This window comes from Schistocerca serialis, chromosome 3 (genome assembly GCF_023864345.2).
Source record: "Schistocerca serialis cubense isolate TAMUIC-IGC-003099 chromosome 3, iqSchSeri2.2, whole genome shotgun sequence".
Lineage (NCBI taxonomy): Eukaryota > Metazoa > Arthropoda > Insecta > Orthoptera > Acrididae > Schistocerca > Schistocerca serialis.
The window spans coordinates 67,734,325-67,878,503 of record NC_064640.1 but is presented as its reverse complement, the minus strand read 5'-3'; the positions used below and the strand labels follow the sequence as shown (position 1 = coordinate 67,878,503).

The 144,179-nt window shown below is 40.1% G+C and overlaps 1 protein-coding gene and 1 non-coding gene across 2 annotated transcripts; both read right to left on the bottom strand.

The window, feature by feature from the left end:
* Positions 1-29,118: 29,118 nt before the first annotated feature.
* Positions 29,119-125,230, bottom strand: LOC126469719 (uncharacterized). Its single transcript, XM_050096908.1, has 8 exons — positions 125,072-125,230; positions 104,411-104,578; positions 99,700-99,931; positions 77,931-78,170; positions 63,456-63,730; positions 60,023-60,060; positions 44,795-45,069; positions 29,119-29,530 (listed from the first exon to the last, which is right to left on the bottom strand). The coding sequence occupies exons 1-6, from the start codon at positions 125,130-125,132 to the stop codon at positions 60,038-60,040; spliced, it is 999 nt and encodes a 332-aa protein (XP_049952865.1). The 5' UTR covers positions 125,133-125,230; the 3' UTR covers positions 29,119-29,530; positions 44,795-45,069; positions 60,023-60,037.
* LOC126472259 (U6 spliceosomal RNA) lies at positions 51,956-52,062 on the bottom strand. The gene has a single exon (XR_007586386.1). It is a non-coding gene; the product is annotated as a U6 spliceosomal RNA (small nuclear RNA).
* Positions 125,231-144,179: the final 18,949 nt, after the last annotated feature.

Sequence of the window (144,179 nt, the reverse complement as noted above, 5' to 3'; positions counted from 1 at the left end):
ACCTTTCCACCAAAAGCCTCATCTCCACAGATGTTTCAGTCACAACCAAAGACCTCACCTTTAGCTTTACACCTAACTTTAACTATGGTGGACTTTTCAGAGACCTAGTCTCCTTCTCACGATCCCTGCAATGGAAGCACTTGTTTGCCACCAAACCCTCCAACCAAAACCAACATAACTCTGACATTGAACCCTGCCTCTCAGTTCACAGCACCATCCAATCATAATACTCGCCTCCTGCCATCTCCCCTCCTGCCACCTAACCACCCACTAGTCACTTTCCAGGAATTCCTTACCTCTAACTTAGCCTCATCATCCTTCCACATGCCTCTTCCTCAGAACACCAGCCTTTCAGCAGGAGAAAGAGCAGTCACACACAACCTCAATACAAATCCTGACCTAATCATCCTACCTGAGACAAAGGTTGCACCACCGTTGTTATGAATCACAGTGACTACCTGGCAGAAGGCCTCTGCCAGTTATCTCGCTCGTTCACCTATAAACTCTCCCACATCGATCCCATCCCAGAACTCCATCACAACTCTGAACTGGTGCTTCAGCCATTAAGTCCTTTCCAAAAACTCTCCCCTGAATCCATTTCTCTCCTCACCCAAATGACACTCCACCATTCCCACCTTCAATCTGCTCCCCAAAATCCACAAACCCAATGATCCTTGACCCCACATTGTTCAAATGGTTCAAATGGCTCTGAGCACTATGGGAATTAACTTCTGAGGTCATCAGTCCCCTAGAACTTAGAACTACTTAAACCTAACTAACCTAAAGACATCACACACATCCATGCCCAAGGCAGGATTCGAACCTGCAACCGTTGCGGTCGCGCGGTTCCGGACTGTAGCGCCTAGAACCGCTCGGCCACTCTGGCCGGCGACCCCACATTCTGGCTGGTTATTGTGCTCTCACAGAAAGAATTTTCACCCTCATTGACCAACACCTTCAACCAATTGTCAGTAATCTAGCCTCCTGCATCAGAGATACCAACCACTTGCTTCTCAATTCCACACCATCCCCACCCCTTTACCCATGCATCTCTACTCATCGCTGTTGACATCTTCTCCATATACACCAAGACCCCTCATGCCCATCATCTTACCACTATTGAACACTACTTTTCCCAATGCCCTTCAGATTCCAAACCCATTACCTCATTCCTCATACTAACTTTGTCCTGACCCACAACTACTTCCCCTTTTAAGGGAAGGTATACAAACAAATCTGTGGTACATTCATGGGCATCCACAATGCACCTTCCTATGCCAACATGTTTGTGGGCCATCTAGAGGAGACCTTCCTGACTGCCCAAAACACCAAACCCTAGTCTGGTTCAGAGTCATTGATGATATATTCATGATCTGGACTCCTATCTCCATTCCTTTACAGCCTCAACACCTTCTCTCCCATCCACTTCACCTGGTCCTCATCAATCCTTCATCTAAATATAGACCTGCTCCTCTCTGATGGCTCCATCCACACCTCTGTCCATATTAAACCGACCAATTACCAAGATTACCTGCATTTTGGTAGCTGTCATCCCTTTCACACCAGAAAATCCCTTTTGTACAGCCTGGAAACCCAAGGATGGCCTATCTACAGTGACAGGAAATCCCTTGCCCAATATGCTGAGAGTCTCACCAAGGCAGGCACTATCCCCCAGATCTAGTCTGCAAACAGATCTCCCATGCCATTTCTCCTCTCATCCCCCAGTCCTCCCACCATCCTCAAGACCCAGCCATGAAGGTGTGTCCTCTTCACTACTTAGTTCCACCCTGGTCTGAAACAACTGAACCACATCCTTTGCCAGACTCTGATTACCTACGATCATGCACTGAATCGCGGGCATCCTACGTGAGATCCTTCTGATCCTTCCTAAAGTGATGTTCCACTGCCCACCCAACATCCACAGCATCCGAGTCCATCCCTATGCCACCCCCAAACCCAACCTCTTGCCACAAGAAACATATCCCTGTGGAAGAACCAGGTGCAATTGCAGCCCATTCCACCCACCCTGCACTTCCTATTCCAATCCTATCACAGGTTTATCCTACCCCATCAGTGAAAGCAACCATGTCATTTTCTAGCTCTGCTACAATTATTACACAGCTTTTTGTATTGGTATGACTATCAACTAACTGTCCACCAGGATTAATGGCCACCACCAAACTGTGGCCTAGAGCAAAGAAGACCACCTTGTGACACAACATACAGCTGAACATAACATGCTCAATTTCAATGGCTGCTTCACTACCTGAGCCATCTGGATCCTCCCCTCCATCACCAGCTTTTCTGAACTATGTGGATGGGAGTTATCCTTGGAGCATGTTGTCCATTTTCGTAATTATCCTGGCCCCAGTCTATGGTAACATACTGTCCCCTCACCTTCCACCCCACAGTTTCCATCCCCACTGTCCAATCATCTCCTCCCCATTCTTGTCTCTCACCCTCTTTGTTTGCCTCCCTCTGCCAATGCACCCACCCATCTTTCCCTACTCCTCTCCTTCTTCATCCTTTTTTCCCCGACTCTCCACCTCACAACCTCCTGACATAGCAACTGTTGGCATTCTAATCAATGCAAACTCCACCAGTCAGCATTTCTCTCTCCTCTCGTGTACACTATTATCCCTTCCCCATCCCTGCCCGCCTCCAGATTGCTGCTTCTATCCCATGTGATAGCTACATTGTGTCCTGTGTGCTGTAGCCTATGGTTATGCATGCATAATGTGTGCTTGCTTGTGTGCGTGAATAGTGTGTGTTTCTCTTTTGCTGGTGGAGGCTGTGGCCAAAAGCTTTGTGTAAGTCTCTTTTAATTGTGCCTGGCTGCAATTTAATGTGTCATCTTTATGGTATGTAGCAAACTATCTTTTCCTGCATTGCTGATAATCCACTAATATGTTTACAATTAGCCTGCAACAGGCACTATGGGAAGAAGTCTACCATGAAGGTGATAATCCACTAATATGTTTACAATTAGCCTGCAACAGGCACTATGGGAAGAAGTCTACCATGAAGACACTATGGATAAGAAATTTAATTCATTTTAAGCCTTTTTCTCAAACAATTTGAACCCAGCTTCTCCCAAAGACAAATCAAAACTAAATCAAATGCAAGTAGCCACAAAGAATGTAAAACATCTAGGATTAGAATAGTATGTCTCAGAATAATAATAATAATAATAATAATAATAATGTTTATTTGTCCATGTTAACTTTACAGTCTTGGACATCGCCATTTTTGTACAATTATATCAATATCATGTCATTCCAAGAATGAATATATACATCAAGTAGCACATTGTATATCATTCCACGTAATAATGTTATAAACACATTAGCACATTATATATCACTCCATACATATAATGATTATATACATCAATCAGCCAATTATAACAATACCACCACTAATATACTGCAGTATGTAAAAGAATAAACTAACAGTACTGCAGCTCAGAATTCTCTTAATGGGTATAAACATCTTTCTATTAACAAATTCTTCAACTTGCCCTTGAAAAGATTGCCTTGGAGTTGCTTTATATTTTTTGGGACTTATTATATAATTGTCTCTCAGTTACATATGGACTGTGGCCTGTAGCTTTCTTGTTAGTTCGTATCCTATGATAGTCACTTTTGCCTCGAATATTGTAATTATGCGTGTCACTGTTCCTTACACTATTTTCTTCATTCCCTTTTACAAACATTATGGTCTTAAATTCATGCAATGAGTACACAGTCAGTAATTTATAATTTTTGAGATAGTCCCTACAGGACTGGTGTTTGCTTATATTAACAATTACTAACTGCTCTCTTTTGAAGCCTGAAAATGCGATCCATATAGACAGTGGGTGCCCCACCGCAGCCCTCAATCCCATATTGCAGTTATGAGTGTATTAACCCATAATACACTTGTTTAAGGACAAAGGGAGCTATTATATTTGCAAGACGTTTTAGTAAGTAAATATTACTATAAACTTTTTTACAGGTGGAGCCAATATGCTCTTTCCAAGTGAGATATCCATCAATCAATATGCCTAAAAACTTATGTTTGTCAGATGTCTCAACTGTAGAAAGTGACTGAGTATGATTATTATTAAAATGTAGCAATAACTTTACTACTATAGTCTTGTATTTATTCAGTGTAAGCTTATTCTCTGTTAGATATTCTGTAATCATTTCAAAGTTCTCTTTGTTGCTTTGGAATGCTGCCTGCTCTGTACAGCCCCAGCTAATAAAAGATGTATCATCAGCATAGTTCACTAGTTTGGAGTTTTGTGGCTGTATTATATCATTAATATATACTATAAACAAGAATGGTCCAAGTATACTTCCTTGGGGAACTCCACAATTGAGAGTTCTGTATGCTGACTTTACTGTTTGGATCTTACTTTCATTCTTATAATTTAGTTTTGTGCACTGTCTTCTGTCACAGAGATAAGAACTTAGTAATTTTAGAGCTACTCCTCTTATCCCGTAATTTTCTAACTTGGATAACAGTACTGCATGATTCACAGAATCGAGTGCTTTAGACAGATCTAGGTAAGTCCCTATAACTTTGTTTCCTTCATCCAGCCTGTTCAGTAGTTCATGGAAAAAAGTTGCTAATGCTGTTATTGTAGATCATCCTTTTCGAAACCCATGTTGAGTTTTGTTTAATAGTTTGTATTTACAGAGAAGGATTCAATTTAATCTAGAATTATTCTTTCAAGCAGCTTGCCAAGTGTTGAAGTCAAAGAGATTGGCCGGTAGTTATTTATGTCTGTGATAGCCCCCTTTTTATACACTGGTTGTATCTCAATGATTTTTAAAAGATTTGGAAAGGTCCCCTGGCCAATTGAACTGTTAATTAGATGTGTTATTGGTTTTATTAACTCATTTTTACATTCTTTAAGTAGAGTGGATGATATGTCATCCCAGCCAATAGATGATTTTACTTTGAGTTTTGAGATTATATTCATGACCTCAAACTCTGTTACACTCCTTAGGAAAAATGAATTACTCATTTTAACTGTGTTTATTTTCAGGCCTGATTCATCTTTTTCTTCTCTGCATGCCTTACTAAAATGTTTAATGAAGGCCTCACATACAGACTTTGATTCATTCAACAGTATTCCATTTTCTTCTAATGCAATGTTGCTGCAGCCTGGTTTTTCTCTTTGTTCACATTCTTTGTTTACAATATGCCAGGCTGTTTTGCTAATGTTACTGGTTTTTCTTATCTGTTAAGCATAATGAAGTGCTTTTAGTCTCTTCAGGGATTCCCTGTATGTCTTTCTGGTGCATTTGTACTTTGTTAGGAAGTACTGCAATTTTGTTTCTCAGAACAGCGCATAATGGTCCTTCATATTTTTCTTTAGTTTATGTATTTCTGGAGGAATTTTAAGTTTCTTTGTGGGATCTGATTTCTTTAGTTCTGGTTTTACTATTCTATATGCCTGATTAAAGCTATGGTTAAATATTTTATAGATAAGGCCCCACTTTTCATTAATACCTAGTGATCTATATACCTTATCCCACTCTCTCTCAGCAAGCTCCTTCCTAAATAACTTATGATAAATCTTCCTTTTATAAGTGTGTAGGTCACTATGCTGAACTATTTTGTGGTCTGTATTAATTTCTATGGATAGAGCTGTATGGTCTAAGTGATATGTTTCAACAGCTCTTACCACTATGTGTTTCCTGTCTAGATTCGAAAGAAAATGATCAATACAAGATTGGGAGTTAGGTGTTATTCTGGTTGGTTCATCATTTATTTTGTTATACACTCCTGGAAATGGAAAAAAGAACACATTGACACCGGTGTGTTAGACCCACCATACTTGCTCTGGACACTGCGAGAGGGCTGTACAAGCAATGATCACACGCACGGCACAGCGGACACACCAGGAACCGCGGTGTTGGCCGTCGAATGGTGCTAGCTGCGCAGCATTTGTGCACCGCCGCCGTCAGTGTCAGCCAGTTTGCCATGGCATACGGAGCTCCATCGCAGTCTTTAACACTGGTAGCATGCCGCGACAGCGTGGACGTGAACCGTATGTGCAGTTGACGGACTTTGAGCGAGGGCGTATAGTGGGCATGCGGGAGGCCGGGTGGACGTACCGCCGAATTGCTCAACACGTGGGGCGTGAGGTGTCCACAGTACATCGATGTTGTTGCCAGTGGTTGGCGGAAGGTGCACGTGCCCGTCGACCTGGGACCGGACCGCAGCGACGCACGGATGCACGCCAAGACCGTAGGATCCTACGCAGTGCCGTAGGGGACCGCACCGCCACTTCCCAGCAAATTAGGGACACTGTTGCTCCTGGGGTATCGGCGAGGACCATTCGCAACCGTCTCCATGAAGCTGGGCTACGGTCCCGCACACCGTTAGGCCGTCTTCCACTCACGCCCCAACATCGTGCAGCCCGCCCCCAGTGGTGTCGCGACAGGCGTGAATGGAGGGACGAATGGAGACGTGTCGTCTTCAGCGATGAGAGTCGCTTCTGCCTTGGTGCCAATGATGGTCGTATGCGTGTGTGGCGCCGTGCAGGTGAGCGCCACAATCAGGACTGCATACGACCGAGGCACACAGGGCCAACACCCGGCATCATGGTGTGGGGAGCGATCTCCTACACTGGCCGTACACCACTGGTGATCGTCGAGGGGACACTGAATAGTGCACGGTACATCCAAACCGTCATCGAACCCATCGTTCTACCATTCCTAGACCGGCAAGGGAACTTGCTGTTCCAACAGGACAATGCACGTCCGCATGTATCCCGTGCCACCCAACGTGCTCTAGAAGGTGTAAGTCAACTACCCTGGCCAGCAAGAACTCCGGATCTGTCCCCCATTGAGCATGTTTGGGACTGGATGAAGCGTCGTCTCACGCGGTCTGCACGTCCAGCACGAACGCTGGTCCAACTGAGGCGCCAGGTGGAAATGGCATGGCAAGCCATTCCACAGGACTACATCCAGCATCTCTACGATCGTCTCCATGGGAGAATAGCAGCCTGCATTGCTGCGAAAGGTGGATATACACTGTGCTAGTGCCGACATTGTGCATGCTCTGTTGCCTGTGTCTATGTGCCTGTGGTTCTGTCAGTGTGATCATGTGATGTATCTGACCCCAGGAATGTGTCAATAAAGTTTCCCCTTCCTGGGACAATGAATTCACGGTGTTCTTATTTCAATTTCCAGGAGTGTAGTTATAGCAATGCAATAAGTCAGAATATATAAGATAATTTACACTACCAGTCTAGTTTAAGGAGCCTATGTTTACATCTCCTGTTATTATTACCTGTTTTTTGTTTGTGGATAGTTTATTCAGAAGTTGTTCTAGCTGGCAAAAGATCTCTTCTACATCACTATTTGGGAACTTTATCTAGTACAGAGGAATAGTGCACAGAAAGCAGTGAAAATACATTATAAGGGATATTGTAAAATCTTAAACCCAGCAGGCCTAAACTATCCATTATTCATGGCAAATTAAGATATACAATAAAACAAGAACAACATGGAAAATCATAATATCAGAAAAAAAAGAGACTAAGTATTGTAAGAATCAGAGATAACACAGATCACAGAAAATGGGGCAGACCACAATAAATTGAAAAGGGCAGCTTCAGTATTCAATAAATTTTCTCCCCTTTAGCCAAAAATGTAGGAACACAAAACACTCAGCCTCCCTCAGAAGCCATAAAGCTACTTAATCTTACCTAACATACACCAATGATGACACTGCATTTCAAATCTGCAACACCCTTTGAAATGATGAAAATCACCAGATTCCTAAACAGCACCAGCTCTTCTGGGCACAATCAAATGTCAGATAGGGCACTAAAATTATCTGGTAACTTAATCACCAACATATTGTGCTATTTATGCAGCCAGTCTATGAAAAAGAAGGTATTTCCTAATAGATTAAAACATTGTACAGTGATGTCAGCACACAAAAGTGATGAGGGACATACAATATCTAACTGTTAACTTATCTGTCTGCTGCCAGTTCTTTCAAAAATATTTAAGAAGGGAACATACAACAGGCTGTATGAGCACCTAACATTCACTGGCATCCTGCCAGTTTGGCTTTCTCAAAGGGCTGTCAACAGAGGTGGCAACAATCAGTCTCACAAAAGAGATTATAGATAAACTAGCTATAGAAGGCACCCCATAGGTATTTTCTGTGATCTAGCCAAAGCTTTTGATTGTGTGAAACATAACATATCAGCACAAAAACTCACACACTGTGGTATGAAAAACCAACCATTAGCTTTGCTAGAAGCCTATTATATCACAGGAAAGAAAGAGTTGCCCTAACAGGTACAGGTGGAACAATAAAATCTAACAATGGAAATATAGGAATGTTTGAAGATGATACTAGCATCTTGATCAAGGATGTGAAATCCTCAGTACATATTACAACTGAAACAATAATATACAACAAGAACAGAAATCGTTTGCAGAAAATAGTCTATCATTAAACCTCTCACAAGCAAATTTAATGCAATTTCCAGCAGCAAATAACAAGCTTCAGACCCTTGAAATAATCAGTGGTCAGAAAATAAATGCAATTTCACACATATAAGATTTCTAGGAATGCAAATCGATAATTAATTAAGATGGAATGAACATATTGATTATCCGCTTAATAAACTAAGCTCGGGATGTTTTGCACTAAAAGCTATTTGTCCCTATATTGACAAGTGAACAATAATTCTGTCATATTTCACATATTTCCATTCTCTTATCTTGTATAGTATAAAATTATGGGGAAATGCTGTGAAAGTGGAAAAAGTTTTTAAAACACAGAAACAAGCTGTGAGGATGATCTGCAGTATTTCAAACCGGACATCCTGTTGCCACATATTCAAGACTCTTGGGATATTGATGCTCACAAGTACGTACATCTACATACTAATGATATTTGTAATCAATAACAAAAAACTTTTCAAAACAAACTGTGATACTCACAGTCATGACACAAGGCATAACCAGAGCCATCACAAGGACTCAGCTACTCTCAGTATAGTTACAAACAGGAGTTATCCAGGCTGGAATAAAAATTTACAATAAGTTCTGACTGAGTACAAAAAAGGACAATGACAACCATAATGTATTCAAGAGGAAACTGAAACAGTTCCTCATAAACCATACTGTACATAATTTCAATAAATTTTTAGAGCTGTAACATTTTTAAAGGGTGTGTTATATTATCAATGATGTAATCTGAATATCAGTGTATGTAATATTATATATCTTGTACATATATTGTCTACAGTACTGATGTTTTTCTTGAAATCTTGAGTGTAATGTTGTATATTATGTGCATATCTGTTATGGTATTGTTTGCTTTTCTGCTCTTTTTGACCATATAATATTGTATTCATTTACTTGTCCTGAATTATAGTACAATCTTTGTACAAAATATAATTTTTCAGGACCAAATAAAAATTGATCAATCAATTGAAATGGATAAATACAGGCCCTGTGTGGATATGAAAGAAATCTTCATCCTCACACTCACAGTCCTGGACGATTTGAGCTGTGTGAAAATGGGCCATGTCATCTTAGAATGCAGAATCAACACTAGGGAACAAACATTGTACCATGGGAAGTTCCTGATCATCCAAAATGGTCACATGATCCTTGATAGTAATGCGACCTTGCAGAGTAACCATGCAGTTCATGGAATACTGTACCATGATATGGGTGCCCAAATTATTATCAAATCCTCCCCATGTTTCACTCTTGGGACATAAATTCATCCAGTAGCTAGAAACAGGCATAACATTTCTTCCGTTGATCCTTAGTTCAGGTTTTATAGCTTCAGCATCATTTTTTATGTTATGGGCATTTGCCTTAGTGATGAGTGGTTTTGGAATTCTATATCCATGTGCAATTCCCTGCTTATATAGCTCCCTTCTTCTTGTTTTGATGCTGACAGGTTTTGTGAGTCCAGCATTCAGTTCTGCAGTGACTTTTGCAGGTTTCATCATCTTATTTTTCATCACAAAACTCTTCAGTGACTACTTATCACCTTCACCCAGCCCATACTTATCCATATTGTGACTCAGTGGATGATGTTTTTTTGATATGGTGCCTCTTGAAACACCAATCACTTTGACTGTCTGAGTTGTGGCAGAACCCACTATCAGAGTACCAACAATTTGCCCATATTGGAATTCATTTAACCTTGAAACAGTGCAGCACAACTACACAGAACGCTGTTATGACAATTACTGACACTTTCAACACACTGAAGATATTGTACAGCTGCCATTCATGGTCAAATACAACTGTACAACCTGTAGACTTGGCTAGCATATGTGTTTGTGTTTAAGCATGCATTTCTCATGGTGTTTCCATATTTTTATCCAGTCCCTGTAGATGACTTAGTATTGGTCAAGACTAGACACAAATCATCTAAAATTAATACAGAAATGAAGAAATTTTATGAACTACATGAAACATGATATAAAATGATCAGAATTCTGCATCGCAGTGCAAGGGTAATCATGATTATCAGATTTAATCAAACAAAGTAGTCTATAAGATAGTGGATGTGAAGAAATATCATGGTAATCAATCTTATAAGAGCAGGGATCTTGAATTTTGCAAGGTCATGTGACTAATGATCACCAAATGCCCTTGTTACCGAGAAGTGAAAATGATTTATTTTTCCAAATCTCCATCTTTAAGCAGTCTGAGCTTCATCTGTCTTCCTTAATATGATCTTAGCTTAAAACCTCTAGGGATTTTGAATTCAACTTCTAAAATCTTTCTGTGACCTAAATTGAAAAAATAAATACAGGATGGTTATAATTAAACTTTTGCTACTTGACAGGGCTCCCATAAAAAGTGAGTGATCATATGTCAATGAAACTCTGTAGAAACATTTGTAAGGATGTGCAGAAGAGAAATAACAATTAAGCCATTGAGGGAAACACATTTTAATTTTCACAGGAGAGCATAACATTCACTGTGTACAATGTTTACATTGCAGACTGCAAATGTTGCTCCACCTGACAACCATCTACATCAATAAAAGTCAGACACTGCACTAGAGACACCATTTCACAATTGTTCACAGCACTTTTTGATTGCAGACCATGGAACGTTCAGCTGTCATGACACAGCTCAGGCACTGCTTGAAAATCACACATTGTGTCCAGCAGTCTCACCCATGGTAACTATAACTTCTTCAACAATTTGTGGCACAATTGGCTACAAACCTCTCCCAAGAGCAGTTCCTTAATCAGTAGTTAATTAGAACTTCTTGATCATTTTCTTCAATCCCAGTGCAGAAAGAGAACCTCTTCGCATTCCTTTAATGTGTCAGTACTCACAAAGTGCAGCAGCCCTATTGCTGTTGTTTTGATAAAACAGCTTAATGATTGAAGTCCAGCTCATCATATCCATACCCATGGTGACTGTCTGCAACTGCAGTTCACATTACTGCTTGTGCTTCAACTCTATGTCACCGTACCAATACCGGCACCTAATGGCAAGTCATGACAATAACACTACTAACAATGCAATCCTGCAGCACACAGTCTGAACAACTTTCCTATAAGTTATGTACCCATATAGTAGATAGTTTCCCATCTACATTGGCTGAAGTAGTGAAGGTTTAATTATAGCAACCCTGTGCTTATTGTGGCACATAACAAGCTTTAATGGGCATGCCAAGTGCAACATAGTGTGAAGGAATGTTGATTGTCATGATGATCCAAGTGGGGTCCACAGTGATAAGAGCATTGTAGAATAATGTACTTCAAGAGATGTGATATTGGTGTAGAGAATTTTACAATATTTTAATTTATTTAAGGCATGTAAAGATTATGCATCAATTTATGTAAATTAAAGGGGTAGAGGGGAGAAATGAAAGGGAAGGGAAGCAATTAATGATATCAGCTGTATCAGGACTTGGTGGAGAGTTAGCAGCAATGAGTGAAAATGTGTGCCAGGTCAGGACTCGAACCTGGGATCTTCTGATTGCTAGGCAGTTGCATTAACCACTGCACCACCTGGACACAGTGTTTATTGTAAATGTACAGACTGCCTCAGCACACTTCCCAGCTGATCCACATTCCCATCTAGTGCCACCTATCTGCAGTTTCTGTCCAATTTTCATGCCATGTGTGTTTTGCATTTATTGATTGTCAGGCATCTTCAGAGGTCTGGAATATGTACATATTTTTATTTATACTATTTAGTTTACATTTTGAGACAATGTATATATAGGTTATAAATACTTCTGGTGGTTGGCTTTTCTATGAAATAGTAATAATTAAAAATTCTACTGACAGGTTCTGTGAATGTAGTTCTACATTATCAACATGGCATAATATTACACACAACTGAGGATGATAGGTTTACGAAAGTTGAATATGTGATTTGCTGAGGATTTTGTTATTGCTCAGTTGGGATATTGTTCAAAAATATATCACCTTCTCAAATATTTTGGAAAATGACATCAGTAGTGAAAGAGGTTGGTAGTTACTGAGATCTCTCGTATCACCTTTCTTAAAGAGAGGTTTGACAGTTGCACATTTCAGTCTCTATGAATCCCTTGAGTTAGTGATGCATAACATATTTAAGATAAGACAGGGCTTATTGTATGGGAACAAACCTTTAATACTCTATTGCAAACACCATCAAAACCAGACGAGCTTGTATTTTTGAGAGAATACATATTTTTCTTAATTTCAGAAGAAGTCGGTAATACAATCATGTGATTGAATTTCATGGTAGTTGCTTTTCCAACATACTACTATGATTCTTCTCTTGAACTATTTGTTCATCTACTTGCTGCTATACTTAATAAATGGCTATTAAATATATTTCCTACTTGTGCCTCATCATTTACAGCCCTTTCATTTAGTTCAGTAGTGATGTTATCCTCTTCTCCAGTTGGTTGTCCTTTCACTTGTTTCATTATGTTCTGTATAGCCTTAAGTCAGCTTTTAGAATGACATATTTCTGATGTTATGTGTATCTTCCTTGATTTTTTAATAACTTTTCTTAGTATTTTTGAATAGCTTTTGTCAGTCCCTCTAGTGGTCCATGGTTTTTTACATAGCTGTTTAGTGTTCATTCTAATTAGCTTTTACAAAAAGTTATTTTCAAATAATGGTATGAATGTATCATGGAATATATTAAATTTTATGTTAAGATTTGGTTTATAATAAATTTCATCCCACATCATCTCTTGTAAGCTATTCTTAAAAATATTTGTCCTGGAGTGATTTATTATTCTATCTGCTTTCCACTGAGTAGTATCTGTACTGGAAGACACTGCTTCCCACTGAGTAGTATCCATAATGTAAGACACTATCTTCCTTATCCTAAATATCTGTGCATCATGATCAGGGAGAGCATTTGTTACTGGGACAAGAGCTATATATACACTTTTAGCTTCACTAAAGAAAAATCCATTAGTTAGGATCCTACAGTCTTTATCCACCCATGCTGAAAAGTTAATTACTGAAATCAAATTGTAAGATTTCCAGCTCATTTTTCCTATCAGAATCCTTTAGAAAATCGACAATTAAGTCACCACAGACTGTTAACTGCTTGCTGCTGTCTGACAGGTAGCATAGTAGTCCTAAGGAATCCAAATCCCTCATAAACAGTTCAAAATTTCCCAGTGGCGATCTACATATAATTACAATTAAAAGTGAACTATTTGTCAGTGTTAATTCACAAGCACACACTTCTATGTGCTGATCACTGCAAAATCTATGTGTCTCAATATTTTGAACTTGTATTTTGTCATAATGTATGCAACAACTCCTTCCCCATATTAGTTCTGCATGGATAAGAAGCTAGACTGTAATATTTCATGTGTAAGTTACCTAACCCTGTGTTATGTGATGCTCATATATGTGAGGGAGAAGTTTGGGTTGGTTACACCAAACAACACCCATTTTAGCAGTAGTTCATTTATCCACCTAAACACATGTAAGGCTCACAAAGAACTGAACATGGCGGAACAGCCCAAAGACAATGCTCAGAGGCCAAAGACGAACGCATATCGATGCTGGTGTCGAACTCATGGGCACCACATATGTACAGGAGGCCCCCGATAAGGAAGATTGCAGTTTGTGATCTGTGATTAACTATTTTTGGGAGACTGATCAGCCTTTTGGTGATGATGGATGAGAAAAGATGTACATAGTAAAAGAGTGTGTTTTATTTTATTTATTTATTTTTTTCATTTGTGTTACTCTGTTTGTGATGAAATGTGGTACACATAGCAGAATGGGAATTAATAAAAAATGTTATGGCAGCCCTGAAAATTATGCAGCCATTACTTGTCAATAACGTTCTTCTGGACGTTAAGGTGAGTGTCATCACTGGAGCAATATCTTCTGTGAAAGAGACACAGCTATAGAAGGTGCTAGGTGAATGGACACAACATTTGCGACATGTACCTGAAGAGTTCATGACCAATTGCAACACCCACATGAAGTGTCTAGCTGTGACAAACAGTCCATATCATTACATTTTCAGCTGTGATGTCAGGTTTATATGTAGCAAGAAGCACATATTTGTCACAATATAATTGAATAAAAAAAAACCTCATGCACAACAATTAACAAATTCATATTAGTGAGAAAAGGTGAAGATATAAAATACAACTAAAAGAAACTCTGCAGATTACTGAAACAAAAATATAAATAAAATAATTCACAAACTACTACTTAACTCAGGAAAGACACTAATGAGTGAATACTTAGCTCAAATAACAAACATTGTCAGGTATTGGTGCATGTTCTTTGGTCAGATATCATATGTCTCTAAATGGGAGAGACGTTTACAGATACCTGTTTAGAGAAGTAATGCAACAGTGGACATAGCCTACTCCATCATGCACGAATGAATTCATAGACTGAGAGATTGTAATTGGTGTAAAGGCAGTATTTTGATGCTCTGACTTTTGAAGTGACTTGCCCAGCCATTTATAAAGGAACCTACAATTTAAAGTGGATTTTGCACCACAGATCAACTCGAAATTTTGACATTAGTGACACTGCAAGAGGTGAAATCTCAAACTATTGGATCCATTGTCTGACTCTTTACCACTGAGCTACTAAGCCACAAAGTTTGCACACTTTTTATCAAAAGCGATCTGAAAATGGTAGTCCATTGAACACACAAAATATTTTGTCATGGTGAAAGTGGATCAGTAATATTTTGTATGACAATGAAATTAACAATAAAACAATCTGTTACATTTTCAACTAAATAGGTTCTTTAAAAATATTTGCTAAAAACTTAAAATGAAACTATGGTAGAATTTGCATAGCAAGAGTGAGCAGAATTTGCAAAAGTTACATCCAATTGAACAAGATGACTTTACAGCAGCTATGTAACAGTCTTCATGATTATTTTTCAAAAGATCTTCAGTGTTGTAGGCCATAAATTTTGTTTATGTAACAGTATGTATTTAGGAAATATTACTCATTGTGTACATTATAAATATGTTGCAAAATATTTTGAAAATATCGTAAAAGTTATGAAACCCATCTTGTTCATGTAATTCATTTATTTTTCCATTGTTTTACATACTTTTAATATTACACACTGGTTACATCTGTTTCATTAATTCTCTGTACATACAGTATTGGTTTACCAATGAGTAAATAAAAAAAAAAAAGAAAAACAATATTGTATGTGAAGTAACACTCACACACTTGAAAGCCACCTGAAATAGCAGTGTTTTGTCATCCATGTGAGTGTGCCGCGAAGGAGCAATACTGTGAACTTCCAATAGAGCCCACCGTGGGTGAGGGCCTGTTTAAATCGTGCCACACCATGCTGGTGTTCAGTTATCATGTTGTTACTGATTGCATACATTTGCCTTATCTTATTGTGTTAAGGTTTTGTTATGGTGATTGGCATACATGCCACAGTCTAATAGAGTTGTAACAATATTCTTGAGTGCGTTGTGTGTCCAAGTTACAATGGATTGTTCTTAGCATGGTTTCCAGTCTCTGGTTGGTCCTCTGTTGCGTCTGCAATGTCTGATGATGCTACTGATGAGCCTTTATGCTGGCTGGTCGATCAACAATGGGTTCTTATTTCAGCATTGCAGCATCTCAGTCAACAGCAGGAGGCGTTCACCACAGCATAACTTTTGAGAGGGGGGGTGGGACGACTAAGGCGTCGGCAGGGGTGGTCCGCCAGAGCCGGACCACGGTCGGCTCGACAGCATCGTCGGGGAGCTGTGTGGGTAGATGTCATGAAGGAAGGTTCAGCCACCGATCCTGGAAGTCGTTGAAGCGAGCTGGGCATCGTACCGGGAGTGCTGGTCTTGCGGCGACAGGTAGGCTGGCGGTTTGCGGGTGGAACAGAGTGATGACGACAATGTCTCCGGTGGGCATGGCAAACACACGAAGCATGTCCAGGTCGACATCGGGCGGGAGGGGAACACATTTTACAGGGTGGCAGGGAATGGTGGAGGTTGTGTCATGAGCACTGGATGAAGAGAAACACACGACGAACAGTGTATAATCGCACAGTATTATTGAGATTTGGATTATGTCTGAGGGGACAGGCGCAAACACCTCGAGCGAGGGCATGTACAAGATGGGGGGGCATGAGAAACCTCGACAGGGCGAGGCAGGCGACGGTGAAGAGGTTGAAGGGACCGGCAAAGGTAAGCTCGACGTGGGGAGCATGTGGTCACTCGACGGAGTGCGTGAGACCGGAGTAGAGGGCGAGGTCGGAGGAGAGCTCGACGATTGGAGCTGGAAGTCACTGAATCCAGTGTGTGTGTCTGACGTGGAGGGAGTGGTTGGAGGGTCGTGAGCCATGACAGTGAGTGGCGTGGTCGTGGCCTGAAGGAGGGTAGAAGAAGGTGCAACATGAGCAGGCTTAAGTCTGTTGAGAGAGACTGTAACAGCTGAATCTTTCATCTGGATGTCGTAGGTGTTGGCTGAGCGCTGGAGAACTCAGTACGGGCCGGTTTATGGAGGTTGGAGGGGAGCACGGACAGTGTCATCTCGGAGTATGACGTACTCAAAATTGTCCAGAGATTTCGGGACGTGAATCTTAGGGCGGTAATGGCTGGTGGGCAGAGGGATATGGAGGTTGATGAAGTGGCGCCTGGCGTAGTCCACGAAGGAAGGTAACTTAGACTGAGGGAGAGAAGCAGAAGGGCTCACAAGTTCGCCACGGAGGACAATGTTCTGGCCGTATATGAACTCGGCTATTGTGCCTTTGAGGTCTTCCTTATAGATCACATGAATGCTGAGTAGGACTAGGGAAAGGGCCTCCGTCCATAGAGAGTCATGGCATCGAAGAGCCGCCTTGAAAGTGCGGTGCCAGTGCTCGACTAGCCCATTACTTTGAGGGTGATATGCTGTGGTATGGATGCGCCGGATGCCGCAAATGTTACAAATCTCGTTGAACTGGGCCAACTCAAATTGTCTGCCCTGGTCAGTCATGATGATAGCTGGACATCCGAAACGTGATACCCATGACTCAACGAAAGCTCGAGCAACAGTTTCTGCTGTAATATTGGGGAGGGGGACAGCCTTGACCCAGCAAGTTGTTCGGTCGTAAGACGAGAGAACATCACGAAAGCCGTTAGAGGGGGAGGGAGGGCCGACAATGTCAATATGAATATGATGGAAACGCCCAGGATGGATCGAAAAGGAGCTGAAGGAGGTGAAGTGTGCTTGTGTACTTTGCAGCGCTGGCACGCGATGCAGGAGCGTGCGTGCCCATTGCTGGCAGTTCTTGTTGACATTTCTCCACACAAAGCGCTCCTATACGAGGCAGGCGGACGCACGAACACCAGGGTGGGCTAAATTATGCAATGAGTTGAAGACAGCTCGACGGAGCGCGGTTTGGATGAGGGGGCATAACGTGCCCGTACTGTCGTCACACCAGATCTCACCAGAAATGCCAGGGAAGGTGTTGCAGACAAAGTTTAGTGAAGAAGTAGAGTCTGAAATCGGGTTTTGTGTTTCCTCGTCGGCGGGTTGGAGGTTAGGCAGTTCAGAGAGGTCTAACAGCGAATGGATGGCATCGACTCGTGAAAGGAAATCAGAAACTACACTCCTGGAAATTGAAATAAGAACACCGTGAATTCATTGTCCCAGGAAGGGGAAACTTTATTGACACATTCCTGGGGTCAGATACATCGCATGATCACACTGACAGAACCACAGGCACACAGACACAGGCAACAGAGCATGCACAATGTCGGCACTAGTACAGTGTATATCCACCTTTCGCAGCAATGCAGGCTGCTATTCTCCCATGGAGACGATCGTAGAGATGCTGGATGTAGTCCTGTGGAATGGCTTGCCATGCCATTTCCACCTGGCGCCTCAGTTGGACCAGCGTTCGTGCTGGACGTGCAGACCGCGTGAGACGACGCTTCATCCAGTCCCAAACATGCTCAATGGGGGACAGATCCGGAGATCTTGCTGGCCAGGGTAGTTGACTTACACCTTCTAGAGCACGTTGGGTGGCACGGGATACATGCGGACGTGCATTGTCCTGTTGGAACAGCAAGTTCCCTTGCCGGTCTAGGAATGGTAGAACGATGGGTTCGATGACGGTTTGGATGTACCATGCACTATTCAGTGTCCCCTCGACGATCACCAGTGGTGTACGGCCAGTGTAGGAGATCGCTCCCCACACCATGATGCCGGGTGTTGGCCCTGTGTGCCTCAGTCGTATGCAGTCCTGATTGTGGCGCTCACCTGCACGGCGCCAAACACGCATACGACCATCATTGGCACCAAGGCAGAAGCGACTCTCATCGCTGAAGACGACACGTCTTCATTCGTCCCTCCATTCACGCCTGTCGCGACACCACTGGAGGCGGGCTGCACGATGTTGGGGCGTGAGCGGAAGACGGCCTAACGGTGTGCGGGACCGTAGCCCAGCTTCATGGAGACGGTTGCGAATGGTCCTCGCCGATACCCCAGGAGCAACAGTGTCCCTAATTTGCTGGGAAGTGGCGGTGCGGTCCCCTACGGCACTGCGTAGGATCCTACGGTCTTGGCGTGCATCCGTGCGTCGCTGCGGTCCGGTCCCAGGTCGACGGGCACGTGCACCTTCCGCCGACCACTGGCGACAACATCGATGTACTGTGGAGACCTTACGCCCCACGTGTTGAGCAATTCGGCGGTACGTCCACCCGGCCTCCCGCATGCCCACTATACGCCCTCGCTCAAAGTCCGTCAACTGCACATACGGTTCACGTCCACGCTGTCGCGGCATGCTACCAGTGTTAAAGACTGCGATGGAGCTCCGTATGCCACGGCAAACTGGCTGACACTGACGGTGGCGGTGCAAAAATGCTGCGCAGCTAGCACCATTCGACGGCCAACACCGCGGTTCCTGGTGTGTCCGCTGTGCCGTGCGTGTGATCATTGCTTGTACAGCCCTCTCGCAGTGTCCGGAGCAAGTATGGTGGGTCTGACACACCGGTGTCAATGTGTTCTTTTTTCCATTTCCAGGAGTGTATATTGCCAGCACCCTTTATGTGTCTGACATCAATGGTGAACTGAGATATGAAGTCCATGTATCTGAAGCGGCGAGGAGGCGGGTCAGCCGGCGGGTTTGTAATGGCTGCAGGTAGGGGTTTGTGGTCCGTTAAAACATAGAAAGGACGTCCCTCAACGTCAGTCTTAAAATGCTTGATCGCTTTGTAGACCGCGAGCAACTCCCTGTCAAACGTGGAATATTTCCGTTGTGCATTGGTGAGGTTGCGCGAGAGACACGAAAACCAAGAAAAGTGACAGCGGGTTGATGTAACTGCAATTTGTCCTGGTTGGTCTTGATGCCTGCTGCCGTGAGAGTGCTCATAACAGTTTGCACATGTTGGATGTTGTCCTCGATGGAGGAGCTGAACACTAGAATGTCATCAAGATATGCAAAGCAGAATTTTAGGTCGAGTAGCACTTTGTTGACGAAGCGTTTCCAGGTCTGGGTTGCGTTTTTCAGACTGAAGGGCATGAATCGAAACTGAAATAAACCAATTGGGGTGGTGATTGCTGCCTTCTAGATGTCTTCAGGTGCCATGGGGATCTGGTGGTAGGCCCGTTTGCAGTCAATGACAGAGATCATGGTCGCACCTGCGAGGGAACTGGTAAAGTCGGCAATATTGGGTATGGGGTAGGTGTCCATAATTGTTCGTGCGTTTAGTCGATGGTAGTCTCCGCACATGCGCCAGGACCCGTCTTTTTTGGGTGTCATATGTATGGGCGTAGACCAGCTACTGGCAGAGGGTTCAATGACGCTAGAGCTTAGTAGTTCATAAACCTGATTTTTAAGGTCGGAGAGGCGCTCGGGACAAGTTGACGTGGTTTACTGAAGATTGGGGGACCTGGCGTGAGGCGAAACTTGTGAACCGTGCCGTTGGTGACGACGGAAATGTTGCCGGCGGCGCGGGAGGCGGTTTGTTTACAATGTGTGGCGGGCGGGGCAGGCGAGGGGTGGTCGTGGTGTCTGGAGCCACTCGGCGGGTCAGCTGGAAGCCGAGGCGGCAAAGTGTCACAGGAGTCAACGCGACAATATGGCCGCCGGCCTGAAGCAGTGGCACCGTGGTTGGGTGATCTTGGGTGAGTTCGTGAGCCGTTAGTGAGTCCATTGTCCGAGGGCGCGGCCTGTGGCAGCACGATCGCGGGCGAAACGTTTGGCTCGAGTGCACTGTTTGTGTTGTTAGTGGCGGTCACACGGCGGCGCGCAGGAGCCGAAGTTGCATAGTTTGAGGTGCTGTCCGCGAGGGGCAAGACAGACAATATATAAAACAATTGAAGACGTCGAAAAGACAACATCTGCCGCTGACAAGAAGAAAAATACCATAAAATCTGTCGCCGCACACTCTCTACTGGACGGACCTGTAGTGTTTTGTGGTTGCAGACTGAACTTCAGCATTGACATCAATGATTCGTTTACCCACGGTAACGGATGGTTAACAGTCGCTGTTGTACGTGGTGGTACAGGCGTACCCAATGTATCCGGACTGGAAAGCTTCGTTGATCGTGACATCATAGCCTATCGAACATATCATGTCACCGAAAATGCGTACTTGTGTCCGGCCGAGTGTCAAACACTGCCGTGTTAGGAAGGTGTGGCACTGCAGAACTGTAATTACACGTTATGGCAGTCTTGATAGCACAGTTGCGAGGGGCAGCGGGAAGTAAACACACGGAGACTCGATTGCTCGGATTGCAAGCAGATTCGGCGCACTTACTGACCCTGCTGTAGTGTCTGTAATTCCTTTGCTGCATCGGAGAGCTGGAGCTGTGTTTTGTGGAGCCAGAGGGAGAGCTTGAAGTTGTCCTTGCGTAGGCAAGTGGCGTGTTCAAGCTCAACAAGGCACTTGTGCGTGGTTTCTTGTAACGTCGTCGACAGAGACGAGCATGTACGGATGAGATGAGACCTGACCGATGTGTCATGGACGGGAGGGAGGTTGCTCTACAGAGCACAGGGAAGTGAGTCTTGGACGGATGATGAAACATGGTGTTTTGCACTAGGTCCAGTGAAAGTTTGTGGTGTCGCAAGAAGTCAATGCCTAGTATATGTTTGTCAATTTCGCACACTAAAAACGTCCACTCGAGTTTGCAGTTTGCAGAGAGTGAGACGATGTGGGAAGTTGAACTCGAGCATTGTAGTTTAGTTGCATTCACGGCTTGCAGTGAAGTATGATGATGGCGGATCTTCGACGACGCTAAGGACGTGGGCAGCAGTGAAACATCGGCGCCTGTGTCCACTAGGAAAAGGTATCCCTACGAAATGTCTTTAATGTAAAGTCGTCCACAATTATCCAGTCATTCCTGGACAGAATGGAGCACTGGGGGGTGCCTGTCATGTTGTGCGCAGGAGGCGACACACGAACCTACCTGCGATTGGCCTTTGGGAAGTAGCTGGGTGGTCTGCAGTTCTGTGCTGCTTCACAAACCGTGTGTGGAAGTAACAGTACGGGTACTGCGGTTGCATTTCCTGCGGAAAGTTCATTGCCAGTGGTGGTGGCTGAGGTGCGGTGGCTGCAGCAGGTTCGGTTGCAGGAGGGGGCGCGTCCGTGGGCGGAGCCAGTGATGTCCCAGTTGCTTGTTTACTGCTTCCCGGAGCGAGCGGAGTGGTCGGCACAGTACCGCAGGGCGATGTGCCTGAACCTGAGACTTGTCAAGTAGGCAGTGGCAGGCGAAATAGAGCAGTGATGCATCGTGTAGCTTGTCAGCAATTGTCATTCTTTGCTCGACAGGTTCAGGAGACCTTTGAGCCAGAGCAAAGCGGATGTGAGGAGATAGTTTATCTGACCAGATGGTGAGGAGAGCTGTGTCAGAGAATAGATCGGCGCTGACCAGGGCACGTAGCCGTCTCCAGAGCTGGGAAGCTTTGTCGTTGCCTAGTTGCTCGACGTGGAGCACTTGCCGCATTGCTGCCTCAGTTGAGCATGCCAGCCGATGTAGAACTGTCTTTTTCGCTAGAGTGTACCGGGTAGATGAGTCTGGGGCATCGAACAGGTCAGCAATCAAGTCCTCCTGGTCGTGCAGGAGGGTGATGAGGCACAGAAACCTGGTTTACTCGTCGAGTTTGTAATGGTCGAACACTTTGTCCACAATTTGGAACCAGGTTGTAGTTGTTGCTCTGTCGGGATTAAAGAGCGGCAGCGTTGGTAAGCATTGTAGAATGTTCAGAAAACAGGTTGAGTTGAGTTCGTCGGGGCACTGCCTGAATCGAGCTGTTGTTGCTGTAGTATTCCAGGAGAGTGTGCCTCCAGGGGATGTGGCAACAACGGCTGTTTGGGTGCCAGCGTGAAGGTGACATGTTGTGGTTGAGCACGATCAGTTGTGATGCGGAAGGCCGACGTGGGTGAGACACTGCAATGTGTCGATTTCAGTTGCGGAAGCTCAACACGTTGCGGGTATCTTCCGATTGACGCGTTGCTGAAGACTGACACGGATGAGGCACCGAGATGTGCCGAGAATCGTAGCAGAAGCTCGACTGGAGCCGGTGTGGGGGCGACAGGTGAGAAAAGGTTCAGAGTGTGAGAATGCGTGTTAGTCTGCAGAAAGTTCAACGTATCATCAGAGCCGGGGCCACCTGTGTTGCAGGGAGCCTGCAGAGGTGCGGGCTGTCCAGAAGCACAGTGTGGGAAATGATGTCGAACGTGGGACGGAATGTGTGAAAGTTCACTGTTCATAGTCACTCTACTCAAAATGGTGTGCAGATAAGGTGAATGTCATGGCACAAAACACGAAAGCGTAGCAGTGGGACGGAGGTGGAGGTCAGGCACAGATAACAAGTTATTGTTCCTGTTGCAGGCCGAGGTATCGAAGTAGGAAGGCAAGTGCTGATGCTGAACCGAGGTAGGTGCGGGTGTGGTCGGATGCTGAGGAGGTAGATGTGTGAACAAAGCAGTTCCGGCCATGTGGCAGGTATCTGCGTAGTACTGCACTGATTGTGGGGTGGCAAATCATTGTTGTGGCGGTAGTAGGTTGTCCGACGAAGCATTTTCAGAAATCGGCATTGGTCCCGCACTGCACGGAGATCCGTAAGAGGTAACTGTGAAGTCAATGAGGGAGGGCACATGTGGCGGGAACAAATGCATTTGATAGCCAGAGTCATGCGCACTCCTAACCTCACTTATTGTTGCAGGCTCAAAAACATTCGGCGAATTCGGCGGAATCATCGAGTGAGACTCATCATGTTGCAGTCCTGGCGGGTGTAAATCGCCCACAACACGATGCATGTCGATCACAAAAAAACTTGAAAGCCACCTGCAATAGCAGTGTTTTGTCATCCATGTGTGTGCCGCGAAAGAGCAATACTGTGAATTTCCGATAGAGCCCACCATGAGTGAGGGCCTGTTTAAATCGTGCCACACCATGCTGGTGTTCAGTTATCATGTTGTTACTGATTGCATACATTTGCCTTATCTTTTTGTGTCAAGGTTTTGTTATGGTGATTGGCATACATGCCACAGTCTAATAGAGTTGTACCAATATTCTTGAGTGCATTGTGTGTCCAAGTTACAATGGATTGTTCCCAGCATGGTTTCCGGTTCTGGTTGGTCCTCTGTTGCGTCTGCAATGTCTGATGGTGCTACTGATGAGCCTTTATACTGGCTGGTCGATCAACAATGGGTGCTTACTGCAGCATCTCAGTCAACAGCAGGAGGCGTTCACCACAGCACAACACAATAAAACCCAGGTATTCCAAATGATTGCCCCTGTTTTGGCAGTTTGGGTCCGAATCAATTTATGTTTCCTACCACATACCCCTTTGCATCTCCTGTTTTGCCTGTTGTTACCCCGGTCATTTATCCCCCACCATTTGCGAATCTGTTGGAGGAAGGGAAGCCTATGAAAAATAGTTGCAGCAGCATTTTCATGCATTTGGATTGACTGATGTTACCTTATTCTGTGCTTTCTTTTTGTCTTGGTTATTGTCTCGCATGTATCAATTCCTTTGTCACCCCCCCTCCCTCCCCCCCCCCTCCACCCACCATACCCTGCAGGATCTGCCTTCACTCTCTTTTGATAACATGTGCAACCTTCTTTCAAAATACTACTGTAAACAGATGCACCTCAATGCTGCTCGAGTGAGTTCTATCAGGCTCGCAAGAAACCGGAACATGCCTATAAGACTTGGACAGCTGAGCTTCACAGTATAGGCTGTCATTGTCACTTTGTCACCGATGTTCATATGGAGTCGTATGTTGACCAAATGGTTCATGATGCTACATTCAGTTGACCCCTAATTGTGAGATTCATGAGTGAGTCCTTCAGTAAGAAAACCCCTCCCTCTCTGATATTCTGACTATTACACAATCATTTGAGGTTTCAAAGACTGCAGATACTCAAATTGTGGTGTGAGGATGCAGAAGTTCAACTCACTTCTCCACAAGTAATCAGACGGTTCACAGGGGAATGATATGGTGGCAGCAGTCCATGCTACAGCAAAACGTCATTGTGGCCAGACCAACTCACTGTGGCAGCCATGGCCACAGCAGCAGCACAGCAAGCCCAGTAATGAACAACAAGAAGTGCTACACGCTTCTGTCTTGTCCTCCATGTTTTGTCACTCATGTGTCAGCCAGGCTGTGCTAAGTGGTAGGCTGTTTGCCACCAGTAGAACAAAGTGGGTCACATTGCTTCTGTTTGTAATGCAAAATTCCAACAGTCTATTCCAGACACTGATATGGATGTCAATTGTGTATCAGCGATCTCCTTTGCACCAAATAAGCTTTTTACTGATGTCAAGGTTTATCAGAAGGTTATGCTCATGCAAGTCGACACTGGAGCTGTCATGTCATTACTCAACTTGCAAACTTGCTCCCTCTTTAGCACCTGTGTCATGTTCATTAGTCACCTACAATAAACAAAGCAACTGTGCCCATTCACTGACTTTGCTGGTGGTGAACAATGCATGCACCAAAAAATTGTTTAGTTTGGACACATTTAATCATTTTGAGTTTACTATTTCCGGTGAAGTTAATCTCTTCTTTGATCACATGCCTTATACACAACTTGACTCTTTATGCTCTGATTTTTCTGCCCCGTTTTCTGTATACTTAGGTCATGCCAATAATTTCAAAGCCAACCTCACCATGAAACCTTTAACCAGACTCCACTTCTTTCTGGCTCACCCAGTGCTGATGGTGCTTCATGACCAAGTCAAGGTGTGGCTCAACCGCCTAATGGCCTCCAGGGTTTCCCAACCAATTGTATCCAGCAAAGGGACTACCCCCTTAGTCATTGTCAAGAGGCCATTGAGATGGTTATGCCTTTCCAGTAATTTCAAGGTTTCTGTCAATGCTCAGTCTATCATTGACACACGTGCCATGCTGCACCCTGACAAACATTTTGCTAAGCTCGTTGGTGGTCAGTATTTTTCCAACATCCAACTCTCTGAGGCATATTTGCAGCTTTATATTGATGCTGCATCTCAACAGCTCTTGGTCATTATCACGCCTTTTGGCTTGTATCATTACTTGTAGTAACTACTTGGCATGGAAAGCTACCTGAAGATTTTTCATCATTTTCTCGAACAACTCACGAGGTTTTTGCCTGGATGTGTCAAATGTCTTGGTGATATTGTGCTCTCCAGCTCCTCCACTGCTGAACATCTAAACAAGTCACATACACTCTTTTCATTGTTACAGACTGCTGGGTTAAAATGAAATTTGGAAAAATGTTACTTCTTTCAGCCTTCTATTGTTTATCTTGGGTCCGAGGTCTCTAGTGCTGGTATCAAACCCCTTTGTCAGAATGTCTCTGCTATTGTGGCTCTTCTGAGTCCTATGTCAGGCAAGGAACTCCAGGTGTTTTAGGTAATACTGCATATTACCATCAATTTTCGCTGGGGGCAGTACAGTTGCTCAACCGTTACATGCCTTGCTGCATAAGGGGATGTCTTTCCACTGGTTGCAGGCATGTGTAATGGCATTTTCCAAACTGAAGTCTATGTTATAATCTGCACCTTAACTCTTAACCTACCAATCAGGTCAACATTTAGTGTTAGCAACAGATGCAGTCCAGCATCAGCTGGGGTTGGTGTTAGCGCATAAATATTCTGATGGCTCCAAGCAGCCTATTGCTGCTTAATTTGGCTCAGACTAGATATTCACAAATAGAGAAACAAGCCCTCCTCATTGTTAATGCCTTAAAGAAGTTTCATGTTTTCCTGTATGGTGTAAAATTCCATCTGATCACAGATCACAAGCCATTAGTTTTGCTGTTTGACCCCTCAGCATCATTGCCAGAGAAAGCACTGCATTGCCTTCAACATTGCGCTCTGTTCCTCTCTCAGTACAACTAAGAGATTCATTTCCACTCCCCAGCTAGACACGCAAATGCTGATGTGCTCTCCCATCTTCTGACCATTCTAGAAAAATTAATCTGTTTCCACATTGATGAATGGCACTCCATCATGGGCATCTGACTCTCTCTGTATCTACTATGTGTTTTGGCATCATTTTTCTGTCATTGATGGTGTTCTACTCCTTGATACAGACTGTTCAGCTCCTCTACGTTTGAGATCCTACAATTGCTGCATGCTGATCAGCGGGGGATGTCATACACCAAGATGTTAGCCCACCATCATGTAATTTGGTCTGCTTTGGATGGCAACATCACTCATTTGGTTAGGGCATGTTCTCAATGTGCATCACAGCAAGCTGCCTTGTGGGCAATGTTGTCTCCTTGGCGAAAGTTTTGCAGGCCTGGGACCATCTCCAAATTGATTTTTCCAGCCCTCTCCTTAATGCATACTGACTAATAGTAATTGATGCATTGGCTCCGTTCCCATATGTTGTTTGTTGCCCATCAACTTCATCCTCTGCCACTGTGGCAGCCCTGTCAAAATTTTTTTCCATTGAAGGATTTCTGACAATGTTGGTCTCTGATAATGGCTCTCAGTTTGTATAACAGTAGTTTGCTTCGTTCTGCAATGCCTATGGGATTCACTACATTTTCGACTTGCCCTTCCACCTGCAGTCCAATGGTGAGGCTAAAAGGTTAGTTAGAACATTCAAAGCACAAATGGAGAAGTACATGACTTGGTCCCTGCCCAACATTGCCTTGGATCAATTTCTGTCTTCGTATCAGTTTGCGCCATTTGGCGACAACAGCCCTGCCCAACTGCTCCACAGTTGTCAACCCTGGATACTCCTCCATCTCCTGTGGCCCATCCAGGGATGCCAACCTGTGCAGCCCTCATCCAGTTTCTGGCCTGGGTTGGTTGTCTGGGCATGTGGGTTTGGTCCTCATCCAAAATGGATACCCACCATTATTCCTCGATGCTGTGACTGCCATCTCTACAATGTCTGTCTGGAGAGGGCCTCTGAGCACTACATTACAACCAGTTGTGCCTGCATGTGGACAACTGGACAACCCCAGCCAGTACACCAGTGTTGCCATACCAATCTGCATTGCTTGACAGATCACCCGATGTGGCTGGGTCCCTGCCATGACATACAATGGATCCTCCATCACCAGTGGACAAATCTGGAACAGCTTCTCCAATACCGCTACCAGTATTTCTACAGCTGCTGTCTACTCTGGAGCCATCTCCTCCACCTCAGCTGCCAGGTGTGGGGTCACCACCACCACCAGGCCCTGGACCTGATGTGGGTATGGAGCTTATGCCAACATCACCCATCCACCAAATCAGTTGACATGAGAAGGTGGACTGCGATGCTGCCCACGTTTAAAGTGCTTCTGACAATATGCACTAGTATCAGCACATCATCTCAGTCAGAGCCTCATGGAGGAAGATGCCATGGACATCTCATGAATCTAAGCTGCTCCTCAAGGGTAGAGGAATGAAGAAATGCTTGCACACTTGAAAGCTGCCCAAATTAGCAGTCTGTCATCATCCATGAGAGTGCACAGTGAAAGAGTTATACTGTGAACTTCTGATAGGGCCCACCACTGGTGACTTCCTATTTAGCCATGCCCAGTTATGTTATTATTACTTACATACATCTGCCTTTTCTTATTGTGTTCAGTGAAGGTTACGGTATTGGCCTATATGCAACAGTTTAATAAAGGTGTACTAACATACTTGGTTGTGTTGTGTGTCCAGGTAACAACAATATGTAAACACTGTGTTTATATATTACATTAGATATTTGATGTCTTCATGTTTACATGATGTCCATTTCTTTCATTCTGTCTTGCTACTGAACTACTGTAGCTCAAAAATTACAACTGAAAAGATGAATAAATGAATATTAATGATTACAGTCTTTATGTGCTGCAAGTAGATAGTCATATTTACTCCATATTTTTGTAAGCGATTAAGACTGTGGCTTTGAAGGAACTCTTTGAGGCTATAGAAGCAATGCATTAATATATATTCTTTTAATACTGCTTTAAATTTTTTGTCAGATCATTTATTACTTTAATTTTTTTGCAAATGTTATTGTAAATAATTTTATGATGTGTTATGTTCCTTTTTGGCTCAAACAGGTCTTTATTTTGAGCATGTGAAATTCAGTTTTCTATTTTGTGTTTTGGTGGTGCAGATCTTCATTTTTGAGGAAGATGATAGAATTTGTTATTGCATTTTACTTAATAAAAATTGCACTTTCAAAGATGTAAATACATGGAAGAGGAAGAATTAAATAGTGATCTGCAGGGCTTGTTGCTTTTTATTCCAGCCATTTATTCATTTATTTATTGTGACTTACATTGATCCCAATAGCAAGGAGTATTATCACAATATGTGCAATAAAGTAGAGCACAATATGATATCTTCATGATAATAATCATAGCAACTAATGTTACATTGTAATACATCAACAGAAATCATAATTTTTATGCATACACTGTCAGCTATTTATATTATGAATAGTCTACATTTATGCTTGGATTAAAAGGCTCACTCATCTATACAATAGAAGCTGTTTAAATATTTGCACATTTGCACTACAAATTAGCAATTAAACAGAATGAATTTTGTATTAGGCACTCCTTCAGTTTGCTCTTGAATTTTGGTGTTTCAAATGGAATGAGCCATGATTCTCTGAAGAGTTCTGGGCAGATTGGTGAGTTACCCTAGAAAGTGATCCCATACTTTAGAATGCAATGTATATTAGCATAATAAACAGTCATTAGACAGTCTTTATGACAACAGTTTTCAAGCACTCTCATTAAAAATAGCACATGGTACTTAGTCTGTTAAAAATGCTATCAATGTGAGTATCCCATCTAAGGTTATCTTGAAACCAGATCCCCAGAAATATTGTATTAGTTACACTTGCAATATCTGTGTCTGGTATCTGAATTTTTGTATCCTCTTCACAGTTTGTCTTGTCATTATGAAAATTTAACACTACTGTTTTACTTTTCTTTAATTATTAGTTAATTTTGGCTGAACCAGTTTACGACACTAGTTAATGTCTCAGATAGTGTTACCTGTAACATTTCTGCTGTCTTGCCACTGACAAAAATTCCTGTCATCTGCAAACTGGATAGTGCTATGACATTGTTTCGTTAATGCTGGGTCAGTTACATATATCAAAAATAGGATGTGACCCAGTACTGAGCCCTATGGTACATCATACTTTACTTCTCTGTAATCAGAATAGTGTCTGATTGATTTATTATCTTCTTGAAATAGTGTTTCCACTACTTGTTTGCAACCAGTAAGATACAATCTAAGCCAGTTGTTAGGTGTACCTCAAATACCAATGCTATAAAGTTTCTGCAACAATAGGGTAAATGTATGATGTCTAAGGCCTCAGATAGATCAAGGCATATTCCAATTACGTTTTCTACACTATCAGGTTTTTGCAGCCCTTCACTCAGAATTTCTAATATTGCTATTTCTGTTGATTGGCCTTTTGGGAAAACATGTTGGGCTGTGGATAATATGTTGCACTTTTCTAGAAAATCTTACAACCTCTTATGAAAACTTTTTCTAGTATTTTCCAAAATACAGATAGCAAAGCAACACATCTTCTTTCTTACCCATTTTGTACAGTGGCGTGCGTTTCATTATCTTTAAGTGGGAAGGAAAGATTCCAGTTGTGGATGAACTGTTCAAAAGTTGGACTGATGGTACTTCAATGAGGTGACCTGCATTTTTAATGTGTAATCTGGAATCTCATCTATACATGCTGAAAATTCAGTTCTTAACTTATTAATTGCTAGTGTAATTCCTTCAGTATTGGTTGGGAGAAGAAATCGGGAGTTGGTATATATGTCGTATCGAAGAACTCTCTTATAATTGTTGAAATACACCAGATATTCTTCAGAAACATTTTGTGTTTTTGAAATATCATAGTCTCCTCCTTTCATCACAAGATATTTCAATGCCTGTTGTGAGGTATTATATGTTTTGCTTGATAAAAATTCTGCCTTCTCTTGTTATTTCTGGTTCAGTGATTCTACTGGTGTCAATTGAAAATTCAATAAATTGTTCATAATGATCACTGGAACTTGTATACATAGTTCCTGTTTTGTATCTGTATTTATTAGTACCTGACTTTTCTACTGCTCGATGATTTCGTGTCTCTGGTAGAGGATTCAATGGTTGTGTGTATGTTGCAAGTGTTTAATAATGACTCAGGATTTAATCCACCTACTGAGTTCTTGTTGAAGTCACCACACATGATAATTGTTTTACTAAATGCTTCTATACTGTTAGGTGCCTTCTCGAGATTTTCAATGAAAGTAGTTATGTTTCCATCCGAGCTTCAATACTCAATGTTAACAAATTTCTCTTCTTCAGAAACGCTTTCTGTCCAATAACATGATGAAAGGGTAAAGCCCTCTATCCGTGTAAGTGATAACATATTTTCTCTTAACCATTGTTGATTGACCATTGTTGTTGACACTTCTTTTAATTCATCTGATAACAATATTTCCATCCCACCAACTTTATTTGATAGGCACTGCACATTTTGGCAAAGGAGCATAAATTTTGATGATGGCTTCCTTACTGTTGCAGTTTTCTTTCCAGAGCAAGAGTTTACAAGATGAACTTACAATTTCTCTAGAATCACTAGCCGTAAAAAAGTTGTGGTTCTTCCCTGTTGTGTGCAGGGGAAGCTGATGTGTAGTGACATGGTGTTTCAGCTGTGATTTTTGAAGTTGTAACTTGAGGCATTGCTACTAAACTTGATAGAAATCCTCTTCTTGCTGCCTTAGCTTTGTCTGTAATTACTAGACTATTTGGTTCTTCAATTGAAACTGATGATTCCATTGGTTTTAACAGGAAAAGGAATGTGCCCGCACAGTTGTATATATCATTCCACGTTTCTTTTCCCAGTAAGGGCCTGAGGTATCTTAAGTTTTGCTTGATAAAATTTCTACCTTTTCTTGTTATTTCTGGTTCAGTATTGCCAGTGGTCTCTATTGGGAAATAAATAAATTGTGCATAATGATCACTGAAACCTGTATTCATATTTTCTGTTTTGTATAAATATTTACCTGTGTTTGTTAGTGCCTGATCTTTTGTACTGCTGGATGATTTGGGATCAGCATTTGATCTCTCTTCTTTGTTCCTGTTGAAGGCCCCACACATGATAGTTGTTTTACTAAATACTTTTGTACTGTTAAGTGCCTTCTCAAGATTTGCAACGAAATTAGTTATGTTCCCATCTGAGCTTCTATATATACAAATAACAATTATATTTAAATTAGTCACTTGTGTAGCAGAAATTTCCCTGTGATGCTGTTTCCTTTGCTGATCAATGAATTTTAAGCAACAGTGATGCCATTTCCAACATATATGCATGTTCCTCGATGAGTAAGGGTTTCTCTCCAAAAACATGATGAAAGGGTCTATATATAACAAATAAAAATTACATTTAAATTAATCAGTTGTGTAGCAGAAATTTCGCTGTCATGCTCTTTCCTTTGCTGATCAATGAATTTTAAGCAACAGTGATGTCGTTTCCAACATATATGCATGTTCCTCGATGAGTAAGGGTTTCTCTCCAAAAACATGATGAAAAGGTCTATATATACAAATAACAATTATATTTAAATTAGTCAGTTGTGTAGCAGAAATTTCGCTGTCATGTTCTTTCCTTTGCTGATCAATGAATTTTAAGCAACAGTGATGTCATTTCCAACATATATGCATGTTCCTCGATGAGTAAGGGTTGTTGTTGTTGTGGTCTTCAGTCCTGAGACTGGTTTGATGCAGCTCTCCATGCTACTCTATCATGTGCAAGCTTCTTCATCTCCCAGTACCTACTGCAGCCTACATCCTTCTGAATCTGCTTAGTGTATTCATCTCTTGGTCTCCCTCTACGATTTTTACCCTCCACACTGCCCTCCAGTACTAAATTGGTGATCCCTTGATGCCTCAGAACATGTCCTACCAACCGATCCCTTCTTCTTGTCAAGTGGTGCCACAAACTCCTCTTCTCCCCAATCCTATTCAATACCTCCACATTAGTTATGTGATCTACCCATCTAATCTTCAGCATTCTTCTGTAGCACCACATTTCAAAAGCTTCTATTCTCTTCTTGTCTAAACTATTTATCGTCCATGTTCCACTTCCATACATGGCTACGCTCCATACAAATACTTTCAGAAACGACTTCCTGACACTTAAAATCAATACTCAATGTTAACAAATTTCTCTTCTTCAGAAACGCTTTCTCTCCAATAACATGATGAAAGGGTAAAGCCCTCTATCCGTGTAAGTGATAACATATTTTCTCTTAACCATTGTTGATTGACCATTGGTGTTGACACTTCTTTTAATTCATCTGATAACAATATTTTGATCTCATTAACTTTATTTGATAGGCACTGCACACATTTTGACAATGGAGCATAAATTTTGATGATGGCTTCCTAACATGCTTCACTGTTGCAGTTTTCTTTCCAGAACAACAGTTTACAAGATGATCTTACAATTTCTCTGGGATAACTTGCCGTTAAAAAAAAAAAAAAAAAAAAAAAAAAAAAAAAAAAAAAAAAAAAAAAAAAAAAAAAAAAAAATGTTGTGGTTCTTTCCTGTTGTGTGCAGAGGAAGTTGATATGTAGTGACATGGTGTTTTAGCTGTGATTTTTGAAGTTGTAACTTGAGGCATTGCAACTAAACTTGATGGAATCCTCTTCTTGCTGCCTTAGCTTTGTCTGTAATTACTAGACTATTTGGTTCTTCAATTGAAACTAATGATTCCATTGTTTTTTAACAGGAGAAAAAATATTGAAATAATGTCTAATTTTTTACATGTGCCCGCACACTTATGTATCATTCCACATTTCTTTTTCCAGTAAGGGCCTGAGGTGTCCTAAGTTTTGCTTGATAAAATTTCTACCTTTTCTTGTTATTTCTGGTTCAGTATTGCCAGTGGTCTCTATTGGGGAATCAATAAATTGTGCATAATGATCACTGAAACCTGTATTCATATTTCCAGTTTTGTATAATTATTTACCTTTGTTTATTAGTAGCTGATCTTTTGTACTGCTGGATGATTTGGGCTCAGCATTTAATCTCTCTTCTGAGTTCCTGTTGAAGGCCCCACACATGATAGTTGTTTTACTAAATACTTTTATACTGTTGGGTGCCTTCTCAAGATTTTCAATGAAAGTAGTTATCTTTCCATTTGAACTTCTATATATACAGATAACAATTATATTAAAATTAGTCAGTTGTGTAGCAGAAATTTCACTGATGCTGTTTCCTTTGCTGATCAACGAACTTGGAGGTTGCACAAAGCCTGACATTTCTTAAGCAGATAATCATTTTAAGCTTCACCTGTTTCTAAAACCATTAGATGGATATGAAAAACTGTAATCTGACTGGTGTTAGCATTTTTATTCTTCTAATGGAGCCTGAGTCAAATTATTTGCTTTATCGATACAAGCTTTCGCAGCAATATCAATCAGTGTTTCCAAGGAAAAAATCTGTGGTAACAATGCTAGTGTATTTACACCAGTCATCCAGAAACCACCTTGTAAGGTTTCTGTTGATCACTGTAGCCACTTCGTGAAGACTACTTGCTCTGCCAAATATAATGTGTATTGTATTGGTTCTAGTGCTGACGTAGCTGACCAGGAATATACATTTGTTTGATATTTTTGTTTCATCAATGCACCATTGCAGGAATTCTTTTAAATCTTCAGGCAACTGCCTCTCTGCCAATGTGTGTGGAATGAGACCCCACAGCCACTCAAGTTCTTTAAAAAGAAAGTACATTTACTATGGATAATCCTTAAATGGTTATACATCACAAAATACAGGGTGATTCAAAAAGAATACCACAACTTTAGGAATTTAAAACTCTACAACGACAAAAAGCAGAGCTAAGCACTATCTGTCAGCGAATTAAGGGAGCTATAAAGTTTCATTTAGTTGTACATTTGTTCGCCATTTCAGCCAATAAAGTTTTTGGTCCCTTTTTCTTCGAAGGCGCTACTGTAACTGGACTACAGTATCTGGAGATGTTAGAGAATTGGCCGTTCCCTCAGCTCGAACAAGAAGCACAACAATTCATATTTCAGCAGGATGGAGCGCCACCACATTGGCACTTATCTGTCCGTAACTACCTGAACGTCAACTACCCGAGGCGATGGATCGGCCGCCAGGCACCCCGTGACAGAGCACTTCATCACTGGCCTCCAAGAAGCCCTGATCTTACCCCCTGCAATTTTTTCTTATGCCACCATCACCATTGATGATTTGAAACGAGAAATAACAGCAGCTATCCAAACTGATATGCTACAGAGAGTGTGAAACGAGTTGGAGTATCGGGTTGATATTGCTCGTGTGTCTGGAGGGGGCCATATTGAACATCTCTGAACTTGTTTTTGAGTGAAAAAAACCTTTTTAAATACTCTTTGTAATGATGTATAACAGAAGGTTATATTATGTTTCTTTCATTAAATACACATTTTTAAAGTTGTGGTATTCTTTTTGAATCACCCTGTACACTTACTGTAACACTTAGCATTATAAAAGCAGAAAATAGAAAAGCCATGACTACCAGAAAGAATCAAAGGCTCTGATACAAATGAAGATACATTCAATTGCTGAATCACAATATATAATAACCACGAATAGCTTCTTTGAGAACTATCAAGTAAACAGTGGAAAAGAAGCAGTCTGGATATGGTGCAGATGAGTGTAAGTGTGAAATTTGAGTTTCTTATTGTGTCTAAAATGTTCAAACAAGTGCAGCCAAGTGATGTTTTCAGCAACTGCTGATATTGTGACAGGTGAACACCCATCATTTGTACTGTACAAATGCGACAAGTGTGTGCTGTATAAGAAATTTATAATTCCTTGCACAGTATTCCCTTGCCTTGTGCCTCAAAGCACACTGTCAACTTCAAGGCACCAATGGAAGGAAGCACTCTGTACAAAGAAATTAAATTCCTTATATAAAATTATCTTGTTTCTGTAGTGCCTTGAAAAAATGAGGTGTTCACCTGCCATAATGTTAATTGTTGATGAAAACGTCACCTGCATGCACTTCCTTAAGTTTTTGAACAAGTCTAAATGATATTCTACTAGGATTAGAAGGGACTCATCATCAGAAACAGTCTACAGAGATCACTTATAGAAGAAAGGTGAGATGAGGGAGACAAACAGTGTAGTCTGGTTAACTACTTGAAATTTAAGCAGTGAATAAAGAATTAAAGTAAAAGTACAGTTAATTTCAATAGTCACATGTGTATTACAATGCAAATAAAAAGAAAAACAGAGTTTAATAAAAACAGATAGATATAGCGTTAATTCCAAAGTAGACAACTGCACCAACAGGGAAAAAGAGACAGCAAGCTAAATTTTACATTCCCATTGTAACTTTTGTCATTAGAAATGGATTACTTGCTTAACTGGATAAAGTTTTGCAGTCGGAATTAGTTGTATGACTAATTAAGGAACAATTGCATTACTTTCATAAGTGGTTTAGGGAAACATAAATTGAAACAGCTTTTTTTTGTTTGTTTGTACCATTCCACAACTTCAATAATATGTGTGGAATGCATGTTTGATACTATGTGTATATTGCCCAGGTTTTTTTTTACTATTTTAATCTTCCATTACTGATTTTGAACATGGCTCATTTTCAAGTGGTACCACATACAGGTAGATATAAAATATAAATACACATACACTGACAACCCAAAACATTATGACCATCTACTTAGTAGCATTTTGGTTCACCTTTTGAATGCAATACAACAGAAATTTTGCACGACATGTATTCTACAAGTTTTTGGTAGATTTTCATAGGTATACAACACCAAAGATCTAGGCAGAGGCCACATAATTCCAGTAAATTATGGCACCTGATAGTGTCCCAAATGCGTTCCATCAGGTTCAGATCAGGAAATTTGGTGGCCAAGACATAAACATCAGTTCATTGTCATGCTCTTCAAACCATTGTCCCATGATTCTGGCCTTGGGTTGTGGACAGTCATCATAGCAAAAGCTATGGAAAGACATTGAGCATGAGGAGATGCAGATTGTCCATGATAATTTTTACATAGTCCACAGCCATCACAGTATCTTGAATTAGTATCCCACGTTCCATGGACATCCAGGTGAATGTTCCACATAACATAACACTGCCCTAACCAGCCTGGTTCTGTCACTCAGTGCACATTTGAGGCAGCACTTCATCTGCACAACAATGTAGTCAGACATTACTATTGACTTCGAAAAATATGATTCATCTGACCAGGCAAAACATTTGCATTAATCAAGAGCCCAATATTGATGATCTCATGCCCATGACGATGTCATCAGGTCAGTACAGAAACTGGTAGGTATCATCTGCCACGGAGCCCCACGTTCAATGAGATCGTGACAAATTGTGTGCTCCAAAATGCTCGTACCTCACAGGCATTGTACTCTGTGATCAAAACTGCCACAGACTGTCACCTATCCAGCTTTACAGAGTGAGAGAGCCTTCGACCTCCAAGTTCTGCAACAGGGGTACTGATGTCTGACACCTCATCAGCTACTCGATGTTTCACTATTCTTCAACCAGTTCATATCAATCATAACAACAGTAGTTCACAAGCAGCCAACGAGCTTCACTATTTGTGAGGTTATCATTTTCAGGCACTTAGCCATGACAGTCTGCCATTTCTCAGAGCTGCTTATGTCCGTGGATTTCCCCATTTGCAGTCCGTATCATCACTGGAACAATTCCCTGAGTGTCTTGCTGCACTTATACACCTTCCTTACCATGTCACATGCCTGACATCTCACGGTGGGCAGTGGGAATAATGTTTCAGCTCATCAGTGCATATATAAGCAGTGTCAAAGGAAAGCAACTGAGAAAACTAATAAATTACGGAAAGGACTTGTGGGCCAGTGCTCACCTTCAGGAGGTAAAATGTGTAGTACTGCCAACAGACACACATAAAAATGAAAGTGATTACATTTACTAGCTTTCAGAGCTATTAATTCCTTCCTCAGGGAGGAGAGTGGGATAGAAAGCAGGTGACACAGACTCCAGTATGAGAGTCATCCATCTACAGTGAGGATAAGGGGTTTGGTGCCTCTCAACCAGGGCTCTGAGTGACCTGCTTTCTATCCCTGTTTCCTGCCTGAGGAATGAAATAGTTCTGAAATCTAGGAAAATATTGTCACTTATGTTTGTCTGTCAAAAACACTACACATTTTGCATTCTGATGGTAAGAACTGGTCTACAATACTGTCTCGCCATATATGTAAATATAAAATTATCAGTTCAGTGGATGCTGTTCATTTTCACAAATGAAATATTTAATGTTATTTATGGACTATGAAATTATTTTTCTGTGACATGTTTATGATGTAACTGTGCAACTGCCACACTATTTATCTATTTTTGTGTCAGAGATAAAGCCTGTGATTAAATTTTATTATCTTTTATGAAAGTCAATTTTTATGTAAGACTTTGTTCTAAATTACCCGTGTACTGAAAAGAATTTCGTCGATATTATACATATATTTTTTTATTCTGAAGTTCGGTTTGTTAATTTAAAATTTACCTAGATTTTCTGTCTAATGTGTGCAAATATCTCTCCCAAACATAATATCCATATAGGTCCCCTTTTCTCACTCTATAAAGAACTGAAAGATTATTCCTCAAGTCTATTGTTGAGCATAATTTTCTCTAAGATTATTATATTAAATTGCAGAGTGGTTGTTTGTATGTTGCTTGTATCTTGTGCTAAATATTTGTCCTACAGTCACTGCATTTAATTGTGTACATTCCTAACTAGTCATAGTTTTTGAGTTTTGTCTATTCTGTGTATTAGGTTTATTGTTTATTTGTAGTTTATTTTCTGTACAAAAATAGTAGTCTGTTAACAAATGTGTAACTTACTTTTAGAGAAATATTCCCTAGGTATGGGTATATCACTGTTTCTATGAGACTGATCAGGTCATATATTTCTAGTTACCTGAGTGTGCCAAATTTTTATTAGTTTTTTTCCTGATGATGTTTCTGGTTTGTGTAATGTAAGCCTAGTCAGAGACTATATCTCTGACATAAAAATATATTGACAGTATGACAACTTCACACTTTTTTCATAAATATGACAAAGCTAAACAATATCACCATTCATAAATAACATTAAAGACCCATAACTGCAAATAGGCAATGCCCACACAACATATATCTCTTGACTTTATACAGGTACTACTGGAAAAGAGCCATGCTTGCAAATTAGTAGCAAACACTGAAATAACATAAAAAGAATATATTGCTACTCTCGTGGAAAATACACATAAAACATGCATTTCATACAATGGAATAGCTAGATAGAGATTTAATTTTTGCTGCTACAGTCACTTGATAATAATATTTGTTAGCACGGTGCATTTCAGCAGCATGCTGCCATCATCAGCTGCATTACAGTTACATGTGCAGTCGAAAAACAAAACTGTTTTCATGTTCTGGTAAGCTTGATACCTTTGGTTGTATACAGCTAACATCAGAGGTAATGCAGTATGCACTGGATGTGGCAACAGCATCACATGAAACACACTTTTTCCCTTTTTATTGTAATGATTTTACTTATAGAACATTTTGATTTTCTGTGGTTATGTGTAATTAGTGTGTGTGTGTGTGTGTGTGTGTGTGTGTGTGTGTGTGTGTGTGTGTGTACACACATTATAACACTTTCTTTTATTTATTCAAAATGCTCAGATGCTTCTGTCTTGGATAAACAAATAAGAACAAATCTGTGTAGTTACATGGTGATTGCAACACAGTGTTTGAGACTCTGAAATTTCAATGAAGTAATTATGCTTTGAATACACTCATTAGCATATTTTTTTATCTTCTATTGTTTGTTGATGTGTTATAAGTGTAATAGGAATATAGTTGGGATATGTAAAACATGATAACACACTGCATCACAGATGGGTATATGACAGTTATTTACTACCAGGATGCCTCAGCATATGCAGGCCATGAGAGGTAGCATCCAAAAGCTGTTTTCCAACTTAACATTCTTCAGGAACCCAAGGATAGCATTCTGTGCACTGTGCCCATTTCCCTACATTAGTCTTCAGAAAAATGACCATTGCAGAATATGGATTCAGGGTTTTCTTTTTCAGACTGCACATCTGAATCACCCTACTGAACTAAATCTGTATCACACTGCAAGTGTTTCCTGTGTTTCTCTATGTTTCATTTTCAAAGAGAAAACTTTCGCTCCTGTATGTTTCGATTCTGCTGCACCTTTCTTCTCCTTCAACTGTTTCAAATGTTGTCAATGTAGAGGTAATGTTAGCTTCCTAACAGACTCAGAGGGTGCTGATTTTACTAGAGGTGGTGGCTCTTGTTATGGCTTGCTGATTTTGAGAGTGCACCAGATACCATTTGAACTCACATTTACTCTGTTGTTTACATTTTGTATGTCAGACTCCTGTTATATAACATGTCTGTTACATGGGAAGAGTCCTGTTTTCAATAGGCTGTTTATAGCATTTTCTGTTGTTACTGGTCTCAAGTAGGTCTCTCCAAATAACTTCCCAATCAAAAATGAGGTTACTACTTGACCTGAGCTATTTGCCCACCAGGATTCTATTTCTTGGAGATAATGTGTTTCAAATGATCCCATCAACTCCACACAAGAGGCTGCATTTTGTGCATGGAATGAAGTGATAAGAAAATTATATGGACATGTATTTCTCTTGCTTTGTCTGTCACAAAAATGTGATATGATGCCCATAAAGAGTTAGCAGAATAGAATCATTGCCAAATGGCTTCACAAAGTTCACAAAAATGTCGAATCACTTAATAAAAATTTGAGTCTGAATCCAGCAATTTGGTGTCAAGCTGGAGCTATCATGATATGGTATAGTGTGTCCTAAAATGCAATAATGCATCGTATTAGGATACCCATAGATCACATGTTAAAAATAAGCCATCTTGCACTATAAACCTAGCTAGCGTCATGGTTATGCTGCCCAGTTCAAAATGAATGGAAGAGTACTTTGTGAAGAAGTATTCTGTATAGTTACTTGGAGGTTGCAACACAGTGTTTGAGACTCTGAAATTTCAATAAAGTAATAGTAATACTATCGCAACACACGCTCAAATTCAGGTATTAAAGCCCTACAAACACATACACACAAAAAAATTGAAGGTCAACTCTTTATATAAATGATCTGAATGATAGGGTGAGCAGCAGTCTGCAGCTGTTTGCTGATGATGCTGTAGTGTACAGAAAAGTGTCGTCATTGAGTGACTGTAGGAGAATACAGGTTGACTTAGAATTTCAGTTTGGTTTAATGAATGGCAGCTTTCTCTAAGTGTGGAAAAATGTAAGTTAATGCAGGTGAGAAGGAAAATCAACCCAGTAATGTTTGAATTCAATGTTAGTGGAGTGCTACTTAATATAGTCATGTTGATTAAATATCTAAGATCAATGTTGCAAAGTTACATGAAATGGAATGAGCACATAAGATTGGTATTAGAGAAGACACATGTTAGACTTCACTTTATTGGGAGTGTTCTAGGAAAGTGCAGCTCACTTATAAAGGAGACTGTGTATAGAACACTAGTGTGACACAATCTTACAAATTGTTTGAGTGTTTGGGATCCCCACCAGGTCAGATTAAAGAAAGACATCAAAGCAATTCAGAGGCATGCTGCTGAATTTGTTACTGGTATGTGTAATCAACATGTGAGTATTATGGAGACACCTCATGAACTTAAATAGGATTCCCAAGGGAGATAATGACATTCTTTTTGTGAAACACTTCTGAGAAAAGTTAGAGAACCACCCTTTGCAGCTGACATTCGAATGATTTTACTGCCACCAGTGTATATTTTGTGTAAGGACCATGGAGACAAGATAAGATAACTAAGGGCTCATACAGAGGTGTATAGACAGCAGGTCTTCCCTTACTCCATATGCAAGTGCAACAGGAAATGAAATGACTAGTAGTGGTACAAAGAATCCTTTGCCATGCACTGTGTGGGTTCCACCTGAGTGTGTGTCTAGATGTAGATGTATATTTATTAAGGCTTTATGATTTCCTTGTTTTCATTAATGTATAACCTGAACCACATTTCTCAAGGTTCTCCTTCCTGATGAGAGCTACAGAACAGGATGAATGAATGAATGGGTATGGGGAGCAGGGACAGCAGGAAGTTTCATGAAAGATTAGCTGAAGTCTGTTGATAGAATCTATTATGTGCAATGATGTTAATAACAGGACAGTACGTGATGTGTATATATGGTATCGACAAATACCTTCATATCTCACTGAATATTCTCTGCGTGATACGAGGCAATACTTACGATAAGTCAAAACACATGAAGAATTTACAATCATGCAAATTTTCTGTCAGATTAGAAAAGAAAAAAAAAGCCCTCAGTGGTGAACAGTTCATGTTTATAGGGGACCTAGAAGTTCATCCATTCGGTAAGAGAGATTTTTTGTGATTAATATTTGACCAGGTCCCTTGTTAATGAAGGTACTGAGAAGGGTAAACATCAGGAACACACTAGATACAGTCACTGTTCTGGTATTCTTCAGATTTTTTTGGACGCTACTGACAGTATCTTATATTGAAAAGTTTTCAAGGTTTTACTGCTATCCTGAACCACTGGTAGGAAGGATGTATGTGTGTTGAAGCTTAGAGTGCAGGAAACAGTATCAGTGTTGGGGGCAGTAAAAAATGGTTTTATGAAATGATGAGATAATGTCTGCTTGTGTCTGTGTACGTGCGGATGGATATGTGTGTGTGTGCAAGGGTATACTCGTCCTTTTTTCCCCCTAAGGTAAGTCTTTCTGCTCCCGGGATTGGAATGACTCCTTACCCTCTCCCTTAAAACCCACATCCTTTCGTCTTTCCCTCTCCTTCCCTCTTTCCTGATGAAGCAACCATTGGTTGCAAAAACTTGAATTTTGTGTGTATGTTTGTGTGTCTATCAACATGTCAGCACTTGCGTTTGGTAAGTTACATCATCTTTGTTTCTAGATATATTTTTCCCGTATGTGTGTGTGGATACAGTAGATACTTGGAGAATGGTATTTACGTGAGTGTTTTGAGGTAGCAGTGACATTTCACAGATGTGAAGTAATCCTTTTGGTTGCACTCAGACCATGAGTTCTGCTAAATAGCAAAATGAAGACAGACATTTATGATACTGTGGTAGCGATTTGGAAACATGTTTTCTATATTGGCATAATAATGTTCCTGTACACAAGGCAAAGACCATTGCATAAAGTGTATTTTGTGGAGTATGGACACAATTTTTCCTTTACAGTATTACTTTCAAACAAAAAGGACACCCTGAAAATGAAATGCTTTAATAGCAGCCAAAGTGTGTTCTAAATATGGCGGCTGCCATCATGGGGACGAAGAACAATGGTTGCCCATAGGGTTGTGCTCAATTACTGTATTGAGTGTAGCATCCTCTTGCTGTAAATGAATCAAAGAACTTTTGTGTTCTTAGTCAGTAATATAATTTATGTACATCTACATCTACATTCATCTACATTTATTCTCTGCAAGCCACCCAACGGTGTGTGGCGGAGGGCACTTTACGTGCCACTGTCATTACCTCCCTTTCCTGTTCCAGTTGTGTATGGTTCGCGGGAAGAACGACTGTCTGAAAGCCTCCGTGGGCGCTCGAATCTCTCTAATTTTACATTCGTGATCTCCTCGGGAGGTATAAGTAGGGGGAAGCAATATATTCGATACCTCATCCAGAAACGCACCCTCTCGAAACCTGGTGAGCAAGCTACACCGCGATGCAGAGCGCCTCTCTTGTAGAGTCTGCCAATTGAGTTTGTTAAACATCTCCGTAACGCTATCACGGTTACCAAATAACCCTGTGACGAAACGCGCCACTCTTCTTTGGATCTTCTCTATCTCCTCCGTCAACCCGATCTGGTACGGATCCCACACTGATGAGCAATACTCAAGTATAGGTCGAACGAGTGTTTTGTAAGCCACCTCCTTTGATGATGGACTACATTTTCTAAGGACTCTCCCAATGAATCTCAACCTGGTACCCGCCTTACCAACAATTAATTTTATATGATCATTCCACTTCAAATCGTTCCGCACGCATACTCCCAGATATTTTACAGAAGTTACTGCTACCAGTGTTTGTTCCGCTATCATATACTCACACAATAAAGGATCCGTCTTTCTATGTATTCGCAATACATTACGTTTGTCTATGTTAAGGGTCAGTTGCCACTCCCTGCACCAAGTGCCTATCCGCTGCAGATCTTCCTGCATTTCGCTACAATTTTCTAAAGCTGCAACTTCTCTGTATACTACAGCATCATCTGCGAAAAGCTGCATGGGACTTCCAACACTATCTACTAGGTCATTTATATATATTGTGAAAAGCAATGGTCCCATAACACTCCCCTGTGGCACGCCAGAGGTTACTTTAACGTCTGTAGACGTCTCTCCATTGACAACAACATGCTGTGTTCTGTTTGCTAAAAACTCTTCAATCCAGCCACACAGCTGGTCTGATATTCCGTAGGCTCTTACTTTGTTTATCAGGCGACAGTGCGGAACTGTATCGAACGCCTTCCGGAAGTCAAGAAAAATAGCATCTATCTGGGAGCCTGTATCTAATATTTTCTGGGTCTCATGAACAAATAAAGCGAGTTGGGTCTCACACGATCGCTGTTTCCGGAATCCATGTTGATTCCTACATAGTAGATTCTGGGTTTCCAAAAACGACATGATACTCGAGCAAAAAACATGTTCTAAAATTCTACAACAGGTCGACGCCAGAGATATAGGTCTATATTTTTGCGCATCTGCTCGACAACCCTTCTTGAATGTATCATGCTACACTGTTAGTCTAGAATTAAATTGAGGAAAATTCCATGCAGAAGTATTATTATGTTTGCTTACCCTTGACAATTTCAGAATTGTTGTGTGTCAGTCAGGTTCTATCCGTTTTTCCAGACTTCAGCTAGAGTAGAGTTGTAGCTTATACTGTTGAGTGGCAATACAAATTCACCAAGTGCTGAATATAGCAATGCAAGAAGCAGGCAGCGATTTATATATTTATTTTGCCAGCATGTCCTTCAAAGTAATGTATATCAACATCCCTTCTTTAGATAAACTTTAATTTCTTCTAATATATGGTATCTATCTCAGCATCTATATTAACTAGCTTCCTATGCCTGAAAAACAAACAGAAAAAAAAAGATTTGTGAAATATCTATCATGAAAATAACATTTGTTAATTAGAACAATCATTTTCTATGAGCATTATTAAATATTTCTTCATGGTTTACATGATCTCCTCACCAGTAATGTAAACTCATTTTATTTGGTAGTTAGGATACTGGAAAATGAAATATCTGATATCTCATTCTGTCTAACTTCATTATTTAATATAATTCCAATAGTTTTGTGGGGAAGAAACACTGTAATGAACCTATATGCCCAACTGAAATGAAGAATGTAACAATATGCTTCTTGTAATACTAATGTTGATGAATAGTGAAAGAATTTGGTATTCAACTGGAGGCAAATAATGTAGCCCTAAACTTGTATTAATCTGCATTTTCACTTCATAATTTTGTTTAGAGTGCTGTCTCTTGAACAAAAAGTAGCTATAACTGTTTTACTTATGCTTCATACATTTTTAATTGATTAAAATTGGTTTCAGAAGCTTTGGCAGCAAAATATTCCTTGTAGCTATCAATATAAGTTTTAATTAAGTAAACAGTTTGGCTTCTTAGTTAGTAAACATACATATACTTCATTTAAATTAAACAACTACATTTAACTGTGAAGTCAACCTGTGAATGACACACTGATATCTAATAGCAAAATCACTACAAAATGACAAATCTATGTAAGGAAACACACATGTTGAATAGTTTGTGATTCATAGTGAGTTACAGTATAGTGGGCATGCCATGAAAGGTAAGTTTCCTCCCTGCTGTGGGGGGGGGGGGGGGGGAGAAGGAAAAATAATTGCACTTAGCCATCACTCTCATAACCCAGAAGATTTGAAGTACATGCGATTCAGGTACATGAACATAAACTCTGACACTGACATTTAAAGAAGAGCTGTTGCATTCAACAGTTGTGAAATAGTTTTTAGTAGTCACCAGTTTAGTTTAGACTCATGACCCTAGATTAAATACTCTGCTGATGATAGCACTTAAGCAATCTGATTGGTCTCAAATTGTCTCCTTGACTGAAAGGAATATAGTGTTAGCAGTTACCACTTTATGTTGAAACTGATTCCTTGCAATAAACTCAAAAGCTCAGGAAAACCTTTGATCATGAATCTGAAAGTGTGAGAGTGAAATAGACATCCAAAATCACACAATTCAGTTTCCAGATGATGTATCTTTATCTGGTTGCATACCATATTGTTGTGAGCAGCTTGTATCAACCATGAAAGGAATAGAAACTGAAGAAAAATCGGTTCTTTAGATGTTATGTTAACACAGAAAAATTTTATTTCTTTTTATTTGTTTATTTATATTTCTTTTATTTCTGCTCTTGATCTGATGAACATCTTGCAAGAAGCACTGTGAAGCCCGCTTTGCTCTGAGCAAGCAACAAGGAACTGACTTGCAAGAATTAGTGATCTCCATTCACCATGCCTCAACTGGTCTTGACTCTGCACCAATGGGGTGAGGGAGTGAGCTAGCCCCTGTCAGCCCCTCTCTGCTTGTATACCACTCCTTATCCAAGAAGCACCCCACTCATTGTGTTCTTGGCTCATTCACTGATTTAGCTTGTAGAACTCTTTGCTCATTCACTGAGTCAGTTTGCAGTTCAACCTAATTTCTTCTTGACACTATTCTTCATCTGAGTTTGGCTTGTTATGGATACTTTTCAGTACAATAAGAATGGTATGTGTTATTAAATTAATATATTAGTGCATCTGTAGATTACAGAAGACACTACATGTATATTTGTTCTCATTTTAATTTTTTACTATTTCAAACTGCATCTTAATAGTCAGTATTTGAGTTTTTCCATACAACATAGATTTCAGTGCTGCAGGATGTGAGCCAGTCACATTGTCTTCATTTAGGAGAACTTTGAGTTATATATGGTATCATTTTACTGAACTGAACAAATAAAGAAAAATGCCATTACTCCCAGCTTCTGGCTCCACGTTAAACATGAAGAGACTTTTAAAGTCTAAGCATCAAACAGTAATTCTGAAAAAGTATTGGTCAGGAAACTGATCAAAATCACAGTCAATTGATGATAATTTACAGATATCCAAGAAATTGTTTCTCACCAACCATTCTCACATATATCTGCTTCCCCTTCACGTGAAGTTCTCCTTCCGAGAACTCAAAGTGAGTATTAATCTGTATCTGTGCCATTGTCATTTGGGTCACAACTAGATGTCAATTTATTTTCTTTCGTAACACCATCATCTCCAATCAATTTTTGTTTCCAACAACTGGTAAGCAAATTTGTCAATGTTATAAAGCCAACCATGTTAAATTAAATTATGGCATTTGATATAGCTTAAAAATTTGAAAAATGTTATCAAATTCTCTTATTCCCAGTTATTTGATAAAATAGAAAATAATTCGACAGCCGTAGAGGTGGACAACTATAAATAATACTAGTTTTTATGCACTCCCAGCACATTTTGTAGATGAGAAGGTTCAAAGTTGTACTTTCTTGAGTGCTTCCAGTCTGGAGAAAGACACATTGCAGAAAATATTTCAAATTAGTTAAAGGCTGTTGTCACCTAATATAATATCATATCTATCTTACTAGTGTACAATGTTTCAAACATGAAATCAGTTGTCATAGTTTTGAACCTTCCACATATCTCACACTTTGTGTAACACCCAGTACAAAAGCCAATACAGAAAACAATTGATGAGGTCAGAAAAGCAGTTATATTTTTCAAGAAGAGTCTATTTGCATTAAGCAAATTGCTGAAATACAATAAAATTAAAAAAAGAACAATCACCAACCAATTACTACTTTAACAGTTTGGAATTTTTCTGTTTGGATGGAATTTACTGGTACAACCAGTCATCTACCAGTAAGGACCTGCAGCAATTGTTGAACTACATATTCATCCGAAATTTTCCTACAAGTAGTGATCTCTTAGACATGTGGGAATCCAGATACCTCCTGTACCCAATAACTCATCAATTGGTTTGAGCAAGGTTCTGTATACCAAATACTTTGGTGCCATGTGAGCACATATTTTCAAAAGGAGGACAGATATCCGCTGACATAATAAAATAACTCACTTTGAGGAAAAACTGGTCAAATTTAAAATCATAACAATGAACAGATTGTTCATCTCAGATACATATATTGCAAAGATGATTGTAAACAACAACTGTAGATGTGGCATCTCAGGTTTTCTTGGTGTAATTCAGTAATGATGTTCTTCCAATGTTATGATGAGTTGTTGATTCCATTTTATGCATAAAATAGAAACAACCACTCTGCAGGACACTCAGAAACACATGCTTAAACAACTGTATATAATTTCAGGAGGTATAAAATTAATTTTTATTATATTGTAGTTTCATATTATATTTTGTTTTCAATTAAATTGTGAAAAAGTAACAAGAAAGAGATTTCTTTTTATAAATTCCTCCTTGACAAAAATATTCAGAATATTGTTGTGATACTGTAGGTAAAATGTGGGACATTTTGCTAACTTAAAGCTAGAAGGAAAATGATGGAAAATTATTAATCCCCTTTCCATGTTCTTTCAAAACAGGATAAAATAGAAAAAATTCTGGTATGGTGACCATGAACAGAAAAGGCAAGATGCCTTCCTTTTATTGTAATCAGTGAAAGTTGAGAAAATGAGCTACTTCATTCCAATGAGTGAGAGGCTCTGATCTGGCCCCTGGAAAGAATGGTTTTATCCATCTCTCTCTCTCTCTCTCTCTGTCCATTTGACTGTTCCACAACACTGTGAAAATTTTTTTCTCACTATCCTAGAGCACATGGCAAGATCGTAAGAGATGGAAAAGAGCCACCGTGGTATAACAACTGCATTAGAAAACTACTGCGCAAGCAAAGGGAACTTCACAGCAAACATAAACATAGCCAACGCCTTGCAGACAAACAAAAATTATGCAAAGTGAAATGTAATGTGAGGAGGGCCATGCAAGATGCATTCAATGAATTTGAAAGTAAAGTTCTATGTACTGATGGTTAGACACTGGACTCGCATTCGGGAGGACGACAGTTCAATCCCGCGTCCGGCCATCCTGATTTAGGTTTTCCGTGATTTCCCTAAATCACTCCAGGCAAATGCCGGGATGGTTCCTCTGAAAGGGCACGGACGACTTCCTTCCCTAATCCAATGAGACCGATGACCATGCTGTCTGGTCTCCTTCCCCAAACCAACCAACCAATCTATGTACTGACTTGGCAGAAAAATCCTAAGAAATTTTGGTCTTATGGCAAAGCGGTAGGTGGATCAAAACAAAATGTCCAGACACTCTGTGACCAAAATGTTACTGAAACAGAGGATGACAGACTAAAGCCTAAAATACTAAATGTCTTTTTCCAAACCTGCTTTACAGAGGAAGACTGCACTGTAGTTCCTTCTCTAGATTGTCGCACAGATGACAAAATGGTAGATATCGAAATAAACGACAGAGGGATAGAGAAACAATTAAAATCGCTCAAAAGAGGAAAGGCAGATGGACCTGATGGGATACCAGTTTGATTTTACACAGAATACATGAAGAAACTTGCCCCCCTTCTTGCAGCGGCGTACTGTAGGTCTCTAGAAGAGCGTAGCGTTCCAAAGGATTGGAAAAGGGCACAGGTCATCCCCGTTTTCAAGAAGGGACGTCAAACAGATGTGCAGAACTATAGACCTATATCTCTAACGTAGATCAGTTGTAGAATTTTGGAACATGTATTATGTTTGAGTATAATGACTTTTCTGGAAACTAGAAATCTACTCTGCAGGAATCAGCATGGGTTTTGAAAAAGACGATTGTGTGAAACCCAGCTCGTGGTATTCATCCACGAGACTCAGAGGGCCATAGACATGGGTTCCCAGGTAGATGCCGTCTTTCTTGACTTCTGCAAGGCATTCGATACAGTTCCCACAGTCATTTAATGAACAAAGTAAGAGCATATGGACTATCAGACCAATTGTGTGATTGGATTGAAGAGTTCCTAGATAACAGAATGCAGCATGTCATTCTCAATGGAGAGAAGTCTTCCAAAGTAAGAGTGATTTCAGGTGTGCTACAGGAGAGTGTCATAGGACCATTGCTATTCACCTTTACAATGACCTTGTGGACGACATCGGAAGTTCACTGAGGCTTTTTGCGGATGATGCTGTGGTATATCAAGAGGTTTTAACAATGGAAAATAGTACTGAAATGCAGGAGGATCTGGAGTGAATTGATGCATGGTGCAGGGAATGGCAATTGAATCTCAATGTAGACAAGTGTAATGTGCTGCAAATACATAGAAAAAGAGATCCCTTATCATTTAGCTACAATATAGCAGGTCAGCATCTGGAAGCAGTTAATTCCATAAATTGTCTGGGAGTAGGCATTAGGAGTGATTTAAAATGGAATGATCATATAAAGTTGATCGCTGGTAAAGCAGATGCCAGACTGAGATTCATTGGAAGAATCCTAAGGAAATGCAATCCAAAAACAAAGGAAGTAGGTTACAGTAAAATTGCTCGCCCACTGCTTGAATACTGCTCAGCAGTGTGGGATCCATGCCAGATAGTGTTGATAGAAGAGATAGAGAAGATCCAACGGAGAGCAGTGCGCTTCGTTACACGATCATTTAGTAATCGCAAAAGCGTTACGGAGATGATAGATAAACTCCAGTGGAAGACTCTGCAGGAGAGACGCTCAGTAGCTCGGAACAGGCTTTTGTTAAAGTTTCGAGAACATACCTTCACCGAGGAGTCAAGCAGTATATTGCTCCCTCCTACGTATATCTCGCAAAGAGACCATGAGGATAAAATCAGAAAGATTAGAGCCCACACAGAGGCATACTGACAATCCTTCTTTCCACAAACAATACGAGACTGGATTAGAAGGGAGAACTGATAGAGGTACTCAAGGTACCCTCCACCACACACTGTCAGGTGGCTTGCAGTGTATGGATGTAGATGTAGATGTAGATAGTACACTAGTACATATGGGTATTAGTGAAAAAATAAAGCAAACAGGACATGGAAATGTCTATAGGACACAATTACATACAAATTAACGTGGGAAATTAACACACTAAAATTATGTAACGATAAAAATGGACACAGTGGGAGGAATCCCCATAGCACATGGTAGCCTCACAAAACTGAAGGTTTAGTGAGTGGCAAGAAATGAATCATAAATATCAAAAATTATACACATTTGTACCATACCTAGCAAATACAAAAAAACAAAACTTATGAATAAGCTCGTGATAAACCACTGTAATGAGGTAACATGTGGCACAGGTGTCCATGAACATTATTCAGGTGAACTGTGCAGTACAGATTCACTGATATTGTCTTCTCTGCAGCCGTAAATGTCCAGGATACCATAACTGCACCTCATGGCAAGTCCTGTCTTCACACCAACAGAATATAACACTATATAACACTAACTTGCACGAGTGATCGTCAGACATTCAGCATCAGCATGGGAAGTGGTCATCAGGGAGCTCTTTTTGTCATGTGGTTCTCTCCAGCAAAGTCCCAAGGCTGATGCAAGGCAGTGCATGATGGAGAGAGACTCCACTACCTCAGTCCACTTTCTTGTGACTGATCCACATGGTCTGCTATTTTCATGGCGGGTGGCAAGCACACATGCTCTGTAGCATGTCAGCACAACACTATTACTGATATCTAATTTAAAAATTGTTGTATTGAACACACAGTGTTCCTTCATTTGTTCAGTACAGCCAACAAAATGAGATTCTATAGGCATAAGATTAGATTAGATTAGATTAATACTTGTTCCATAGATCACGAATACAAGACTTCATAATGATGTGGAATGTATCAGATTAATAAAAGATGTCTGTACAAGATATTACATTACACAAAATATTGCATGACACTAATGTTAATAATATGTGGAACGCTTCACGATTTTGCATGTCATCCTTGCGCAGGGGCCATGCTAATCTTCTCCGTATCGTTCCAATTTTAGTATATGTGCCACCGAAGTGAGTACAGTTTGTGTTGGCATTAGTAGGCCACCTATAATTTGCAGTCTAGAGCAATGAGCAGAAGCTCTGAAGAAAAGAAAAAGAGACTAAATTGAAAGTGTTTTGGTTTGAAGTACCATTAATATTGATGAAATGTAAGTAAAAATTTGTCACAAGATATAAATATTTGTGAATTAGGAGTTTTATATGTTTGTACATTGTGTAAAAATTTAGTCACAGTACCACACTTGAACCAAATCAGAGTATGAATAGAATGTATTTGGAGGTTAACAATGTAAGAATGACCTTGATTTTACAGATATTTGGTTCTTATTTGGAGTGAAACTCCAGTGTTATGTTCTTGAGTAAAGGAGGCAAGAGAGTTGCAAAATACATGCATGGAAAATGCATATTAAGTAAAAGTAAATACTCATAAAATTTGTTAGTATTATCAATGTTGAATTTAATTGTTGAGTGCTGTCAAAAGCACCCAGTATAACATCTGGACTTCAGTGATTGGCAAAAGGTAGACATGTGTAAAGAAATGTGTTTAAATTTGGGGAACTAACTAATTGGTGACATTTTATGCGATGTTCTCATTTCAAGAGAGATAAAGTTCAACAAGGTTGCAGAAAAATAGCTGTTATCACTGTTGTACTGAAATATAAAGACAAGTGTCATATATTTACTTTTAACAGAGAAAGTGAACTCTGTCATTTAACTTTTTAGGCACACTATTCATTTGCCAGAAGCAATGGGTGCATCTGAGACCTTATCAGCATCTTTATTTAATGTTTATTAATGATGGTATGATTAGAAGTGAAAAACAAACTTGAACTATACAATAATGGAATTGGAAAACAGCTGTAACCTTTTCAAAATATTCCTCACAAGATTCAGTTAGGTTGTACACTCCAACACAGAGTCAGTTCAGCATTTTTTTGTTAGACATAAAGTATCATTGTAAGATTTATCTTTTCCTGTGTATTTTGGATGAAGTGCATATCATTAAAAAAGTCAGCACTTTCGTTATTATGTAACTATTTTAATCAATGTGATTCGATAGGGCAAAGAGAATTTAAAACACTAGGATTGATACATCTTCCTAACAATAACTTTGAAAATTACCACAAAAGACTACACACCAGTGGCAGAAGAGGGGTTTTTGCCACTTGACCCATCATTAGCTGCATACCTGCGCTGCAAGTTGGGCTTGTAAATTGCAGAATGCACTCACATGCATTTGGAAGCGATGATTTAACAGTATAAGAGTTTCTCACAAGCATGACACTCACATGTTGCAGAGGACAGAGAAGAAAACTTTAATGGAAGTTCATGACACCTCACCATATTAATGAGTTTCACAAACCTTGATTATGGAGCAGTTCTGCATTATTGTCACCCCTATGACCCTCTCCACAGAATCTGAATTCAAAGATGTCAGCACCAAACTGTAAACCGTCACTTAGAGTGACCAATAATTTAACCCTTAACTGCTCTAGTGGGGTCCTCTAGAACCCCAGGCAATGTGAACAGAACAACAGATGGTGCCTGTGTTCTTGGTAGTCCTCAGTGAAGTGATGCCATTTAATGTGGAATGTTGGATGTGGTGTTTCTGGTAATATTTTGTGAGATAAAGAGAAAGAGGTTTCAGACTACCCCACCAGAGTCTGAATGTAAGTATTTTTTCATTATTTAAATTAGTGTTTTACATGACTGAAGTCTTAGAGTACTCCAAAATGAGGAAAATTTCAATGATAACATCAATTTTTAAGGTTATGTATGTGTGGATTAGTTTTCAGAATGGCATCATCAAAGTCATTAACAGGTGTCGAGTTGGAAAGAATAATGACTGATCCTGCATTTTTGCAATCTGATGAGGAGGGCACAGCAGATGAGTATGAATTTATACCAAGTGATCATGATTCCACCTCTGAATTCACACCAGAAAGTAGTTGAGAAGAATCGGATGAAAAGTGTGCGTTAGGCCTTCTGCTGACAAATATTTTTTTGGAAAAAAGCAGTGCAACCAGTGGTCAAAAGAAGCTCCTCCTACATCTCGTACCCATTCTCACAACATAGTTAGTTGCCTTCCAGGCACTAGACTTGAAGCAAAAATGCTTGATTCCACTGACATATTATCTGCTTCGGAATTGTTCATTACTGAAGATTGAGTGTCATCGTAACTGCCGTATGCTTCACGTCTGCTGTTCAGCAAGCTTCGTTAATTTAAGTATTAACTGTATTTTTCTTACTTGTCACTTCTTCTTCTGTGTGTTTTGCTTTTAGGAAGCTTCAATTGTCGAGTGCTAGTAATAGTGTTCCATAGATTTCATGTTAGTTTTGAATACAGTCAGAGAGAGTCCCTTTAGTCCCAGTAGTGCTAGTGTTTGTTTTCAATACAGTCCAGAGACAGGTAGTGCTATTTTCACTGTTTTCTACAAGAAGTGTCTAGCAACCACAGTTTAGTCAACAATCAGCCACCTTTAGAGAATTAGCAGTCTAGTTAAAAGTTGATTAACTCTCTACAGTAAATTGATTTTTTAGGATGGATAGGATGTGTGACTCCTGTGTACGGACGCAGGAAGAGCTGGCCACTGTTTGCGAACAACTGAACGTGTTGATAGCCGCGGTCAGCCGTCTTCAGGCTGCTGCCTCGGAGTGTGGCGGCAGCGTGTAGTCTGGTGCATCGCATGGTACACCCCAGGTGTTACACGCTTCACCCACTGCCCCTGCTGTCGAGACATCTTCGCGGTTGGGCCACCCTCTCCCCAAGGGGAGTGGCGGGTTCAGCGGCAGTCGTGGCGCACGAGGCGGGGGGTCAATGTGGAGGCTGGCCATGTGGCATCACCCGCTCTGCCTGTGAGTGGACATGTGGCTGCTCCTTCAGCAAGGTCCGAGCAGGCACATGGGGGAGGGGTTTATTAGTTATTGGGAGCTCCAATGTTAGGAAGGTGATGGAGCCCCTTAGGGAAATAGCAGAAAGGTTGGGGAAGGAGGCCAGTGTTCACTCTGTCTGCTTGCGGGGGGGGGGGGCCTCATCCGAGATGTGGGTGGAAGTGGCCCTGCCGGCAGCGATAGAGAGCACTGGGTGCACCCGACTGCAAATTGTTGCTCATGTCAGCACCAATGACTCCTGCTGTCTGGGTTCAGAGGTCATCCTCAGTTTGTACAGGCGGTTGGCGGAACTGGTGAAGGCGGAAAGCCTTGCTCGTGGGGTGGAATCTGAGCTAACTATTTGTAGTATCGTTCCCAGGACCGATCGCGGTCCTCTGGTTTGGAGCCGAGTAGAAGGCTTAAACCAGAGGCTCAGACGATTCTGCGGAGATCTGGGGTGCAAATTTCTCGACCTCCGCTATCGGGTGGAGAAATGTAGGGTCCCCCTGAATAGGTCAGGCGTGCACTACACGCCGGAAGTGGCTACAAGGGTAGCGGAGTATGTGTGGAGTGCACATGTGGGTTTTTTAGGTTAGAGAATTCCCTCCCTAGGCCCGACAAGATGCCTCCTGAGCCGCAGCAAGGTAGGAGTAGGCAAAATGCAACAGGGAATAACATTATTAATGTGCTAATAGTATACTGCAGGAGCGTCTATAGAAAGGTCCCAGAACTGCTCTCATTAATAAACGGTCACAATGCCCATATAGTACTAGGGACAGAAAGTTGGCTGAAACCAGACGTAAGCAGTAATGAAATCCTAAACTGAGATTGGAATGTATACCGCAGAGACAGGCTGGACAGTGAAGGGGACGGCGTGTTTATAGTGATAAGAAGTGCTATAGTATCGAAGGAAATTGACGGAGATCCGAAATGTGAAATAATTTGGGTGATGGTCACGGTTAAAGCAGGCTCAGACATGGTAATTGGATGTCTCTATAGGCCCCCTGGCTCAGCAGCTGTTGTGGCTGAGCACCTGAAGGATAATTTGGAAAATATTTCCAGTAGATTTCGCGACCATGTTATAGTTCTGGGTGGAGATTTTAATTTGCCGGATATAGACTGGGAGACTCAAACATTGATAACAGGTGGCAGGGACAAAGAATCCAGTGAAATTTTTTAAAGTGCTTTGTCTGAAAACTACCTTGAGCAGTTAAACAGAGAACCGACTCATGGTGATGACATATTAGACCTTCTGGTGACAAACAGACCCGAACTATTTGAAACAGTTAATGCAGAACAGGGAATCAGCGATCATAAAGCGGTTACTGCATTGATGATTCAGCCGTAAATAGAAATATTAAAAAAGGTAGGAAGATTTTTCTGTTTAGCAAAAGTGACAAAAAGCAGATTACAATGTACCTGACGGCTCAACACAAAAGTTTTGTCTCAAGTACAGATAGTGTTGAGGATCAGTGGACAAAGTTCAAAGCCATCGTACAATAAGCATTAGATGAGTATGTGCCAAGCAAGAGCGTAAGAGATGGAAAAGAGCCGCCGTGGTACAACAACCGAGTTAGAAAATTGCTGCGGAAGCAAAGGGAACTTCACAGCAAACATAAACGTAGCCAAAGCCTTGCAGACAAACAAAAATTATGCGAAGCGAAATGTAGTCTGAGGTGGGCTATGCGAGAGGTGTTCAATGAATTCGAAAGTAAAGTTCTATGTACTGACTTTGCAGAAAATCCTAAGAAATTTTGGTCTTATGTCAAAGCGGTAGGTGGATCAAAACAAAATGTCCAGACACTCAGTGACCAAAATGTTAATGCAACAGAGGATGACAGACTAAAGGCCAAAATAATAAATTTCTTTTCCAAAGCTGTTTCACAGAGGAAGGAAGACTGCATTGCAGTTCCTTCTCTAGATTGCCGCACAGATGGCAAAATGGTAGATATCGAAATAGACGACAGAGGGATAGAGAAACAATTAAAATCGATCAAAAGAGGAATGGTCGCTGGACTTGATGGGATACCAGTTTGATTTTACACAGAATACATGAAGGAACTTGCCCCCCATCTTGCAGCGGTGTACCGTAGGTCTCTAGAAGAGCGTTGCATTCCAAAGGATTGGAAAAGGCCACAGATCATCCCCGTTTTCAAGAAGGGACATCGAAGAGATGTGCAGAACTATAGATCTATATCTCTAATGTTGATCAGTTGTAGAATGTTGGCACATGTATTATGTTTGAGTATAATGACTTTTCTGGAAACTAGAAATCTACTCTGTAGGAATCAGCATGGGTTTCGAAAAAGACGATCGTGTGAAACCCAGCTCGTGGTATTCATCCACGAGACTCAGAGGGCCATAGATATGGGTTCCCAGGTAGATGCCGTGTTTCTTGACTTCGGCAAGGCATTCGATACAGTTCCCACAGTCATTTAATGAACAAAGTAAGAACATATGGACTATCAGACCAATTGTGTGATTGGATTGAAGGGTTCCTAGATAACAGAATGCAGCATGTCATTCTCAATGGAGAGAAGTCTTCCAAAGTAAGAGTGATTTCAGGTGTGCTACAGGAGAGTGTCATAGGACCATTGCTATTCACCTTCACAATGACCTTGTGGACTACATCGGAAGTTCACTGAGGCTTTTTGCGGATGATGCTGTGGTATATCAAGAGGTTTTAACAATGGAAAATTGTACTGAAATGCAGGAGGATCTGCAGTGAATTGATGCATGGTGCAGGGAATGGCAATTGAATCTCAATGTAGACAAGTGTACTGTGCTGTGAATACATAGAAAAAAATATCCCTTATCATTTAGCTACAATATAGCAGGTCAGCGTCTGGAAGCAGTTAATTCCATAAATTATCTGGGAGTACGCATTAGAAGTGATTTAAAATGGAATGATCATATAAAGTTGATCATCAGTAAAGCAGATGACAGACTGAGATTCTTTGGAAGAATTCTAAGGGAATGCAATCCAAAAACAAAGGAAGTAGGTTACAGTACACTTGTTCACCCACTGCTTGAATACTGCTCAGCAGTGTGGGATCCATGCCAGATAGTGTTGATAGAAGAGATAGAGAAGATCCAACGGAGAGCAGCACGCTTCGTTACAGGATCATTTAGTAATCGCGAAAGTGTTACGGAGATGATAGATAAACTCCAGTGGAAGACTCTGCAGGAGAGATGCTCAGTAGCTTGGTACGGGCTTTTGTTGAAATTTCGAGAACATACCTTCACCGAGGAGTCAAGCAGTATATTGCTCCCTCCTACGTATATCTCGCAAAGAGACCATGAGGATAAAATCAGAGAGATTAGAGCCCACACAGAAGCCTACCGACAATTCTTCTTTCCATGAACAATACGAAACTGGAATAGAAGAGAGAACCGATAGAGGTACTCAAGGTACCCTCCGCCACACACCATCAGGTGGCTTGCGGAGTATGGATGTAGATTTAGATGTAGATGTAGATTTATTATGATACAACTTATACTAACCAATATATAACATAAGAAGTGGATATACAATTAATATGCCATAACTGTTACAAATATCTTGGTCCTGTCTACTTCAACAAATTACCGGAAAATGCCTACACAGTTCCAGTAAATAAATTTAAAACTAGTGTTTGACGGTTGACAAAAAGTAAAGTAATTTACTCTGCTCAAGATTCCCTTGAGTATGTGACAGATGACTCACTTCCCTTATGAGAATGAACAATAAGTTAAATGCTAACTATACATATGCTACATTGTGCAACTATTTCATTACTGTTCCATGTACTTATTGTTAATTATCTGTTTGATTATTTATTTGTCATTCACTGAACTATGTAATTCATTTATCTTGTAATTGATCTGTTAGGAAACTTTTTGTTGTTATTGACATTTGCATAAACATGCATTGTATGCATCTTGGATTGTTACATTGTAGTTAATGACATTTGTCCACGTTTATAGTATTACTATTGTTATTATTGTGTTAACACAGATGAAACCAATTGCATATAAATATGCCCAAAGGTGGAATAAAACATTTGTAATTATTTGTATTTACCCTCACTTGTTTTGGTAGAGGTTTTAATCAATTTCATATTAATTACTTTTTTCTGCTTTCCCTCTCTGCCTGCTAGTTCTGCGGACATTATTATGCATACAGACAAAACTTTCCCTGCAGCATATTAATTTGGACCTAACTGTTTTTGAAATTGAGAGTGATTGTGCACTTAAATTTGAGTGCATAATTTGAAAAGAAATATATCTTTACGAGTATCTTTCATGCTAAAGAACTGAATAATTATTCAATCAGTTACTCCCTCTTACATTTGAAATACAATTTTCATAAAACAAAAAATTTTGCTAAAAGTTTGATTGATTTAAAATCACTTACTCCTCAGAGTAATAAAATTCTTTTACTCCTATAAATAGCTTGGATGAATTTTGCTTGAAATTTTGTGAGTTTTGTGATACACTTCTTGTTAGCTAATACTACAATAGTTTTCTTAAGGACTAGAAATAATATTCTCCAATGTTATAGTCCTCAAAATAAAGAGAAGCTGCCACAGAAAGGCAATTGGCACCTATCACAAAAGGGACATAAAAATATTGACCAGATGGAAGAAGAACTGAACTCTTTTTCAGCAAGTGATGACCAGGCATTTTGACTATGAACTACATGCAAAGTGATGCTAACACCTTCAGACTGAATGTAACACTTCTGGTCAAATCACTACATATTCTGCAGTCACTGTTAAATTCTAAATTCTATTATTTAATTTCCAGTGCTATCTATAATACATATCACTTGTATGATGATGCATTGCCACTATGACCTAACATGGGCCTTAACAGGGAGAAAGTGCAGCCACAATTTGTGAGGAGGCTGTACATGCTGAGAATGCCTCATGTGGGACTTAGCAATTTTCCATGCAAACAGTTTTCTTTTTGTTGACTGTACAGTAATCTGAAGTGTGGTGAGGATTATTTGCTGGATGTGCCACTGAGGATGTGTACCCAAATTTAACCCTGTACAGAATGATGTTTTTTAGTGTATAACTTAAATGAGTGGTGCAATTCAGCCATTTCATGCATGTATTTACTTACATTTCTGCAGGCAATTTATATGGGTGGTACACGGAGCCCTGTAATAAACACACAATCATCACTTAGAAATTTCTCATTCAGATATTTACAATCAAAGACTCATAAATGGTAAGACAGACATTATTTAAACTGCTAAAGTACTACAACAATGATAATACAATATTTTTACATAAAAATATTTGTCTCATGGCACATACTGAATAATATGACTGTCTGATGCTTCATGGTCATCCAATAATATTAGGAAACTAAATTTTTTCACTTACTGGTAATTCTTTATATTAATAAAACAAACATTCAGAATGAGAAATCTCAAAGAAATTTTGTTATTACTTTCCAGATTATCATTTAGCAGCCTGTTACTATGTACTATGCCATAAATGAAACTTTCTAGTACTGAATGAGTCCATTTCATATCCCTTGTCCATTTTAGGTAATACATGAAGATCATTCACAAGATTGTGAAATGACTGCTCAGTTTCCTTAATGTGGGTAATTATTGCAAATTGTTTCTGTGCCAGCACTTTTGCGTTCATGGATTTTTTAAAGTGTTAACCAATTTGGCCTACACGGAGGCTTTGCACATATTACCCACTGTTTGTAAATGCGTACTTGTATGTATTTATCTGTCTATGAGGTTTTGTCTTAAATGTGTGTTGCAGTTTGTCATATGTTGCGAAAGTAATGCCAGTTGTTATTTTTTTTTTTTTTGAAAATATTTGCTATTATGTAGGAAAGTTTGCTTGTAAATGGCATGCAAGCAATGTTTCTTTTTCATTTTCTTTATAGCTATTGGTTTATTAGGTTTTTTTTTTCTGTGTGAGATTGCCAGTAAGTATGTCATCACAACCATTTACTGAAGCTGTTTTCTTGATTGTACTGAGTGCATTGTGATGTGCATATTTATACAGTAGTATATTTTGGTTGTGTTAACTAGATTGCTGTGTATGATGGTGTGTGTTGTTGCTGTTTTTCTGTGGGCTCTTGTGTTCTTTGTTGATTTACAGGTGTCTGTTTTTTATTCAACAGTAGATTTTACTGTTCTGTTCTGTCTACTAAGTGTATTGAGTACATTGTTAGTAACTTAAATAATCTACCAAGAGTAATGTATCATCATAACATAATAATTATAATAGATAATCTTATCCAGAGAGGTAGATTTTATTGAAAGGGCATTTTTTTGCGTCTGGTGGATAATATATATATATATATATATATATATATATATATATATATATATATATATATATATATATATATATATATATATATATATATATTGGTAACTGTACATGTTAAGCTTCAGCACATTGCAGAGGATAATCACCACATTCCCCACAAATAAGATATTGTCCATTAACCACTGCAACCATCTTGTTATGCACTGAAAAAGTACTAAATCAGAGGAAATAAAATATGAAGAGCAAACTATGAGGGAGACAGAGTAAGATGGCAAGGAACAGGAACAGAGAAAATGTAGAGTAAAAGAGGAGTTACTTGGTTACATTTAGCTGGCATGAGATGAATAATATAAAGGAGTATAATCATGTTTTATTGTTGATATAGTGGTTTTCATCATAGACAAGGATATTGTCAGGAGTGCCCCAAGGAAGTGTGGGAGAACTGCTTTTGTTCTCTCTTTACATAAATGATCTGAATGATAGGGTGAGCAGCAGTCTGCAGCTGTTTGCTGATGATGCTGAGTGTACAGAAAAGTGTCATCATTGAGTGACTGTAGGAGGATACAGAATGACTTAGAATTTCTATTTGGTGAAGAGAATGGCAGCTTTCTCTAAATGTGGAAAAATGTAAATTAATGCAGATGAGAAGGAAAAGCAAGGCAGTAATGTTCAAATACAATGTTAGTGATATGCTACTTGATATAGTCGTGTTGATTAAACATCTAAGCTGAATGTTGCAAAGCTACATGCAATGGAATGAGCATGTAAGATTGGTATTAGAGAAGGCACATGTTAGACATCACTTTATTGGGAGAGTTCTAGGAAAGTTCAGCTCACTTATAAAGGAGATTGTGTATAGAACACTAGTGCAACACAATCTTATGAGTTGTTTGAGTGTTTGGGATCCCCACAAGATCAGATAATAGAAAGACATCAAAGCAATTCAGAGGCATGCTGCCGAATTTGTTACTGGTATGTGTAATCAACATGTAAGTATTATGGAGACACCTTGTGAACTCAAATAGGAATCCTGGGGGAGATAATGACATTCTTTTTGTGAAACATTTCTGAGAAAAGTTAGAGAACCACCCTTTGCAGCTGACATCTGGATGATTCTACTACCATTGAAGTACATTTTATGAAAGAACCATAAGGGCTCATAAAGAGGTGTATAGACAGCAGGTTTTCCCTTACTCCATATTCAAGTGTAACAGGAAATGGAATGACTAGTAGTGGTACAAAATACCCTTTTCCATGCACTGTGTGGTGTCCTCCTGAGTGTGTGTGTCTGAATGTAGATGTATATTTATTAAGTATTTATGATTTCCATGTTTTCATTTATGTATAACCTGACCCATTCCACATTTCTCAAGTTTCTCCTTCCTGATGAGATCTACAGAACAGGGTGAATGAATGAATGGGTGGATATGGGGAGCAGGGATGGCAGAAAGTTTAGTGAAAGATTATGTAAAGTCTGTTGATAGAATCTATTATGTGCAGTGATGTAAATAACAGAACAATACATGATGTCTATATGTGGTATCACCAAATACCTTCACACACTGGTGTGTGTGTGTGTGTGTGTGTGTGTGTGTGTGTGTGTGTGTGTGTGTGTGTGTGTATGAGTGAGTGAGTGAGTGAGCGCGCACCTGTGTGTATATATATGTGTGTGTGCGTGTGTGTGTGTGTGTGTGTGTGTGTGTGTGTGTGTGCGTGGAGAATGGTATTTACCTGAGTGTTTTAAGGTGGCAGTGATATTTTGTTGCACTAAGACCATGAATTCTGCTAGGTAGCAAAATGAAGACAGATATTTATGATGCTGTGGTATCAATTTAGGAATATGTTTTCTATATTTGTATAATAATGTTCCTGTACACAAAAAACCATTGCATCAAGTGTATTTTGTGGACTATGGACACAAATTTTTCTTTACAGTATTACTTCCAAAGAAAAAGTACACCGTGAAAATTAAATGCTTTAATATTGGCCAAAGGACGTTCCATACAAAATTACTTATATAGTTGATCATCATGGGGATGAAGAAAAATGGATGTCCATAGGACTTTACTCAATTACTGTATGTAAATTACTTTACTTTTCGTCAAAGATTTGAGTATAGTGTCCTGTTAGTGTAGATGAGTCAAAGAAGTTTTGTGTTCTTTTTCGGTAAAATAATTTATGTAGTTATATCATGCTGTACAGTTAAATATTATGGAAAATTCCACCCAGAAGAAGTAATAATGTTTTCTTACCCTCGATAGTCTCAGGATTGTTGTATGTCACAATCACGTTCACTCCAGTTTTCCAAACTTCAGCTAGAGTTGAATTGTAGCTTACGCTGTTGAATGGCGACATGAAGTGGCCAAGTACTGAATATACCATTGAAAGAAGCAGGCAGCGATTGCCAGCAGGCCCTTCAAAGTCATGTATATCAAGGACGATTATCTCAGAATGTGCCTTCTTCAGATAAGCTTTAATTTCTTCTAATATATCTCTCACAGCATCAACATTAACTATTTGCCTATATCTGAAAAACAAATATAGGTGTTTCATTGAAGACAAGATTTGTAAAATATCTACCTTTCCAGAAAAATGTGTTGGTTAGTACAATTATTCTCTAAGTACAGTATTTCTTCATGGTTTTTGTGAACTCCCCACCAAATAATGTAAACTTATTTTCAGTGGTAGTTCGAACATAGGGAAATGAAATATCTGCTATCTCATTCTGTCCAACTTCATTATTTAATAGAATTCCAGTATGTTTGTGGGGAAGAAACACTGCAATGAGCCTATACTCCCAACTGAAATGAAGAGTGTGACAATCTGCTTGTTGTAATACTAATGTTGATGAAAAGTGAAAGAATTTATTGGTATTTGACTAGAGGCAAATAATGTAGCCCTAAACTTGTTTTACTCTGCACTTCCACTTTATAACTTTGGTTAGAGTGATGTCTATTGAATGAAAAGTAGTTATAATTGTTTTACTTCTGCTTCATATATTTGTATTTACTTATAATTGGTTTCAGAAATTTGGGCAGCAAAATATTCCTTGCAGTCATCAATATAAGATTTAATTAAATAAGCAGTTTGGCTTCTCAGTTAGTAAACATACATATATTTCTTTTAAATCAAACGATTATATTTAACTGTGAAGTGAACCTGTGAATGATACACTGATAGCTAATAGCAAAATCACTACAAAACAACAAATGCAGAATAATAAATCAATGTAAGAAAACGCAGATGTTGAACAGTTTGCCATTCACTGTGAGTTACAGTATCATTGGCATGCCATGAAAGGTCCCTTTCCTCCATGCTGTCAAAAAAAAATGTACTTAGCCATCACTCACATGATCCAGATGATTTGAAATACAAATGATTCAGGTACATGACATAACTCTGGCACTAGCATTTAAAGAAAAATTGGCCGTGATAAAACTATTGCACTCCAGCACTCATGAAATAGATTTTAGTTGTCACCAGTCTAGTTTAGACCCATGAGCAAATGTTAACTTGCTGATGATAACACTTACACAATACGATTGGTCTCAGATTATCTCCTGGACTGGAAGGAATACAGTGTTTACAGTTACTACTTTATGATGAAACTGTTCCCTGCAATAGACTCAAAAGCACAGGAAAACCTTTGATCATGAATTCAAAAGTGCGATAGTAAAACAGACATGCAAAATCAAACACTTCAGTTTCCAGTGTCATAGTGTGATTTATTTTAACAAACATTGGCAAGTGTGTTTCTTCAAACAGCATCAGACTATCAGCTTCACTATCTAGTGCAAGTCTGCAACTGAAAATCCATAGATTTATACATTAGATTAAAATAATTATGTATCAAAATCTGAAAAGCTAATAAAGTTCTGTGCTTGTAAAAGAAGACATAATTGCATTTTCATAGTAATATTCTGCAGATAATAAATAATTCTGCTGATCACTATGGATAACAATACTTGTTGAACTCTACCACTGGTAAACACCAAAAATATCACCACCATTCTGTATTTCTGAGGTTGTTAGAAAAATCCTGCCTGTTTCAGAAGAGGGTCTACAACTGGCCCTCTACCACTAATAGAACTTTTCTAAAATTGCAGCACTTTTGCAAGACATTTTGTGTTATGTTTCTGATCTAATCTTCAAAGAAAATGGAAAACATTCTGTCATTTATCCCAGTCAGTTTCAGGAACAGAATGCAGTGTGCTTTGTGAAGGTTAGGGTAGGTAAAATCTAGAAGGCTGAGCATCCTACCATTCACAGGGACTGATCACACCCAGTACAAAAGTTCACATTTTGCATATCCTTATGCCAATGACATCTAAGAACATGTCTCAAGGTGCAATGATCTCTCACACAAAACTTAATGTACATTTCAGTTAGGGCAGTTTACTGCTGTCAAAACCTGAAACAGTAGGATCACAGACCAATAGCAGCAAATTTAAAACTTGTCAGGGAAAACATTGGTGTTGTTTGCCCACTCATTCATGAAGACTTCTGTAATATGGTTATTCAGTTTTAGGGACTAGAGATGAGAGATTTGCTTATGAACTGATTGAAAGAGTTAGATTCTTCTATGGAGTGAGTGATCAGTGAATCAAAAAAAGCGGCAGTAGCTCTTCAGACCCAAAATGTCTCTCCAACAGCAACAGTGAGCTGAACAAAGATTGCAGGGCAGGCCACTGCAACTGTTTCTCAAGCAATATGCTGAATTAATCACTGTGGTGTAGACATAGATCATTATAGTAAGAAAGTCTCTGAAACTGCAGAAAAATACACTTTACATGATGTGTATTTTTTTCGTTTGCATACCTTATTGTTGTGAACAGCTTTCACCAACTACAAAAACAATAGAAAATGAAGAACCCTCAGTTCTTCAGAATGTTATGTTAACACAGCAACAATATTTTTATTTCTTTTTATTTATTTATTTATATTCCTTTTATTTCTGCTCTTGATCTGATAAACATCTTACAAGAAGCACTGTGCAGCTCACCTGGGTGTGAGAAAGCACCAAGCAACTGACTCACAAGAACTAATGATCTCCATTCGCCATGCCTCAGCTGCTCTTGACTCCGCACCAATGGGGTGAGGGAGTGAGCTAGCCCCCTGTAAGCCCCTCTCTGCTTGTCTGTCACTCCAAGGTGACTCGGGAAGCACCTCACTCATTGTGCTCTTAGCTCTCTCACTGATTCAGTTTGCAGTCCAACCTAATTTCTTCTTTACACTATTCTTCACCTGAGTTTGGCTTGTTATGGATATTTTTTAGTACAGTAAGAATGATATGTATTATTAAATTAATATATTAGTGCATCTATAGATTACTGAATACACTACATGTATATTTGTTCTCATTTTAATTTTTCACTGTTTCAAACTGCATCTTAATAGTCACTATTTTAGTTTTTCGATACGACATAAATTTCAATGCTGCAGGATGTAAGCCAATCACACTGCATTTGCTTAGGAGAACTTTGAGTGATATACAGTATAATTTTACCGAACTGGATAAATAAAGAAAAATGCCATTACTGGCAGCAGATAATATAATGTACTTCTAACTCTTCATTACACATGAAGTGACATTTAAAGTCTAAGCAGACAACACTACTCCTCAAAGGGTATGGATCAGGAAGCTGATCAAAATCACAGTCATCTGATGATAATTTACAGGTATTCAAGAAATTGTTTTTCATCAATCATTCTCACAGAAACCTGCTTCCCCTTCACATGAAGTTCTCCTTCCAAGAAGTCAAAGTGACTATTTCTGTTTGCAAGAACTGAAAAGTAAATTTGTCAATGTTGTGAAGCTAATAATTTAAATTAAATTATTGGCATTTGATACATACTATTTTAACCAATTCATAAATATGCTTTGATTAATTATAGTTTAAAAATTTGAAAAATGTTATCAAACTCTCTTATTCCCAGTTATTTGGTAAAATAGAAAGTAATTTGATTGCTGTAAAGGCAATGAAAGATGGATAATACTAGTTTCTATGTACTCCCAGCACATTTTGTAGATGAGAAGACTCAAAGTTGTACTTTCTTGAGCGCTACCAGCCTGGAGAAAGACACATCGCAAAAATGTTTCAAATTGGTTAAAGGCTGTTATTATCAAATATAATATCAAATCTACCTTAATAGTGTACAATGTTTCAGACGTGAAATAAGCTGTCGTACTTTTGAACCTTCCAAATGTCCTATGCATTGTGTAACACCCAATACAAAATTAAATACAGAAAACAATTGATGAAATCAAAGAAGCAGTTATATTTTTCAAGAGTTGATTTGCCTTAAGCATAGTTGCTGAAATACAAGAAAATTAAAAAAAGAACAATCACCAACTAATTACCACTGTAACATTTTGGATTTTTTGTGTTTGGATGGAATTTATTGATTGAATCAGGCAGCTCCCAGGAAGGACCTGCAGCAATTGTTGAACTAGACAAATATTTATCTGAAGCATATTTGCCTACAAGTAGTGACCTTTTAAACTTGTGGGGATCCAGATAACTGTTGTACCAAACACTTCACCAATTGGTTAGGGAAAGATTATGTATACCAGCTATTTTGATGCCATGTGAGCATAGATTTTCAAAAGGAGGACAGATCTGCACTTTTGGTAAAACAGGTCTAATTTTGTTTAAAATTATAAAAATGATTAGATCCTTCATCTTACGCACATACATTGCAAAGCTGATTGTAAACAACAATTGTAGATGTGCTTTTCCAAGTTCACTAGGCACAATTCATTAATGATATTCTTCCAGATGTTATGATGAGTTGTTGCTTCCATTTTATGCGTAAAAAAGAAACAACTGCTCATCAGGACACTCAGAAACACATGCTTAAGCAACTGTATACAATTTCAGGGAGTGGAAAACTAGTTTTAATTGTATTGCAGTTTTATACTGTATTTTGTTTTCGATAAAATTGTCAAAAAGTAACAAGAAAGAGATTTATTTTCATAATTTTCCTCTTTGATAAAAATATTCAGAATCCTGTTGTAATACTGAAGGCAAAATGTGGGAAACTTTGCTAATTTTAAAACTAGAAGGAACATAATGAAAAATTATTGATGCACTTTCAATGTTCTTTCAAAACAGGATAAAAGAGAAAAAAATTCTGGTATGGTTACCATGAACAGAAAAGGCAAGATGCCTTCCTTTCACGTATTTTAATAAGTGAAAAGTGAGCGGTGAGTCATAAAAATGAGCTACTTCATTCCAGTGAGTGAGTGGCTCTGATGTGGCCCCTGAAAAAGAATGATTTTTGAATCTCTCTCCCCCCCTCTCTCTCCACTTCTCCATTCCACAACATTTCGAGAAATTTCTTTCTATCACCTTGGACACATGGCCCTATAGTATGTATGGGCATTAATGAAAAATAAAGCAAACAGTACACAAAAAGGATGATGTCTCTTCAAATTTAATGCCAATTACATAACAGTGGCACTAGTAGTGTCACTATGAGGGTGCAAATCAGGTTTGTTTTTCATAGATGCTGTAGTAGCTGTCAACATTAGTTACTTTTAAGAGTGGACATAGTGGATTGATGTAAGTTAAGGTGTTTAATATGACAAAGATTCCATTATCAGTAGCTCACTGAGATTGAACAAGGTTATGTAATGGGGCTACAAGAAACTGGATGTTCCTTCTTCAATATTGCAGAAAAACTCGATAGGAATGTAGGCACTGTACATGATTGCTGGCAACGGTAGTCACAGGAAGGTGTGGTCACAAAAAGACCAGTCGCTGGACCACCATGTGGCATTACCAAGAGGGAACACCACTGTGTTTAGTGTATGGCACTGGTAAATCATACCGCATCTGCAGTTGGCACCACAGTGACACAATGAACTATTACAAATCAGTTACTTCAAGCTGCTGTGTGGTATGGGATCCTTACCAGATAGGATTGATGGAGGACATCCAAAATGTCCATGGGAGGGCATCTCATTTTGTATTATCATGAAATAGTGGGGAAAGTGTCATGATGTGATACCCAAGTCGGGGTGGAAATTGCAAAAACAAAGGCGTTTTTTGTTGTGGCCAGAAATTTTCATACAATTTCTGTCACTAACTTTCTTCTATGAATGCAAAAGTATTTTGATTCCACCATACACAGAAAAAATTATCACCATAATAAAATAACAAAAATCAGAGCTCATATGGAATGATTTAAATGTTCATATTTCTCATTTGCTGCTCGAAAGTCAAATAGTAAAGAAATAATCTGAAAGTGGTTAAATAAACCCTCTGCCAGACGCTTAAGTGTGAATTGCAGAGTATCCATGTAAATGTAGATCTAAATGTAGATGAAATAGCCAAAACATACATTTGTGAAGTCACAAAAAGTAAAACCAAAGTTACAGCCAGGAACTATCACTAAAATGATACTTGGAATGTTTTGAAAAGTTTATCCTAGTAGGCATTCATTTGTTGCTAGATTTCCTCAGTGCTGGTAAATTAAAGAAATTTGTAATATACTCCTGCATTGACTGACCAAGTGCAACAAGTGTGGAACTCCATCCCACAAACTGGCATCCTGCACCTGTACAATACAACGCATGCACATTTGCATGCTTACATTTAGCATTCTGGCAGTTACACTGATTATTAGCATACCAGCATTTCACTTCTGCAATGGCTTTCCTCACACTTACATCAACCTGTAATTTTGCAATGTTAATCACTTAAATCACTTACATATGTTTCCTAGATAAATGTATTCCTGAAATTCTATTACTCTACATTAATTATTTATTGGTATTGTGATTTTACCCCCTTCAACATACAAGAGTGAGAAAAGCAATTGCAAATATTAAATGCTGATACATTGATACCTGACATAACCACCAGAATGTGCACACATTTTAGTGCACAGGTGTTGAAAGTCAGATTGTGCAATGGAGTTATATGTCTGTGGCACTTAGTTGGCCAACATGGGAATAGTTAGTGTTAGTTATGAATGGTACTGAAGTTTTCATCCAATGGTTTCCTATACGTGCTCAATTGGAGACAGGTCATGTGATTGAGCCAGCCAAGACAACATGTTGATACACTGTAGAGCATGTTGCACTACAATAGTGTTATGTGAGTGAGCATTATGGTATTGGAAAATTGGACTGTAAAGAGTAAGTTAAGATATCAAGATATTACACTAATATTTGCTACTGTGGATTAACTTCCCACAACTATAAGTAACACATTTAGCATATAAAATCATGCCACATATATATTATGGAGTGACTCACAGTCACAGAAGGTTGGTCCACTCTGACAGATATGGGTATATGCCTTAAAATTAACTTCCCACAACTATAAGTAACACATTTAGCATATAAAATCATGCCACATATATATTATGGAGTGACTCACAGTCACAGAGGGTTGGTCCACTCTGACAGATATGGGTATATGCCTTAAAATGAACTGGACAGTTTTTACAAAGAATGAGAAAGGGAAAAAAATCAGTCTTCAAGAAAAGAGATAATCAATTGCAGACTACTACAGAGGCATGAGCTTGTTGAATGCTAGGTACAAAATTCTTTCAAAGCTCACAATTACAATTACTTAGAAAATACTATATACATATATTTGTGGCATCTGTTGTGTTGGACATGTGCGACATAACAGAGACCACACTATTGGTTGATACAGTGGTTGTAAATATCAAATTTTGAAGGAAAGACCAACACCAGCTGCAATCAGGAATCAAAATAATTCAGTGGTGAAAGTGGAAAATTTGTACCAGACTGGGAGTTAAACCAAAATGTCCCATTTCTTGCTACAAGCAAATAGGTGACTGGACGTTAGATGCTACTAGCATGTGACAAGCTGAGAATTTGAGTTGGACAGAAAGCATGTCCCGATGGGTGAAATGGCAACTGTTTGCATTAAGTGGGAGATCTAAGTTCAAGTCCCAGTCCAGTACAAATTTTCAACTTGCACCACTGAATTATTTCAATGTTGATTGCGGCTGGTGTCTGTCTTTCTTACGAAATTTAGGCAGTAACACTATATCTTTGAAAAGGAGAAAAAGGTTTATGTAAAAGTTCAATGTATGAATGCGTTCATTACAGTACAAAATCTGAAAAAGAAAACATAAATTAAATCTTAATTAAATAAGTTGTGGACAAATGACAGTTTTATAGATTACCTCATGCAAAATTAAGCTTGAAGGAAACAAATAACAGAGTTCTTGAATAAATTAATTAAAAATGTAACAAAATATGAGGTCAATGAAGCAAGCAATCAGAGCAAAGTAAATGACTTCACCCTTGATTAGAGTTCTGAGCACGTTATGAAATTTCCAGAAGTTCAGAGAAGGATGAGAAAATTCAGTTTTACCATTAAAAACAAAATCTCTGTAGATAGGCATGTAAAACTCACTAATGTTATTAAAGTAGCATACGACATAGCTGCATGCCTACTAGCTCATTTACATAAACAATATTCTGAAGAGAGCTGTTGACCAGAGGTATTGAAATATGGCAAAGTTAAACCACCTTTCAACAAGGGGTCAAGAAAGGTAATGTGAAATTATCATTCTATGCAAATTCTCCCATTCATATGAAAACAGACTGTTTCCCAGCCACAAAAATAACCTCAGAATGGGGGAACGTAATACCTGGAGCCCCACAGATCAGTACTCAGTCAACTGTCATTTATAGTCTGCATAAATAGTCTTTGCATGAGTTTAAAGGACGGTTTTAGAACTGTAAAGTTTGCTGGTTGCAAACTTCTGCAGGCACAGATCAGGTGGTAGTTGAGAAGTGCTACTAGTGGTTCACCGCTAACAGCTTAATCTTACAAAGACTCATGTTATCCAATTTCATATAAGCAATAAAGAGCTTTCATCACCAGAAGTAATAATGGTCATACACCGAATGAAGCACAGTGTATAAAATTCCTTGGGGTTCAGCTGGATAACAAATTAAAACAGCATCAACACATGGAAAAACTAATCAACAAGCTCAGTTCAGTGTGTTATGTCCATGGAAATATTTTCCATTGTGCTGACCTAGAGTCAAGAGTGTTGGCTTATTTTGCATATTTTCAATCCCTGTCTCATGGAATTATGTTCTATGGCAGTACATTTAGTATAAATGAAGTGTTTGTTCGGCAGAAGTAAACTGCAAGAATATTGTGTACAGTAGATAATCATACATCTTGTAGAAGGCTTTTTAAGGATCTTGGAATTCTTACACTTAGTTTCCAATACATTTTCTCCTTAATGGTTTTTGTTGCTGATAATGGAAAACCATTTTCAACTGAACTGTGATGTACACAGCCACAATACAAGACACAAAAACTATTTACATGTAGACTTATCTACTTCTACAGGATTCATAATGGAATTGTGTACTCTGGTGGTAAGATGTTCAACAACTCCTGCTTAACATTAAGAAAGAAACAGGAAATCCCTACCACATCAAAAGACTCTTTAAAGAAATACCTCTGACACTCTTCTTACAAATTATCTGAATGTTCAGACTGAAAATTTCTGTTAACTATGTGGGATGTAGCTGTGTTTGATATTAAGATGTATGACAAGTAATAGTGCAATACGCAGAAGTGCCGGAGAAACTGATATAGACAAGCATATTCAAATACACAGATATGTAAACAGGCAGAACATGGCGCTACGGCCGGCAACACCTATATAAGACAACAAATGTCTGAGGCTATTGTTAGATCAGTTACTGCTTCTATGATGGCAGGTTATAAAGATTTAAGTAAGTTTGAACATGGGTTTATAGTTGGAGCATGAGAGACGGGGCACAGCATCTCCGAAGTAGCAATGAAGTGGGAATTTTCCTGTACAACAATTTCACAAGTGTACTGTAACTATCAGGAATCTGATAAAACATCAAATCTCTGACACTGCTGTGGTTGGAAAAATATCCTGCAAGAATGGGACCAACGACAACTGAAGAGAATCATTCAATGTGACAGAAGTGCAACCCTTCCGCAAATTACTGCAGATTTCAATGCTGCACCATCAACAAGTGTCAGTGTGGGAACCATTCAACAAAACATCATTGATATGGGCTTTTGGAGCTGAAGGCCCACTCATGTACTCTTGATGACTGCATGACACAAGGCTTTACATCTAGCCTGGGTCTGTCAACACTGACTTTGGACTGTTGATGACTAGAAACATGTTGCCTGGTTGGATGAGTCTTGTTTCAAATTGTATTGAGCAGATGGATGTGTACGAGTATGGAGACAACCTCATGAATTCATGGACCCTGCATGTTAGCGGGGGAGTGTTCAAGCTGTTGGAAGTTGTGTAATGGTGTGGGGTGCGTGCAGTTGGAGTGATATGGGACCCCTGATACGTCTAGATATGACTCTGACAGGTGACACGTACATAAGCATCCTGTCTGATCACCTGCATCCATTCATGCCCATTGTGCATTCCAATGGACTCGGGCAATTCCAGCAGGACAATGCAACACCCCAAACATCCAGAGTTGATAGATAGTAGCTTGAGGAACACTCTTCTGAGCTCAAACATTTCCACTGGCCACCAAACTCTTCAGACATGAACATTATTGAGCAAATCTGGGATGCCTTGCAGCGTGTTGTTCAGAAGAGATCTCCAATCCCTCGTACTCTTATGGATTTATGGACAGCCCTGTAGATTTCATGGTGTCAGTTTCATCCAGCACTACTTCAGTCATTACTCAGGTCCATGCCGTATCGTGTTGCGGCATCTCTGTATGCTCGCAGGGGGCCTACACGGTATTAGGCAGGTATACCAGTTTCCTTGGCTCTTCAGTTTATAAAGGACTCAGTATTTATTGACATAAAAATCTGTTCCCTGATAAAAACCTTTGTCATCATGTGAATATTAGGATACTAATAGTGCATAAACAGCAGCTATATAATAAAACTGAGGAAGGAACAGCCGTTTTCAGAGTAGCAGCTTTCTTACTAATTTACTTGATTATATTTAGATGACAGAGGCATGAATTGCATTAAGCAATGTAACGAGAGCTTATTGTTAATACAGTGTGAAGATTAAGTATCTACAATGTGTTTGTCTCAAATTTGTGTATCTTGACTCATTCTGCATCGCTATAGGCTCTCTTTCTTCATGGGATTTACAGAATATGATGAATGAATAGATGAATGAGGAAGCAGCTCTTACCAAGATCATAAATTATATTGTAAAATATGTTTTTATCCTAAGCAATCAGTTTGATTTTGAACAGGACAAAAGCATCACAAATGCAGTATGTAGTTTTGCTGAGAAAATAAACAGATTATTAGAATGCACAATGAGGTTAGAGGACTCTTCTGTGACCTCACAAACACTTCTGATCCTTTCAACTGCATCTTTCTTGTTTATGGACTTGGCAAACATGGCATAAGGATTTAAACCCTACTTATCGAACAGAAAATGAAGGGTAATTATTTTCAGAGGGATAAGTTCAAGATTTACTGGTAACTGTTATTTCCCAGTCAGTTTTGTTTGTGAACATTACTTCTGTGTTAGTTGAAAATCTGGATGCAGAAAAAATTCCTATCCATTGATTGGTATTCTCAGTAGATTTGAAACTTGATTTAGCTAAATGGGTTGAATCTGAACATATCTAAATCCCCAGTGATGTATGTCAGAACTGAACAGTCAAAGTTCGACCAGAGTAAGATATTTACAGCAACCAAGGTAGAGAATTGATTGACTCAGTCATATTCTTAGGATTCAATTTACTTAAACATTAAAGTTTACATACAACTCTGATTACCTAGAAAACAAACTAAGCAGCTTTGTATTTGCAGTGTGAATATTTTCAACTGAAACTGACATGAACACAAGGAAATCTCTTTTGAATCTGTAATTAGATACTGTAATACTTTTTGAGGAAGATAGGACAATACTGAAGTTGCAGAAAAAAATTGAGTACAGCAGAGTCCCGGTAATCTGAACCCCAGTAATCTGAACTTTTGGTTAATCCGAACATGAAAAATGTTAGTCTAAGTATGGAAAACTGTATGGTAAACTGCTGTACATACACATTATTTTAATTTACACAGTATAGTAAACTTGTATTAGAAAAATTGGCAAGAAAACATTAGGTTTAAACAATGCATAACTATTAAAGAAAAGCTGTCAAACTTACTAAAATACAGTGGACATTTTATCCTTACTTTTTAGATGACAAAAGCTCAGTCATTGTTTTATGGCATAATGAATATGTTATATGAGGCATAGTTGTGCAATTGTCTCATAAACATCAAATCAGCAGGTGTAGCAGTGGGCTGTTGGTCCAAATAACATAGCTCGAGGCCAAGGGCTTCTACTGCCTCACTGAGTGGCACCAGCTCTCCTGTGTCGCATTCAGGCTCATTGTCACTTCCGTCACAGCAGTCCACTTCTTCCTGGTGTTGAGTCACAGCAGCATCTAAATCAGTGACAGTAAGGTTCTCCACACATAGCCCATCTGCTGCCATCCACTCATCTTCACTAACTTCTTCACATCCAGGGATTGCCTGTATCATTTGTAGTAGATTTTCCTCTTCATTATCAACTAGGTTCTTTTGAAATTCAAGAGATGTCCACAGTTTTCTCCACGATTTTCTGAAATATTCTGCCATGCCTCAGTGGCACAATAAACAACATACTTCACATTGGTCTTTTTTATTTTGTCCACAAAAGGACTGCTATCACCTTGGATCAGCATTCTAAAAATTGTTTTCTGTAAATAAGTTTTAACGTTTGCAGTGGTCCATTGGCTGTAGAAGTGGTGTAACATTCGCCACAATTTCTCCATCACATAATTCCTTGGTCTTATGTCAAAGCGCTAGGTGGATCAAAACAAAATGTCCAGACACTCTGTGACCAAAATGGTACTGAAACAGAGGATGACAGACTAAAGGCCGAAATACTAAATGTCTTTTTCCAAACCTGTTTCACAAAGGAAAACTGCATTGTAGTTCCCTCTCTAGATTGTCGCACAGATGACAAAATGGTAGATATCGCAATAGATGACAGATGGATAGAGAAACAATTAAAATCGCTCAAAAGAGGAAAGGCAGCTAGACCTGATTGGATACCAGTTCGATTTTACACAGAGTACGCAAAGGAACTTGCCCCCCTTCTTACAGCGATGTCCTGTAGGTCTCTAGAAGAGCGTAGCGTTCCAAAGGGTTGGAAAAGGGCACAGGTCATCCTTGTTTTCAAGAAGGGATGTCAAACAGATGAGCAGAACTATAGACCTATATCTTTAACGTCGATCAATTGTAGAATTTTGGAACACGTATTATGTTCATGTATAATGACTTTTCTGGAGACTAGAAATCTACTCTGTAGGAATCAGCATGGGTTTCAAAAAAGACGGTCGTGTGAAACCCAGCTCGCGCTATCCGTCCACGAGACTCAGAGGGCCATAGACATGGGTTCCCAGGTAGATGTCGTGTTTCTTGACTTTTGCAAGGCATTTGATACAGTTCCCCACAGCCATTTAATGAACAAAGTAAGAGCATATGGACTATCAGACCAATTGTGTGATTGGATTCAGGAGTTCCTAGATAACAGAACGCAGCATGTCATTCTTAATGGAGAGAAGTCTTCCGAAGTAAGAGTGATTTCAGGTGTGCCACAGCGGAGTGTCGTAGGACCGTTGCTATTCAAAATATACATAAATGACGTTGTGGATAACATCGGAAGTTCACTGAGGCTCTTCGCCGATGATGCTGTGGTATATTGAGAGTCTGTAACAATGGAAAATTGTACTGAAATGCAGGAGGATCTGCAACGAATTGACACATGGTGCAGGGAATGGCAACTGAATCTCAATGTAGACAAGTGTAATGTGCTGCAAATACACAGAAAGAAAGATCCTTTATCATTTAGATACAATGTAGCTGGTCAGCAACTGGAAGCAGTTAATTCCATAAATTATCTGGGAGTAGGCATTAGGAGTGATTTAAAATGGAATGATCATATAAAGTTGATTGTCGGTTTAGCAGATGCCAGCCAGATTCATTGGAAGAATTCTAAGGAAATGCAATCCGAAAACAAAAGAAGTAGGTTACAGTACACTTGTCGCCCACTGCTTGAATATTGCTCACCAGTGTGGTATCCGTGCCAGATAGGGTTGATAGAAGAAATAGAGAAGATCCAATGGAGAGCAGCACGCTTCGTTATAGGATCATTTAGTAATTGCGAAAGCATTACGGAGATGATAGATAAACTCCAGTGGAAGACTTTGCAGGAGAGACGCTCCGTTCCACAGTGTATGAGAAGGATGATTAATAATTAATTAGAAGAGAATGTTTTAATGCACATGAAGTTACGTCCACTGAAAATAAAGTTACACGAGGCACCGATGCAGGAATTTTAATACTCAGTGAATGAACTCACATAAGATGAACTGACAATTTAAACTAGATAAATCTTGTTAATTATCTAAGGATATATAGGTCTACATGCTTATTCACAGAAATCTCATTTCTGTGTCATATTATTATTTATTACTACAAATATAACAAATTTGTGATATGGTTCATTTACATGAACCAAATGGTTTTCAAGTGTACATCATGAAATGAATAAATCCTAATCCACAAAAGACTGTAAAATTTATTACTCAAACAAGTCTTGTTTCATGACATATGCTTTTTCAAAGTCCTTTACTACAGGCATCTGAAATGCAGATAATTAATCAAGCTAATTAATTAGTTTGTTTATATTACTGTACATACCCATCATCATCTTGTGTTGCAGGAGCATAGGTAGTTGTCTTGTTGCCAGGGTGGTCACGAACATCAATGTCTATGTATCGAATTCCATGCACTAACTGTCCCCAAACATCAGCATCTTGTGTGAGAACATAGCAGCCATGTCTTTCACTTGTATTTTCCATAACTGATCCATTGTTAGTGTCTGAACCGTTTGTCCCAGGGATGAACAAATCAGCAACGGTCAAGTTTTCCAGCTCTTCTCTGTTTAAAACACAATATGCAGAATCTAGAATTTCAGTATTTATCCAGGTAAGAGGATATAAATTATGAAGAAGATAGTATGCTTTTTTTATTTGGTGAAACTGCCAATTTTTTTACATTTATATAACAACACTTGCACAATAAATGTGGCTATAACTAGTGGCAACATCATCCTTCCACAGAATTTGAAGTTTGTTGAAATACATTGTGCTGATAAGACAGCCTTGTGACACTGATAAGACAGCTCACTGACAGATCATTTAAGACCTGAAGAACATAGCACATTATGTAAAACAATATAAAATATATTCCCTTTTGGGTAGAGTGGTTTTGTTGGTGCAAAGCAGTTCAGTTACCTGTGGAAATACAATACCATTCACTGCATCCATGATTAAATGGTATGTGTGAAAATGTCAACTGGGAATAGGTAGCATTAGTTTGAAGTAAGCATGTAAGAAATGAATCATATGTATAGAATAGCTATGCTGCAGATAAATGCACAGAAAAGCAATTAGGTGCTACAAGGATAGAAACCCAATCAAAATACTTTTGTATCATTTCTTGTAGGTAAAACAGGAAAAAGAATGAAAATGAGACATAGACGCCGAAGTGGCGTCACCTTAAAAGACTTGCACCAAGCGATCGGGTCTACCTGCCAGCAGGTCCTCGCCACACGACATTTTATTGTCATCGTCGCTGATGATCACTTTGTTGCGACGGCGGTGTTAGTTTATTTTTGTCTCTTGGAGGCTTTCGGATTATTAACTGCCAGCAATATTCTAAGCTATCCTGGCGTTCTAATTTGAAGTCCCGCGTGACAAAGTGCATAAATCATGTCACATAGTGTAGCAGAGCTATGGCAGCTTAGACTTTAGCTTCTGACGCGAGTAACTTTTTCATTTATATCGGTAGTGTCGTCTCGAGAGGAAGGACTTACGGTCGCGTGATCTCCGAGAATCTTGATAAAAGCAATTTGTAACTTGGTAACGACGAAGTTGGAGGACACTGCGCCTCAACAATATATTAATATTTTACCAGCTTTGTCTGCTATTCATTTACGGGAGTACTAATCTCTCCCAAAATGTTGTTATCTTAGAACCATACAATATCAGAGTCCAAATAGGGGAGCGTAGCGTACTGGCAGCTCTGCTGCAGGTAAGATCAGTTAAGGTTAAGAAGTCGAGGATGTGCGGCTGGACATCGAACACGCGGAACCAGCAGGTATGTCTGAAGTTCAATAGTCACGCACCACTGGTAGGGTAACAGTTCGTTTGTGGTACATTGCTGATTAGGGTTTGGAAATCAGTTTTTTTTTCTCTCCTTATCAACAGATGTGTTTTCTTTGAATCGACCGTGAAAAGTCCCAATGGACATTAACGTAAAATAAGAGAGGAAATAGCGGGGAATGCTACAAAATTCTATTGCAGAGCTGAGCGAAGAAGAAACTCTTGAAACGTTCCCAAGTTACAACACTCTCCACTAATAATAACAAAGTATTTAAATCAGTGAATAGTTCATTTTTTATCATACTGATAACATCAAAAAATAGCCTTTCAAAATCTTACCGGTACATTAGAAAATATGAGGGACACATGTATCGCATAATTCATTCAAGAAGTTAATAGAAGCAAACACCTACAACTTCATCATTCACTCAATATAAAATCGAACTATGCATATACTACTATCAGTACTTCACGAAGCACTAAGATTGTGAACACTGGTCTGCAAGCCATGGCTACGTGAATAGTAGTAAAGTGTCTTCCGTTTTGTCTGCCTGTCGACCCTTACTCAGCTTCCTGTGGTTTGCTGAGTCTAACTGTGAACTGACGAACTGCCAGATTTATTGCAAAAATGGTTCAAATGACTCTGAGCACTATGCGACTTCACTTCTGAGGTCATCAGTCGCCTAGAACTTAGAACTAATTAAACCTAACTAACCTAAGGACATCACACACATCCATGCCCGAGGCAGGATTCGAACCTGCGACCGTAGCGTTCGCTCGGCTCCAGACTGCAGCGCCTGGAACCGCACGGCCACTCCATTTATTGCAAACGTTGGGTACGTCAACCGGTGCTAATCAGCTTTACCTGGCTGGAAAGTTACCGATGAGGCCGCAAACCTATCCGCGTGAGCAGGCCTTCAAACTGAAAGAATCCTGGGTTGAATGTAAATTCTAGAATTCCTTGCCATTCTCGAGACTCTTAATTTTAATGCTACTTTGTTCTCCTGAAGTTAGTTATGAAATTTCTAATATGCACCGTATGCAAAAATACACAGTCCAGTCACATTAATGTGACCACTACCTATGTTCGACAACAGCTTCCAATAGCCACTCACAGACGGCAGGTGACACCAGCAGTAGTGGAGTTCACAGAAAGTGTGTCGCGGGGGCACGGAAAACGGTGCAGTCGTAATTTGGATACAGAGTGATTTGTTTGACGTCCAAAGGGGCATGATCATTGGCTTGCGGAACAATGGTGGAAGCAATTCCGAAACGGCTAAGTTTTTAAACCGGTCGCATGCCGCCGTGGCTGAAGTATTCCGTGTATGGCAAAACGGCGCCATCCAAAACTGGCGCCGATGTGTATGAGCGAATAGACGTGCAACTGTTAAGCAACAGACCGTCGAGATGAACTAATGGGATACCAACAGCGTCTCCTCAACGACAGTTAAGCGAACGTTGCTGCATATCGGCCTTTGCAGCAGGTGTCTGATTCATGCATCCACGGTGTGTGCTGTTCATCATCGATGGAGGCTGGAATAAAGCCGCCTATACCGAAACTGGAGGTCCACTGAGTGACGACAGGCGGTCTTTCCAGATGAGTCACGTTTTATGCTCCATCAGCCAGATGATTGTTAGCATATACGGTGTGAAACATCCGAAAGCAAACATCCTGCAACAATCACCGCATCCAGGCTGGAGGGCATTCCCTAGGTGCTCTCGTCATTCTGCAAGACACAATAGATGAACACAAGTGTGTACACATCCCTGGGGGCCATGTCCACCGCTACAATCTGTTTCTTTTCGCTCAGCAACAAGGTATCTACCAGCAGGACAGTTCAACTTGTTACGCAGTTCGCATTGTATGTGCGTGGTTCAGAGAGAACCAGCCTGAGTTTAGTATTTTATCCGACTTCTTAAGTAATAGAACCCAGTACGTTGTCCTCGATGGTGAGTGTTCATCGGAGGTGAGGGTATCATCTGGAGTGCCCCAGGGAAGTGTGGTAGGTCCGCTGTTGTTTTCTATCTACATAAATGATCTTTTGGATAGGGTGGATAGCAATGTGCGGCTGTTTGCTGATGATGCTGTGGTGTACGGGAAGGCGTCGTCGTTGAGTGACTGTAGGAGGATGCAAGATGACTTGGACAGGATTTGTGATTGGTGTAAAGAAAGACAGCTAACTCTAAATATAAATAAATGTAAATTAATGCAGATGAAAAGGAAAAAGAATCCCGTAATGTTTTAGTACTCCATTAGTAGTGTAGTGCCTGACACAGTCACGTCAATGAAATATTTGGGCGTGACATTGCAGAGCGATATGAAGTGGGACAAGCATCTCATGGCAGTTGTGGGGAAGGCGGACAGTCGTCTTCGGTTCATTGGTAGAATTTTGGGAAGATGTGGTTCATCTGTAAAGGAGATCGCTTATAAAACACTAATACGACCTATTCTTGAGTACTGCTCGAGCGTTCGGGATCCCTATCAGGTCGGATTGAGGGAGGACATAGAAGCAATTCAGAGGCGGGCTGCTAGATTTCTTACTGGTGCGTTTGATCATCACGCGAGTGTTACGGAAATGCTTCAGGAACTCGGGTGGGAGTCTCTAGAGGAAAGGAGGCGTTCTTTTCGTGAATCGCTACTGAGGAAATTTAGAGAACCAGCATTTGAGGCTGACTGCAGTACAATTTTACTGCCGACAACTTATATTTCGCGGAAAGACCACAAAGATAAGATAAGAGAGATTAAGGCTCGTACAGAGGCACATAGGCAGTCATTTTTCCTCGTTCTGTTTGGGAGTGGAACAGGGAGAGAAGATGCTAGTTGTGGTACGAGGTACCCTCCGCCACGCACCGTATGGTGGATTGCGCAGTATGTATGTAGATGTAGATGTCCTCAGCAAATGTAGTCTTCTATAACGAAATAATGTAAGCATCTAAGAGTTCTTAAAGTATTAATGGATTCAGTATTATATTACTCACTGCTCCTGTATATTTTTTAGGACCATGGCAATTTGCTGTATGCATCTTATTGTTGACACTCCCAAAGAACGTGGTAGGTATAACCTTCTGAAGAAGGGCACTATGTGCCCGAAACCAGTAAAGAAATTAAATTTCTTTTACGCAACTGGTTGCTTATTATTTCGTTTTATTCCAGGATTACTTTACTGTGCTCCGCTAGACACCATACTCCCCCGATTTAAACGTAATGGAGAATCTGTGGGACCACCTCGATCGGGCTATTCGCGCCACGGATCCTCAACCGAGAAACGTAGCGCAGCTGGCCACGGCGGAATGGCGCCACGTCCCTGCCAGTGCCTTCCAGAACCTCAGTGACTCTCTTCCTGCATGTCGGTCCGTGCTGCAAAAGGTGGTTATTCAGGCTTTTGACGAGTGGTCACATTAATATGACTGGACAATGTACAAACGCTTCTAATAACGTTTTTTTGTGGGGGGAGGGGGTCAATAACTCCATGATCGACCACATGGATCCGCACGTGACTCCACTGCTCCTGAACTGTGCAAGAATAGACTGATTTGAGGAGCACCCCATGGGGAAACCATGAAAAATATAAATCATGATAGCTTCAAGGGTATCTGAATCCTTTACTCCAGAGTGTCGGTCCACTGTCTTGACCAGTGCACCATTCTCATGGTGCTGGTTTGGAAGATATGATCGTGCTGTGATGCAATTGTGCTTAAACCACTGATGAATTCTGCTCGGGTTATCAGCCGAGTGGTGGCGTCGTCTTGTCGCAACGTTCCGATGAGTTTCGTGCCCATCATCTTCTGGCGAAGTGAATACGCCGAGAAAGACTGCAATCGCATATGTGCTTAAACTAATTATGTGATTTTTCAAATTCATTATAGGTTACAGTATCGAATTTAATAATTTCTGACTCTTTTCACTTCAGTGTGTAGAGATGTAAGATGCAGTGAAATGAATAGGAAACAGATGGAAAAAAGTTAGAGGACTATGTATTATTTCAAAAATAATCGCCGTAACTATTAACACAAGACGGCCAGTGCCTTCATGGAAAAATGTTTACGGTTGCCTACGGAACCAGGCATGTACCTCTGTGTCCGAAGCAAACTGACAGCCACGAATATCTTTTTTCAGGGCTCCAAAAGTATGGAAATCACGTGGGAAGTGATCGGATCTGCATGAAGTATGTATTAGGGCTTCCCAGCGAAACTTATGTAGTAGAAACACCCTTGGCAACATGTGGGTGGCATTATGGTGCAACAGAATGATGCCGTCCGTCAAAATTACTGGACGTTTGGACTTGATGACGCGCTACAATTTTTGCAAAGTGTGCCTGTTGTCCTCCCACATGTTACCAAAGCTGTTTCGACTACGCTCTAGAAGTTCCGCTGGGAAGCCCTTATACATCCCCCATACGGCCCTGATCTCTTCCCATGTAACTTCCATATTTTTGGAGCCCTGAAGAAACACAATCGTGGTCTTCGATTTTCTTCGGACGAAGAGGTGTACTCCTGGATACAATTGTGGTTTCGTAGGCCACCGAAAATTTTTTTCCGTGAAAGCTTTGGCCGTCCTGTTTCACAGTGGGATAAATGTATTAACAGCTATGTCGATTACTTTTGAAATAATAAACAGGTTACTTACTTTTTCCCATCTGTCTCGTTTTCATTTGACTACCCCTTATACAATGGCGGCTTACCTTGTTTCAGTTCTTAGGTTCATCTTTACATACAGATACCCCATCACCGTTCCACTGTTTGAACGTCGCCAACAATCACAAATGAAAGATACTGAAATACGAGGTATGTCACAAAATTCCAGAATATTCACAATAATTTCGCGCCAGTGGTGTGTTGGAGTGAGATGCGGTTGGCATCCCTGCACACGGCTGTGTTTAGTGTGTATTTGCCGAAAGTTTCGTTGTCGTATGTCTGTTAGTTATTGTTCAGTCTTGTATTGAGTAGAACATTGCGTCACACAATTTGCGAATTTCGAGATGGAATAGTTAGAGGAGCAACGCGTCTGCATTAAATTTTGCGTGAAACTCAAGAATACCTTTACAGAGACACACCAAATGATGCGGGAAGCCTACGGTGATGAGTGCTTAAGCTGTACTCGGTGTTACGAATGGTTCACACGGTTTAAAAGAGGCCGGACGGAAGTTTACGATAACCCTCGTTCAGAACGCCCTTCGACGTCTACCGACGACGCTCATGTCAGGAGCCAGTGGAAGACTATCTCCTCTAGAAATTGCAGAAGAATGTAACGTTTCAGTTGGATCACGTCATGGAATCCTGACACAGCATCTTGTAATGCATCGTGTTTCCGCCAAGTTCGTCCCACGGCTCATGAGTCAAAACCACAAATACCTTCGCCTCGCAGTCTGTGAAGAGTATTTGGATGGCACAAATGAGAACGAGATGTTGCGTACTCGCCAGACTTGGTCCCTGCGGACTTTGTTTTTTTATTTCCAAAGTTGAAAACCCCATCGAAAGGACGAAGATTTACAACGATAGAAGAGATAAAAGAAAATTCACAGAAATTGCATCCAGCGACAGGCGTATCAAGACTGCTTCCGGAAGCGGAAACGGAGTTGGGAGCGGTGTGTCAATTGTGGAGGAGAGTATTTTGAAGGGTACCATGCACAATAAGACAAAGGTAAGCGTCGAAAAAAATTTTGTGGACAAAGTTCAGGAATTCGATAATCTTTCACGCAGCGAATAGTCCGTGTGATGGAAAGAGCATAGGTCACACTGCAGAATGAGATTTTCACTCTGCAGCGGAGTGTGCGCTGATACGAAACTTCCTGGCAGATTAAAACTGTGTGCCGGACGGAGACTCGAACTCGGGACCTTTGCCTTTCGCGGGCAAGTGCTCTACCAACTGAGCTACCCAAGCACGACTCACGCCCCGTCCTCACAGCTTTACTTCTGCCAGTACCTCGTCTCCTACCTTCCAAACTCTACAGAAGCTCGCCTGCAAAAGCTGTGAGGACGGGGCGTGAGTCGTGCTTGGGTAGCTCAGTTGTTGGTAAAGCACTTGCCCATGAAAGGCAAACGTACCGAGTTCGAGTCTCAGTCCGGCACACAGTTTTAACCTGCCAAGAAGTTTCGTATCAGCGCACACTCCGCTGCTGAGTGAAAATCTCAGTCTGGAAACACCCCCGAGGCTGTGGCTAAGCCATGTCTCTGCAATATCCTTTCTTTCAGGAGTGCTAGTTCTGCAAGGTTCGCAGGAGAGCTTCTGTAAAGTTTGTTAGGTAGGAGACGAGGTACTGGCAGAAGTAAAGCTGTGAGGATGGGGCGTGAGTCGTGCTTGGGTGGCTCAGTTGGTAGAGCACTTGCCCGCGAAAGGCAAAAGTCCCGAGTTAGAGTCTCGGTCTGGCACACAGTTTTAATCTGCCAGGAAGTTTCATAGGTCATACTTTTTTATAAGAATTAAAGGACGCATGCACTTAATTGCAGACTAATATTCGTGAGGCCGATCTGTAGGATTCTTAAGGATATTCCAAGTTCTAAATACTGAAATTACTTAAGGAAAAAAAATTCTCTTAAACAACTAGGACTTTAGGAAACATGATTTATTTGGAACCTATCTTGCTTTCTTCAGACAAAGTGCCTTGTAGCCGGCCGCGGTGGTCTAGCGGTTCAGTCCGGAACCGCGCGACTACTACGGTCGCAGGTTCGAATCCTGCCTCGGGCATGGATGTGTGTGATGTCCTTAGGTTAGTTAAGTTTAAGTAGTTCTAAGTTCTAGGGGACTGATGACCACAGATGTTAAGTCCCATAGTGCTCAGAGCCATTTGAACGATTTGAAAGTGCCTTGTAAATGTTGAACGCAAGTGAAATGCTAGTTTTTGTCTCCCTACAGTTCGGAAAATCGATGGAAAATGTTTCACATTGTCAATTAATAACGAAGATACTGCTTATATGGCGTATCTCCTCAGATAATTCACTTTTATGTTCTGTAGATAACAGTGCTCTAAACAAACTTGTAACTTGTAGTCTTCACACAACGTAAAAAGAAATGCAATAGAATGTGTCAGTTACATATGGCTTGACGAGCGTTTCATTTCGGTGTGCACTGTGGATCTAGTTTTGAATTTTTTGCTAGCTGACTGCTGGTGTTATGCCGGCCACATGGCTCGTGCTCACATGGTGTGTGAAACAGCGGGCAAACTTACGCCACCACCTATATTTGGTTTCAGACAACTGGGATCTATGTTAAAGCATCTCAAAACTTACACTAAGGCTGTGGACCCTGTCCTCTTCAAAATTCGGAATACCTTAACAGCTACACAAATACATGGAAATTCCCTCTCTAAAATACTGGAGGAGGACGTGAAATACCTGACTTGTGTTGACGCATTTTTGACTAGAAGATCTCAGTACATCATACTGGACAGCGAACGTTCAACACAGATATAAGTAACATTGTGTGTTCAGCGTGCCGCTCGCATTTTCAGTGTCCATAAACGATTCATAGTATTTACACCACTCTCAGAGTATTTGCTGACGAAGCTGTCACATACAAAAAGGCATTGTCGTTGGTCGCTCGCGAGGTAACGCTGAACTACTACGGGCGTCGCTTCGGGTGATGTGGAAGTGGCGCTGTATTTCAACGAGACAGCTGCTCAGCATCTTCACGTGCTTACTGACGTGTTGCTGCAGTGGCTTGCCGGTATGTATAAGGAGGAATGTTGTTATCAAACATTTAGAGACCTACTTGACCGATTTACTTCAAAGTTCTTGGCCGATTGACTTCAAATTTCTGCATTCACATGAAACAATGAAGAAAATTATTGAAAACTTGAATGTCTGACAAACGAAATACATCGTGGTAAACTAATTTCTATCGCGAGAATAAATTACAGAGGCTGTACCCGTCTTGAAAATAGTACTATCAGACGTCACTACATCCTGGGACGAGTGAAAGCTCGAGAATTTGTCAGTAACACGATTCCAAATCTTCTTTATTGATTAGTTGCCGTTGTTACATGTGTAACGGAACAAGGCTCGCCGTGCAGTGTTGGCGCCCATTTTAAGTGTGCGGACTCCGATTCATTCGTCTGCAGGCGACGATGCTTACAAGGAAACCTCCCCATCGCACCCCCCCTCAGATTTAGTTATAAGTTGGCACAGTGGATAGACCTTGAAAAACTGAACACAGATCAATCGAATAAACAGGAAGAAGTTGTGTGGAACTATGAAAAAATAAGCAAAATATACAAACTGATTAGTCCATGCGCAAGATAGGCAATATTAAGGATAGACAGAACTCAGGACCACCGTGGCCCAGTGGTTAGCATGAGCAGCGGCGGAACGAGAGGTCCTTGGTTCAAGTCTTCCTTCGCGAGAACAGTTCAATTTTTTATTTTCAGACACTTATCAAAGTTCAGGCACTCACACATAATCAACTTCGCTCTCCAAAATTCCAGGACATGTTCAGATTTGCTTGGACATATGCAGGATTTGACGGTCTACGTTTGAAAACGTTAAAAACATATGTTTTGACAGAGTACAGGGAAAAGTGTGCGACTGTTTGGATTCATTTGTTGCAGTTTATGCGACAAACTCTTATGTTTTCATCACTTTTTTGGGAGTAATTATCACATCCACAAGAAAACCTAAATCGGGCAACGTAGAAGAATCTTTTTACCCATTCGCCAAGTGTACAAGTTAGGTGGGTCGACAACATATTCCTGTCATGAGACGCACATTCCATCACCAGTGTCGTATAGAATGTATCAGACGTGTTTTCCTGTGGAGGAATCGGTTGACCTGTGACCTTGCGATCAAATGTTTTCGGTTCCCATTCGAGAGGCACGTCCTTTCGCCTACTAATCGCACGGTTTTGCGGTGCGGTCGCAAAACACAGACACTAAACTTATTACAGTGAACAGAGACGTCAATGAATGAATGGACAGATCATAGCTTTGCGAAAACAAAAAAAAAAATTTTCGCTTGATGGGAGACTTGAACCAAGGACCTCTCGTTCCGCAGCTGCTCAAGCTGACCACGGGACCATGGCGCTCCCGACTCAAATTATTCTTGATGTTTCCTATGTTCGCGTGGGCTAATCAGTTTGTATATTTTGTTTATTTTTTTATAGTTTCACACAACTTCTTCCTGTTTTCTCGATTGATCTGTGTTCAGTTTTTCAAGGCCTATCCACTGTGCCAACTTATAACTAAATCTGAGGGGGGTGCGATGGGGAGGTTCCCTTGTTAGTACAGCCCATGCCTTGGTGAGTTGAAATTCCGTGTCTCTGTTAATCACGTTATTACTTATACGTATTTCGACTGCTTGTTTAATGATGAAGTCACAGTACGTGGAAGCGGACGAAAGAATCTTTGTCTCTCCGTAGTTCATGCTATGTGCCGTGTCAAGACAGTGATCAGTAACAAGAGGCTTTTCTGGTTAACCCAATCTGGTGTGAAGTGTATGTTCAGAGCACCTATCCTTAACAATGGGACTCGTCTGGCCAGTGTATGATTTCCCACACTGGCATGGTATTTTACATATCTCTGGTCTCCTTAGACCTAGGTTCTCATTAACAGAACGCAGCATCGTTAGCACTCGCGCTGGACGGCGGAAGACACGTTATATTTTACGTGTCTTGAACAGCCTGCCGATCTTAAAGGATGCGTCAGCAACATAGGGTACAAAAACCATCCTCTTGGAGTTATCCATTTCTCCTGGCTAGTCTTGAGGGTCAGTGCGTCCAGGTTGAAATGCATTACGAATCTGTTTATCGGCGTATCCGTTTTGTACAAACCAGAGCGAAGATAGCTAAGCTCTGCTGATAAGCTCCGTACATCTGAGATAACTCTAGCCCTCTGAACGAGAGTCCATAATACGCCACTGCGTTGAGATGGGTGATGGCAGCTCGTAGCTCGTAGATATAGCTCAGTGTGAGTTCGTTTACGAAACACACTGTGACCCAAGGAACCGTCTTCTTTTCTGCGGACCAAGACATCTAAGAACTGGAGGTCTGCATTTTTCCCCACTTCCATGGTGAAGCAAACGCTCGGATGGAGGGACTTTAAGTGTTCCAGAAAGGCAGGAAGCGTTTCTACTCTGTGGTGTCACCGCGACACCACACTTGCTAGGTGGTAGCCTTTAAATCGGCCGCGGTCCATTAGTATACGTCGGACCCGCGTGTCGCCACTGTCAGTGATTGCAGAGCGAGCGCCACCACACGGCAGGTCTAGAGAGACTTACTAGCACTCGCCCCAGTTGTACAGCCGACTTTGCTAGCGATGCTACACTGACAAATACGCTCTCATTTGCCGAGACGATAGTTAGCATAGCCTTCAGCTACGTCATTTGCTACGACCTAGCAAGGCGTCATCACAGGTTTATATTGAGATTATTAGTGATGTATCAACAAGAGCGATGTTCTCCAATTATGGATTAAAGTTAAGTATTACATCAACTACGTACTTTATTTGCTACTATTAATTCCCATAACTGTTCCAGACCTCACGCCAGTCTGCGTGAGCTAAACGCGTGCCTTTCGGCTTCCTCTCATAGTGACTTGGCTGTCTTGCCAAGTCACAACATACTCCATGTGGCCATACTACAAATGTGTCGTCCACATATCTCCAGAAACATTTAGGTTTCAACACCGCCGACTGAAGTGGTTTTTCCTCGAATTCTTCCATAAAAAAGTCTACTATGGGAGACAAAGGGCTACCCATAGCAACACCGTCAGTTTGCTCAAAATTTGTTCTCTAAGTAAAAAGTAAATTGAGGTAAGCGCGTGTCTGAATAGATGTAAAATGTCCTCCTCCAACTTAGCTTCTGTAAGTTGTAATGAATCCACCAGAGGTACTTGTGTGAACCAAAAGGTCACATCAAATCTCATTAATACATCAGCTGGTTCGAGACGCAAAGTCTTCCGTCGTTGTACAATATCTTATGAGTTTCTAATGTGATGTTCACATTTTCCTACCAAAGAACTCAGAAGAGAAGCCAGATGTTTTGCTAGGTAACATGTTGGGGCTCCCATATTGCTCACAATGGGGCGAAGTGGAACCCCTTCCTTATGGATCTTAGGCAGCCCATAATGTCGTGGTGAAATTGGTGTTTGTACTCTTAAGCACTTTTTAAGCTATTCAGGAAACTGGCTGTGTTTAAGAAGGGCGAGTGACTTCCGTTGTACGTTGTACCACGTCAGTCAGACAGTACTTGCACTTGGTGTAGTGTAAAACAGCACCCTTACCATACTGGCAGAGAAAGGAAAATACTGAGAGTACTCTACTAAAACACTTAACTTCTGGGTTATATCATGTCGCATAAATAATTCCAAATTATTCTATGCAACCATATTTAATGAAGCTAAGTCATGAAATAGCGAAGTCGAATTCAAACCAGTCTTTTTGGCAGAGTTCTGCTTAAGTACGGTATACCTGTAAAACAGACTCTTGTATAAGGCACAAGTGCAATCTGTTCGAGAAGACAGACCCAGTACTTTGCGTGATCGTATGGAGTTGTCAGAAGTTGTCGCACGAATCTACAGACGAGCTACTAGGACTGTAAAGGGCGGTATATCTCAAACGAAAGTGTAAGAGATATGGTGAGAAAACTTCATGAAAACCACACTGGAAAAATGTAGAGAACTAGTTCTTCAGGTAGACTGTGAAACAGTTTTCTGCTTTCACCCTACATCTGGAGCAGGGCTCATGAATATTAGATAAGAGAATGGGACAGGACAGGGAATAGCTAAAAAGTCGTATCCCGTACAGTGGCTTGATGGTATTGCAACGCTCCCATGCAATGCGAAATTGACCATTAGATGCCACGAGATGAGGACACGCCAGTATAAAGAAGGAAAGAAGTATTGTGTTAAGGTTGTTGTTTGTTGTTGTGGTCTTCAGTCCAGAGACTGGTTTGATGCAGTTCTCCATGCTACTCTAACCTGTGCAAGCTTCTTCATCTCCCAGTACCTATTGCAACTTACATCATTCTGAATCTGTTTAGTGTATTCATCTCTTGGTATCCCTCTACGATTTTTACCCTCCACGCTGTCCTCCAATACTAAATTGGTGATCCCTTGATGCCTCAAAATATGTCATACCAACCGATCCCTTCTTCTAGTCAAGTTGTGCCACATATTTCTCTTCTTCCCAATTCTATTCAATACCTCCTCATTAGTTATGTGATCTACCCATCTAATCTTCAGCATTCTTCTGTAGTGCCACATTTAGGAAGCTTCCATTCTCTTCATGTCTAAACTGTTTATCGTCCACGTTTCACTTCCATACATGGCTACACTCCATACAAATACTTTCAGAAACGACTTCCTGACGCTTAAATCTATACTCGATGTTAACAAATTTCTCTTCTTCAGGAACGCTTTCCTTGCCATTGCCAGTCTACATTTTATATCCTCTCTACTTCGACCATCATCAGTTATTTTGCTCCCCAAATAGCAAAACTCATTTACTACTTTAAGCGTCCCATTTCCTAATCTTATTCCCTCAGCATCACCCTATTTAATTCGACTACATTCCATTATCCTCGCTTTGCTTTTGTTGATGTTAATCTTATAGCCTTTCATGATACTGTCCATTCCGTTCAGCTGCTCTTCCAGGTCCTTTGCTGTCTCTGAGAGAATTACAATGTCATCGGCGAACCTCAAAGTTTTTATTTCTTCTCCATGGATTTTAAGTCCTACTCCAAATTTTTCTTTTCTTTCCTTTACTGCTTGCTCAACATACAGATTGAACAACATCGGGGATAGGCTACAACCCTGTCTCACTCCCTTCCCAACCACTGCTTCCCTTTCATGCCCCTCGACTCTTATAACTGCCATCTGGTTTCTGTACAAATTGTAAATAGCCCTTCGCTCCCTGTATTTGACCCCTGCCACCTTCAGTAATCGAAAGAGAGTATTCCAGTCAACATTGTCAAAAGCTTTCTCTAAGTCTACAAATGCTAGAAACTTTGGTTTGCCTATCTTCTAAGATAAGTCGTAAGGTCAGTATTGCCTCGCATGTTCCAACATTTCTACGGAATCCAAACTGATCTTCCCCGAGGTCTGCTTCTACCAGTTTTTCCATTCGTCTGTAAAGAAATAGTATTAGTATTTTCAGCCATGATTTATTAAACTGATAGTTCGGTAATTTTCACATCTGTCAGCACCTGCTTTCTTTGGGATTGGAATTATAATATTCTTATTGAAGTCTGAGGGTATTTCCCCTGTCTCATATGTCTTGCTCACCAGATGGTAGAGTTTTGTCAGGGCTGAACTACTGAGATACATCTCCCAAGGCTATCAGTAGTTCTAATGGAATGTTGTGTACTCCCGGGGCCTTGTTCCAACTTAGGTCTTTCAGTGATCTGTCAAACTCTTTACACAGTGTCATATCTCCCATTTCATCTTCATCTACATCTTCTTCCATTTCCATAATATTGTCCTCAAGAACATTGCCCCTTTATAGACACTCTATATACTCATTCCACCTTTCTGCTTTCCCTTCTTTGCTTAGAACTGGGTTTCCATCTGAGCTCTTGATATTCATGCAAGTGGTTCTCTTTTCTCCAAAGGTCTCTTTAATTTTCCTGTAGGCAGTATCTATCTTACCCCTAGTGATATACGCTTCTACATCCTTACATTTGTCCTCTAGCCATCCCTGCTTAGCCATTTTGCACTTCCTGTCGATCTCATTTTTGAGACGTTTGTATTCCTTTCTGCCTGCTTCATTTACTGCATTTTTGTATTTTCTCCTTTTATCAATTAAATTAAATATCTTCTGTTACCCATGGATTTCTATTAGCCCTCGTCTGTTTAGCTACTTGATCCTCTGTTGCTTTCACTATTTCATTTCTCAAAGCTACCCATTCTTCTTCTACTGTACTTCTTTCCCCCATTCTTGTCAATCGTTCCATAATGCTCTCCCTGAAACTCACTACAACCTCTGGTTCTGTCAGTTTATTCAGGTCCCATCTCCTTAAATTCCCACCTTTTTGCAGTTTCTTCAGTTTTAATCTACAGTTTATAACCACTAGATTGTGGTCAAAGCCCACATCTGCTCCTGGAAATGTCTTACAATTTAAAACCTGGTTCCTAAATCTCTTTGTTCCTACATCTCGGTCTTACCATTATATAATCAGTCTGAAACCTTCCAGTATCTCTAGGCTTCTTCCTTGCATACAACCTTCTTTCATGATTCTTGAATCAAGTTCTTCGTATAAAACAATGCATATCATCTACGGCTTCATTGTTCTGCAGCCACCGAACCATACGTAATCTCTTCTGTGGCACGCCGTCATATACAGCTACCCAGACCAACATTCCTGTACCAACAGGTTCTTTGTCATGCGTAATTATCATTAATGTATGTGTACACAGTTCAGTTGCTGACACCTTAGCAATGAGTGAGAAGTGCATTGCGTCATACTTAAGGAGGTAGAAAGCAGACTTTTGATGTGTTTTTGCGAGGAATTCCTGGGGAGTTTTCGCGAAGAATGCGAATGGAAAATCCAGAGGATTTGGCTACAGCACTACATGTTGCGACGCATTTGCAAGGAATAGATATTGCTACACGAGTATGCAATGATAAGCGAATTTATACTTCTAAAAAGAATTGTTATCGTTGGGGGAAGAAAGGGCATTTGAAGGCGCAATGGTACAGATATGGGTGTTTTGATCACAAGGCAATCGAGTGTGGGACTAGGAAGCAGGGTAACGGAAGCAAGCAATGGAAAACGTTAAACATAAACGGCGGTGTTAAGTTCATCGGAAAACGTTCCCTCAGAGCACTTCAGACACTAATGCAGAGAGGGACTGTTGTTTGATGGGCTTTGTAAATGTTAAGGAATGTAAATTTTTAGTCAATACCCGTGTACATGTATATGTGATTAGTCTAGACCTCGTGGGTAGGAGAAGACAAGGGAATCCAAGGGATAGATTACGTGGAGTGGGAAGTATTGATTTGGTGTCTTATGGACAACACAGTTCGTTTTTAGGATTGTAGCTACAGAATTGCGTGAGCGTATGGAAGTGTTGCCAACTGTGAGACAAGGGTATTCCGTCATTCTTGGACTTGGCTTCCTGGACAGCCATCATGCAGAAATTAATCTTGCACAGTGTACAGCTAAGCTTGGTGGGAACTTGTTTTCAACGAGTCCAATAGCCATGAACGTTTCAGTGTTGCACGGTACACTGATTGCTAAGTGTCAGCAACTGAACTGTGTACACATACATTAATGATAATTACGCATGACAAAGTGCTTGCTGGTACAGGGATGTTGGTTTTGGTATCTGTATATGACGGCGTGCCACAGAAGAGATTACGTATGGTTGAGTGACTGCAGAACAATGAAGCCGTAGATGAAATGCATTGTTTTATACGAAGAAGAGTTAGGCATGTAACGAACGTTAATGCTGGACTAATGATTCCGGTAAGCTTTGATAACTTTGGGACAGATGAAGTGAATCTCCCAAAAGGATTACTTATAACGAGTTTAGAGATACTCGAGGATCAGGGTATCTATCGATGGACCACGAGGTGATCGAAGCATCAAACACACCATCAATGCGTCTGTACTGTGAGTCAACTTCTGTTACTTGAAAGATAGCGAAACAGAAGCCATGGAAACTTTGTTGTTAGGATATTCAGATTTATTCGTCTCAGATGGTCCACTACCAACAACTCCTACCACACAATACCACATATCAACAGGCGATAATCCACCAGGCAATAAGAAACCATACAGAATAGCGAAACACGTACAGCCACTAGTAAACGAATTTATAAATCAACAATTATTTGAGGATATTATGGAGCATAGTGACTGTCCGTGGTCAGCAAATATTGTTATTGTGCCCAAACAGACAGTTGAAGGTACTCGAACATGCAGATTTTGCTGTGACAACCGTTAATTGAACGCATGAACCACAACGGATGCGTATCTGATCCCCCATATTACGGATATATTAGACAACCTAGGGCGATGTAAATATTTTTCTACCACTGATCTTAGAAAGGATTATCACCAATTAGAATGTTTGCCGACGATAGACCTAAAACAGATTTGAGAACGCCTTTACTTTATTATCAATATCGAAAAATGCCGTTTAGACTGACAAATATTGTGGGTACGTTGCAACTCCTACTAGATGGGCCACTTAGTAGTTTAAAATCGAAAATCTGTATGTTATATCTTGATGATATAACTAGAGAAGATCATATTAAGTGTCTGGATGAAGTATTTTGTTTGCTGCGGCAGCACATTTTACTCTTAGTGTAGAGAAATGCCATTTGTTCACACACAAGTAAGTTACCTCGGGCATATTATCAGCCAAGACGGTGTGAGAAAACATCCTTGACTTAATCCGTCATAGCTGATTTTTACACTCCACAAACTATTAAACAATAACAGTCCTTTATTGGATTATGCAATAATTATCGTAAATTCGCGAAGGGATTATCTGAAACTGCACAGCCATTAACTAAGTTGCTACAAAAATGTGTTAGTTTTCAGTGGACAGTACAGCGTCAAGATGCATTCGAGAAGCTAAAGGAGATATTAATATCAGACCCTGTGTTAATCTTCCCTGATTCTGTACAGGAATTCATACTCACGTGCGATACCTCCAGCAATGATTTCGATTGTATGTTAAGGAGGGTAGGACGTCAAATGGGCCGACTTGGAGCAGGAGAGGCACCACAGGACATTTTATTTTCTACTGTCTATACTTTTACAAATAAATTCATAAAATTTTGTCAGCATGACCAGGAAGGATTCAGGATTCACACTCATAGCAGTGGAAGTGCAAAAACATAACAAAATAAATTTGTTTTAGATATGAAATTTCATCATTTTTTCACTTACTGTTGGCTACATTTGTTGTTATAGGTACATTTTTCTTCACAAGTAAGAGAGATTCTTTGATGAATTTTGCACAGCATACGAACGGGTGTATGAAACTCTAGAATTTTCCAAATCTATTAAAAACTGTGGTAAAAATTGAGATAATTAATTACAAAATTTGATTTTTTTCTAAACATAAAGTTTAAAACGTAACAGCTCATTCATTTTTTCATAAATTAAATAGATTCTAGAGTTTCAGTATGGTTTGTATGCTGTGCAAAATTCATCGACCAGTTTCTCTTACTTGTGTAGAAAAGTGTACCTATAGCAACAAATGCAGCCAATAGTAAGTGAAAAAATGATGAAATTTCACATGTAAAAAAAATGATTTTGTTATGTTTTTGAGCTTCCACTGCTACGAGGATGAATCCTGAATCCTTCCTGGTCATGCTGACAAAGTTTTATGAATTTACTTGTACAGTGGAAATTAAAATGTCCTGTGGTGCCTCTCCTGCTCCAAGTCGGCCCGTTCGACGTCCTACCCTCCTTAAGTCAGAGTGTTGAAGGGAAAGAACATACAGTGGCATTCGCCTCCAGACAATTGAATAAGGCTGACACTAATTACTCGACATTGGCAAAAGAAATGTTAGCAGTTGTTTACGGAATCTCTTATTTTCGTTGCTATTTGTATGGTCGGAAATTCAGAGTAATTACAGACCACACATCTTTAAAATGGTTATTAGGGGTCGATTAACGAGATGGGCGTTAAAATTGAGTGAGTTCGACTATGAAGTAATTCATAAGGCAGGAGGCAAACATATCCTAAGCAGGAGCATACCAGTTTTATCAAGTAGTTGGTGAAAGTTAGAAAGATTGAATGAAGGTACAATCAACCGACAGTGAGTGTCAGTTATTTCAAATGGAATCCCAGTTTGAAACGCAAGACTGCCTGCTGTGCGCAGCTACAGAGTGCATTGTAGTTCCTGCAGTACTGAGAACGGAAGTGTTACGTCAAACACACGACCACTTTTACCAGGTTATGGAGGAAGAAAATCAACTGGTGGATATTTAGCTGAAAAATTTTGGTGGAAAAGTCGTAGCAGTGATGTAGAACAATATATAAGAAACTGCGTCCAGAGTATACAAGAGTAGACTGGAGTCGTCATAAAATTCGGTTACAAACACTACCAGAAGCTGACAAATCACCTTATATGCTAGGACGGGACGTGTTAGGACCTTTTAATAGAACACAAGCTGGTAATAAATATGTGCTTACGATGTTAGATTATCTTTCGCGATATTTATTTATGGTTGCCATTCCAAATCAGAAGGCGAGTACTGTAGCACAAGCCCTGGTAAACAACTGGTTACTGAAATTTGGCATACCAGGAGTGATTATTACAGGTCAGCCTACTGAATTTGTATCCGAGCTACTGAAACAGTTATATCGCTTAATGAAAATTAAGAAGTTACGTACCAGTGAGTTCACGGTACTTAATCTAAGTTGTTAAGCCATTATGTAAATTCACTGCATTCATACTGGGACGCATATTTTAAGTTTTGCCAACAGCATATATTACTCATAAATTCGTACTGGAACTGGCCTCTCGCCATGCTAGGTGGTATATGGGTGGAAAATGCCATCACCTTTTGATGTAGTTTAACCTAAGCTGGGTCCACAGGGCGAACCAGTGAAAAATTTTGTGAAGAAATTGAGAGTAATTTGGCAAAGAGTAAAGCGTGCCAACACAAAAGCTTTCGAGAAACAAGAACGTCTTGAGCATTCGTGGAGTAAACTGCCACAGTACAGGATTGGACTGTAGGTATTACTAGCTAAATTTCATGTAGACGTATGTATAGTATTTTTTAAATGCTTAGGTTAGTCTTAATTTTCATTACTTATCATGTTCTGTGTTTATATACTTGTAGAAAGGAGGGAGTGCATTATCATAGGCATTTGGTACGCAAGAATAGGTTCTGAGAAATCTGTGAAGAAAACAGACTGTGTGAAAATTAAGTTGGTTACCCAATCGCACAGACTAATAAGAACATAGGCAGGCTGCACTTGGTCAAACAACCGAATGTTACTGGATTTTTCCGCAGTACAACATGGCAACACGGGCTGGGAGCGGGTAACACTACACCTCAAAGGACAACGCAAAATCACCCACGCACATGGGTCGCACAGTCCGTTACTGACTTTAAATGCTCGCCGCTACCTATGGATAACAAGCGAATTCTGATACACCTATTCTTTGTTAGAGGAAGGTCAAAGAGACTGTACTTCCAAAACGTCGCTACCACTCCACGGTTAGTGTACAGCGAAGGTTTTACTGTGTCAAATGAGAAACATGTTACACTTCGAAAATTTTCAACTTCCGTGCACCTTGCAGTTTAGCTATCACAATGGAACGACTAATTGTTCAACATTAAACAAAATAATTTCTCCTTAACAGTAAACATATTTCATCCAACTGTATCCCGCAATTAATTACTTAATTATAACTATTTGTCAGGAAACAAATGAAAAATTCGGAGTAGGTATTAAAATTCATGGAGAAGAAATAAAAACTTTGAGGTTTGTCGATGAGATTGTAATTCTGTCAGAGACAGCAAAGGACTTGGAAGAGCAGTTGAATGGAATGGACAGTGTCTTGAAAGGAGGATATAAGATGAACATCAACAAAAGCAAAACAAGGATAGTGGAATGTAGTCTAATTAAGTCGAGTGATGCTGAGAGAATTAGATTAGGAAATGAGACACTTAAAGTAGTAAAGGAGGTTTGCTATTTGGGGAGCAAAATAACTGATGATGGTCGAAGTAGAGAGGATATAAAATGTAGGCTGGCAATGGCAAGGAAAGCGTTTCTGAAGAAGAGAAATTTGTTAACATCCAGTATTGATTTAAGTGTCAGGAAGTCATTTCTGAAAGTATTCGTATGGAGTGTAGCCATGTATGGAAGTGAAACATGGACGATAACTAGTTTGGACAAGAAGAGAATAGAAGCTTTCGATATGTGGTGCTACAGAAGAATGCTGAAGATAAGGTGGGTAGGTCACGTAACTAATGAGGAGATATTGAATAGGATTGGGGAGAAGAGAAGTCTGTGGCACAACTTGACCAGAAGAAGGGATCGGTTGGTAGGACATGTTCTGAGGCATCAAGGGATCACCAATTTAGTATTGGAGGGCAGCGTGGAGGGTAAAAATCGTAGAGGGAGACCAAGAGATGAATACACTAAGCAGATTCAGAAGGATGTAGGTTGCAGTAGGTACTGGGAGATGAAAAAGCTTGCACAGGATAGAGTAGCATGGAGAGCTGCATCAAACCAGTCTCAGGACTGAAGACCACAACAACAACAACTATTTGTCGTTGACACAAGGATAGAATTTACATAAATCCTCCGTACAGTGTCACCCAAAGTAAATGTGGCATGGAAACATTGCTACTGGGAAAGACAGTCACTCATGCATACTCGGAGAAATTATGTACATTACCTGTGATCAGCCATCCAGGTAGGACGAATTTTAATGCAATCAGAGTGTAGTAATTCGTCATTTTTGTCGTAGATGGCAAGCCAGAAGGGCATGCAAGCGTCTCCCTCAACAGGCTCATCTTCGGATCCCTTGTTCCAGCCATTAGGGTACTCCTGGCGAGGGAAACTGACACTTGTGCGGAAGCAGCCGCCTCGGTGTTCCGAAGCGGACCAGCGGACAAGCGGTGCTGCGTCTGAAATTGCATCGTTAACAAAAGTGGAACTTAGTCCCTTTCTGTTTCATATTTCTCGTGTTATGAGACTTGAAACAAAAATTCATTGTGTATGTTTGTTTTCTTCTGGACTCCCTCCACTCCTACGCCGATATCGAAAATATAACATTTTTAAACAGCTTACTTGTAATGCGAATATGAAACAGATTATTCCACGATACCTGTTAGAATTGTTACTAAGAAGAGTAAAAACATGATACTGCGCTTAATTTGTGGTTTTTGCTGACAGTGATAGTCAATCAGGGAAAATGGTGAGAGTTCTCAACACGTAAATAGCAGTAATGCTCGCACAGTTAAAATCTAAAACAAAATGAACGCACCCGTTTCTGCGACACTATGTTTTTACTTCTTCACCTTAATATTTATCCAATGTGTAACAGCCACAGAACAAAATGAAATACTTAACCTTCTGGGGTTTATATATTCGTTGCTTTCTGAAAGCAATCCATCTTATGCGTCTAAAGTAAGTCGTAGTTACAATACACTCAATATTTTAAGTGTGCTATATGCGATTTATTCTTTTTATTTTGCCATCGAACTTAAATTTCTATCTACGTAAATTTGAGGGTTCGTTATGGATGTTCACTTAAATATAATAGAGCTATTATTGCATAAAATACTTTCAGGCAGCAGAATACAGGTTTCAAATGTCGTTATTTAGATAGGTGGGTGTGGTATATAGTTGCCTGTCCAAATATGCCATGTGCGATGGCCAAACTTCTTCACTCAATTCGTCTACGATTAAGAATTTAACGAGTGAACTGGTACTCAAAAGTGTACGTCTGAACTTCGAAGGAAAAGTAAATGGCGTAACACCTACAAACGACATTTGAATCGTTAAATGTTTCGACTGCTAGACCAATAAGCAATTTTCCGCTTCCCTTATTTATCATTTATCTGACACAGTTGTTGTAGTGATGGAAGATTTTCACTTGTTTGCTTGCTCCGTGTAGTGTGTTCCGCAGGCTCTCTGCAAGGTCTCATCTGCGGAACTGATTTTAATTGTGAGTACTTAGCATTACTTATACATACAGATTAATTTCCAGCCTATCCTAATGAAATTTAAAACATTTTTACTGGATAACTTTGACTGTCGAGACGAAACACTATTATTTTAATTCTACAATATTTTTTATCAACACCTGTCAGTTGACAGACGTCTTCTGTGACTACACTGCATTGTACTAGCAGCCGTAATGCCATCGATAAAATGTGGACTACTTCTTTAAAGTAGAAATCGTAAAACATACGTTCCACTGTGATTTCTTACGCTAACTACTCATCTGGCATAGCATATGACACCCAGAAGGTACAGGACATTTAAGAAACCCTTTTATAATCTCTGGGGCCACATTTTTTACGCGAAAGCCAGAAAAGAGTGAATCGAGATGTATATTTGAAAATTCTTCGTTTTAGATTTATTAATGAAAGAAAACTACACAAGCATGAATGCATGGTTTCGCGGCGATATGAATTAATAAAATTCTCAAACCAGAAATTCACAACAATGTGTAATGTCCTCCAATTACCCACACAGTATTTATGGTCAGATGAAAATCTTCATGGAACGGTTTAGGCTAGACATCAGCAGCAATTTTAAGATTTATGTGTGCACTGGAATTGCAGGTGATTGCCTGACAGACCTCCCAGCAAGTCTTGTAAGTACAATCTACAAGGAATTTTTTCAAAATATTCTTCCAAGTGCGCTCCTGCAAATATGAGGAAGCATGTCGTTTATGCGTGTTGGGGCTCCAGTAAATTTCAGTCGCATTGTTCCAAATAGTCTGGACGATATCTACCTCGACGGATAGATAATAATAGTTTCATGACCTGCACGTTCGTCCAACTTCAGTCCTTTGCGTTATTATCTATCAAGCCACATAAAACTGGTCTATGCAGCAGATGTACCTAATGTTCAAATGTTTCGTCAGTTTATCGTACGAGCCTGCGAAACCATTCAGTACCGTCTGGGGTCGTTTGAAGGGATGAGACAGTCCATGATGCGATGAGTGCTTGAGTGCACAGCAGCAAATTGATATTTTGAGCATTTGTTGTGAGTTTCCCATCTGAGAATTTTGGAAAATATCCTTTCGTTAACAACTCAGAAAGAAAGTCGTTCCAGACATACGTTTATATTGACTTTCTTCTAGTTTGATGTAAATATCCGCACCCATTGTTTATTAGCATATTTCTGTTACAATGCGCTTGCTTCACTCTGTAGTGTAGTGTGCGATGTAACGGACCTTCATGACTGATGAAAACTGCGTAGTCGAGCGGATGAGGATACGAATTTTCGTCAATTGCTGTCTACGGTCTACCTTTATAGGCATCCAAATACTCCCAATGGATCTACGCCGATCTTCAGAATGTGAGCACATCCTTCCTTCCATTCTCCCAAATGCGCTAATGTTCTCTCTGCGGACATTCGAAAACTAGCAGAGAAATACAGTCACATTCAAGCTTCGGGTCGCTCCGTAACAAATGCTCTAATGATTCGGACGGAAGGCTTCTGACAGGAATAGCTTGCGTATTCGTACACACCTCTAATAGCTCAAGATAGTTCAACAGATTTTGATTTTCCAAAATTTGCATTAGTGCGGAAAAATTTAGTTTATCACCATTTGCGAGATTAAATGGTTTACGCGTTAACATTGTCATCACCGCCATGTTTCTAGAGACGTTAGAGATTCATCCAGGAAACTTTTGTTTTTTTACATACGCCTTCGTTCAAAGAAAGACTAGTCACAATGGAAATAACACAGTGTAGACGTTGTACACGGAAGTTTCATTAAAAAATGAAGCGGATAAATACAGTAGAAAGACTTTTCTTATTTTTTGAGAAACAACTGCTGGTAACACTGGCATGTGACTTATAGCTTTAAATTATTCCTGAAGTATTCTTTTTAACTCCGAACTGTTTGAACAATAATGGCCGGCCGTGGTGGCCGAGCGGTTCTAAGCGCTTCAGTCTGGAAGCGCGCGACCGCTACGGTCGCAAGGGCGAATCCTGCCTCGGGCATGGATGTCTGTGGTGTCCTTAGGTTAGTTAGGTTTAAGTGGTTCTAAGTTCCAGGGGACTGATGACCTCAGATGTTAAGTCCCATAGTACTTAGAGCCATTTGAACCATTTGAACAATAATGGGCAAATTAAGTTGACAGTAATCGTCACAAAGCCAGTTTGTGTGGTTACACATAGGTACAGTGGCACTTTCAACGCAAGACTCATTGCAGGGGATCTGGAGAAAGGTTATGTCCACGAAACAATAATTTTTTAAACAACAGAACAGTACCACGTTGAGAGACAGTCGTCAACCAGGACTCAAACATATCATTTCCCGTCAAGCACACAGTTTCGTTGTGGTACTGTAATGTTAAGAGAATGAATTTAGGCGATTTATGATACAAAAGCAATATTATTTTCTCATTCCATTCTTCTACGAGAGAATGAATAATATTAACGAGCTGGTACTCAGTAGCATTCATTACCCTACTGACACTTGAAGTTGCTGATACTGTACCACGTATCTGTTTGCACGTGACACATCTTCCAAAAGACGAAAACCGAATTTCGCAGACAGTTTTTCGCTGTCGTGTTTACATATTAAGGCCTGAAGCGGATTTGCTTGCCCAGTCAAGTATGAGCCTTGAAAAACAGCTATTTTAGTTTCTGATTTAGTCACCACAGCTTCAGCATCTCTTAACTTAAAAATTAGCATAGACAGCTTTATGCACAGACTAATATTTCTGCTTCTCCCTCATTGCACAATAAGTCACTCCGTTCACGTTTGCTACGGTCGCAGGTTCGAATCCTGCCTCGGGCATGGATGTGTGTGATGTCTTTAGGTTAGTTAGGTTTAAGTAGTTCTAAGTTCTAGGGGACTGATGACCACAGATGTTAAGTCCCATAGTGCTCAGAGCCATTTGAACCATTTTTTCGTTCACGTTAGACGAATATTTTGAAAATAAGACGTAACCTGACAGCCCAAGCCCGTCTCAGAAACGGTTGTGCGTTTACACGGGAATAAAATCGATTGTGGAAGGGGAAAACAGGAAGTTAGAAACGGATTTCTAGATTCGATTTTGGAGTGTTTACACGACCACCCAGAAGCGGTACTGGGAAATTGCTTTACGAGATCCGGTTTTAATGGCTCTGAGCACTATGGGACTTAACATCTGTGGTCATCAGTCCCCTAGAACTTAGAACTACTTAAACCTAACTAACCTACGGACATCACACACATCCATGCCCGAGGCAGGATTCGAACCTGCGACCGTAGCAGTCGCGCGGCTCCGGACTGAGCGCCTAGAATCGCGAGACCACCGCGGCCGGCCGAGATCCGGTTTCGAGAGCCTATGTAAACGGTGTGTGTGTGTGTGTGTGTGTGTGTGTGTGTGTGTGTGTGTCAGCTAGTAGTAGTAGTAGTAGTAGCAGCGTGGTACCTTGGGCCTTCTGCGGGGGAGAGACGTCGAAGACTCCCACCCACTCAGCGTCCGGCACTGGCTGCCAGGCCATCTCCACCTGGCGCTGTATGGCGTCCGGGCCCTCCCCATCCAGCGCTCTCTTCAGTGATGATACGGGCATCGTCACATTAGGGAACGCGTAGCCAGCTGAAAAGATGATAAAACATTTAAACTTTTTTTCGAATTATCAAGTCAGTATAAAATGCTGCGAGAGAGAAGAACGAATGTGTTAAAATTTGTTCAAGGGCTCCGAGAAAGTGTACTTCACTACTGGCCATTAAAATTGCTACACCACGAAGATAACGTGCTACAAACGCGAAATTTAACTGACAGGAAGAAGATGCTGTGATATGCAAATGATTAGCTTTTCAGAGCATTCACACAAGGTTGGCGCCGGTGGCGACACCTACAACGTGCTGACATGAGGAAAGTTTCCAACAGATTTCTCATACACAAACAGCAGTAGATCGGCGTTGCCTGGTGAAAAATTGTTGTGATGCCTCGTGTAAGGAGGAGAAATGCGTACCATCACGTTTCCGACTTTGATAAAGGTCGGATTGTAGCCTATTGCGATTGTGGTTTATCGTATCGCGACATTGCTGCTCGCGTTGGTCGAGATCCAATGACTGTTAGCAGAAAATGGAATCGGTGGGTTCAGGAGGGTAATACGGAACGCCGTGCTGGATCCCAACGGCCTCGTATCACTAGCAGTCGAGATGACAGGAATCTTATCCGCATGGCTGTAGCGGATCGTGCAGCCACGTCTCGATCCCTGAGTCAACAGATGCGGACGTTTGCAAGACAACAACCATCTGCACGAACAGTTCGACGACGTTTGCAGCAGCATGGACTATCAGCTCGGAGACTATGGCTGCGGTTACCCTTGACGCTGCATCACAGACAGGAGCGCCTGCGATGGTGTACTCAACGACGAACCTGGGTGCACGAATGGCAAAACGTCATTTTTTCGGATGAATCCAGGTTCTGTTTACAGCATAATGATGGTCGCATCCGTGTTTGGCGACATCACGGTGAACGCACATTGGAAGCGTGTATTCATCATCGCCATACTGGCGTATCACCCGGCGTGATGGTATAGGGTGTCATTTGTTACACGTCTGGGTCACCTTTTGTTCGCATTGACGGCACTTTGAACAGTGGACGTTACATTTCAAATGTGTTCCGAACCGTGGCTCTACCCTTGATTCGATCCCTGCGAAACCCTACATTTGAGCAGGATAATGCACGACTGCATGTTGCAGGACCTGTACGGGCCTTTCTGGATACAGAAAATGTTGGACTGCTGTCCTTGCCAGCACATTCTCCAGATCTCTCACCAATTGAAAACATCTGGTCAATGGTGGCCGATCAACTTGCTCGTCACAATACGCCAGTCACTACTCTTGATGAACTGTGGTATCGTGTTGAAGCTGCATGGGCAGCTGTACCTGTACACGCCATCCAAGCTCTGACTCAATTCCCAGGTGTATCAAGGCAGTTATTACGGCCAGAGGTGGTTGTCTGTGTACTGATTTCTCAGGATCTATGCACCCAAAATGCGTGAAAATATAATCACATGTCAGTTATAGTATAATGTATTTGTCCAATGAATACCCGTTTATCATCTGCATTTCTTCTTGGTATAGCAATTTTAATGGCCAGTAGTGTATATAAAATTATGAATGGGGTTTATAGCTTGACGGCTCAAGATCATTAGCTTAGGAACACAATATTGTTTGGGCAAGGATGTAGCACAAACTTGGCAACTACTACGATTCCTGTACTAAAAATAGTGGGCAAAGAAGGTGTTGTTTGATAGGGCTAATTTTGATGCAGGGAGGAATAGCTAATTAGTTGATGGCGAGATGTTTTGGGGGAGGGGGGTGGTTAAAATTGAAGATGAAGAGTCTTGCACAGAACACTCTAGCATGGAGATCCGCATCAAAGCAGTCTTTGGACTGAAGGCCACTACAGCAACGAAAATAATTGGGTATTAATGGTGAAATAAAGACATTTCCTTACTGACTGCAAATATTTAGGTCAATATCCTCAGCTCATAATCTCCTCGAAGGGGAAGGAGGGCCTTGGAGCGATAGTGATAAGGATGTTTTCACACTGAAAGGTCTCGGCCAGAACCAAAATCTAGTTGTCTATGTAACTAGCAGAGTTACTTTATTCATAAATCGTCGTATGTTAAGAAGATACGGTCTTCTACTGAAGTATGCCAACGTGGATGTTCAAACCAGCCTTTCAGCAAATGCTGCTGTATTTAAATTTGAAAAGATGGGTGAATATCAGAGATCGTTCATGTTTGGTAAGGGTAAGATGACGATCGTTACTTGGAATCAGAATAGTAATGGTTTTTGGGGTTGCAAGGACGGTAACAATATTTTGCGTAACATAGTACCGAGACTGGTGATTAACATGCCTGATACAGGATGCCAAGAGTCTGTTCAGCAGCTAATAAGACGAGAGTGCAGATCAACAAATACAGGTTGTTTCCAAATCTTTGAATCAAATGTCAAGGAGTGACATATCACGTTATGAGAGATGTTTGCTGAGGCTTTCCGGCGACATTAGGCGTGTTTTTATTGAATTCACCGGGCCTAGGACTACAAGATCGCACCGAACTAGCAGTGTCTACATACCATTTGGCTGCATCTGCATACTACCTACTCCTGTAATTTGATAGAATGAGTTTGAACGCGGAAACCTTAACAGTGAGCGTCTTTAAACGGAGAAAGATATTTTAGAAGCGAATCAGTAACTATAATTTCGCTCGGTCTACGCCCTTGCACGTGGAGCATCTGACTGGTTATAGGCAACATGCATTGCATACGCACGGCGCCTAACAGGGAAGCGTCGGCAAACATTTTGTCTTTAACAAAAATATTCCCCATGACGTGATCTGACACCCTTAGACGTTTGACGCAAAGACTTTGAAATTTACGCAAACTACCGTACAGTGCATGGCGGACAGTATCTCGTAAAAACGCGGTTTTCTGCCCAATTGCATTCTCGTACTGAGCGAAGGAAAAGTGACTGTCTAAATGCCGCTGTGTGTGCTCTCATCTCCCTTATCTTATACTCATAATACTTACGTTAAAATTACGACGGTGACAGTAGAACTGTCGAAGAGCCTTGGTCTAATACAGTTTCTCTAAATGTACCCAATCAAGTTTCACTAGAGCAACGTCTCATTTATTACTGAGATTCCCATTGAATTACCTTAATACCTGCTGTACCGACCTGCTACGATCCTGGTAGCATGTATCTGAATTCGTTCGATGACTTGTGACACACTAATAGATAAGGGTTCCAAATGCTGCAAGAGTTCTCTAGCATTAGTCATACTTACGACTCGTATGCGAGTTCCCTTACAGATGTACACCACATTCCTACTTACATGTAGTTGTTGTTGTTGTTGTGGTCTTCAGTCCTGAGACTGGTTTGATGCAGCTCTCCATGCAACTGTATCCTGTGCAACTTTCTTCATCTCCCAGTACTTACTGCAACCTACATTCTTCTGAATCTGCTTAGTGAATTCATCTCTTGGTCTCCTTCTACGATTTTTACCTTCCACGCTGCCCTCCAATGCTAAATTTGTGATCCCATGATGCCTCAGAACATGTCCTACCAACCGGTCCCTTCTTCTTGTCAAGTTGTGCCACAAACTCCTCTTCTCCCCAATTCTATTCAATACCTCCTCATTAGTTATGTGATCTACCCATCTAATCTTCAGCATTCTTCTGTAGCACCACATTTCGAAAGCTTCTATTCTTTTCTTGTCTAAACTATTTATCGTCCACGTTTCACTTCCATACATGGCTACACTCCATACAAATACTTTCAGAAACGACTTCCTGACACTTAAACCTATACTCGATGTTAACAAATTTCTCTTCTTCAGAAACGCTTTCCTTGCCATTGCCAGTCTACATTTTATATCCTCTCTACTTCGACCATCATCAGTTATTTTGCTCCCCAAATAGCAAAACTCCTTTACTACGTTAAGTGTCTCATTTCCTAACCTAATTCCCTCAGCATCACCCGACTTAATTCGACTACATTCCATTATCCTCGTTTTGTTTCTGTTGATGTTCATCTTATATCCTCCTTTCAAGACACTGTCCATTCCGTTCAACTGCTCGTCCAAGTCCTTTGCTATCTCTGACAGAATTACAATGTCATCGGCGAACCTCAAAGTTTTTATTTCTTCTCCATGGATTTTGATACCCACTCCGAATTTTTCTTTTGTTTTCTTTACTGCTTGCTCAATATACAGATTGAATAACATCGGTCAGAGCCTACAACCCTGTCTCACTCCCTTCCCAACCACTGCTTCCCTTTCATGCCCCTCGACTCTTATAACTGCCATCTGGTTTCTGTACAAATTGTAAATAGCCTTTCGCTCCATGTATTTTACCCCTGCCACCTTTCTTTCTTCTAAGATATGTCGTAAGGTCAGTGTTGCCTCACGAGTTCCAAAATTTCTATGGAATCCAAACTCATCTTCCCCGAGGTCGGCTTCTACCAGTTTTTTCCATTCGTCTGTAAAGAATTCGAGTTAGTATTTTGCAGCTGTGACTTATTAAACTGATAGTTCGGTAAATTTCACATCTGTCAACACCTGCTTTCTTTGGGATTGTAATTATTATATACTTCTTGAAGTCTGAGGGTATTTCGCCTGTCTCATACATTTTGCTCACCAGATGGTAGAGTTTTGTCAAGACTGGCTCTCCCAAGGCCGTCAGTAGTTCTAATGGAATGTTGTCTACTCCCGGGGCCTTGTTTCGACTTAGGTCTTTCAGTGCTCTGTCAAACTCTTGACGCAGTATCATATCTCCCATTTCATCTTCATCTACATCCTCTTCCATTTCCATAATATTGTCCTCAAGAACATTGCCCTTGTATAGACCCTCTATATACTCATTCCACCTTTCTGCTGTCCCTTCTTTGCTTAGAACTGGGTTTCCATCTGAGCTCTTGATATTCATGCAAGTGGTTCTCTTTTCTCCAAAGGTGTCTTTAATTTTGCTGTAGGCAGTATCTATCTTACCCCTGGTGAGACAAGCCTCTACATCCTTACATTTGTCCCCTAGCCATCCCTGCTTAGCCATTTTGCACTTCCTGTCGATCTCATTTTTGAGACATTTGTATTCCTTTTTGCCTGCTTCGTTTTCTGCATTTTTATATATTCTCCTTTCATCAATTAAATTCAATATCTCTTCTGTTACCCAAGGATTTCTACTATCCCTCGTCTTTTTACCTACTTGATCTTCTGCTGCCTTCACTACTTTATCTCTCAGAGGTACCCATTCTTCTTCTACTGTATTTCTTTCCCCCGCTCCTGTAAATTGTTCCCTTATGCTCTCCCTGAAACTCTGTACAACCTCTGGTTTAGTCAGTTTATCCAGGTCCCATCTCGTTAAATTACCACCTTTTGCCGGCCGAAGTGGCCGTGCGGTTAAAGGCGCTGCAGTCTGGAACCGCCAGACCGCTACGGTCGCAGGTTCGAATCCTGCCTTGGGCATGGATGTTTGTGATGTCCTTAGGTTAGTTAGGTTTAACTAGTTCTAAGTTCTAGGGGACTAATGACCTCAGCAGTTGAGTCCCATAGTGCTCAGAGCCATTTGAACCATTTTACCACCTTTTCGCAGTTTCTTCAGTTTTAATCTACAGTTCATAACCAATAGATTGTGGTCAGATTCCACATCTGCCCCTGGAAATGTCTTACAAGTTAAAACCTGGTTCCTGAATCTCTGTCTTACCATTATATAATCTATCTGATACCTTCTAGTATCTCGAGGATTCTTCCATGTATAGAGCCTTCTTTTATGATTCTTGAACCAAGTGTTAGCTATGATTAAGTTATGCTCTGTGCAAAATTCTAGCAGACGGCTTCTTCTTTCATTTCTTACCCCCAATCCGTATTCACCTACTATGTTTCCTTCTCTCCCTTTTCGTACATCATACATTTCATCAATTTGTTCATCATCTGCTGAGCTAGTTGGCATATAAACTTATACTACTGTAGTAGGCTGGGCTTCGTGTCTGACTTGGCCACAGTAATGCGTTCACTATGTTGTTTGTAGTAACTTACCCGCACTCCTTTTTTTTTTATTCATTATTAAACCTACTCGTGCATTACCCCTATTTGATTTTGTATTCATAACCCTGTCTTTTATTCACCTTCCACACAAAATATTTTACATGATCGTCCCATTTCACTTCGTTTCGTAGTACTATTATCCCTACCTATTTAAGCGCTGTGACGTACCCATGATGTTTACCATTAATCTAGTAATGGGATACTATCGGGTTATTTACGTTTATTATGGCTGTACTCTTACATTTATCTACCAGAGCTCGTGCTTCAAAAAGCAACGTATCGTGGCGTCCTTAGGACTTTGGTACGGAGAGCATGTGCCATTTCCGACGCAGACAGCTTAACCCAAGAACTTGAGCATTTGATGACTGTTTTTAAGGAAAATGGATACACCGATAAGCAGATTCTTCGGGCTATGGAGTTTGGACCATCTCCGGAGGTGTACGAAGAGGAACATAGATCTGTGGCCTTTCTTCCTTATGCTGGAGGCTTATCGTTTAAGATTGGACGAATTTTAAGGAATTTTAACATTAAGAGTTTGTTCCGTCCACCTTCTAAGATTAGGGCTCTGCTCGGCTCTGTGAAGGATGATTTGGGGCTTAGGAAACCCGGGGTTTACAAAATTCCGTGTCAATGTGGAAAGGCTTACGTTGGCCGTTCTATTCGCACAGTGCATGACAGGTGTGTGGAACATCGCCGTCATACGAGGCTACAATAGCCGGAAAAATCGGCGGTAGCAGAACACTGACTAAATGAGGGACACAAAATGAAATTTGAGGAAACTGTTGTGATTGCCAACATTTCCGGTTTTTGGAACAGTGTTTATAAAGAGGCGATTGAAATTAGGTTGGCTGATAATTTAATCAACAGAGACAATGGGTTTCCTCTTAGCAAAACGTGGAATCCTGTATTATCTCGCATCAAAACTGAACGTTCTTCGGTGCGGCCTTGATTGCGATATATCGTTGCCAGCAGTGTTTCACTAAGGGCGGCGCCACCTCCCTGTTTTGGAAGGCAGAAACCGTGATGGGCGGCGCATGCGCCGTGTACTGAACAGTGGCCTATATAGGACGTCGATTTGCAGCCTGGCGTCATTTCTCAGCGGGACTCATCAGCAGAAGAAGCATTTTCCTGAATATGGCGACCAGTGGGATCGCCGAAATATCGAGTCAAGTTGATTTTAAGATTCGGCAGCAAACCCGAAGAGACTTTCAAGTAGGATAGTCATTTAAAATGAGATATAATCCAGACGTTTAAAGAACTGAGGGAGCAATTAGCAGCAGATCTCAAGGAACAATTATATAAGACAAGTGGAGTGTTAAGGAAAGATAATAGAGATGTAAAGAGTGAGGTAATAGCTAAAAAGGGATGTAACTAATATTAAAAATGAAAATCAGTAAATTACGGAGCTGGTAACTCTTTTGGGGGAGCAACTCGAGACTCGTATCCGAGAAACAAGAGCGGAAAAAGAAGGAATCCATCAGGATATTTAAACTCTGACGGATGATGCAACTAACCTTAAGGCTACATTGTTTACATATCTAGACAGTAAGACTAGGAATATTCAGACCAAGGCACATGGAAATGCTGATATTACAAAAAAAGAATTCATAGAGTCAATGAAGTAGGTGAAATTAGAACCGAAATATAAACAGTATGAAAGCTTAACTAGCCTAAAAAGTGAAGTACGGGATGAACGCAAGGAAACCGAAAAATTATGGCAGCAAGTCGAATGAGACGCACAATACATCGCTGAACTACAGCATAACGTAGTCTGTGGTGGATTGCGAGGCACTTGCAGTTCAAGTGCATTAGCACAAGCTGTCCCATAAAGAAGGGACAACAACGACCATCAACTGATCGAGGTAGGAGGCACTGGAGAAAATTCTAATGGTCCGGTAGCACCTCAAATACATACAGAGGTATCATCTCAGTGCCCTACTTTGCTTCTAAATGGTAAGGTTAATAGTAGTGACAAGACGTTAAGTAACGGATCGAATACCAGGGAAAAGGCTGAAGGGAGATATTGTGTAGATAACACAGAGGAAAAATTTACAAGAGATTGGTGGGAAGAATTCCGTATAGAAAGTGGACGACATCTCGCAAATAGATTTCCGGTATTTAAGCCGGAGTGAGACATGCATCTTATAATTTCTTAGAGAGGTTTTGAAAATGCATTGTGCACCTCATGGGATTATAACAAGATAATCAAATTTGCAGTTGGTCACTTAGAAAAAGAGGCATCAGAGTGGGGTATGCTCCACGCTAATCAGTTTTATAGTTGGGAAGATTTTTGTAGACAATTGAAAGACAAGTACTGGTCGGAAGGACAACAACAAAAGTTAACTTTAGAATTATTAGACCCTGGCCATGATAACCGCAGTTGGGGCAGATTTCACAAATATTTTCAGTGGCATCTCAACAGACAGAAATTCTTGGATAAGTCTATAAGTGAAAGTTATGCAGCCAAGCTGTTAACTAACCGCATCCGTCATACGTAAGAGAGAAGATAATCGGTAGAGAGCGGGGTACGGTAAATGCAATTTTAAGTTTCCTGGAACAGTTGGGTATTTTGAACAGGACTCACGAAGAAGAGCTTTCCAGATCTAACAGGGATGATTTCAGAAAGAATATGGGAGATTCTTGTACGGAAGGGGAAGTACGTAGTAACCAGTATTGCCAGGTAAAGCACTCTGTTAATAACTGTTATCAAAAGGAACGACGAAACTATTTGGAACTACGTAGGGTACAAGGGGGAAGGAAATCTGAAGAAAGAGGTTTTCTTATATGAACTGTAACTATTGAACAGGAGGAAAATGGAGGAGGTCTCCCGGGAAGGGCCTTACCAGGTACCAGTAATCAATAATCAAAGGTACAAAGTCATAGATGCTATTGATATAGAGGGAGAACGAACGTTACGAGATTAATTACTAGTTGAACTTAAGTACCATATGGCACTTGGTAAGACGTATTATTCGGGGAATGGTGAAAGGAGAGAAGGCTAATATCTTTATAAACTCTAGGAGTGAAATCTCAGTAACAGCTCTGTCTTATTTTGATAGTGTTCAGGATAGAGGGCGATTTTCTGTACTATCAGTATCGGGAGCACAGATTATTGGTATTACAGGCAATAGAGGGAAGAAGGTCAAGCAGGAAGTACTGTTAACCTTTAAGTTAAGTAAACTTATCTTTAGTCACTGTTTCCGGTGGTAGTGTGAAATATGAATACTCCCCTACTACTAGGTCTGGATTGGTGTACTGAATATGAAGTGGTAATAAATTTTAAAACAAAGAAACTATCATGTAATATGCAGAGGGAATATTTAAACATATCTGTTATCTATACAGAATCTGTAGCTAATGATGACTTAGTTCTGTGGAGAACTGCGCAGAAAGATCCGAAGGAAACTTGTAGAAATTCAAATGACAGCTAGGTTCAGAAGACAAGCGTTGCACAAATCGAGGGTGAAGCTTATGAGAGCGGTTACCTTGCCTTGGAGGAACCTAACGATTTAATGAAGTTGTTAATTGATTATAGAGATGTATTCTCTGATCGGTCTGGTCTTATTGGGGGTTATGAGTGCAAACTGAAAATTGAAATAGTTAAAACATTTTCTTTAAAGGGCTTACACAATACCTTTTCCTTCAAAACCTACAGTTAACATAGTGATTCAGAAAACTGAGCAAGGAGTCACTGAAGGATCGCAGAGCGTTTAAAACAATCTCTTGTTAGTGGTGACGAAACCCCAGGGTGGGGTACGCTTAGTGTTAGACGTGCAAACTTTAAATCAGATTATAGAGATGGAGAGATATCGTCCAAACTTTAAATCAGATTATAGGGATGGAAAGATATCGTCCACTACCCATGGAAGAAGTGTTATTTAAGTTCGATGAAGCGATATATATTAGCAATATGTTTTGATCTCCAGACATTGGCAGGTCAGTCTCCACTCTGATTCGCTTAAGTATACTGCATTCTTGCTCGAAGGTAGATCATTTCAGTTTTGCGTGCTACCATTCGGGCTTAATGTGTCTGTGTCTGTATGTATGAGAGCCTTAGATGTGGACTTAGGTGAAGAACTGTTAAAAAAGATGTCACTTTATGTATATGACATGTTTATTATATACAAGCATTCGACAGATCATCTGTAGCTACTGAAGGAAATATTTGTTAAGATTAGACAGAAATGCATTGAGGTAGAGTTATTAAAGTTGGAAATTTGGTGAGAAGGTAGTTAAGGTTTTGAGTAATATTGTCGATTCCACATGAGTACGATACCAACAGTGAGTGAACGCAACAGCCGGATGTCCTTATGGAATAAATGAGAGGCAGCTTAAGTCATTTTAGGTATGGTCAATTTCTTATGAAATATCTAGGGGAAATTCAAATGTAGATGATCCTGGTATTACGTAGTTATTAAAACAAAAGTCAACCTGGAGATGTGGCGACGGAGAATGTGCAGCATTTGGTAGAATAAAAAATGATTTAATAAAGGTCAAATTATTATACCATCAATACATTAAGGTAGTGTTTAAGTTATCCACGAAATATGGAATTATCTGTGAAGTGTTACAGGGAGATTTACCTGGCGAAATGAGTAATCACCACAGTTTAGCTGCCGGCCGCAGTGGCCGAGCGATTCTAAGCGCTACAGTCTGGAACCGCGCGACCACTACGGTCGCAGGTTCGAATCCTGCCTCGGGCATGGATGTGTGTGATGTCCTTAGGTTAGTTAGGTTTAAGTAGTTCTAAGTTATAGGGGACTGATGATCTCAGAAGTTAAGTCCCATAGTGCTCAGAGCCATTTGAACAGTTTAGCTTTTGCTTGTAGGGTATTGAATAAACATGAAAGGAATGTTACGGTAGTGGAGAAGAAGCATCAGTGGTTATGTGGAGCTTCAAGAGATTTAGATACATACTAGCTGGTAATAAAACTATAGTATACACGGATCATCAAGTATCGACATTACTTATAAATGGCAAACTGTTACACCATAGACGTATGAGATGGGACTTATTCCTACAGGAGTTCGACATAAATGTCAAGAATATCCAAAGAATTAGGAATCTTGTTCCCTATGCATTATCCAGTTTACCTTTAGGCTATGATAATATACAGTCAGCCCTAAATTCGAGAACTAGATTTATGATTTATTTCTGGAAAATAAGAGAACATAGTCCACGCAACTGCGATAAGCACTTTGTCTGGATAGCGCAATGGTTAACGCCATGGCCTAGAAAGTAGGAGATCCCAGGTCTGAATCCCTGTTCGGCACACATTTTCACTCATCGCCGTTGATTCCGCATAAAGTCCCACCGCTCAATAGTTCCTTCCCTTTCCTTTCCTTTCCTTTCTTCCCCCTCCACCTTGAATTTAAATAACATTTTGTAAATGTTGATATACTTAAGAGAATGTTAAGAAGTAATGGAAGTCAGTTCATTAGTAAAGATTTTAAAGAATTAATGGCTAAATATAACATTAAGCAGATACTAGCATCAAGATAGTATCCACAAAGTAGCCTTACAGAATGGGTTATGCGGGAAACGGAGAAACTTTGTAGCTCATGCTGTGCTGAACGAGGCGCCAGATGGGTAGATTTGGTACCCGAATTTGAATATTGTTAAACGAAATGTCTCATGCGAGCACTGGTGTGGTGTCTATGGAGATGATTGGGAAAGATTCAGAGAACGCTTTTTAAATTTACTGAAAAGGCCTGTACAGCATCCGTTTAAATGAGGTGTATCGTCAGACTTGATAGAAGCTAGACAGACTCAGAGGGCAAACAACAGACTCCAGAAATATGAGATGGCTGTGAGGCCATGTTTTCAATTAAACGATGTAGATTCATTTCTTAAGTTCTAAAGGTCGACAGGAAGTGGGAATTTTTTCCAATTATTTCAAGGACCATGGGAAGTGGTAGTGACTCCACATTCTAAAGCAGCTCAGGAACCGACATCCAAGGTTATTAAAGCTCTGTACAGTGTATCAAAGATAAGAAAGTATCTTGCGCAGTAGAGGTACCTAAGCAAAACTGAGTAGATGTCGAGAGTTTAAGTTAAGTAAGTGAACTAAGGAGCCAAGCAATATCATATTTCTAAGTAAATTAAATACAGTGTAATAACTGATATGCATAAGTTGTAAGGAGAAGAAACATAATTCCATAAAGTATAAGTGTGAATTAGGCAGATGTTTCTTTTTGGAGTATATGTGTGAATATACGTGAGATGAACTATGAGGGAAGGTCAGTTGTAAATGAATACGATATTTGTTGCATCCTTTGGGTGGATTAGTATTGCTTGTTGAAGAGGATGTGTTCTTCAATGTGGGTACTTAGTACCTGGGGCTGTTTGGAGACATGAACCTTGTATTGACCCATGTACAAAGTAGAGAGGCCAGTCAAGCAGTCTGCTCCTTTAGGGCTGGTAGTAATATGTTTTGGCACAGACAGCATGATATGAGAAGGGTTTAGATTGGAGAATTTTCTAGTAGGTAAGACTGAACAAGTATTAGGAGGTAAAACCAGGGGCAAAAAGCTATACAAGAAAACGTCTTGTAAAAGACCGAATCAAAAAATGTTATACGAGAAATAAGATTTAAGGTTAATACAATTTTCAGTTACACATATATCGAGAAAGTAATTTATGCCAAAGATCTTAAAGAAATGATGAAGGGACATATACAGAAGGATTAAGTCGCAAAAAAAATCCGTTCATTCACAACAACGGACTGGTAGACGATGTTTGCATATTTGCTAAGGAAAAGATATTAAGTATTCTCTCCTGTACTGGGGAATAACTTGAAAGGCTTTATTTCACCTTCCTTGAATTTATTGTTTAATGTACAGGTTACGAACCAAACCGGGAGAAGTATACAATATTATTTTCGTATGTATATTGGTAACAAGAAGAAGACGACCAGCAACTGTTTGTCAGAGTGCAGCAATCTGATGGAGCATCATAGTCTCTAGAAATGCCTGTCATACGGTATCCACGATAATCTACTCACGACGCAGTAATTGTAATTCTCGTTAAAAGAAACTGTGTAGCTTAAGTCCAGATAATTAAGTACTGACTGTATAATTTCTATGTATGTCGAAATATGATAATGGATGATGAGGCAAGTAGTTCAAAAAATGGCTCTGAGCACTATGGGACTTAACATCTCAGGTCATCAGTCCCTTAGAACTTAGAACTACTTAAACCTAACTAACCTAAGGACATCACAAACATCCATGCCCGAGATAGGATTCGAACCTGCGACCGTAGCAGTCACGCAGGCAAGTAGTTAACGACATCTTGAATTTATTCTCGACCAAGTCAGGAACCAGAAGTAATGTATAGCGAATATAAGGGAAAGTGTGCCCGAATACGTGTACTATATTATATCCAAAAATGTATCATAAGAACGATTTCCAAGGGGCCTTAAGACTTTTAGTATGAAATTTTGAAAGTCAAATAGGTTTTTATTGTCTACATAACTTGTAACACGATACACGATATAAATCGTAAAATAGGCACATCCAAACCAAAATGATTATGAATGGTAGCAAAGAGCCATTTTCTTGAAATCGTGTAAAAATGTAAATATGTATGTATATTTAATCTCGTAAAGTTGACAATGAGAAAGTACAACTATAATGAGTACCATTAATAGAATAAACATCGTATGGGTCATTCCAGTTGTACGAAAGAGAGTCCGGAAAGTTCATAGTGCTAACAGACAGATAGCTTCGCTGACTGGTCACAAAAGGTTATTCCTTCAGTTGTCATAAGAGTCTAGTAAGTAACTGAAATCAGTTCCAGACTCACTCAGGTTGCCGTAGGTTAATGTAATGTTTACAAATGAAACATTCATGAGACATTAAGTATAACATTTCCGCTATGTATTGTTATATGTTTGTGTAATTACACTGTTAATGTTATTGCCATTTTTGTATTGATATTGTGTATGTGCTTTATCTGTTTCATATCCATCATGAGATGGCTGCGTCAGAGGTAGTTGGGCGATACTGTAGTCCGTTTAAAAAAAAAATCCTCGTACTGACTGAAGATGGACGTTAGAAGCATTGAGCAGACATAATGAAAAATTGTTGTTTCGAGTGTTAATTTTCACAAGGCGAATGGACAGTCTGAAGTTTTAAAAGAAGATTCTCATACTGACATCTCACAGGAAATATGAACATTCTGGGGCGCGAGTTATTACGAGCGCGAAATGTAAAACAGTACCTCTGACTTTACAGAATTTTGCTACCGTGGAACGTATGTACCTCGTTACGTGGTTTTCATTTTTCCGTCAGTAAAGGTTTCGGAGACGTGCTAGGGGAATAAGGATTCTAAGCCAGTGACTATATGAGAGAATTTCATATGTGTTGTGAAGTAATAACATACATAACTACGAAATCGCTGCTCGAAGCTCTAGTGTTACTGCTTTGAAGAGACTTCGGAGAAAGATACTACCAACAGACATCAATTTCCTAGATCCTAGTAAACTTTCATAGCCAAATTGTACATACGCGTGTTCGTGACTCTTACCGTCATCGCTGGTTGATTGTGTTGTACAAATACATTTTTAAAGTGACTTTGAGGAATGTTAAGGCACGCGTATGCTTCACTTTACGTCTAAAAGCCAGAGTTAGTGCTTGTTGAAGAGGATGTGTTCTTCAATGTGGGTACTTAGTACCTGGGGCTGTTTGGAGACATGAACCTTGTATTGACCCATGATTGATCTCTCCGCGGCTCGTGGTCTTGCGGTAGCGTTCTCGCTTCCCGCGCACGGGGTCCCGGGCTCGATTCCCGGCGGGGTCCGGGATTTTCTCTGCCACGAGATGACTGGGTGTTGTGTGTCTTTCATCATCGTTTCATCCTCATTCACTCGCAAGCCGCCGGAGTGACGTTGAAGGAGTTGTGGAGTGGCGGCCGAACCGCCCCGCGAGCGGTGTCCCGGCCACCAATGCCATACGCTCATTATTGTTATTGGTGATTGAACTGGCACGATGCCCATGTGAAAGTTAATTTACACGTTGACGGAACCACAGATATTAACAGAGACTTTACAATGAAAATCGACGAGTATAAACACATTTTACGTCCAGGAGTTATTCTTCTTGATTATGGTTCGCAGAAAGGAACTTTGCCCACTAATTTGGGGAAGATATGATTATAAGGCGGGAGAGGATAGAATGGTTGCACTGTACGCACGGATTCCGGTGTCATGCGACAAATTGCGGCTGGTGACGTATAGGTATTAACATTATCAAATTAAGGAATCATTACAGGTCCTTATCCATTAGGCAAATTGGTCGCATGTAGGAACGAACCGAACACTATATCTAGAAGGGTGAACACGGTACACTTCCAAGGAAAAAAGGCAATACAACAGGATCTTCCAGAAATAGGAAGTATTTTATAAGAGCCTTTATTAGTAACAAGGCTCTAATCGTTCCATTGTTCACACTGTAGCTTGAATTGAATAGTTTCAGATTAATTTTTGTAGTGATTCAGTTAATCTGATGGTACCCAGTAGATCTTTATCATCATGGCGATTGCCTCAGTTCCTTTTGTTGAACATCCAGTAGACAAGTAATTGATTTCTTAGTTGCCTAAACAAAGAATTCTGGTGCCTAATCTCTCCTAGGCTTAGGCGGGCCGGGGTGGCCGAGCGGTTCTAGGCGCTACAGTCTGGAACTGCGCGACCGCTACGGTCGCAGGTTCGAATCCTGCCTCGGGCATGGATGTGTGTGATGACCTTAGGTTAGTTAGGTTTAAGTAGTTCTAAGTTCTAGGGGACTGATGACCTCAGAAGCTAAGTCCCATAGTGCTCAGAGCCATTTGAAGCCATTTCTCCTAGGCTTATGCAGTTTGCAAGTCAACACTATGTACTGTTCTTCATATTTACCTATTATTCGTCAAGTATCCAAGGATTTTCTACAGAACGCAGCCAACTCTAGCATTCCTGTTGGCAAAAGTTATATAGGAATATTATTTGTATTATGTGATGTGGTCATCATGAGAACCACAGAACATTAAAAAATCGAAGGACTTACAGTCTTTAAAAAGTTGATAGGTACGAACCTGCGATCCTTTCCATTATAGACAACTCCCCTAAGCGAACAGAGACGTCTGAGCTGGCCGATACCATTCTCCGTCGGCTCATGATCTGCTAAAAGCCTTTCTAGTTGAAGGCATTTATGCCAGTTGTCTTTAAGTGTAGCTGTTTTTGGAAGGGGTACTGTGTTAGCTGACCCTGGACTAAAGTGTCGCATTTCATTTGCTGCTGTTGTTGATGACGATGATAATGATGAGAAAGGATGTTAGCATATAGCCCGCTAACTTAGCACTTTCGCTGCGGCATCGGTGCAGGCGCGCAACTCTCCAGTGCGGCCCGGCAACGTGCAGTAACACTCTGAAACGGCAGGTACCGCTCGGAGCCGACGCTCCTAAGCACACCTGAGCTACAGGCTGACGTCAAGACCTTGTAAGATCTGTAGGATCATGTTCTATACTGACTTAATGACGACACCTTAGATGCATTACCTCAAATAAGCCTCGACTGTATTGTGGTCATGTTTTAAAGTCTGTTTGCTGTCTGACACCTATAAGGGTCACTAGCGTCATTCAAATGTTCGTGATTTGTTGATAATGTAACAAAAAATACAATTCCAACAAGCAACAAATCCACTGCATTCAGGAAAAGTTTCGATTCCAAAACCCAAATTCTTAACAAGGAAAAAAAAAGGAAAAAGGAAACTGGATTCATTTGAAATTATATTTACTTCAAATGTGCATTTTTAAGATTGACGCTTATAAGCGTCAGCCGCAGAGAAAATGTTAAGGAATCATTACAGGTCCTTATCCAGTAGGCAAATTTGTCGCATGTAGGAACGAACCAGACACTATATCTGGAAGGCTGAACACGGCACACTTCCAAGGAAAAAAGGCAATACAACAGGCTCTTCCAAAAATAGGAAGTATTTTATAAGAGCCGTTATTAGTAACAAGGCTCTAATCGTTCCATGGTTCACACTGTAGCTTGAATTGAGTAGGTTCAGGTTAATTTTTGTGATTCAGTTAATCTGATTGTGCCCAGTAGATCTTTATCGTCGTGGCGATTCCCTCATTTCCTTTTGTTGAACATCCAGTAGACAAGTAACTGATTTCTTAGTTGCCTAAACAAAGAATTCTGGTGCCTAATCTCTCCTAGGTTTATACAGTTTGCAAGTCAACACTTTATGTACTGTTCTTCATATTTACCTATTATTCTTCAAGTACCCAAGGATTTTCTACAGAACGCAGCCAACTCTAGCGTTCCTGTTGGCACAAGCTATATAGGAATATTATTTGTATTATGTGATGTGGTCATCATGAGAAACCACAGAACATTAAAAAACCGAAGGACTTGCAGGTACGAACCTGCGATCCTTTCCATTGCAGACAACTCTCCTAAGCGAGCAGAGACATCTGAGCTGGCCGATACCATTCTCCGTCGGCTCATGATCTGCTAAAAGCCTTTCTAGTTGAAGGCATTTATGCCAGTTGTCTTTAAATGTAGCTGTTTTTGGGAGGGGTGCTGTGTTAGCTGACCCTGGACTAAAGTGTCGTATTTAATTTGCTGTTGTTGATGACGATGATGAGAAAGGATGCTAGCATATAGCCCGCAATCTTAAAGTATCACCTTTGCGGTCTCTGACCTCAACGTTACATCAGATTACCATCAACAGTATAGTGTCTCCGTGAAACACTGTGCAGAAGTTTGTAAATTTACCCTTGTGAGCAGGAAGTGTACCCAATTTCTTCCTCCAACAGTTTCTCAAATGACTGCCTCAGAGTCGAGAGGCAGCGCACAAGCTTCTGCTTGATAATGCACGAAAATCTGTTAATATAAACACCGTACGGTACTACTACTACTATCCAGACACTTCCGACCATCGAAGTGTATTCCTTATTCTGCTGTGGAGCAGTAGCTAACTCGTTTTGGCAGCCAATATTTGAATACGAAAGAGGAAATAATGTTCTGCCACTGCTAAACTTAACTTACAGAAATAATGTTAACAGAGTATAGAATTATAACCGGTATTAGTTCTAGAACTTAATGCAGAGACTTCTTCATTTAACTTGTTATTCTGACAACTGTTTCACAATAAGTGTAATTATTAATATTCTTCGTCGTTGTCAATATTTCTCCTTTCTTAAAAACATAGTTGAAATTGTGAATATAATACTAGGACAAAAATTATTTTTCGAAAGTCTTCCAAGGTTGACATATAGAACGGAGTCAGATATGTGGGTACAGCCAGACAGAGTGCATGAAAAGTCTTTCGAGAAATGTTATCGAGTTTAACACTGAAGTAGTGGATTTCCTGTTGGGCAGCGTCTTCCAGTACATTGAACAGTATCTTCACATAACCTTTTAAAAGCTAGTGTTTCAGGTTATAATACAATTAATAGTAGCACTATAATACTATAATCATTCATAAAGTTATTTACTGCATTACACTTGAATTAAATGTACACCTTTGACTTCTTTCTGCATGTCAGAGACCTCTCTCAGCGGGACACACAGACGACATACGTAAAATAAACGTCTATTTCCATATGTTATAGGATGGTTCGGCCACTTGCTTCAGTTCTCCATGTAACATGTATTGAAACAAAGATAACTATATTTTAACCGGAAATATTTGTGATTTATAAATGAAAACACAAGACATGAATGTTCTAAAGATTTTATTGTTATTTTTACGCAGATTTCGATCAATAACGTCGTTTTGTATCTTAAAATTTTCCTGGAAGTTACGTTTCGGTAGTGTAGTCGTTATTCGTTTACTGATACGCACGATATTTTATCTGGGAACCTGTCACACAGCTTCAGATGAGCCGTCCAAGACTGACATGACACTTACCTGAAGATATTTGGGTGCATACCCAAAACATCATTGAGTGAAGAACGCTATTATCAGATAACTGGCTGTCATAGTTAAAGGCGACAACATGTTTATGAACAAGTTTTCCAAAGATATTATAACTGTAATACGTGGTAGAAATTCGCATAGAGTAAGTTAATTCTTATAGCTTAGCCGTACCTAAAGGAAAAAACATCAAATCTGAACAATGAATTATTGTGGTAGTTGTATAAGTGGGAAAAATTGCATTTTACTTAGAAATCATGCCACAATTAAATTAAGACTGAGTAGAGTTGTAAAACTACCGTAGACTGCCGTAAACTGTCACAATTAAGCGCGAACTACAGTAGTTTTCCTAGTAGCTTTGGTCACTTAAGGTGGTACCCGTGTTATCTGTACGTTAGGTGTGTTGCATTCCTGTCTTGTGTTACGTAATTTCGAGCACTTCGTTTGCGTATACGATCACTGTCTTACTAGATTCCCCTACAAACCGGAAGAGGTAGACCGCCTAGAAACTGAGTGAGGATATATAAAAGGCTGAATAACCTACGGAATGTTTGTGTTCCACATAGTTATCCTGCTGTCTGTTACTTAAAAATAAACAGTATTCATAGCAAAATTGAAACTGTTAATACTTAATTTAGGTTTTAATTGAAAATTGTTGATTTGTAACGTGCAACAGAGGGATGTAGTAGTAAAAATAAAAATAAAAATACATTTATTATACAGCGCTAGAGAACGCAGTTTCTCAAAAGCGGTAATTCTTTTTTTAAAAAATCCGCAAAGGAGCTTATGTTAAACATGATTCTGTTTTTCATAAACAACATAACAGGAAACTCTTGCTTTTGATCATGATGAAGAAAATTCCATCGAATATAAAAAAACAACGATAACAATACAGATACTTTTTTAAACAAGTTTTGATGTTGCTGAGAAACAGACATCAATAATTTTTAAATGAACACACCGCCATTCATCAAATGGCGATGTGTTTATTTAAGAAAAAAATATATTTTTTGTTTGTGCATGAAAACTGTATTTGCATCAAAAGTAATTGCTTTGGTTGCATAAAAGCGCAGAAGGTACACTATAAAATAATTTTTACTATTTATAAAAAAGAATTTATATTTCAAATGACAGAATACGCAACTGACTAACACTGAACAATAACCGGTTCTCATTATGTGCATTCTTTCTCTACCAATTCTACCATTACTACAGGTAATTCTAACGTCATTTATGCATTGTATCAAAACGTAGTTTTGGTAGAGCATAACTATAAAACTGAAATTTAGGAGATATCTACTCACCTTCTTATATTGCACAGCTTTACTTAGAATTAGTTACAGATATTAGTACTTTTGACGATGTGTAGTGGTAATGTGTTTGCCTGTCAATAGCGTCCAACTTCAGGAAAGATAAATGGAACGAATAACTGTTACAAATCATGTAGAAGTGACCTAGATAGAGTAAAATTGTAGGCACTAGATTTAGCATTTTTTAGTTGGTGGTTCATGTTTATGTAACTCGCAGCGGGCGAATTCCTAATGCCATACCGCTTAACGTGGAAACATATGTCAGACAGATATATCATCCTAAAAAGTAAGATGAGAGTAGAGTGCGACACTTACTGTGCACGAGGACCGCGCAGAGCTGGAGGAGCAGGAGCATCATGGCTGCAACTCGGACCATGGTCAACAGCGAAGTGCCGGCGGAGCCTCCCGCGCTGCAGATATACTGTCTCGGGCCCGTGGATCTTCAATTGAATAACGACGCAGACTGCACTTCCTGTCTGCACCCTCCAGCTGGCGATAGGATAATGCCTCAGTCACGCGCTCTCGACTCTAGCTGGCAGAATTATCACACCGCACCTCCAGCCACCCTCGCCATTTTCTTTTTGTCGGCGGCCGACGTCCACTCGACACTGAGGTCATTTTCATCGTCCTCGAGAAGGGTTGGCCGAGAATTAGGATGCCCTCTTGCGCAAGGGGCCCTGCTGGGAGTCCAGTGTCGTATCACGCTACCTCTCTCGGTAGGGAAATTTATAACAGCGCCATCCTAGTTTCTTTACGGCATTATCGTAGGAGTCTCGTCACCTGTCGTAATAACCAGCTGGTGACTGTTTCTGTCAGAATTTTCGTGGTCATGCAAACAAAAATACCGTCATTGTGAACTGTCTGTTCTCTCTAATTTTCGTGTTAGCCCTTCCTTCGAAATCAATAACTATTGAGGGTCGCCCGCAAGACTCTTAACTGTGAACGGTCTTAAGATCTGAAATGAATACGGGTAGCCTCCTACAAGCAACTGATTCCGATGTTTCTGAGTCCTTTAAACTTAGTAGAATTTACGAGTAATATTTGCTCGTGTCGTCTTTCGCGCTTCAGAAACGAATCACTGCGAGAATCTCACATATATCAGTTTCTTAATTTATTTTTTAATATTTTTTATTCTTTGAATATGTCTAATAAAAAGTCGGAATCCCAGTTACATCACCTTTTATTTTGCATGTTACACCGTTTCCATGATTTAATAAGCTGCTTTCAACCCCTAAACACTCTTGGCTGTAATTTATGTCGACGTTCTTCAGACGTATACATACGAAGAGCATTGTTGACTGCGTGATCTGATGCATATGTTGGCTCGTAAGTGCTAGAAATGGAGTGCTATACTCTGTTCGTCGTAGGAATAAACCTGATGTAAACATTACGCCATGTATTCTTCCGCGTTTGCTTGAATCTCATTGGATTTCGTTTCACGTGGATCGGAAGCCAAGTTGTGACCAGTACAATCAAGTTCGGCAGTGACATGTGAAAAACCTGCGTGCGTTAGTTCCTGTACGTCTGGCAGCTGAACTGTCTTGTTACTTCTGGCGCCAAATCCCGGAACTTGGCTTCAGATCAGTTCTGTTGGGTTCATACTGTAATGGTACAGTAGCAAATGTAAAAATGCAGCTTTACCGGCGCTTTAAACTTGGATAGCACTGGCAAGCCAGCGGCCCAGCTACCTTGCAATGATGTGCACAGTTGCAGTTCTGACGTAAAAAGAAGCAAAGAAGCAATATAGCTTCGAATCTCATTTAATTTTTAAAGAGAATGAAATAATATGCGGAAAAACTACAGCGGTACCGCGCACATCTTAGATGGCCAGACGGAAAGCATAAAATGCACTCGTTCTCACATGACATAGTACTCTAATTACAAACAAGAGTGATGAAAATTTCTATCTTAAACATAGAGTAATTTTTCTGAGAGAGCTGTGTGTAATGCAAAAGCATACTGCAGGGATTTCACCGTACTGTTGAATACTGAAGCCACTGAAGGTATTAATTACAGTCAGTCGCCTGGTAATCACTTAGCTCCTTCCTTACCCGAATCCGAGAAATACATTTCAATTCTGGAAGTGTCACCTGCTACGTTGATAACGAGTCTATCAACTACAGAATCCACGAGCCAGCCAGGCACCGCATTTTCTCTTCTTTTATGATGAGCCGTTCTATATCCCACCAGCGTTCGGCAGTGACATGTGAAAGACCTGTGTGGGTTAGTTCCAGTACGTCTGGCAGCTGAATAGTCTTGTTCCTTCTGGGGCCAAATCCCGCAACTTGGCTCCAGATCAGTTCTGTTGGGTTCATATTGTAATGGTAGAATAGCAAATGTAAAAATGCAGCATTTGTATAATGTACTCGATACTGTGAAAATGATTGTTTTTCATGTTTCTACGCTACTTATCTACCTCTGTGGTATTAAACGATGTACATAGTCCAAATAAAGAGAATTTGGTTTTTCATTTCTGCCTTAAAAGTTCAATAGTCATGTTTTCTTAATTTAAGCAACTTTTATGAACAGTATCTCATAAAACATCGATAATTAAGAATTTGTGTTTGAAATGAAAACAGGAATTTCGCGTCCAGTACGTAATTAGAAACAAGAAAACGTGCATTATTCGTAAAAAAATGATGAGTTTTATAATTACGAGAAGTAGGTATTTCAAATTGAACGAAAAAAATGACGCTGGGGATATTCGAACAAGTGAACCATAATTCGTACTTGGATGTCATTCCATGCGCTACACTTTCAACGAAAATTGATGTATCAACTGTTTTACATACAGTGGTTCGAAAGGCTCTGAGCACTATGGGACTTAACATCTGAGGTCATCAGTCCCCTAGAACTTTGAATTACTTAAACCTTACTAACCGAAGGACATCACACACATCCATGCCCGAGGCAGGATTCGAACTGCGTTGCTAAAGCGTGATTAAGAAAAACGTTGATGGCTGTTAATACATTTGAATATCTTAAAGTTCATTTAACATAGCCTAGTAATAATATATCTAATACATAAGTAGGACATATTTCCAAGAGTACGTGTGCTACGGCTTCCGACCAATCATAGCGTTTGTGTTTACATCAGGTTTATTCTTATGATGAATTGATTATAGTATTAATTCTCCTGTAGACAGGATTCTTAAATCCAGAAACCATACAGTAAAAAATACACGCATTTAAAATATTCTTTCGTCCATCTTCCTTTCCCGTTTATTTTCCGGTATTGTTCCTGCGAATACGACTTGGCATATTTCCTTCCAGATCCTTGACTACTCAGAGCTTGTTCTTCGTCTCTAATGACCTCGTCATGGACGGGATGTTAAACTCTATCCTTCCTTTCCTTTCCCACATTATTTTTACAAAATCTTATTACTTGCAGAGGCAGCCAACAACAGCGGGAAAGGGAGATCACGTCCCAGCAACGTATCATCTACGTTTTACAGGACTATACGTTTGAAATAATGTGTTCCACTCTCCAATGCCTACTGGTCGATGGAACATAATTTTAGTGACTGATAAATTTTGCTTTTGTATCCAAGTAGCTTCTATGGTAACAGTGACCAATAACAACTGCTGTTGCGGCTGTATAACGGGATCAGGAGGAGGAGGAGGCATTTGGTGTTTAACGTCCCGTCGACAACGAGGTCATTAGAGACGGAGCACAAGCTCGGAATAGGGAAGGATGGGGAAGGAAGTCGGCCGTGCCCTTTCAAAGGAACCATCCCAGCATTTGCCTGGAGTGATTTAGGGAAATCACGGGAAACCTAAATCAGGATGGCCGGACGCGGGATTGAACCGTCGTCCTCCCGAAAGCGAATCCAGTGTGCTAACCACTGCGCCACCTCGCTCGGTACCAACGGGATCAGGTCCATCACTGGACGAAAAGACACTGGATATGTCACGCCTCCCAAGAATGTCGTAAATCTCTTGTGTACCTTTGCACTACGCATTGTAATCGCATTAGCAACTTGCTTACAAATATTATAGTTCTCAGAATCACAGTGAATTCTGTTTCACGCAGTAGACTGGGGAAGTGATAACCTTAATGTAGATTTTCCCAGCGTATACAGCTGACGAAATCTTCTCGGGCTTCCATCCAGGTGGCTGCCGTTGAAATTCCTCAAACGTTTCGACGAGCGTCTCTCTCGTCATCTTTCATCACTCCATTGCTCGTTCTGTTTGGTAACGTTCGAATGGCATGTCGTAGCCATTGCAATCTTTTGACTGTAAAGATCGCCACTACAGAGGGTTCATCTACATCTACATGGATACTCTGCAAATCACATTAAGTGCCTGGCAGAGGGTTCATCGAACCACCTTCACAATTCTCTATTATTCCTCCCTATGTAAGTCGATGTCAACAAAATATTTTCGCATTCGAAGGAGAAAGTTGGTGATTGGAATTTCATGAGAAGATTCCGTCGCAACGAAAAACGCCTTTCTTTTAATAATGTCCATCCCAAATTCTGTATCATTTCTGTGACACTCTCTAACATATTTCGCGATAATACAAAACGTGCTGCCATTCTTTGAACTTTTTCGATGTACTCCGTCAGTCCTATCTGGTAAGGATCCCACACCGCGCACCAGTATTCCAAAAGAGGACGGACAAGTGTAATGTAGGCAGTCTCCTTAGTAGGTCTGTTACATTTTCTAAGTGTCCTGCCAATAAAACGCAGTCTTTGGTTAGCCTTCCCCACAACATTTTCTATGTGTTCCTTCCAAATTAAGTTGTTCGTAATTGTAATACCTAGGTATTTAGTTGAATTTACGGCTTTTAGATTAGACTGATTTATCGTGTAACCGAAGTTTAACGAGTTCTTTTTAACACTCATGTGGATGGCCTCACACTTTTTGTTACTTAAGGTCAACTGCCACTTTTCGCCCCATTCAGATATTTCTTCTAAATCGTTTTGCAGTTTGTTTTGATCTTCTGATGGCTTTATTAGTCGATAAACGACAGCGTCATCTGCAAACAACCGAAGACGGCTGCTCAGATTGTCTCCCAAATCGTTTATATACATAAGGAACAGCAAAGGGTCTACAACACTACCCTTGGGAACGCCAGAAATCACTTCTGTTTTACTCGATGACTTTCCGTCAATTACTACGAACTGTGACCTTTCTGACGGGAAATCACAGATCCAGTCACATAACTGAGACGATATTCCGTAAGCACGCAATTTCGCTACGAGCCGCTTGTGTGGTACAGCGTTAAAAGCCTTCCGGAAATCCAGAAATACGGAATCGATCTGAAATACCTTGTGAATAGCACTCAGGACTTCATGTGAATAAAGAGCTAGCTGTGTTTCACAAGAACGATGTTTTCTACACCTATGTTGACTATGCGTTATATGGTTCAAATGGCTCTGAGCACTATGGGACTTAACATCTGAGGTTATCAGTCCTCTAAGCTTAGAACCATTTAAACCTAACTAACCTAAGGACATCACACACATCTATGCCCGAGGCAGGATTCGAACCTGCGACCGCAGCAGTCGCGCGGTTCCGGACTGAAGCGCCTAGAACCGCTCGGCCACCGCGTCCGGCGGACGTAGGATTAGAAAAATGATGTTCACCAATTACCCTCCTTACAAAATCGAACACAACTGCAGAGTGATTAAATGAAATCCGGTGGTTAATAGTGCTGAATGGCACCGGAAGTGGAGCTAAATAACATGACAGGGACTATGTGTACTATATAGCTCTTTGCTGAAGAGTTAAAGTCAGTTTTCCAAACAGAGGAACTAAAACTCCTTCGTAAAGCTCCTCAGTCGTCTTCACGCGACAAAGTGCAACCCATTCTGGTCATCCCAAAAAGGAAAATTCCTTTTTAATACTGATAACGAACCCATTCCCTCAGCGGCGCAGTACAACATGTAGACTGCGCAGCAACAGCCGAGTATCACATTCTAACCTAATATAGCGCTTTTCTCCAGACGTGTAACGTATGAACAGGAAAAGCGAAGGCCGCTATTTTTGTAAGTTCCGGAGGTGGAATCCTCGAAGTCAGTTTGCTATTTTGTTGTGCAGAATACTGCGACGGCAAACATTTATCTTACAACTGTTTTGCGTCACCATTTAAACTGGTATTTTCTTTTTATCTAATTTAACTTTGTCAAGAAAAACTGTCGTACTTGTCCATGACAATATTTTCTTTGATCGATTTTCAGTTCATACTCCGAAATCAGTCATAGCCGTAGCTGTACTCTTTCATGTTTCGTTATTCCATCCTCTTTCGCGCGTCTTTTCAGGGTATTACTGATTATTATTCGGATATTTCGGCTGACTATCCTACAGTGATTCTCACGGTCAGTCGATTGCGAAATTGTTAAATCACTTTATACAATATTGTGGTGTAAACGCGGGTGCATGAGAGATAACTGGAACGCCACAGATAACGTCACCTGGGTGAAATTATGGGGAACTCTAGTCAAGGAACAAAACTGCAAACAAACAGAAAATCTCGTAATGTAGAAATTAGAATGCAGTGATGCTGGAAGACTGACATAGCAACTGTGAGAACATCCCTAACAAATATTGGCAGAGCGCTACAGGCAGTGGCCACCTAGCTCAGAAAGTCAATATTGGCTGCAACGTACAACGTACAACGTACAACGTGCACTCTTAGACGAAGACACAGCGCTGTACTGAAGTGTGTCAGACAAACTGTCACATTCGTCCGACCTCGCGACAACACCGACGAGCTGAACTCGTTACAGCAGAGGAAAGACGAAATATTCTATTCGAAGCAAGCTATTCACCAAGCTAAGAAGTAAATGGATCAAATAAATAGTGTGAACACTAGCTGTTCAAATAGTATCACTCTGAAATATAAGGAGAGGCTAAATTGTGGGATATACCGAAAAGACGCCTCGACTATGCACTTTAATAAATATACGACACTACATTTCCTTCATAAGTAGGCCGGCCGGAGTGGCCGAGCGGTTCTAGGCGCTACAATCTGGAGCCGAGCGACCGCTACGGTCGCAGGTTCGAATCCTGCCTCGGGCATTGATGTGTGTGACGTCCTTAGGTTAGTTAGGTTTAATTAGTTCTAAGTTCTAGGCGACTGTTGACCTCAGAAGTTAAGTCGCATAGTGCTCAGAGCCAGCCTTCATAAGTAGATGTTTCGGATGTACCATAGGAGACAGTAACAGTATACGTTAGCAACCCACAGAACTTGGTTTGTTTCCTTGAGCAGGTCTACTATGCGTATTGTTTATGCGATTTCTCTGATCTTGCCCTGTAAATTATTCTCACGGAGCATTACAGTGTTGGATATCACATCATCAGCGAGTGAGCGAGTATGTATGTATGTATGTATGTGTGTGTGTGTGTGTGTGTGTGTGTGTTTGTGTGTGTGTGTTTGTGAGTGAGTGAGTGAGTGAGTGTGAGAGCACCCGGGGTGCCTACCTTCGGTCATAGTAGTTCTACGCTGTTGATTATACGGGTGGTTCCGACGGCGATCAATCCGGAACCCGAACCGCCTACCTCTGACAAGGCGTAGCCGCCCACCCACACACATACACACACACACACACACACACACACACACACACACACACTGTAATATTAATGGATTTCAGATACTTTGCATATGAGATATTTGTCATAAAAGAAAAGGACAGCCAACGAGCTGTAGTTTGTAAATATGCTAAGCGTCACAGCGCGAGAATAAAGAGATGAAATATTTTTTTTTTAATTTGCGCCTATACCAAAACCCGCGTCCAGCGTTTGAATACTCTAAATAAACACTATAGCCCGCTGGGCGTAGATATTTAAAATCGTTGCGCAGCGCTTGATAGCAATAAGCTGAGAAACAGAAGAAAGAACAATCTATCATTTGTTAAGAAATGTTCTAGAGACTTCATTAATCCTTGTACTTTTAAGTTTCCTTTAATTTACGTCTATGGTCACGAACTTTTTGTTAACAGATTACCGGTTTCGGTCTTTAATAACCATCATCAGATCTGCAGCAAAAATGGGAAAAACCAATACACTCGCAAACTGTATACAGCTTAAGAACAATACATAGACCATAATGAAAAGTAGTACTGATAAAATTTACATTTGTGCGCTTTAAATATGAAGGGGTATACCTATTTCATAAAAACAAAGTCCTAATGTACTGCAGCCATAGTGGCATCGTCAAATGTTAAATGCGGAATCAGCACCAGCATCGTCAAATACGTATAAATAACATGACATGCACGAGTCATGTTGTCAGTAGTACTACTGTTTAAAACAAGCTGCCGTACAGTAGCCACAAGATGTTTGTGTTGTAAGTTCACCAGATGTCGCTAATGTCGGCATACACTAGTTTTCAATAATTAATTGAAACAGGGAAAATAAAGGGGGATACAAAAGTTGAAATCTGTAATAAGCTTATAACATATAAAAGGCATTACAGGAATAAAAAGCAATAAAAAGAAGAACGCAACAAAAGTAATAATGTTAAAAAGAGGAAGAGTTAAAGAACAGTGGTTGACATGTGCTCTAGTGCCAATATTCTAGATAATGACACAAATATTAAACACCGTTGATAGTGTATCGGGTAATATTAAAAAACCATGAAACAAATCGCTATACGGGTCACGATGTCGCAGCTTGGGAAACCTTGTACTTTGGTCGCCGACATGTTAAGACGTAGTACATAGCATTGCTACAAGTTGTATTTTTATTTTGTGTAAAACTATGTGAAACGACGAACAATAGTTTCGATAACTCGGGTGAAAATATAATGTACTTCCGCACACGCAAGGACATTTAATTTTAGGAAGGAACGGACTTACAAAGCAGCGATTATTCGACTGCGCCATGTACAAAAGAAATATCACATGTAAGTCATGTATCAATTGTATATTTGTCAATGGCTAGAAGTTTAAAGCTAATTTGTGTAAAGTATATTAATATTTTACGGTGTTGTAATTTTCTTCTTATTCTTTTCTTTCACTAACCAAAAATGATGTTGAAATTGTATATGAGTTTTGTTACAGGTTCGCTCTTTATCGCGGTGTCTCGATTGTATTTGGGGGACCACTAATGTGTTAAACTTCCGATCTGTTAATCTTTGTCCTACGAAATTTCACTAATTTGCTTTCATTTCCATTTTTATATTCAAATAGGTCCCTTAGGTATTTTCATCGAAGATTCTGATTGCATGAAGGCAATCCGGGTCAAAAGGTCAATTAAGAAAACCCCTTCGCGTAATCAGTCCGTACATCTCCTGAACACAATCGAGAACCGACGCATCGGTGATTAATAATCTCTCTCTTTTCAAGCCACACTGAAAAACGGCCACACAGGACAACCGTAAGTACGCAATCTAGTGTTAGGTTGCATTTTGGCAGTAAATATTATCAACCAACAAGGACAGCATCACTATTATTATTTACTAGTATTTCTTATACAGAATATGCAAATCCTAACGCCAGATTTGGCACCTGAACGGGGGCCGACTAAAAACTAATCTATTCTTTTTATTTTTCATGCTACCATCTGGAGGAAATTTGGAAGCACACAGCAGAAAACCCAGTAAAACAGGACGTATGTGCAGAAAACCGCAGTACGAATCCACAACAGCAGTAAATAGCAGCGCACAAGACAGCTAAAGTGAGTACGACTTTTCATTACGCTTGAAGCTTTGCGTACCGAGCATTCAATCGGCTAGTCAACATTCACTCTCTATGATTCTTTCCTTTTCCTCATGCTATTTGATTTACAAATTGATGCTACATTTTGCTGTTAGGTCCGCCTCTTTCACATCATTTCGCTTAAAATAGTTAGAAATAGTTAGTCAAAATTTCCATTGTTGTAAATTTTGGTGGGTAAAAAGGCCGCCATTTGCACCACTTTCAGTGCTGTATAAGTGTTTTTCATTTATTTTATCTCTCCAGTTGCCATATTGGCATCTTCGTGTGCTAGAATTTCAATTGTTCATGACGCGCAAGCAATATCTGAGAAATCCGGACGCGAAATCATTAGCGCGCCTGACAAGTGAAAACAATAATTATAAATGAACTTTTCTGACTCATGTGGTGTAACTACGCTAAAATTAAGATGACAGGTAAGCAACCCAGACAACTTAGAAGGGTGTAAGTAAACTTTAATCTGGTAGTGAAGGAACAACAGACGATGAAGCGACACGCGAGGTGTCGGCGACGCAGTCCGCGTCGCAACCGCGTGAATGCTCGTTGTCAGATGCACTAAAATTGTTTGCTGATATGAAAACCAGTTTTGAAACAAACATGGGAGCGTTAACAAGAAAAAGTGACAACATTGAAGTTCACATGGGTAATCTTAGAAGCCAAATAGCGGATGTTGATGCCAGATTACAGGAACGGAACAGAGCTGTAGATAGTAGGCTCAACAATTTAGAACTGAGGATAGGGGACACAAGTGCGAATGACCAATATAAATTCTGTTATTACCGACATCTAAACACAATTAAGAAGTTCGAATGACACCATGGAGGAAAAAATTAAAGCCATTCAAAAGTGGTTCAAATGGCTCTGAGCACTATGGGACTTAACATCTGTGGTCATCAGTCCTCTAGAACTTAGAACTACTTAAACCTAAATAACCTAAGGACATCACAAACATCCATGCTCGAGGCAGGATTCGAACATGCGACCGTAGCAGTCCCGCGGTTCCGGACTGAGCGCCTAGAACCGCTAGACCACCGCGGCCGGCATTAAAGCCATTACCACTGCTTATGCAAGTGAGCTAAACACAAGCGTTCATGCATAAATAGACAGTGTTCTTTCCATGGTGGAACCCGCCGATACCAACATTGGTAGAAAGTTTACAGATTTGCAGACCCAAGTCGATGTGTGTAAATCAACAGCGAGAGACTCTTTGAAAGATTACAATGATGTTTCAAAGAGAGTAGGCCAATTGACAGAAGGTGTCAGCCACATTGGAGAGATAGTAGAAATCCTTGCTCAGCGAATATCCGCTGTCAATATTGACAAAAGGATCGAAGATGTCACCACAGGAATAAGCACTAGACTTAATAGGGAATTTGAAGAGTGGATACAATCCAAGGAACAGTACATTGAAAGTAAGGCACACTCTGATCTAAAAGGTGCAGTTAAATCCGCCACGGTGGAAATCCTAACCGCTCCCGGTACTTCTGGTGACACTTGGGCGAAATCAGACGAGCATTCAGCCACGATCTTCCGAAATGCAAGCAACGGCTGACCAATGACATAGATCAGTTGAAAAGGCAAGTTATAGAATTGCTAGGTGACAAAGCGATTATTCGCTACCTGTCAGAACAAGATAGTGTCAATCTCCCGAGTATCAGTTCAAACAATTGAAAGAAAACAGCCCTCGGTCACTATTTTTAACGAATTAACCGGGTTTCAACACTACTAGGAGTGTCTTCCTTAGAATTTAAGTCAAAGAATGGTCTATAACATGGTCACAGAATTATGACTAAAAACGTATGATACAGAGTATAAGTACGGAATCATCGTTAAAGACTGGCAGTGCTTATATGTCATTTATAAAATAATAAATATGCCAAGAGGCCATTAGTCACAAAGATATTTAAGATAAAGAAAACTGTGAAGGCGAGCCACTAAGGGCTGCTCGTTAGTTGCGTGGTGCAGGTTGCAAAACAGTCTGAGGTGCCCGCGTAAACAAATGCGGCCAGGTGACCATGGCACTGCAACGAGCGCGCCATCTAGTAGCCGTAGATACAATTAGGCTACTTCACATTGAAATATAGGCAGAAATAATTATAAATAAACAGTATTTGGTACATAATGGAAAGCAATGTTTGTTTGATAGTAGCATACAACATAACATTTTGTCTACATCAAAGCTTATAACAGTACATTATGAAAATGTACATAGGACTGAATGACAACTTGTAGAAAGCAATATTGACGTGAAATACAGCCAAGAAACATTTGATAATTAAAAAACATAGGACTAGCTTAGAAGGGAAAGAACATTTCGGCAACGTGCACAAGGAGACCCGAAGTCAGATATCGAGTAACGGCTTTATACCGTTGAAAACATTTTTGTTACGTAGCTGTAGCTGTTCGTTAAGGATGAGGCTATCATTTCGAACAAAAAGCTTGAAAATCTCTAATTCTTCTAGAATATCTAGTCTACGTCCTTTCTTTTCGGTGTGCTAAATATTGCTATCGCAGATGGCTTTAGGTGAATGACCTGCAATTAGAAGATGGTTGGGAAAAGACGAATTTTTGGGGGCTAGTGCCATTTATCTTAGCAAGTGTTCTTTACATCTGGTAGTGAAGGCACGTCCAGTTTGTCCCATATAGTAAGAGGAGCAAGTACCGCAAAAATTTTTGTAGACACTAGAATTTTCTAAAGGGGAACGAATAGAATGTAAATTATAAATGGTGATTTTTTTTCAAATTGTTATTAGTAGAATAAGCAGCGCTGCAATCGTATTTCTTTCGAAGAATGCGTTGGATATGATAAGAGATAGGCCCCAAGAAAGGAACAGAGAAATATTTTTTTGAGTTAGACTCGATAACAGAAGTGCCTAGCGTAGTAATTCTTTTAGCAGTTTTCTTCTAATTACAGGTCATTCACCTAAAGCCATCTGCGATAGCAATATTTTGCACACCGAAAAGAAAGGGCGTAGACTAGATATTCTAGAGGAATTAGAGATTTTCAAGCATTTTGCTCGAAAGGATAGCCTCATCCTTAACGAAAAGCTACAGCTACGTAACAAAAATTTTTTTCAACGGTATAAAGCCGTTACTCGATATCTGACTTCGGGTCTCCTTGTGCAGGTTGCTGAAATGTTCTTTTCCTTCTAAGCTAGTCCTATGTTTTTTAATTATCAAATGTTTCTTGGCTGTATTTCAAGTCAATATTGCTTTCTACAAGTTGTCATTCAGTCCTATCTACATTTTCATAATGTACTGTTATAAGCTTTGCCGGCCGAAGTGGCCGTGCGGTTAATGGCGCTGCAGTCTGGAACCACAAGACCGCTACGGTCGCAGGTTCGAATCCTGCCTCGGGCATGGATGTTTGTGATGTCCTTAGGTTTAAGTTAAACCTTAGGTTAGTTAGGTTTAACTAGTTCTAAGTTCTAGGGGACTACTGACCTCAGCAGTTGAGTCCCATAGTGCTCAGAGCCATTTTTGTTACAAGCTTTGATGTAGACAAAATGTTATGTTGTATGCTACTATCAAACAAACATTGCTTTCCATTATGAACCGAATGCTGTTTATTTATAATTATTTCTGCCTATATTTCGATGTGAAGTAGCCTAATTGTATCTACGGCTACTAGATGGCGCGCTCGTTGCAGTGCCATGGTCACCTGGCCGCATTTGTTTACGCGGGCTCCTCAGTCCGTTTCGCAACCTGCACCACGCAACTAACGAGCAGCCCTTAGTGGCTCGCCATCACAGTTTGTTTTATCTTAAATATCCTTGTGACTAATGGCCTCTTGGCATATTTATTATTTTATAAATGACATATTAGTACTGCCAGTCTTTCACGATGATTCCGTACTGATACATTGTATCATACGTTTTTAGTCATAATTCTGTGACCATGTTATAGACCATTCTTTGACTTAAATTCTAAGGAAGACACTCCTAGCAGTGTTGAAACACGGTTAATTCGTTAAAAATAGTGACCGAGGGTTGTTTTCTTTCAATTGTTTGAACTGATACTCGGGAGATTGACACTATCTTGTTCTGACAGGTAGCGAGTAATCGCTTTGTCACCTAGCAATTCTATAACTTGCCTTTTCAACTGATCTATGTCATTGGTCAGCCGTTGCTTCCATTTCGGAAGATCGTGGCTGAATGCTCGTCTGATTTCGCCCAAGTGTCACCAGAAGTACCGGGAGCGGTTAGGATTTCCACCGTGGAGGATTTAACTGCACCTTCGTTATAGAATAGAATGTTTATGTTATAGAATGTTATAGAATATAGACCATTCGTTGTTTTACATTCTGAAGAAGACACTCCTAGCAGTGTTGAAAGAAGGTTAATTTGTTAAAATTAGTGACCGAGGGCTGCTTTTCTTTCAATTGTAACTATTCACGGTCTCTGAACGTGCAGCCATGTACAAAAATTTTGCGATTCTTGCCTGCCCAAGCATCCAAGGCTGTCACCATATATAAAGTTTTAAAAAAGAAAATACTAAATACAAATATGGCTATTAATTTTAATAAATAACTTACGCGAAAGCTTATATTAACTTTGCTGTTTGTAAGAAAATTCCTAAATCCTTCAGACCTTTCATGAAAAATCTCATTTCTGATAGAATTAAAAGGCTATTTGCCAAAAAAGATCATCTTAACGAAAAAACTTATTACCTGTACTTAGAACTGACAAATATTTTTCATATTAATTACAATTTTAATACTGACGATCTCTGGACGATAATTAGTGAACATTTAGAAACTTGTAAACTAGGCATAATACAGAAGCATGACAAGAAACTGAGCAAGCTTTCCTGTCTGTTTCCTAGTGAAAAGTCTCCTCAGAATACGTTTAAAAAAGCAGTCACACTTTTTACAAAAGAATTCTGAACAAAACTAACATTATTTTTACATAAAATGAAACTGTCCTGCTGGAAAAAGGTCTGAAGTATAATGTCTCGCCAAACTTGTCGGATACAAATGTGATTGAAAAAGTGCTTGTAGATCTTAAAGTTTGTCTCGATAGTAAAAAAATAGATAATGCTTGTCAAACTGGTATTGCTTATGACGTAGCTAACATTTTCATGAAAAATACAACCCCTATTTATAACGTTACGCATAATGATAGAAAATTGGTCGTTTCCATTAATAATAAACTTAAAGAAGCAGAAGCCCTAATTACTAAGTCAGACAAAGGGTGCTCTTTAGTTATTGCTTATAACTCTGAATATATTTCCAAAACCTTATATTTCTCTAACGATAATAATATTTCGAAACTGCACGAGCATCCGACTCCAGTTTTACAAAAAGGGGGCAGAACAACCATCAACAGCGCAAATTTCCTACTCAAACCGTTTCAGAAGAAAATGCTCATTAACATGAACCCTTAGCCCCCAAAACTTCGGTCTCAGTTAAAATCCACAAACCTAACCATCCGATACGCCCGATATCTAATAGTATGAATAGTGCATACCATGATCTGGCCAAATTTCTACATGAAATTCTGAGAAAATCATTCGTTTTTGTGAATAATTTTTCTTTCCCAAATAGTCACACCTTAGTCCAAAAATTAAAGATTTAGAATGCAGTTCAGACACCAAGCTAGTTTCTTTCGATATCAAAAATTTTAATACTAGCGTCCCCGTACAGGAAACGCTTACAATTGTAGAAAAAAATTTACGTCGGTTCAAAAAAGATATTTCAGATGAACAAATCACAGACTTCATGAATCTCACCTCAGTCGTAGTCAAGTACAACTATTACCAATTTAATGGACATTTGTACCAGCAACCCCACGGTCTCGTTAACGGAAATCCGTTAGCTGGTATCCTTGGTGATATTTTCATCAACTCCCTAGAAGAAAATTTTTTAAATTGTTTTCCAGCTCCGTCACTAAGCATTCTTTCTTATTCCAGATACGTTAATGATATTCTAATCATCTACAAAGGACCCGCTGACGGTGTTTAATCGTATCTTTAACCTATTCAATGATCTTCATGAGAAAATTTCTTTCACTATCGAATTTGAAAATGAGGCCCGTCAGTTAAACTTCCTTGACTTGACGCTTACTATAGGAACAAAGAAAATTTCTTTCAATGTTTTTCGTAAAGTAACATATACCGACCAGATCGTTCCTGCATCTTCTACTCATCCACAAGCGCATAAAATAGCCTTCTTTCATTCTGCTGTTCACCGAACCATTTCAATCCCACTTTATAAGAAAAGTTCAATGACGAAATCAATTTACTTAAAACAATAGCAATCAACAACGAATATAAACCTAACATAGTAGATGACGTCCTTAAAAAGAAAACTGCTAAAAGAATTACTACGCTAGGCTCTTCTGTTGTCGAGTCTAACTCAAAAAAATATTTCTCTATTCCTTTCGTGGGCCTATCTCTTATCAGATCCATCGCATTCTTCGAAAGAAATACGATTGCAGCGCTGCTTTTTCTATTAACAACAATTTGAAAAAAACAATTCATTCATAATTTACATTCTATTCGTTCCCCTTTAGAAAATTCTGGTGTCTACAAAAATTTTTGCGGTACTTGCTCCTCCTACTATATGGGACAAACTGGACGTGCCTTCACTACCAGATATAAAGTACACTTGCTAAGAAAAAATGGCACTAACCCTCAAAATTCGTCTTTTCCCGACCATCTTCTAATTGCAGGTCATTCACCTAAAGCCTTCTGCGATAGCAATATTTAGCACACCGAAAAGAAAGGACGTAGACTAGATATTCTAGAAGAATTAGACATTTTCAAGCATTTTGCTCGAAAGGATAGCCTCATCCTTAACGAACAGCTACAGCTACGTAATAAAAAATTTTTCAACGGTATAAAGCCGTTACTCGATATCTGACTTCGGGTCTTCTTGTGCAGGTTGCCGAAATGTTCTTTTCCTTCTAAGGTAGTCCTATGTTTTTTAATTATCAAATGTTTCTTAGCTGCATTTCACGTCACTATTGCTTTCTACAAGTTGTCATTCAGTCCTATCCACATTCTCATTATGATGTTTTCATGTTTTATCTTAATGTTATAAACTTTGATCTAGGAAAAATGTTATGTTGTATGCTACTATCAAACAAACATTGCTTTCCATTATGTACCAAATACTGTTTATTTATAATTATTTCTGCCTATATGTCAATGTGAAGTAGCCTAATTGTATCTACGGCTACTAGATGGCGCGCTCGTTGCAGTGCCATGTTCACCTGGCCGCATTTGTTTACGCGGGCACCTCAGTCCGTTTTGCAAGCTGCACCACGCGAGTAACGAGCAGCCCTTAGTGGCTCGCCTTCACAGTTTTCTTTATCTTAAATATCTTTGTGACTAATGGCCTCTTGGCATATTTATTATTTTATAAATGACATATAAGCACTGCCAGTCTTTAACGATGATTCCGTACTTATACTCTGTATCATACGTTTTTAGTCATAATTCTGTGACCATGTTATAGACCATTTTTTGACTTAAATTCTAAGGAAGACACTCCTGGCAGTGTTGAAACCCGGTTAATTCGTTAAAAATAGTGCCCGAGGGCTGTTTTCTTTCAATTGTAACTATTCACGATCTCTGAACGTGCAGCCGTGTACAAAATTTCCCGAGTACCAGGTACAATTCTCACCAACTGTAAATAATACGCGTGATAAAGCTTCAACGTCACGTAGCCATACCGATCAACTGACACTCGTTGAACTAATGCGAGATGAGTGTGTGCTGAAACAGAGTTTTCCAGCCTTTTATATTTGAAAAACAAAATCTACATCCAATGGTATTTCTAAAATCATTTACAGGTGCTTTTCCAGAATCATGGAACGACAGACAGCGAATACAGTTCATATTAGTATATGTACACTGCGAAGGATCAATTTTGGGTACTGAAATTATAGAGAAATGTCACACCTAGGCAGATTTAGAAAGTCATTTTTTGAATAAATTTTGGAGTTCTGGTATACAATTAAGACTCCGAAAGGAGGTTTATGTCGCCGAAACTTTCAGCACCAAGTTAGGAGGTTTGAGGCGTTATTTCGAAAAATATCTACGTAAAATTCAGTATTGGGACACGCTCATTGCAACCATAGATGTCATCATGATCTTAAAGTCAAAACTTTCTGTGTCAATAAGGGAAAAATTAGTTAATGTGAGTGTAGAGGACCAAGAAGTCTTTCTTTCCGTTCTTGATAATTTGGATATGATCTATGAGGACGTGTGTGTGAGTGCGAGGAATAATTACAATAATGGACCGCCCGCTTCGCAACAGCATGTAGCCAACTGTGTCAACGGAATGTCGTACCAACATAATACGGGACAACCAAACGCTCAGCCTTACAGCAATCATAATAATTTCAACCGCCGCAATGCAAAACCACATAGTAAATGTCCAAACCAGAATAGATATAACCCGATTTATCAAAACACACAGCGACAGTACGTTAATTCACCAATAAATCACAACGGTAATTACTAGCATCCGAACAACAGGAAATATAATGGAAATCATCACAAGGGAAAGAAATGGAACAAATATAACGGGCCACAACAGTACAGTCAGATAAGTCGTTTCACTCCCTCTCACCAAATGAATTCTTTACAGCAGGGTCATCCAAGAATTGCGCCCGGCGGGCGCGCCCGCGCCCAGCGGGCGCAAGGCAGTGTAGTTCAGCGCCCCGTCCGCGACCGTGTGTCGCTAGTGTCAAAAATGGCTCTGAGCACTATGCGACCTAACTTCTGAGGTCATCATTCGCCTAGAACTTAGAACGAATTAAACCTAACTAACCTAAGGACATCACACACATCCATGCCCGAGGCAGGATTCGAACCTGCGACCGTAGCGGTCGCTCGGCTCCAGACTGTAGTGCCTAGAACCGCACGGCCACTCCGGCCGGCCGTCACTAGTGTCGGCATAGGAGAGAGAGAATGAGAGAATGAGAGAGAGAGAGAGAGAGAGAGAGAGAGAGAGAGAGCTGCGGAGCGAGTGAGACCGCACAGCACTGCTCTGCGCTGGACTGTCCCGTGGTCAGATCAAACGTAAACAAAATATTCTATTTTAGAAATAATTTTATGTAAGGCATACAGAGTCTCATTCTTACTGTTAGTAGTTACAAGTAAATATTTTTTGTTATACTTTGTGCTACAGCTTTTTGTATCCCTTTTCAGAGTTTAGAAATCGGTTCCTTAGTTTGCTGTTTTGTAAGTAATAATTTTAACTAAGTTTGAAAACTTATTAAAAATAGAAATAAGGTTATAAAGCTCTTTAATTCTTACAGTTAACATTGTTAAAGAAGACAATTAACATTTTACATGTTTTTCTCTTTCGAGGAAATGATTTTATCTAGGTTTGGTACAATATTCCGTGAGACTGCTAACGTCAAAGAATTAGTCAAATTTTTATCGCAAGGAATGAACGGTTCTTAGTTTCAGCAAGCTTTAAAAGAGAGAAAAAACGCTCACAAGTATACGTGGAACCAAACAGTGAGAGAACTTTGGCCGCGTGCTTGTGCAAAAGAGGATATTTCTCTCGTGGAAGACAGCTGTAAAAGTCATCCAAAGTTTTACACATAAGAAAGCGATCCTTGTGGCGGATATCGCACTGCAGGTCAATCAGCTCTACTTGAAGCACTTGTGAGACGTCGTCTGCCCGAAGGGAAAACGAGCGAACAAATACACTCCTGGAAATGGAAAAAAGAACACATTGACACCGGTGTGTCAGACCCATCATACTTGCTCCGGACACTGCGAGAGGGCTATACAAGCAA

What these genes read in the sequence shown, in the direction of transcription:
- LOC126469719 (XM_050096908.1), bottom strand. Translation starts at nt 125,132, where the DNA reads ATGGTCCGAGTTGCAGCCATGATGCTCCTGCTCCTCCAGCTCTGCGCG. An exon ending in CTGCGCGGTCCTCGTGCACA is followed by an intron (nt 104,579 to 125,071) that starts GTAAGTGTCGCA and finishes TCATCTTTTCAG; the next exon opens with CTGGCTACGCGTTCCCTAAT. An exon ending in CAATCCTGAGACTATCGAGG is followed by an intron (nt 60,061 to 63,455) that starts GTAAGAAAACAT and finishes TGTTTATTACAG; the next exon opens with GGCTCCGTGTACCACCCATA.